At 41.3% G+C, this 135,669-nt stretch overlaps 2 protein-coding genes across 6 annotated transcripts; one reads left to right on the top strand and one right to left on the bottom strand.

Moving 5' to 3' along the window:
- Window positions 1-49,167: 49,167 nt before the first annotated feature.
- On the top strand, window positions 49,168-105,040 carry GALM (galactose mutarotase). Of its 2 annotated transcripts, none has more exons than XM_058551394.1 (7): window positions 49,168-49,522; window positions 56,467-56,621; window positions 61,782-61,988; window positions 67,470-67,551; window positions 101,202-101,343; window positions 103,034-103,208; window positions 104,555-105,040. In XM_058551394.1, the coding sequence occupies exons 1-7, from the start codon at window positions 49,333-49,335 to the stop codon at window positions 104,678-104,680; spliced, it is 1,077 nt and encodes a 358-aa protein (XP_058407377.1). In that variant the 5' UTR covers window positions 49,168-49,332; the 3' UTR covers window positions 104,681-105,040. The 2 variants fall into 2 exon arrangements, with proteins under 2 accessions (XP_058407377.1, XP_058407378.1); XM_058551395.1 differs by having other exon boundaries at window positions 103,836-104,647.
- A 12,993-nt stretch (window positions 105,041-118,033) lies between these two features.
- On the bottom strand, window positions 118,034-123,820 carry SRSF7 (serine and arginine rich splicing factor 7). Of its 4 annotated transcripts, none has more exons than XM_058551397.1 (8): window positions 123,693-123,819; window positions 122,475-122,655; window positions 122,029-122,205; window positions 121,079-121,153; window positions 120,888-120,989; window positions 119,544-119,597; window positions 118,993-119,028; window positions 118,034-118,336 (listed from the first exon to the last, which is right to left on the bottom strand). In XM_058551397.1, the coding sequence occupies exons 1-8, from the start codon at window positions 123,718-123,720 to the stop codon at window positions 118,282-118,284; spliced, it is 708 nt and encodes a 235-aa protein (XP_058407380.1). In that variant the 5' UTR covers window positions 123,721-123,819; the 3' UTR covers window positions 118,034-118,281. The 4 variants fall into 4 exon arrangements, with proteins under 4 accessions (XP_058407380.1, XP_058407379.1, XP_058407382.1 ...); XM_058551396.1 differs by having other exon boundaries at window positions 120,879-120,989; window positions 123,693-123,817; XM_058551399.1 differs by lacking the exon at window positions 118,993-119,028 and having other exon boundaries at window positions 123,693-123,820.
- Window positions 123,821-135,669: the final 11,849 nt, after the last annotated feature.

Genomic DNA, 135,669 nt, shown 5'->3' with positions numbered 1-135,669 from the left:
CAATAAGACAAACTTTAGTCATTTTAAAGTAGGTAAGGCAACAGTTCTACCTAATCAAATTGAGTTTTTTTCACAAGTGGCAACATTTCAACCACTCCCTTAAACCTCTTCTCTGTCCCCCATTTCGCAGCCCTATCAACCAGCTGGAGGCAGAGCACTAAGGAGTTGTTGGATGAGAAAAGAAGAGAGAAAATTTTGTAGCCACAGCCTTACTTGGAGAGCAGTCCCGTGTGTCCTATGGTCTGGGGTTCTGAATGGTCAGGGCACCGTAGGTATTGTATGCCCAGGGAAGGAGGGTAAAGAAAGCTGAAATCACCAAAGATAAATTTCATCTACTTCACAACTTTAAAAGATTATCTCTGCCCAGTGTTGTAGTGGAGGAGGGAGATTGCCAATGACCTATGGATTATCAGGTCCCAGTCTTAGAGATTCAAATATAAGGAAAAAAAAAAGAATGGGTTAAAGAAGACAAATGATCTAGAAATGAAATGAATGGAAGCATCAGGCCTCTATTGACTGCTATTTACTTTCTTTCCTGGTATTTAGGGGGGGTCTAGTTGTGACATGCCAGACATCACAATTCAGTACTGGGACAGATTCAATGATTCATAAATAAGTTGACACCATTGCACATTGTGAAAGAGTTGATTCTTATTTTTAGACACCCACAGCCACAAAATCAGTTCTCTTCTTCTACATTTTCAGCTGGGCATATGGACATCTAGCTAAAGACTAAATATCCCAGCCTCCCTTGCAGCTAGCTTGGCCATGTAACAAAAGTTCTTGCCAATGGAATCTGAGCAGAAAGGACTGTGTAACTTCTGCATCATTTGCTTAAAAAGAAATTGTTTGCCCTCCATGTCCTCTCTTTCCCTTCCTACATGCTGGAGTCCTGATGTGGCACTGAGTTAGCTTCCACGATGCACAACAATATAATGGATGGCAGAGCAGCAAGATTGAAAGCACCAGTTTCCTGGATGATTTTTATGGAGCAGAGCCACCCCCCAAGCCTGGACCACATACTTCTAGACTGTTACATGAGAGAGACAAACTTCTATTTTGCTTCTGCACCTTATTTTGGGAACTCTTGGTTACCGCAGTTTCTAGCCTATACCTAACATATCTATGTTAGAGCCTCCAGGGAGGGAAATTGGATTACTGGATTACTGGAAAACACGTCTTGAAAAAATACTTTATATATTCTTTCATACTTCTCAATTTTTGTGCTATGTACACGTATTCCCTAGTTATTAAAAATTCATCCATCAATTCATGAATTTGTTAATGCCTTTGTATCCCCGTTAAATTAAACAAAAACTAGTGTTATCTTGCTAGAGAGTGTTTTTTCTCCTGGCTGAGAGGAAGAGCCATGTGTTTGTCCCTAGACCTTCAATATCTTGGCTTCTACCTCCAGCTTTAGCAGATATTTCTAGCAGAGTCTGATAGCAAGAGCAACAATCTTTAAATCATTAAGTACAGTGATAACTATAAGAACCAATCACAACATGAGTGCTAATGTCTTTGTGGGAACACAAAGCTTTCTATGCTGTCATCTGCCCCAGTAAAGTCAGTCACATTCAGTCAGTCGCTGCACATGTTACTACTCTTAACCTTCTGTCCTGTCAACAGATGGTTATGATATACGTTTCAACCTGACCCTGTAGCAGGCACTATGAATATGAAGATGAGTAAGATGTCATTGCAAGCCTCTCTGTGTCCATGACAAGTACTTATATCTTAAAGAAGTCTAAGGCATACAGTTACCTTTTTTTCCCCCATAGACTTATGTGAGATTTCAAAAATAATGGGGAACATAAGTGAGGGTAAAGAGATAACCTCTCTGCTCCTGAAATCACATTGCCTATTCAAAAAGCTAAAACTGTCAGGTATAATCCTCCCCCAAAACCATTACTTCCCACTTACAAAATTATAGCATTAGAAACTGTGATTAAAGGCAAACTTTAATTTTATTTGATAAAGTATTAATAATGAATTAATATTATTTGCCGAAGTTAACATTTATAAGGTCCCTATACAAGTTTAAGAGCCATTAAAATGATAATACCCTTTCTCAGAGTAATTTTACTCATGAGAATTTGTTTAATCCAAACTAATATAGAAGCCATATGTATGAAGAAGTTCATAATGTTATGTAGGGAGTGGGGAAATCATTTGATAAATTATGATTGTCAACTGGATGAAATAAGTGATAATTATAAGAATCTTTTGAAAATAAAAAAGGATTTATTATTTAACAGAAAGTTGTAAAAAGCATAATACAAACGTGTGTATGTGTGTACAACGGTTTCTCAACCTTGGCACTATTGACATTTTGGATTGGATAATTCTTTTTTTGAGGGAGGCTCTACATTATAGTACGTTTAGCAGCAAAATCTTTGGCCTCTACCCATGAGATACCAGTAGCACCCACCTGCCCCTAGAAGAGACCATCAGAAATGTCTCCAGACATTCCCAACTGTCCACTTACAGGCAAAACCGCTCTCAGTTGAGAATCCTTAGCAGATGAACTACATATACAGTATATATTCTATGATCACAGTTTTATAAAATATATGTACATATAGACAAAGCTGGAAGGAAATTTGCAAAAATTAAAAAGGCTTTTTGTGTGTGTGTGTGTGAGGAGGACTAGCCCTGAGCTAACATCCAATGCCAATCCTCCCCTTTTTTCTTGTGGAAGAGTGGCCCTGAGCTAACATCTGTGCCCATCTTCTTCTACTTTATACGGGACACCGCCACAGCATGGCTTACCAAGCGGTATGTCGGTGCGCGCCCAGGATCCGAACCTGCGAACCCCAGGCCGCCGCGGCGGAGTGCACACACTTAACTGCTTGCGCCACCAGGCCGGCCCCAAAAAGGCATTTTTAATAGAGTAATGAAGTTATTGAAACTTTTAAACATTCTCTTTAATATTTTTGCAATAAAAATATTGAGAGTTTGGGGCCGGCCCGGTGGCTTAGCGGTTAAGTGCACGCGCTCCGCTGCTGGCGGCCCGGGTTCGGATCCCGGGCGCGCACCGACGCACCGCCTCTCCGGCCATGCTGAGGCCGCGTCCCACATACAGCAACTAGAAGGATGTGCAGCTATGACATACAACCATCTACTGGGGCTTTGGGGGAATGAATAAATAAAATTAAAAAAAAATATATTGAGAGTTAAAATTGAGTACTGTTATGATTCACAAACTCCTCTAAGGAGTTTTCATCTTTAAAGATTATTATACATTTCATTATTAGAAATAATTTTAATCTTCTTCTTATAATCATATCATCAAAAGAAACTTTATGTAGATGATTGCAAAATCATTTTTTAAAATACTCAGCAAGCCAAATTGATATGTGATTCAGATGGGGAAGAAGGACAGAATGACTCATTAAAACTGGACGTGATTCTTATTCTGCAGAATGCTTTTTGGAGCTACCTCACATTCAGAATTGCCACTGATTTCAAAGGAAACTTTGTACAAGAAAAAAAAAGTGAATTCAGAATCATTTCATCACTGATCCCCATCACTGGATTTGAGTAAGAACTTAATGTATGTTTGGCTTCCATAGGAAAGTTACTGAAAATATTTTGACAATGCCCAATTTTATAAAAAATGTATTAGGGATTACAGCATCTATCATTTGCAGAATACTTTACAGCATGCATTCTGTCGTTAATGGATATGAGCACAAGAAATAGAACCTCAGTTATGAACATGTGCTGACTCAATATGGCAAGCATATAATATAGAACAAAGAGAGTGTAGGCTATTCTTAACACTGTAGGATTAGGAAAGAATAAAACCATTGTCAACATTTGTATAAATTTATATAAATATCAGACTACATCTGATTTACAAAAAATACCTCACCAGTTCCCAGTTTTATATTCTATAGGTATTCCTCAGTTTGTAAGACAAATATTTTGGAAAAGTTGACTATACATAAAGCAAATCATTATTTCTCATATGTAGCCATTTTTAGGTATAACATACAGACAGTACCCATTAAATTCTTTTCCAGTAGGGAAAAAAATTCCAATAAATTGGATTAAACACTTTTGATAATGAAGGGCAATGAGATGAAGACTAGGTCAGAGCAGGCTGGGCATTGACAAGCCAATGGGGTACATCCTCTACTCTAAAGTTGTTCCTCCACTGTTAGCCACTGCCATGGTCTCTATGTTCACAGCTACCAGATTTTTAAGGTGATGTTTATGAAGCCTAAAGAATGAGACTGTAATAACATCATTTCTGCAGGTACTATGATCATCACACCAAATTAAAATTTACTTAAAATTACGTAGAACAAATTGGTTCCACGTTCATCCTAGAAGTTTACAATGTTTTACATCAAATGATGTAATCTCTTAAGGGGGCCATGCTGGCCAGCACACAAGGCTAAGATTATAATCCATCAGTGGTAAATGAACCTGTAATGGACATCTCTCATTTTTAACAGTCTGGTTCCTCCCCCTTATAATGGAACTCTGCTTTCCTGTGAGGAACTCAATTCAGGTGTCTTAGGGTCTTCGGTGGGGTTGAACTCTTACTCAGGGCCACACAGCCATCATCACAAGAGTGCGCAAATGACCAGGCCAGGCCAACCAGAATTTCCCGTTTCCTTAGTGTCATTGCTTGTTTCAGAAATGTATATGTGACCTAGGAGAACATGCCAGAATCACCTCCAATTTTTTGTCAGAGCTTTTGGGAAAGACTGCTCTTTTTGCTGGATTTGCTAAACTGGGAGCATTGGTGTCTAGGACTGGAGAAGCCCAGAATGAAACTACAAGAGATAAACAGAGCTGGGAGATAGGGAGACAGCCCTGATGACACCATTTGAGCCCCTGGATCCAATTATGTTTGAAGCCGGCTCCATGTTAACTCCCCTTTCTTCTCCTACCATCCACTCTGGAGCAGTAGGCTCAATTGCTCCAATCCCAGAACAATTTACCTAGCTCACCAGCAGTAAAAAACTCCCCCCATTTCCCAGTCCCAAGTTCCTGGGGTTTCCTTCTAGATAGTGGTGCCAATGAAACAACTGATGAGACAATAAGAATATGTAAGCACGTGATTCATTATCTTCACTAACTTTAACCAAAGTCAGGGAGAAAGACAATAGGATGGAGGTACCTAGAAGCTCTCTAAAGCCCACAGGATCTAGATAATCCTTTTTACAAACAAATTATTTTCCTCATGATATTCCTTTTTTATCGGTGGTCAAATCAATTCCAAAACTTCTCTCTAAATCACTCCCAAACCCCTCTCCAGATAGTCTACCAAAGTTCAGTTAGTTAGACTACCTGTAGCTTTGCCTGTAATTGTTATTTACTTCATCTGCATGTGGTCTTTGTCATTATCATAAAGAGTGTTCCATTGCCAGGACAACTGTGGGGAAAGGGCACATCACAACTTGAGTGCAGCTTGAACCAATACCAGGTTCAATTCCCACTGTGTTCTTCGCTCCACTTGCTTTTGTGTTCACAAAAACATAGACGTTCTGCAGTTCCTGCCCATTTCTCTCCTTGTTTTGTTTCTCCTTCCACAACTTCTGGCTGACATGTTCACTTTGCCCTGAGCTTACTAACTTAACTTATTTTACTTCTACTAACTAATGTAGATAGCTTTTCTTCCTCCTACATAATAGATTATCTCTCTGAATTTTTCTTTTAAACCAAAATTATTCATTCAACTCCCTGAACCTCCCAACTTTCATGAGCCAATAAATTCTTCTTTCACATAAGCCTGTTTGGGCAGGGTTTCTTTCACTAGAAGGTGATTTAAGCTCCTGCCACAATCTGCTGAAGCAACAAACCCTTCTTAGGGGTTTTCATTCCCACAGCCAATTATTGAGATGCTCACTGCTATAATTCCTGGTATTCAAAATCAGGTTAACTAGAAGAAGGAAGGAAGATATGGAAGAGTGCCCACAAGCCTGTTCCTCCTCCCAAACACCAGTAAAATAAGAGTAAAGGAATATGTAGTAAAAAGGTATGAGCCCCCATTAACAAGTTGGAAAGGAAACAGAAACAAAGCATATTCAACAAACTTATGGAAGAAGGAATATGAATGGAGAAGTAATAACTACCTTAAAAGAACAGAGGAAATTGAAATCTAAGCATTTCAGAGGGGAATTCCAATGAATAATAAGCTAAAAACCGAGAGTCTCAGTGCTTGGAGGCAGCAAGGACCACAAAATGTAGACGAGGAGGTGTGACTCTAAAATTAGTGGAATTGGTGGACTATCGGTGTGGAAAACGGTTGGATCTCTAGTCCCAGGTCCCCTTCCCAACTCTAAGAAGCCAGACAAATATTCCCTTTTCCACTCACCACTCCACAGGAGAATGGAGGTTCATACTTTGGAAGAATTAACCCAAGAGGGTTTGACTTGGAGACTAAGCCACATGCAGGCCAAGGACAAGTCAGAGAGTTGAAGAGTGATGTATTATGCAAGAAGCTATATACTGAACTATGGAAGCCTCAAGCATGTCCCTTTCCTGCTCCCAGAGTGCCAACAACCAAGCATATACCTACCTCCCACCCTGCCCAATCAATTGGAGAATCTTCTCTGGAGAAACTGGACAGTCTCAGAGAAAAGACCTCCAGACACTGACATTAGAAGGCCTCTCGATAATAAGGCTGGTTCACTACCCAGTCATCCTACAGCAAAGCCCTTCTGGCAACAAACCTTGTCAATGTACCCAGAGCTTCCAAAGAACTTTTTTATGAGTCAGTCTTAAAAATTAATGGCCAGCCAAGGAATCCAGACATTTGAGGAAAACCTGCAACATGAAAGACGTATCCCAAAACAAACAGAGCAAAATGAAATTTAGATGTTGGAAACTAGAGAGTTCTTCACCCTGGAAAGAGTAAAGTCTAGTTACAGTCACTGCTTGTGAGGATGTTTGAGCAGCAGAATTAGCAGTACTATGCCCACAAAGTCTCATATCAGCTAGGATTACATTCAGTTGCGAGTAACATAAAACCAGACTAACGGCTTAAACAAATAGCCAAATAGTTTATTTCTCTCACGTAACAAAGAGTTGGAAGTAGCAGCTGCAGGCATTGGTTCAATATCTCAATTATGTCAAAGATGGTACCTCTGTGATTTTCTCACTCTTTCCCTCATGGCCCAAGATGGCTGTTGCACTTTCAGGCATCATATCCTGTTCAAGGCAGGAGAGGGAATGAAAGGGCCAAAGATGGTGCCAGCTATGTCTGTCTCCATTATATCATCTTATTGGCCAGAACCATATCACATGCACCACTACCACTACCACGGTTTTGCCTGGAAAGCTCATATCTACACTAGGATGAGCCGTTGACGCCTTAACAAAATCAGGATTATTTCAGCAAGAAAGAAAAGGCAAATGTTCGTTGAACAGGTAACTAACAGTGTCTACCACAGTCTTCAAATCAAAATGTACTTCTCTAGAATGTACACTTTCATGGAGCTTGTTATCTAACATGTCACAAGGTCATAAATAATTTTTAGGTGGCAATATATCAGAAGAAAGACCTAGAAAATGTTCTTCAACCTAAAGGTGAAGATTCTGGTGTCTTTCTCCTAGACTGCAAGAGTTTAGCCTTTCTATAGCTGACCTCACTTCATTGTCTTTCCTGTAATAAAACCCAGGAAGAATCTGTAGTGCAACTAAAATGTGTGGCTAAGACTATAAACTTATATGACATTTTTCAGCCTTATTTCTCCCCTCTAACTTAAGTTTCTGGGTTTCTACACACCTTCTTGTATATGGTGAATGTTGGCTCACAACAGCATCAAGAACAGCACCACCACGGTCGCTCTAGGAATTCTCGTAGGTGAATGTATGTAATTAATAGCTACAACAAGTTCCAATTGTGGTTACAAGAAGCCTAGTGAACTTGTCCTTGTGCATACTCATGTCCAACACACCCTGTGATGAAACCTTATTCAGCTCTGTCTTACTAGAACTCAAGATCCAAACAGGATCTTTGTAGGGATCTCTGTTCTATCAACAGTATCTGGAATATAGTAGCATCAATAAATATTTGTTAATTGAATGAATCAATCTCCTGACTTCTTCTTTTCTCCCTGCTTCCCTACTCTACCTCCTACCTCTTTTGCAGAAGAAAACCACAACATGTCAGGCATATAAGGGATTTTACTGCAAAAAGTAGAATTGTCCTTTAGTTCCTATTCTATGCTATAGTATTTTCACATTGTCCAGCCAGCGAAAGGGTATTATCAGTCGTATACAAGTGCTGAATGCCTAGAATTTTTAAAATTATACCCGTAAAAATGTGATGAAGAAAAAGAATTTGCATAGGCTTCACCTCTGTTCCTACTGCTTCTTAAAAGCATGTTGTCATGGTTGTTTACGAATGGATCCTTAGTGATTAGTGCCATTGGCAAACGCTCCCGTCTTCCTTAGGCTGAAATTTTAAGGAGCAGGGAGTAGGGTGGTGAAGATAGACTGTGGTTAGAAGACCAAATAGGACACAATTCGGAAGCAGGACATTTTTAAACAGTCATTTTGATGTAGCCAGATCAAAATGGCCCTGTATAAATGTAAAATCACTATTTTTAAACAGCACCAAGTAATGGATACAACAGACCTTCTTGACCTTAGCCCACCCCCTATCAGCACTATTACTAAGACACTGTTTACAAATTTAATGATAATTTTTTTGGTACGGAGAATAACGTATCCTTTGGTATGTGTGTATTTAGTTCTTCCCCAGTCAGAGTCTAATTTATACCAGATCAAGAATAACATAATCATGAGGTCTACAGAAAGTAGAAGTATCTATCCTCTAGTCTAAAACAGTTTCTCACCATTTTTTAAACAAACTTTTCTCCTCTTTCAGTAAATAGAAGAATCTCAGCTCCTGTAAAAATTCATTTTTCTACTGCCCAAGGAGATTTTGTCAAGCTTCACTTTCTTTAGTTAAACATGAAAATTGCTGAACTAGCCAGTCAAAAATCTCTCAGTCTCGGGTTTTAAACAGTCTCTTGAAGGACTCAGTCATGGGGATAGATGCTCAGTGACATCCTGAGGATGGTGGCTCAGTGATAAGGGATTGCAGGATTCCGGGGGCCGTAGGGGAGAGGGGCCTCCGATCCAGGTGTGTCTAGGATCCTTGCTTGTCTCGGCTGTGAAAGGACTAGTTTGGTCTTATCCCTGGATAATGAACTCTGAGTGCAAATGTTCCTTCCTTTCTGGCCATTTGGGGTATTGTGCTGCCACCACTGATGGAGTTGGTGGTTTTGTCCTTTTGCTTCTAGTCATGAAGTCTCTATGTACACAGCTCTTTGTCCCAGCACAGGCCTCTATTCAGCGTGTGCTTCTAAATGTTTAACAGCTGGCTATCTCCAACTTACCTCATGCCCTTGGGCCCCTTGCTGCAGAGTGCTCCCTAGGGCGCCTCTTTTGGGCCTGCCTGTTATGCCCCCTGGCTCTGCCCCCACGAACCCTCTTGAATCTCTGGCTGCCACAGAAGAGGAGGGTTTCTCAAAGATCTCACAATGTTTTTTCTCTGGTCCCTAGATAAGGAGAGATGAGAGCCTGGGGTGGCCAGAAGTGGACAAGGACTCCAGGCTATTACACTGAGCAGATTCATGGTGGTGTCCCACACCCACCCCCTCAGCCCTCTTCTCACGCAAGACTGTACTGTCCAAGTCAGAGAGAAGCTGGGAGGACAGGAAACTTTGCTTTCCCCTCCCGGTTTCAGTCTCCAGTAGCCACACACCCATCTTGATTAGCCACATTCGCTTTTTTTTTTTTTTTTTTGTGAGGAAGATCAGCCCTGAGCTAACATCCACACCAATCCTCCTCTTTTTGCTGAGGAAGACTGGCCCTGAGCTAACATCCGTGCCGATCTTCCTCCACTTTATGTGGGACACCACCACAGCATGGCCTGACAAGCGGTGTGTCAGTGTGCGCCCGGGATCCGAACCCGGGCCGCCAGCAGCGGAGGGTGCACACTTAACCGCTAAGCCACGGGGCCGGCCCCTGAAATACAGTTTTAAAAGGATGTGTTAAACCTTTGAAAAATGATATGCTCAGGATACAAAATCATACAAAAATCAATTGCATTTATATACACCAACAACCAAACATCTGAAAAAGAAATAAAGAAAAAATACCTTTCCAAGAGCATCAAAAACAATAAAATACTTAGAATAAATTTAACCAAGGAGGTGAAAGATCCATACGCTGAAAACCATAGACTTTGATGAAAGAAATTGAGAAGACACAAATAAATGGAAGGATAGCCCATGTTAATGGATTGGAAGAATTAATATTGTTAAAATGTCCATACTACCAAAAACCGTCTATAGATTCAGTGCAATCCCCATCAAAATTCCAATGACATTTTTCACAGAAATAGAACAAACAATCCTAAAATTTATATGGAACCACAAAAGACCCCAAATAGCCCACAATCCTGAGAAAGAAGAACAAAGCTGGAGGCATCACACTTCCTGGTTTCAAACTATGTTACAAACCTATAGTAATCAAAAGAGTATGGTACCAGCATAAAAATAGACACATAAACCAATGGAACAGAATCGAGAGCCCAGAAAAAAAAACTATGCATATATGGTCAACTAATATTTGACAAGGGAGCCAAGAATGCTTAATAGGGAAAGATAGTCTCTTCAATAAATGGTGTTGGGAAAACTGGATAATCAAACGCAAAAGAATGAAATTGAGTCCCTATCTTACACCACCCATGAAAATTAACTCAAAATGGATTACAGACTTCAAGGTAAGACCTGAAACCATAGAACTTCTAGATGAAAACATAAGGATAAAACTCCTTGATATTGGTCTTGGCAACAATTTTTTGAATATGACACCAAAAGCACAAGGAACAAAAGCAAAAATAAACAAGTGGGACTACATCAAACTAAAAAGCTTCTGCACAGCAAAAGAAACCATCAACAAAGTGAAAAGACAACCTATGGAATGGGAAAAAATATTTGCAAACCATCTATCTGATTAATATCCAAAATATATAAAGAACTCATGCAACTCAATAGCAAAAAAACCAAATAATTCAATTAAAAAATGGGCAGAGGGTCTGAATAGACATTTTTCAAAAAAAGACAAACAAATGACCAACAGGTACATGAAAAGATACTCAACATCACTAATCATCAGGGAAATGCAAATCAAAACCACAGTGAGATATCACACCTGTTATAATGGTTATTATCAAAGAGACAAGAGATAACAAGTGCCGGGTGAGGATATGGAGAAAAGAGAACCCTTGCGCACTGTTGGTAGGAATGTAAATAGGTACAGCCACTATAGAAAACAGTATAGAAGCTCCTCAAAAAATTAAAAATAGAACTACTACATATATGATCCAGCAATTCCACTTCTGGGTATATATTTAAAGGAAATCAAATCTTTATCTGAAAGAAATATCTGGACTTCCACATTCATTGCAGCATTATTCGCAATAGCTAAGACATGGAAAAACCTGTGTCTGTCAACAGATGAATGGGTAAAGAAGATGTGGTATATACATGCAATGAAATGCTCAGACATAAAAAAGAAAGAAATCCTGCTATGTGCGACAACATGGATAGACCTTGAAGGCATTATGCTAAGTGAAATAAATCAGACAGAGGAAGACAAATAGCAGATGATCTCACTTATATGTGGAATCTAAAAAATCTAATTCATAGAAACAGAGAGTGGATTGGTGGGTACCAGGGGCTGGGGGGTGGGGGAGATGGGGAGATGTTGGTCAAAAGGTACAAACTTCCAGTTTTAAAATGAATAAGTTCTGGGAATCTAATGTAAAGCACAGTGACTATAGGTAACAATACTGTATTGTGTACTTGCAAGTTGCTAACAGAGTAGGTCTTAAATGTTCTCACCACACACACACAAGAAAACTATCTATGTGAAGTGATGGAGGTGTTAACTAACGTTATTGTGGTAATCATTTAGCAGTATATACATGTGTCAAATCATCTTGCTGCACACCTTAAACTTACACAATGTTATATGTCAATTATATCTCAATAAAGCTGGAAGAAAAAAAGTGACATGGTTGTAGAACTCTCTTCTCTAGACCCATTTTACATCCTTTGATGTTAGTGATAACAGTCTTGCATGAGCACACTAACTGCCAGTACACTAGATAGAAAGCTTCCTTAGGGAAACAGGTGTCAACAGCAGCACAGTCTGCTAATTCACCAATGATCACTACCTGATTACTTGTGTTTAACAGTCACCAGTCTAAGCCAAGAGTCCTCAAATGGGAATTGGGCTCTACTAATACCAGGAAACATGCCTCTGAGCCTTTGGCAGCCATCAAGCCACTCCTGTTAACAGCTTCCAACCTTCACAGATTCCCAGCCCCTAAAGGACAAGGGGCCAGCCCTGTCTCAGCTGCAGTCTGAGGTCCCCCTGGAGAAACATTTGACCACTTCCTCCCATTGAAATCCCCCTCCACTGTTCCAGGCACCCACTTCAGCCTCCCAGGAAAGTGCTTAGAGGGGTATAGATCCCTGTTTTAGAGGATGGTAAGACCAGGAGTGGATCTGGATCTAGGTGGCAAGTCGTGATATAGAAGTGTTTTATAATTTTTGGTGGTGTCACAGAGTGTCCTGTACTCAGCATAGTGGCAGCCTGACTGGAAAAAATTCAATAATAAAAATAACGTCTAATGTATTGAGAACATACCACATGCCAAGCACTTTGTTAAACACTTTTCATATATTAACTTAACGTGATCCTTACCACAACCCTGGCAAGTAGATATTCTTTTTTTTTGATTTTTGATTTTCTCCCCAAAGTCCCAGTACATAGTTGTATATCATAGTTGTAGAGTTGTAGCTCTTCTATATGGGACTCTGCCTTAGCATGGCTTGATGAGCGGTGAGTAGGTCCACTGCCAGGATCCAAACTGGCGAACCCCGGGCCAACGCAGCAGAGCACACGAACTTACCCTCCAGGCCACCTGCCCGGCTCCACAAGTAGATATTCTTACTATCCCATTTTACCAATGAAGAAAGTGAGGCTAGGAGGTTAAATAACTTGCCTAAAGGTAGTACACAGCTAGTAAACGATTGTTAAAATCAGGTATTGCAAGCAATAGAAACCCACTTGAGCTAAATTAAGCTCCCCCTCCTACACAAAAAGAAAATTTAAGAACAAAGGAGTGTTATCAGGAACCCAAGGGTCAGGAAGTAACATCAGGCATCAAGATAGACTTGAGTCAGGCAACAGAAACCTGTTAGGGGCAGTGTGAATGCCCAGAATTCATGTGAGGGTACTTTCGTGGTTAGGAGTTCATCTCTCTTCCTTTCTATCTTCCTTCCTCAAGGTCTCTTGCCTCGTTCTCTGCATGTCTTCTTCCTTCTGTTTCATTCTTTTCTCTGCGCCAGGCATATGCTCTGCGTCTCCATATGCATGTGGCCAAATGTAGATGCCCCCCCAGCTTGCAAATTTACTTATTCTACATCCAAGTGGTCACAATTCTAAACGTTACAAGAGAGAATTCGATTAACCTTGTTTCCTCCTCTGATCCAATTACATATGTCCAGTCAGGCAGTCACATAATATAAACATGACTGTAGGGCATACTCCTGGGGGCAGTTCTCAGAGAAGGAGGCTAGTAGTCTGGGCAGACTTCTGGAAAGGTACGTTCTCCAGTGCTTGAGATCAGATCAGAACCCAGGGCTTTCTGACTCCAGAGCCAGAGTTCTTAACTACCGTGGTATTCTGAGAGAAGGAAACTGCATGCTTACTGGATTTCCATATTGTTAAAGTCATAGCAAACAATGTATTTGTGATATTTATTTATTAAGCTGGATGGAAATTCATTATAATATTCTATACACCTTTGTATATCTAAAATATTTCATAATTTAAAAAGCCCAACATCATAAAACATTGAGATTTTAGGAAAAAAATCAAAAAGTGATCAAGGACTTTAATTTTTAGCATGTGGTAGCGTGAAAGTCCAGAGTAACTCTCCCAGTAAAGAACACCTAAAAATGCTGGATAAAGTATTTTTTTAAAAAAACACACAACAGTTTTTTAAATGCCTGGTGGAGCTGGCTGCCATATAAAGGAAATCCAAGGAAATGGCAAACCACCAGAGGAGTAAGTGGTGAGTGTTTGCCCTGGGGCATCTGTGGATCCCTAGTGACCTAATACTTGAGCTTTAATAAACCTCCTTATGAGGGCAGCAGGAGAAAAGCCTGAGTCTTTCACAAGATAAGAGATCAGAACAGAGACCCTCAAATAAAACTAGAATGCTCTAAAGATGACCCACTAAATGGATGATCTAAGGAAAAAAACTCCCCCAGCAAAATGTCAAGGGGAGATCCTTATCTGTCTTAGCGCTGAGATATCCTAACCACAAACCATGGGCTCTCACATAAATCGTGGGCATTTACACTGCCTGTATGGCCTGAAACCCCCCAATCTGAAAACTTACCTTAAGTGGTCCCAGATTGTCAATGCTCCCAAGCACTTAGCAGGTACAAAAAAATTTCTCTTTGTTGGGACTCACTTTAAACTCAGGCTTCAGAGAATTCCCACTAAATTCCAGAGAACTTGACCTCACAACCAAAAATCATAAAACACCTGAGGAAACAAACCACCATAAGTGAGAGCCATCAGAAACAAACAGCAAAATCTGTCTACCACAAATATCCATGGGAAGACATATCTTTTTCATAAACAGGACATCCTAAAGGTGTCAGTTCTCTGGAGGTGATTTATAGATTCAGTGCAATTCTGAATTGTGACCCCATCGGGTTTTTTTCATTGAACTTGACAAGTTTCTTCTAGCATTTAGATGGAAGGGCAAAGTGCCGAGATACTCCTGAAGAACAGACGTAGAGATTTGTCCTACTGAATATTAAGACGTATTATAAAGCTGTAATATTAAAGACTTTGTGGTATTAACCCAGAGACAAATAGACCAACAGAACAGACTAGATAACCCAGACATAAACTTACCTGTGGAGACCTTATATATAGAGAACTGGCCTTACCACAAGTTACAGAAGCTTGATTATGATTGCACTGATACACAAGCTGAAAATAGGCAAAATCAAGCAATATTATATTTAGGGATTCATATGTACCTGGTAAAACTATAAAGAAAAGCAAGACATGAAATTCAAACTTTGGTAACGCCAAGACTCGGGAAGGATGGGATTGGAGAGCTGCACACAGATGCCGTCAAAAATATCCTACTTTTTAATCTGAGTAGGGGATACACAGGTGTTCAATTTATTACCAATCTTTAAACTGTACAAATATGCTATATATATTCTTTTGTTTTAATATCTTCATATTTTTAATTTAAAGGGTAATCTGAGTTCATTTTAAAAATCAATAAATTAAAAACAAGTTGAAAATGCAAAAATAATAAAGTATCAATATTATATACAGCTCATATAAATTGATCAGATAAATACTAAGACCATGTTAGAAAACGGAACAGAAGTCAAAAGTAGACAAATTCAAACAAGAGGAACTATAAATAGCAGTTAAACATATGGGGTAAAAAAAATAAATTAAAAAAAACTTTCCATCAACCTATTAGTAAAAAAAACCCCTAAAATTTAATGTTTAAATAGTATCATCTCTCAAATTAAAAAAAAAGTTAAAAATATATTAATTTTTGGTACTGTACTGCTGATAGGCAGGTAAATTGATACAAATTTGTGAAAAGCAATTTATCAATATCTATCAAGAGTCCTAAAGTGTTTGTACCCTTTGGTTAAATAATACCATTTCCAGGAATCTGTTCTGTAGAAATAATTCTTATACATCGACACATATTTTTGTTACAAAAAGAATAGTATTTACTGAATGCTTATGCCATGTGCCAAGTATGGCGCTAAACCAGGTGAAATAAGTGATGTTATAATCCTTGTCTCACAAATAAGGTGAGTTGGGCTAAATTTTTGCTTAGATTACTCAGCCTGGAGGTACTAAGGCCAGCATCCAAACCCAGGCCATGTGACTCTAGGGACCATATTTTTAAGTGCCAGCACTATACTGCAGCATTGCAGCATTGTTTCTTTTTCTTTTTTTTTTTTTTTTGTGAGGAAGATCAGTCCTGAGCTAACATCCAGGCTAATCCTCCTCTTTTTGCTGAGGAAGACTGGCTCTGAGCTAACATCTATTGCCAATCCTCCTCCTTTTTTCCCCAAAGCCCCAGTGGATAGTTGTATGTCATAGTTGCACATCCTTCTAGTTGCTGTATGTGGGACGCGGCCTCAGCATGGCCAGAGAAGTGGTGCGTCGGTGCACGCCTGGGATCCGAACCCGGGCCGCCAGTAGCGGAGCACGTGCACTTAACCGCTAAGCCACGGGGCCGGCCCTGCAGCCTTGTTTCTAATTGTCAAAACAAAATGAAACACTTTTTAATGATTCAATAAACAGTGTGAGACAATTATTCATGGGAAAAAAATGAAAGAAAAAGCTGGCAACAACCTAACTGTCCAATAAGAGCCAAATAGCAAAATGAAGTATGGTATATTTATATGCAATAGGAGGGGGGAGATTACTCATTTCAGAAATTTTAATATATGGGAAAAAATGCATCTTAGAATTGAAGAAATGTGGTATCATGGTTCAATGCAAATGTGTCACTGTTAAATTAAACTGAAAATGAAAGTCCTACTCATGGTGAATCAAGAGTATCATCTTAGTAAGCAAAAGGCAGCACATTTTTATTTCTATTTTCATTTAATGTTAATAGATAATAACATTTACATTGTCCAAACATCAAAAAAGTATAAAAATAAAAAGAAATTCTCACTCCCACTCTGTCTCAGATGCACTTGGTTCCCATTCCTAACACCACCACAGGTCATCAGTATTAGTCGTTTGTTGTTTAGCCTTCTAGAGGATTGTTCCTGGTGAAAGACAATGTATATTCTTTGTCTTACATTTTTTATACAAATAATAAAATACTATATACATTTTTCCAGCAACTAGATTTTTTCATTTAGTATATCTTGAAGGTCTTTCTAAATCAATACGAAAAGAACTTATCCTTTTTAATAGCTGTATAGTATTCCAAAGTGTAGCTATACCATAAATTATTTAACAAGGCCTGTATTCACTGACATTGTGTTGCTTCCAATTTTTTGCTATTACAAAAAAATGCTGCAATGAATAATATTTCTTAGATAGTATCTCTAGAAATCATTATTCAAAGTAGAATGCTGGGGGGCCAGCCCCGTGGCGCAGCGGTTAAGTGTACGTGCTCCACTTCGGCAGCCCAGGGTTCACAAGTTCAGATCCTGGGCATGCACTGATGCACTGCTTGTCAAGCCATGCTGTGGCAGCATCTCATATAAAGTAGAGGAAGATGGGTACGGATGTTAGCTCAGGGCCAATCTTCCTCAGCAAAAAAAAAAAAGGCGGGGGGGATTGGCATCGGATGTTAGCTCAGCGCTGATCTTCCTCACACACACACACACAAAAAGTAGAATGCTGGATCCAAATATATACCCATTTGTAATTTTTTTTTTTTTAAGATTTTATTTATTTATTTTTTTCCCCCCAAAGCCCCAGTAGATAGTTGTGTGTCATAGCTGCACATCCTTCTAGTTGCTGTATGTGGGATGCGGCCTCAGCATGGCCAGAGAAGCAGCGCGTCGGTGCGAGCCCGGGATCCGAACCCAGGTCGCCAGCAGTGGAGCGCACTCACTTAACCACTAAGCCACGGGGCCGGCCCCCCATTTGTAATTTTGATGGATATTGCTGATCCCTAATCAGCAATTAGGGCTAACATCTTTATGCCCTTAGGTCTTCCTAGCCAAGAACATGGTCTGCTTTTCCATTTGTCCCAGCCTTCTTTTGTGACAGACAACACACTTTGGACCCACTACTTTTCAAAAAGCACCATATATACACATAACTGTATATATCAATGATTTCAGTTATGCAAAAAAAAAAAAGGAATAAAAGTAAATAGTTTAGTATGTTAACATTAACTAATCTATCAAGGCAGGTGGGATTATAGGTTATGTCGGTTACCTCTGTATTCTTCATTATCCTTTTCTGCAATTTTCAATTTCTTGCTTTACTCTGTTTTGTTACAATAAGCATGATTATTTTTTCAGTAAGGGCTTTTAATAAAGGTCATCTGGCCCAGCCTTTTGCCTTCAGTCTGCCAAGATGAGACAACTAAAGCAAAGAGTTTAAATGACAGGCCTGGGGTCACATTAGACTATTCATCTTGGCTAGAGGACAGCGCAAGTCTCCTGCCTCCCAGTGTGGGCTTTTTTTCCACTTCTTACACCTTGCTGCTTTACTTGGCAACAATGGAGGTTTTACTTGCTAGAGTTTGGGAAAGTGGGCTCCATAAATTTCATTCTGTTATTATGGAGTGTTTTTAAGCTTGATTGAGTGCTGAGTTTTGATACAACTTTAGGCTGTGTTTTTAAAATGAGGTCACCATATTCCTAGGATAAATGTCTCCCGAGACGTCCCATATATTGCCACCACTTTCCTGAAGACTCAGGTGAAGGTGGTTTAATCTGGCCAACTCCCACTCTTTCATCCTACATCTTCACTGCCCGGACGTCTACGTGGATCTTTGAAAGTGATGTCTAACTTGTACTATAAAAAAATTGTTTTTAAGGCTTTTGCTTGGCAAAATCTGGCCCATTTTTGTGACCGATAACGCTGAGGCAATAAATACATCAGAAATTCTACTCTTCCAGGAAAGACACTGTTTGATAGAAAAGGTGAGGCATGGTAGAGGACAGGAAGCAGGTGGAACCAGAAATACATAGGTTTTCTAAAAGCCTGGGAAGGAAGCACAGGTCTGCAGTTATGCAAAGAAAATTTTTTTTAATTTTTTTAATGTTTTTAATTTAATTTTTTAAATTAAATCTCAGAGTAGTCAAAAATTTTTCAAAGTAATAAGATTTACCATCTTTCAGCTGGAAAAAAAGCAATAAATTCATAAAAGATTGGCCCAGAGAATTAGGTACTTTGAGATGAAATTGTAAAGTGTCTAAATAAAGCAAATTCCCCTTTTGTCCTTGCTGTATCTTATATCAAGTAACAAGTTCATAAAAGACCAATGAAGAAAAAGGTATACACTTGCTCTGAGTTTGACCTTTGTCAAAGTAGAATGTGGTTTTGCTAAAATAAGAAAAGAATCTATCGATATGACACCTAAAGCACAAGCAACAAAGTCAAACATAAACAGGTGGGACTACATCAAACGCAAAAGATTTTGCACAGCAAAAGAAACCATCAACAAAGTGAAAAGACAACCTGTGGAATGAGAAAAAATATTTGCAAACCATGTATCTGATAAGAGGTTAATATGCAAAATATATGAACTCATACAACTCAATAGAAAAAAAAACCCAAATAACCCAATTAACAAATGGGCAAAGGACCTGCATAGACGCATAGACATTTCTCCAAAGAAGATATACAAAAGGCCAACAGGTACATGAAAAGATGCTCAACACCACTAGTCATTAGGGAAATGCAAATTAAAACCGCAATGAGATATCACCTCATGCTGGTTAGAATGGCCACCATCAAAACAGACAAGAGATAACAAATGCTGGCATGGATATGATAAAAGAGAACCATTGTGCACTGTTGATGGGATTCTAAATTGGTACAGCCACTATGGAAAACAGTATAAAGGATCCTCAAACAATTAAAAATAGAACTACCATATGATCCAGCAATTCCACTGCTGGGAATATATCCAAAGGAAATGAAAACACTAACTCAAAAATATATCTGCACCCCTGTGTTCATAGCAGTATTATTTACAATAGCCGAGACATGGAAACAACCTAAGTGCCCATCAACGGATGAATGGATAAAGAAGTTGCAGTATATATATGCAATGGAATATTACTCAGCCGTAAAAAAATGAGGAAATCTTACCATTTATGACAACATGGATAGAACTTGAAGGCATTATGCTAAATGAAATAAGTCAGAGAAAGACAAATATATATTTTTTTTTATGAGGAACATCAGCCCTGAGTTAACATCTGATGCCAATCCTCCTCTTTTTTTTAATTTTTTTTTTGCTGAGGAAGATTGGCCCTGAGCTAACATCCGTGCCCATCTTCCTCTACTTTATATGGGACGCCACCACAGCATAGCTTGACAAGCGGTGCATCAGTGCGCACCCGGGATCCGAACCTGCGAACCCCAGGCCGCCACAGCAGAGCGCGCACACTTAACTGCTTGCGCCACCGGGCAGGCCAGAGAAAGACAAATATTATATGATGTCACTTATATGTAGAATCTAAAAAAAAATAAACTCATAGAAAAAGAGATCAGATTTGTGGTTACCAGTGATGGAGGGTTGGGGGAGGAGAAATTGGAGGAAGGTGCTCAAAAGGTACAACTTCCAGTTGTAAGATAAACAAGTACTAGAGATGTAATATACAACATGATGACTATAGCTAGCTAACATCACTGCATGATAAAAAGGAAAGTTGTCTAAGAGAGTAAATACTATGAGTTCTCATCACAAGGAGAAAATTTTTTTCCTTTTTTCTTTTTTTTTCTTTCTTTTCTTTTTATTGTATCTATATGATAAGATGGATATTAGTTGAACCTACTGTGGTAATCTTTTCACAATATATGTAAATCAAACCATTGTGCTGCACACCTTAAACTTATGTGGTGGGATATGTTAATTATTTCTCAATAAAACTGGGGAAAAAAAGAACATATTTGTTGCAAGGAAAAAAAAAACAAAAGAATCTATCAAGGTCATGCTGTACTTGGTTGTTGTCTTACAAAATTTGGCAGAAATTTTCCCCTGAACCTATCAGCAATGCTGACAATTCTATAGAAGAATTTGTGTAAGCTGGTGCCGCTGCTACTGATGCTTAGTCTCATTTTAGGAAACTTCATGGTTTTGGGAAACCACAGTTTGAGATGTATAACTTGATTTTCCATGGGACAATTTAAATAAAGAATTTCTGAAAGGAAAAATTCTAGTATAGAGACTCATTGAAGGAAAAATTCACTGAAAATTTCCTGTAGAGGAAATTTCCTGTGTGGTATAAGTGAGTTTCCCCTCTTTGGTCAATTCTTATAATAATTCTTTTTTATAGAATGAAATCTTCTGAACTTCATATTTTGAGAAGAAAGAAAGAAAGAAAGAAAGAAAGAAGGAAGAAAAAGAAGAAAGACAGTTCTTAAAATTCTGGAGGAAATAAAAAAGGACTACTCTTAACTATGCTAGGGGCTCATCCCAGACAAAATTACAAGCAAGTTTCCTCTCCTGCTATCAAACCTTCCAGTATCCTTTCCAACTTACCTGTCTCTTATTGTGTCAAACTCTTGTTCCCAGCCATATGTCAAACATGGAAAGTTATCTTATAAACAAATTCTCATTAAGATGGTTTACCTTTCCAAAGGATATTCACGTTTTAAAAAGATTTCTAAAGATAAAAAAAAAATCTAAAGACCAAAAGGAACACAACTCTGACATTGGTGCTTTAGAGAATATTAAAGGGTGGTGGGGAAATATAGGAGAGGCAGGTGTATGCTGTGCATACAACTTGCATACAAGTTGGTCGCCTATGCCACCTACTTAAGGTTGGCCCCAGATCCCCAAAGTGCCTGAGGAAAAGAATCTTGATTATTTCTACCTTCAAATAAAGTAAGAAAGAAAAGATTTAAACTGACAGCATATAGATTTTATTTTTGTTTTTTGAAGAAAAGATACCCTCAAGCCATCACTCCAAATCATATTTCATTAGAGTTTCATTTAATGCATTCAAAATATATTTAACTATTAGACAAAGGAGATTCACAAAGTATTCATCGAAAAATAACAAATGAAGATATCTACCACACCTAATGTGTACCTCGGTAAAAGAAATAATTAATGCTCATAATTATAAATTTTCTTTTTCTGTTACTTGTCAGCTCACTGAGTTTTCCTGGATTAGAAACAATGAAAACTCCCACCCACTAGAGCAGATTGTTTGTTAGATTTTTATTCTCCTGACTTAAAAAAATGTGGAACATCTTAGAGACATTCATAAACTATACAGGATAAAAATGTATAAATGAAGAACATTGTGAGACTAATGGTAAATGAAGGTTAGAAAATAAAGGCATGACGTGGTTAATACACAAATGCCATGCCATGAGGATCTTTCCTGTTAATGGAGGTGGACTGTATATTTGGTTTTCAGCTTCTAGCAGCCAAACAAGAGGAAAACTAGATCAGTTAGAAAATCAGAAGCCAAGTTGGAATTCTATCCACAGAGCCCAAGAAAACAGGGCCCAGATGTCATTAGGTGCAGCATCATGCATTTATTTGCGCTTTTCTATGAATCTGTTACCAAGGACCAAGATGCAGAATTGTGGTGGGGAGAAGACAAGCATACTTAGGAAAGGGCAAACTCCTCACCAAATCTGGTGACTAGAGGGGATTCAGAGGCCAGCTGCAGCAAGGGCTGGCCTTCTGGAGGACACAGCTGCCACCTGGCTCATCCCCATGTAGCAGGGAAAACTGAATGTCCTAGAGCAACCACCAAGAGCTCCATACGAAAAGATTAAGAAAAGCATTCATGATACAGAATGAAGAAATAGCAGATAGCAGAAAGTGAAAAATGACCTCAAAGGATTCACAGTAAGTTCATGGTTGATAATTGCAGGGGATGAGGCAGAGATGGGAACGTGATGACAGTGGGGATCAAAGGGACTTCAAATGTATTGGGAAGTACATTTCTACATACATAGAAATACACATAAAGACAAAAAGCAAATACGCCAACATACTAACAACTCTCAATTCTGGGAGCTGAGAGAACTTTGTACTTTATACTTATCTGTATTTTTAATTTATTTAAAATTTGAAAAATAAAAATAGAAGAGATTGCAGTGGGAGGGGGGTACATTGCAGTAGGATTCCTGGAGAAGATGAGTTTTGAGGCAAATTGTAAAAAATGGACTTTGGATGGCCTCAGGGGAGAGTTGCCAGGGTCCAAGACAGAGGAGCTTTTTTTTTTTTTTTTCATGTTTTTGAACAACATTTTATTTTCCCTGGAATCAATAAGTAATTTGATTCTTCCCCATCCCCACCCCCTTTTGCTTTGTGCTCTATACCTGTCTCTAATTCTTTCTGGAAGTTCTAAAAAAATTGTAAAAGTCCTATCAAATGGTTAAATACACTGGGTCATCCTCCCCCCTTTTTTTTTCTTGATAACTCCCTCTTGGAGTCTTCTGCCCTCTGCTTCGGCATGGACTGGGGGCTCACTAGACTGTGGCACGATTTTGGTCATGAACTTGACTTTATTATTGACCTAGAAATTATCTTCACCTCTCTCTTGTGTTGGATCATCTGTTTCCTGAGTCCCATGTCTTCCTTCTTAGTTTTCCCTCTCATTTTGCTGAAGCACATCATCTAATTTATTTCAGATGCAGAGACCCACATTAGGTAAAATTTTGGGGAAATTGTGAGGCTGAAAATGCATTTTACCTTAACATTTGATTTAAGGTTTGTCTTGATTTAGAATTTTAGGGTGGAATGTTGTAGCTATTTCTCCTCTTTTCTAGTTTCCAATAATGCTTTTGAGAATTCTGATGCCATCCTGATTGCTAATCTTTTTTGTAGGACTCTTTTGTCTCTCTCTCTTGAAGATTTTAGAATCATCTCTTTATCCTGATGTTCTAAAATATTACAATGTTATACCTTGTTGTAGATCTTTTTCATTCATTTTGCGTGACATTCACTGTGTCTTTTATCTGGAAGTTCCAGTCCACTACTGAGAAAATTGCTATTATATCTTTGATAATTCTTCACAGTCCAATCCCCTGGCATTTTCACTGTTATTATCTTCTGGAACTTCCAGTAGTAAGATGTTGGTCTTGGGTTGATATTCTTTTTCTTTTTTTTTTTAAACTGTATCAATAATTTTTGTTCCTCTTGTGTTCTTATCTAGTTCTTACATAACTTTTACAAAGTATTCATTATGGCAGAGATAAAAAGTTTTGTTTTACTTTTAAATGTAACACTAGGTGACATTTATCTACATTGGTGTATACTTATCTAGGTTGGTACATTTTCTTCCTCCTTAACCATTTTTTTTAGTGTTGTTTTGATTTTTATTTTAAAAATGTAATTTGTATACAATAAAACGCAGAGGCTCTAGTATGCAGTTCAACAAGTTTTGACAGATGTATACACTCAATGTATACAGAAATGTAAATCACCACCTCAGTCAAGATATAGAACACTTTCATCATTGCAAAAAGTTTTATCACGCCCCTTTACAATCAATACACCCCCATTTCCAGCCCCAGATAGCTACTGATCTAATCTCTATCATCATAGCTTAGTTTTGCCTATTCTAGAACTTCATGTAAATTCAGTTTTACACTATGAACTCTTTGGTGTTTGTCCTCTTGTGCTCAATCTAATATTTCTTAGGTTGATTCCCGTTGTAGCTTGTATCAGTAGTTTATTTTATATTGCTGTATCATATTGTTTATCCATTCATTTGGGATATTTGGGACATTCATTTGACACGTTCATTTGGGACATTAATTTGGGTTGTTTCTTGTTTTGGGCTATTATGATAAAGCTACTAGGAATATCTTGTACACGTCCAGAGGAGCTTTTTGTTTGGAAATAATCCCTGTTTCTCAGAAGCTAGTTAGGGATATAAAAAATTACCCATGTGAAACACCCAGACACAAATACATGGTCACACAGAATTGAAAGTTATATCATTTATTACCAACAAAAGAGAAAGCAAAAAGAAATTACTTTAGAATGAGTAATTCAGAGATTTTCATATGACTTGACCTCAAATACACCTTCTCCTTTCTTTAATCTTCCCACTAATCATCACCCATACCTATACCATCACCATGTCACTAATTTCTTTGGAATAGTCTAGAAACAAGAAAGAAAGGGAAGGAAGGAAAGGGAGGGAGAGAGAGAGAGAAAGAGAGACTGAAGAAAAGAGAAAGGAGAGAGAAGAGAGAGCAATACATGTGCAAGTAACTCACTAATAGGCAGGATTATCACGCATGCTAGGAAAGAAAGCAAAACCAAACAAGTCCACAATAGATGTTCCACAATATCGTCTTAGAAAATAAGAAGTTTTAGATTTTGAGGGACAAAAGCCAAGGTTGCCCTAGACGAATACATGGCAAGTCTCTCACCCTGTGATTAAAATATACCTGAACATTTTTGGCTCTGTCGGGTTGACTATTTTTATGAGCACACGGTTACAACAAAAATCCTCTCCCTCATGTTCCTCAATCCTCAAGTTCTTGATGTCATTTTTGTGTTAGAGTCCTTTTCTGTTTAGGGATACTTCATTATCTTGGTATCTTCTGTTACTGTTTATCGATTAAAAACGTAAGCCACAGGACACCTGGCAACAGATGCTGTTACCACAGCTGCAGAACTCATCTATGCTATAAAACTGCATTTAAATTTGGTCTTTTAGAGTTTGAATACGGTATGAGTCCATCACTATGCTACTGAACACACTTATAATGTGAACATTCACAAACACTCCCTCCATGATAAAATGGCTCTATTGCCCTTTTTTCCTGAACTATTGAAGACTGAGATCTGTTGCCTGGTTTAAAACAACCTATAACGTGAGGTCAGAGTCAAATACTTTAAGTCCTGTGGATCAAAAAGCATAAAACCATGTTGACCATTTTCTTTGGGAAAAACTGCATATATTTTCACTATGATTACTGTATCTTAGTCCTTAATGAGGTATGTCTCTTCCAAAGTAAATTAAAAAAGAAATTCTGATGCAGATAAATGTTTAAATGAAGGAAGAAAGTGAGAACATTCAAATCACACTGAAACTAAATAATGGTAAATTATAAAAGCTTCCAACAATTACTTAGTTCTTATGAAAAGTATTTACCATGGCAACCACTGCATCATTGTTCTTAAATAGGTCCTGAGCCATACACAAAAAAAAGGAAGCAAGAGAACATATGTTTCCTAGACCCGTATTTGTTCAGTTTAGAGGGAAGGACGTAGCCTACATGATGATGATAACATGATAATACATAGTTCGTGTGCACCATACTTTTCTCTTTATACAGCAAGTCATATATGCCATTTCATAGATATGTTCATGATGGTAGGATCAGCTTAATTATCTTTATCTCCTTCCTGACATTTCAGAAAGGACTCCCAGACTATTTAACTGTGAAATAAGAGGCACTTAGCAAATGGTGTGGAGGAGTCCCTCCTCTCATAGGATTACTGAAATAGGGTTAAATTCTTGAAGTCCTTTCCATACCACAAGGCTCCTTCCATACTTTGATTTCATATAATAAATGAAAATATACAGAGGTCTTAAGGAAATGATCTGATATGTGGGCAAAGATAAAGAATAAAGATATACAATGCAGCATAACAATAGCCAAGAAATTAGAGCCTGCTCCTACTCTTTTATTCTTATTAAGGCAACATAAGAATAATAAAAATAAAGGAGTAAGAACATGGACTCTGGAGCCAGGCTGCCTGGTCTTAAGTCCAGACTATGCCACTTCCTAGATGTGTGACCTCTTTTTCTCTCAGTTTCTCACCTGTAAAATTGGGATAATCATAATACCTATGTATAGGATTGTTGTAAGCTTTATTGAAGTCATAGGGCACATGAACAATGCAGCACATAGCAAGTGCAACATGAGTGTTTGCTGTTATAGTCATCATCATTATTAGTAAGCACATACCATGTGCCTGGCCACGAGATCTTTTATATACATTGGCTCATTTCATCCTAGCAGAAACCTTATACAGTAAATATTATTAGTCTCATTTTACAAATGGAAACTCAGACTCAGAAAAATTACATAATCTGCCAAAATCACACAACTAGTAAGTGGTAAAACTCACCATCGCATAGCTAATTAAATAAATAAATTTAAGATTCTGGACCAGTTTTTGCTAAGTATAGGTGGAATATTTGCAAAGAAAGATCTGACTTAAAATATAGGCTACATGGTTTAACAAAAAATCACTTTGGGAGAGGAATAGAAAGTAGTCACTGTCCAGACGGTCTGATACTGAAGTAGAATGTGAGACCATTGGGAGTGCTCTGTGGGAGAGACACACAATATATACAAAGTTATTACAGGCAGAGAAAACAAAGAGTGGTCTGAAATACAATACCCAAATCAAAAATCAAGGAGCAGGCTCACCAAATTAGACTGTTAATGTGCAGAACTGCAACCTACCTGCTTCTCATATACACAACTCTATGCAGAATGGTCCAGGAAGCAAGTAAACATTTTTTAGTGACAATTACTGATTTTCTAGAAGAGGGTCAGCAAACTATGACCCATGAGCCAAATCTGGCCCACTGCTTGTTTTTGCAAATAAAGTGTTATTAGAACACAGCCAGTGGCGTAGTGGTTAACTTTGCACACTCTGCTTCGGCAGCCCAGAGTTTACAGGTTCTGATCCCGGCTGCAGACCTACACACCGCTCATCAAGCCATGCTGTGGTGGCATCCCACATACAAAATAGAGGAAGATCCTCACAGATGTTAGCTCAGGGCCAATCTTCCTCAAGCAAAAAGAGGAAGATTGGTAACAGATGTTAGCTCAGGGCCAATCTTCCTCACCAAAAAAAAAGAAGAAGAAGAATACAGCCATACCTGTTTGTTTATGTATTGTCTATGGCTGCTTTCAAACTACAATGGCAGAGATGAGTAGTTGTGAAGAATACCACACGGCCCAGTAATGCCTGAAATATTTATTATCTGGCTCTCTACAGAAAAAGTTTGCTGACCCTTGCTCTAGAGCAATGCCAGAAAAGCCAGCCTATCTATTTATTTCATATTGATGAGGTTTTAAAATCTACATATTTGTGTATATGTGTGTATATGCGTATATAGATTTTTAAAAGAGAAAAACAGATCTGAATTAGAAATAGATTTTTAAATAGATGATGCTGGGGCCAGCCCAGTGGCGCAAGTGGTTAAGTGCACGAGCTCCACTGCAGTGGCCCGGGGTTCTCCGGTTCGGATCCCGGGCGCGCACCGATGTGCTGCTTGTCGAGCCATGTTTTGGCAGCGTCCCATGTAAAGTAGAGGAAGATGGGCACGATGTTAGCTCAGGGCCAGTCTTCCACGGAAAAAGGAGGAGAATTGGCATCAGATGTTAGCTCAGGGCTGATCTTCCTCACAAAAAAAAAAAAAAAAAAGACACATGCGTGTAAAATAGATGATGCTCATTTTTTGTAAAGAATAGTTTTGTATGCCCAAGGTTTTTATAACTGTGACACTCACATGTGTTTTGTAAGCAGAAAGTTTGGGAGGAAACAATGAGCTCTATCTTGAGTAGGATAAGGGTACGATGGTGGTGGCACATCCAAGTTTCTACTTAGAATATTTAGTAGGCAGGTGGAGACAGAAGTCTGATGCGTGGGAGACAGGACAAGATTGGAGTTGTAGATTTAGGAGTCATCACTCAAAAGGTGATCTTTTGAGTTCATAAAAATGGATAAAGCACTTGTAGGGAAAACTTATGAACAAAAAAAAAAGCACCCTTTGACCCAGTGTGTCACTACCACTTCCAGGCACAAATATTAGAGAAGCAGTCACAAGATGGTATGTACACAAATGCACATAGAAAGATTGTTTGTAGTTGTGAAAATCTGAACACAAACTAAATTTCCATCAACAGGAAAAGGGATAAATAAATCATACATACAATTCTCGCTAAACTATGAAGCCCTAGTGAAATTGAATAACTTGAACTACATGTAACAACATGAGCTAATCTCACAGATATAAAGTTGAGCAAAAAATCAGGTTGAAGAAGACTATTTAAAATATCCAGCACTGGGCTGGCCCCATGGCTTAGCGGTTAAGGACGCGCTCTCCGCTACTGGCGGCCCTGGCCCGGCCATGCTGAGGCCTCGTCCCACATACAGCAACTAGAAGGATGTGCAACTATGACATACAACTATCTACTGGGGCTTTGGGGAAAAGAAAGAAAAGGAGGAGGATTGGCAATAGATGTTAGCTCAGAGTTGGTTTTCCTCAGCAAAAAAGAGGAGGATTAGCATGGATGTTAGCTCAGGGCTGATCTTCCTCACAAAGTAAATAAAATAAAATAAAATAAAATAAAACAAAATAATTAAAAAAATAAAATAAAATATCCAGCACTAATAGAGATGTACCAAAGATACATTTTGGCATAAAGCCAATAAGTTAAAATCAATATTTAGTTGAGGACAAAGATAAATATCAACATCAATGAATGGCTTCTGGGATGCAAGAATAAATCTGAAATTATATTTAAAATATTGATCACTATTTTATTATTAATTTTAGTAGCAATTACATCATAGTACATAAACAATTCCTTTAGCACTAGCAGAGACTAATTTGCTCCTACAGTCACTGATCTACTTAGGGCGCACCTAAGTAGAAAAGCAGTAGAAGAGCAAGATATTTTGGTATTACCTAATTTTTCTCTAATACGTTTTTCTTTTCTTCATATACTTTGTGTTTTTTATTATGTCTGAATCAAAAATGATTTATTATAGATGTCATACATGATTTTGGAGTTTTCTCTCGGTGAAATTTTGAGATGGCAAAATTGACAGTCTATTTTAAATTTATACTCATAAAAATAAAAAGATTCCCAAAGGACACTTTTTCTTGAACAATTCATTATCTAAATGGAATTTTAAAACTAAAAATTAGAGTTCTTAAAGATTATTTTACTTATGTCTTGGATACTAGTACAAAATTGTACAATGATTATATCGTCATTTTAATCTAATCTCTGTTATTCTGACTTGTATTATTATTTTTATAAGGATTTCTATTTATTGACTCAATAAAATTCTATTGTTCTTCCTAAAATTGTCTAGCAAATGCGCTCTTAATATTTGCATCAACTATCCATCTATTTCCCTATTTTTTAAACTATTGAAAAGTTCCTAATTTTTTGAACATAAGACTAAGAGCTTTCACAATCATTAATTATTGCAGGATATTCCTCTTTCAATAATATGTATTTGTACTTGAACGACTGATAGAATTTCAACATACAAAAGCATACAACGAGATTTCTTACTCCAAGTTATATCGAGAATGCTAAACTATATTTGAAAAGGAATTTCTAGATATTTACAATAAATCCAAATAACATGCCTTGCTAGAGTAACTGAAATGGATGCACTGATTAGCTATAATGTTGCCTGTGAGATCACATGATCATTGATCTCGCCTTGAACTCTGAACCGGCTGCCAGAAATGATCCTGAAGTAGGCATTCAGATTTTTGGCCCTCCAAAAGCCAAAGCTGATGCTGGAATTGTAGTGCTTCCTACATTCTGAAAAGTTTAAAATATGCAGACAAGCCTGATTTTGCTTAGGGATGTTAAAAAACAAAATTCAATTGAGTAAATTTTTTAAATCTTATTGGCTTTATTCAACAATTCATGAATTGGACAGTATCCAACCTAGTAGATAGAAAGAAGCCCCAAGGATCTGTACAAGATGAAAGACTTTTATAGGCAGAAGGATGCAGAAACAAGGAAGTTGTGCTAGGCAAGAAAGCAGATTGGTTATTTCAAGGTTACTTTCCTTTAGGGGCTGGCCAGGGGCCTATCAGGCAGGTTACCTAACTAGTGCTGATCAGGGGATTCCTAATTGGCTGGTTTAAGATTCCATTTCTGAGAGAGCCAAAACTGTAATTAAGTCTCAGTTTGGTGACATGGGGCTTAGCATAAGTGACTCCATTTTGGGCCTATTTCTTGTTTTTAACAGGGATTACATGGCTATGTATCAGAATTATAAAGGCACACCTGAGAGTAAAAGCCAAATTCAGGCATGAATTTGGTTCTTTTGTGGGGAAAGTTGGGAAATACACTAGGGGAATGATACACCGAAGGATGAATTGTGTTTGCAATGTTTTATTTCTTAAGCAAGAGTTGAAACTTGCATATTCATTATTCTCTATCCTTTTTTCACATGCCTCAAAAACTTAATAACAAAAGAATAAGGAAAATAGCAGAGAATAAAAAACTGTGCTTATTAAGAAGTCCATACAGTTCTAGAAACCAGAAATATTATTTTCTCATTTACAAACTTTTTAAATTGGAAAAAAGATTTTCAAATAGGGACTTATCTTTTCTTCAGAGATGAAATTGTTGGTTATTAAAGCATCCACGTAGCAGTTGATTTATTTAAATCTCTAAAAATAAGATAAAAATAAGCATAAAGCTAAGTTAACCGTACACCATTTTTAATGGCAAACCAGTACAAAACGTCTTTCTGCTACAATGATGGTAATTAAAAGCAATAGAAAAAAAATAGCTAAGAGGAAAAGAAACTTGGTAGTTTGTGACTGAAACCAAATGAACAACATTCAAATCTGCAGTCTTCAGAGGTGATGTCTCTACTTTAAGTGGTATATACCCCAGTATCAAAGGCTGGCTCGCTGAAATGTTCCCTCACTTCTGCTTGGGCACAATTTTTCTTTTTTCAGTATTATTTGGCACAAATTTTTTGTTTCTTTCCATAGTTCCTCAAACCTCTGATCAGAAAGCCCTGGCCCTGGCACTCCGTAGTGATAGTTGTTTGCCTGTGCTAAAACTCTGCCCTGTTTCCTGTTTTCTCTCTCATCTAGATACAACAGGTCTGAAGTAGAGCAGGATATGACAGTTAGAGGGAATGTTGCAAGCAATAATGAAAGCAATTACTCCGAGTCTTAGGCCCATTTACTCATTTTCATTTCAGTAGATAAATGATATTATCTCTTGCAAATAACACTGAAAGTGGGACGGGGCTGCACCCGTACCAGTGCAGAAGAAAAGGCACCTGGTGCCAGTCATCACTGTCAATCAGCAGCTGGTTTGGCCTCCTCAGGCCCTGGGTAAATTTTTTTTTTTTTTTTAATTAAAACCTTCCCACTAATGAGACTTTGAGCTTGAATTTTGAGTTTTGTAACCTTATGTCTTTATAAATCTCACTTACCTTTAAGAAAGGCTGAAATATAAGACAGAAAAGAATTAGAAAACAGCATCATTCTTTAGGACAAAATGAAGAAAGAGTTGAGGTGCTTAAAAATTCTGCTTTCCCCGAGTGCGATTCTGAACCAGTTCCTATGCAAAAAACTACCACAGCAGAGGCATCGCCTTTCGTGATATATTTAAAGCTAATTACCTACCCTGAAGCTCATTTTTATAGTGCTTTCTACTGACTTTCCAGCAGAAAATTACCCTTGCAAACATTTGTTCTCAAACAGAAAGTAAATTAATGGTTGCCTAGGCCTGGGGGGCTGAGGTGGGGAGCAGAGTGACTGCTATTGGGTAGGGGGTTACTTTTTGGGATAATGAAAATGTTCTGAACTTAGATTTGGGTGGTGGCTGCACCACTCTGTGAATATTCCCAAACCGTGGAATTGTATACTTTAAATGGATGAATTTTATGGTTTGCAAATTATCTCAATAAAGAATTTTTTTTTTTTTTAATTCTCGAGGAGGAACCTGAAAGAGAGAAGAGTGGCATAAAGAGAAGTTAGAGGTTTCTGGGATTTGAGTAATCTCTTTGCTATAGTGTTAAAACCAGGAAACAATACCTGCATGCTTTGATCCAATCCATATATCCTAGCATTCCACCATTCTCTCTCCCCACCTCCCATCAAAGTCCTTCTTTATAACATATCTCGTGAATAATCTAACCCAATAGAACCCTGTGATACTCACTGGGGATTGGCAACCCAAAAGCCATTCACAATGTCCTGTTCTCTCACCCTTTTCCACTATAGAGGCTGGAAAGCAAAATACTCAATTTTCCTTTTTTTGCTGTTGGGGCGGCCATATAATTCAGTTCTGGCCAATATAATGTAAGCAGAGCTCTCTCAGATACAGTCTCCAGGGAAGTTTTACTTTCCTGATGAAAGAGTTGAAACAACTGGCAGAGTCCTGTTGCCCCTTTTGTCCCTGTTGTCTCTGCCTCCTTCCTGCCTAGAAAGCAGACATGAGGGCTGGAGATGCAACAGCCAGTTGGTGATATGAGGTGGCAAGCATAGGATAAAAGCCTATAAGCTGAGAAAGGTGGAGCAGAAAGCCTGAAAGAGGCTTGGTCCTTGTCAGCATTTCTTAGCAGCTGTACCAGTGCTGGACTGCTCAGTTCTGGACTTCTCATTATGTAAGAAAAAGAAAATTCTCTTTTGTTAACCTACCTTTACTTGCTGTTGCAAACAGGTATCCTGTTACTTGCAACCAAAAGCACTCCTAACAAGCCAATTATGAGACTTTCATATTTAAAAATTATTTAAATATGTCAGTGTCAAAGTGGGTTTATTTTAATGTTCAGAAGCTGCTTGTTGTGCACAGAAAACACCATTTATAGTTAACTGGAGTTTAAATTATCATATGTTCTATTGAAGACATAAATTTTCCTTAAGCCTTTAAGTTTAATTTAAAATATTTTATCTTCCTTATAGATTTAATAAGATAAGTGCCATACTAGAGATCTGTGCAAAGATGAAGAAAAAGAAAAAATTGTTTCACAGAGAAGCATTTGAGCTAGGCCTTAAAGAATGTAGAGAGAAGAATCCAGGCAGAATGAATACATAAACTCAGAGGCATGAAAGGACATGATGTGTTAGATGGGCACGTGAGGCCGGAGAAGGGGAGATGATGCTGGAAAGCAACTTGAGGCCAAATTGTTTAGAGTCTTGTGTACCAGACTAAGTAGTTTAAACTTTATCCTATAGAAAACAGGAAGCTCTTAGAGGTTCTGAAGGAAGGGAATGACATATCATATGAGTGTTTTAGAAAGAAAAAGAGATTGGAGGAGGCCACAGGTAGACAGACTATTTGGAGACTATTGCAACAGAACCAATGAGAGAGGATAAGGGTTTGAACAAAGAGATGACCCCACTGCAAGAGCTGCAGTGGACCCCCAGGGCAGGGGCCAATGGAGGACAAAACAGAGGCTCATAGTCCACAGTCAGAGGGAGCTGAGGGGAGGCCAACTCTACAAGGGAGAGGGAGTCAGTGTTCCCAGGAAGTACTGCCAAGGCTGTTAAGGGCCACGTGTTAATTGCTGCAGGCTGCAGCTTCAGAAGCCAGCAGAGCACGCAGCAAACAGGTGGACAAGGGAGCAGAGGAGGCAGAGGACCTCCAGCCCGAGAACCCTGGCTCTTCCTGCTGTGACAAAGACTTGTAAACCACACCCCTCCCTCTTCTCCATATCCTGCTCACCATGTTAGGAAAAGAAGCAGGGAGCGGGGGAGGTTATCTGCGAGTTATAGTATTTTTATCCAAGTGAAACTGAACACACCTGTTAAATTAATTAAACAAGGAGGCCCTTAGACTGAGGTGGCTCTAATGCCGTGGCGGCCTATGTAAGCAAACCAAAATCTAAGCCTGTAAATGCCTCAAGGTAATGAAAGTGAAACCTAAGGACAACCAATCACAAACAGCCAATTAGGCTTTAAGATAGAGCTAATCAATAATTTCCTCACTTTGCTTCTGCCTTTTCTTTATAAAAGTCTCTCCCTTGCTTCCAGTTTGGTGCTGCCCATTCAAATCACTTTTTGCTCAAATAAACTCTTAAAATGTTTAATATGCCTCAATTTATCTTTTACTGTACCTAAAGGGATCATTTCACTTAGCATTACCGTGCTTTAAACCAGATCAGATGTTTAGCTAATCACCACCACCAACAGCAACAACCAAGCAAGTAGGTGGGAACTCAAGAGAAGACCAGACCAGTTATGGGCAAAACAAAAGGAAAATCCTTTTTCTCTGCACAAGAAAGTTGTAGCACAAGTTAAATTATGCGACTCTGATACAGAAGCGTAGAAAAAGCAAAGTCAAAAATGCAAACGTTGTCTGATTTTATCCGGCACCGTCCATGGGAGGTGCTGAATCCAGGGGACATCAGCAATCTGGTCATCAGAGATAACTCCCACTTGTGAAGCAGGTACATTTCTTTGAGCCTGGCCCTGGCCCAAGACTCTCCAGCTCTTTGCTCCAATCCACACTCATCAAATGGCCCTTGATTATTAATTCATCATCGCCAGTTTTTCAGTACTAGTGACTGGCACTGGAAAAGGATAACCCCTCTTTAAAGAAATAAAATGAGGGGCCGGCCCCCTGGCATAGTGGTTAAGTGCACGCCCTCTGCTGCTGGCGGCCTAGGGTTCAGATCACAGGCGCGCACAGACGCACTGCTTGTCAGGCCATGCTGTGGCGGCGTCCCATATAAAGTGGAGGAAGATGGGCACGGATGTTAGCCCAGGGCCAGTCTTCCTCAGCAAAAAGAGGAGGATTGGCATGGATGTTAGCTCAGGGCTGATCCTCCTCACAAAAAAAAAAAAGATGGACAAGAACCTACATGGAAGTAAAATACAGCCTGGCCAGGTGCACATATTTCTCTAAGCTACTGTGCCTGCCCCACGACATACTCCAAGTGTGTTGGCCAAGCTGTCCATTCAATGACTCATCCCCAATCCACTTTCCATCACCTAGTCCACTTCCCTCTGACCTACTCTTAAAGTTCTGGCTGCTGATTTTTATATTCCCTCTCCTGTTTATTTCTTCACTGTTCCCATTGAATTTGAACTTGGCTGACTTCGAAAAGCCTTGGGTGACACCTTTCCTATTTCAGCCTGTCTCCGTCCACCCTAACCCTGAAGGGAAAGGCTGCTGTCCCATCAGGCCTGCCCTGGGCTTACAGACAGGACTTAGACCCATAGAACCATCCAGGGCACACTCATCATGCCAGAAGAGGCACAAGCTAGCTAGATTCAGCATGAGATGTATAGATCCCAGCAATTTCCAGAACTGTCAGCTGGGCTCTGCTTCAGGAATTTGAGTTCAGCAAAAAGACAGGAAAACATTCAGCAGGACTAGTGATTTCCCAGGGAGGCTCTGAGGAAGTAGCTGCTTCAGTAAGGAGCATCTGTGGGCTGACGCTTTTCACGCTCGGCAGCGCAGAGCTGCCCTGTCAGCACTGCCATTTCCATAGCAATGATTATGGAGCATTGACACTCTGTACTGTGGCTGCAGTGACTCCAGCTCACAACCAAGTCACACCGGCTCGACATGTTCCCTTTTAATTACTTACCATTTTGAGGTAGATATTGGAGCCGGGCAAGCCCGAGTTTAAATACCAGCCATGCCACCTCAGCCTCAGTCTTCTCTAAGTCTCAGTTTTCTCAACCATGAAATAGCAACAGTTATACCTCCCTCACAGATAAACCACATGAAAAGGCCTAAAATGCACATCTCCTGACACACAGCAGACACTAATCAATGTTAATTCTCATTCCTTTTTCTGAGTTTCTGATTCCAACTCGAGGCAGAATTTCTGGGATCCTAAAGATCTGCTTCACCTAGGAATCCTCTGTACTCGATTGTAATTCTTCCTTGTCCTTAAGGCAGAGGAAGATCCTAACCAGCAGTCAGACTTAGGGCTCTTCCCTCAGGGCATGATTGGACATGCTTCTGGAAAGGAATGGTGTTGGGGGTGGCAGAGACTCAAGGAAACGCTTACTCCATGGTTCTCAAACTTCAGTGAGCACGGAAATCATTTAGGGAGTTTGTTAAAAATATAGATACCCAGGTCCCTTCCTCAGTGATTGAGAGTCACTGAGTTACTGAGAATCAGACCCAGGAATTTATATTTTTATTAAGCTCCCCAGAATATTCTAATGTATGCCAAAGTTTGAGAATCACTGCCCTATCCGGAAGTTCTTTCCTCCTCCTCCTCCTTGACCTGGTTATTGTCTGAAGACAGAGTGGGCAGTGGGGCCTAGGTGGTGGCTGTGGTATAATAAAAAAAATTTGGTCTTTGTCTCTAGTTCCTGGCACAGATCTCCCCAAACCCTTGGAATCTCTTGAGTGATGAGTGTCTTGAGTGATAAGAGTGTCTTGTGCTGATACGATAACCCTTGGGAGGGCTTCAGGACAGAATCTGGTCATCAGAAAAATCAACCAAAGAATTAGAGGATTAGAACTTTTAGCACCGGGCTGCCCGGTGGCGCAGCAGTTAAGTGCGAGCGCTTTGCTTGGGCGGCCCGGGGTTTGCAGGTTCGGATCCCAGGCAAAAAACAAACCAAAAAAAAGAACTTTCAGCACCATCCCCTGACCTCTGGGAGGAGAGAGGGATAGAGATTGAGTTCAACCACCAATGCCCAGTGATTTAATTAATCATCGCTACCTAACGAAACCTTGATAAAAACTCCTAAAAGATGGGTTCAGTGAGCTTCCAGGTTGATGGGCACAATCTTATTATTTTTTTTTTTGTGTGAGGAAGATCAGCCCTGAGCTAACATCTGTTGCCAATCCTCCTCTTTTTGCTGAGGAAGACTGGCCCTGGGCTAACATCCATGCCCATCTTCCTCCACTTTATATGGGACGCCGCCACAGCATGGCTTGACAAGTGGTGCATTGGTTCACACCCAGGATCTGAACCCCGGGCCACCTCAGCGGAGCACGCGCTCTTAACCGCTACACCACCAGGCCAGCGGTGGGCACATTCTTGTGCTGGGAAGATGGCACAACAGGAAAGAACATGGAAGTTCTGTGCCAATCGCCACCCCCCACCTCCATCCCCATAACTTGCCCTGTGCATCTCTTCCATTTGGTTGTTCCTGAGTTATATTCTTTACAATGAACCGGTAAATGTAAGTAAAGTGTTTTCCTGAGTTCTGTGAATCACTCAAGCAAATTAGCAAATCTGAAGGGAGCTCATGGGAACTCCCAAATTTGTAGTCAGCTGGGCAGAAGTGTGGGTAGCCCAAGCCTCCCGTTTGTGGCTGGTGTCTGAAGCAGGGGCAGTCTTGTGGGACTGAGCCCTTCAACTCATTAGATCTGACCCTAACGCTAGGTGGATAGTGTCAGAGTTCAATTGAATTGTTGGGCACCCAATTGGTATCATAGAATTGGTTGGTGTGTGTAAAAACAACACATACTTAGTGTCAGAAATGGTGTCAGAAAAAACTGCACAGGGGCCCTGTCACATTTTGTCTCTTCCTGACTTCACCTGGCCCTTGTACAACCACACTTCTTTAAAGAATGTGGTTAAACCCAGAAGAAACGGGCAGTTCTGCTGCAATTCTCTGACCTAAATTCAGCGTTAACCTTTTGATGAGGAGTAGAAGTGGGGCTTAAATTTTCCCCATTCAAGCCTACCCAAGGGAGGGCAGAATTTGCCTACAGGCCTCTGATCTGCTGACTGTAATCCACACCACAGCCAGGGGACAGTCTCCAACAAGCCAGGGAGCAAAGGGCCTGCTCTATAATAGGGTGTAAGCCCATTTGTTGGAATCATCTTATGGACTCACTAACCACTTTGATTCTGAGTGGATCCCACCTGAGCTGCCTCTCAACCTTTTGAGCCTGGTCATATGGTATCTGCCAGACCCCTTCCATCCAGCTAGATTCTTTGCCCTAGTTCCTCTTGGCTATTTGTCAGTACTGTCAAGCCTTTCTTCATGCCCCAATGTTGCTGCAATAAACTCACTCAGCCATTTTCACTAGAATATGCCCCAGGAGTCCAGGTGAAGACTTTGTTGATAAGCCTTTGTATCCTGGCCTCATGCCTCAGGTCCCAGCTGTGCTGCCATCCCAGCATTTGTTGTTAAAATTCAACCCCTCCCTTCCTTGCCTTCTTTTCCCTCTCCTCCTAGAGAAGCCATCAAGTTTTATCAATCAATACCACCCATCTTGGTATACCTGCTGGCATACCTGAAACCATTCAAAGAAGCCTCATTCTTAGTCTTTTTTTAAATATGTGGTGATTTTTGACAAGGACTTCCTCTGCTAGGACCCTGTTCAGGACAAAATTAACCTTGTCAGTGATTGTCTCCCCCACCTGCAGGGAGGGAGACATGGTCAATTTGGTAAGAGATGGCACAAAATCAAGGGACATGGCTGAGGCCCAATGTGCTGTAAAAGTCCAAGTGGAATGAACTGGCCAAGTGCTTCCACTTTGAGCAGAGGCTCAAGTCATCCATAAGGGGATGTTTCCCTGGGACTAGAGGGCTATACTGCACAGCCACCATTAACTAGTGGAAAGCACTTACTAGCTGCAAGGTGAACCTCAGGGATCCCAGCTGGGCACTACTTGGGATAGTACCCCAGGCAGCTCCCAGTCACTTGGTCCCAGAAAATTCCTTACTGTAATTATACTGGTCAACACTGGCCCCTAAAAACCCCTCCCTCCAACTCTGGCTCATTCTCCTCTTCCAAGGCTCAAATAGCCCATGTCTTGGGCTGACTGACTTGGGGTTCTCCATGTCCTTCATCCGAGCCAGTTCTGTGAGGGTTGGGGGGAAATCCTGTGTGGCTTGGGCTCTTCCTCCATCGACAAACCCATCACTATCAGACAAACCCATCACTATCAGACAAACCCATCACTATCAAAAGAGTTCCCACTCTGCACCACCCATCCTCTGGGCGTAATGAACCTCTCCAACTACAGCTCTTTCACCTTGCCACTATAGGGAAGGAAGACTATCCTCTACCCACTCTGGGTCCTTTCTGGCTAGGCTACAAATTAAACTGATATGAGACTGAATAGCAGGCGAAAATCAAACAAAGCTTTATAACATATATACTTGGGCGAGACCCGCAAAAACTAGGTAACTCGACAAATGGCGGAGGTTCTCATCTTTAAATAGCATATTCAGGTAAAGACAAAGGAGGATGTTGGGGGTGGGGGCAGTTAGCACAGTAAACAAGAGCATGCAGATTTAAGTCCTCACCTGCCTTCTGCATTGATAAGAGTTTCTAGGGATAAGGTCATCTCCCCTTCTTCCTGGTACAGAGAGGGAGATACCTTTACAAATAGAGATTTCCTTTATGAATGTAAATGTTTGGTAAACAGGAGTTTGATAAGAATGGGCTTAGCAAGGACCCTCCTGGTCTAGGTCTATCATACCCAGAGTTATCCATGGTGTTGGCCTGTTCAGGGGACAGGCCTTCTAGGGGGGAGGTCAAAGTTTCTTTCAGAGTCTTCTGAGCCTTTATTGTCTTTGGCTCAAAATAATCTGATCCCAGAGTGGCGCATCTTGGGGAGGCCTGCCCTGAACTTCATCACCACTTTGATCCTTGGAATCTCTTGCTCCACAATCACAAATGCACCATCATCTTGAGTAAAATACCTGTTTTCTTCCAGATCCCTGGAAATCATCTGACTCCTTTGTGTTCTCACCTTGGGCAGTGCATGAAGTGTATCTGAACCTGTAGTCCCATCCCAGGTGTGTGCTCATAGGTATCTGGCTGCAACCAGTACACACCCAAGCCACAGACTCAGATTCTCATTATGTACAAAGGATGGGAGGAAAAAGGTGGCTATTAGCAACCCTCCAAGGTCCCTGGAAAGTATTTATTGAAATACTACCAACTTTTAGTAAAGAATGTAACAGAGTGCTACTTATGCTCCAATGTCTTCTTCTTGATATTACATTAATGGAACCCCTAGAATAAAGATTATGCATTTCCCAACCTACCCTGGAGTTTGATATGATTATGTGAATAAGTTCTGGCCAATGGGATATGAGAAGAAGTAATGTGTGAAACTCTCAGCATGTGTCCTCAAAAGGAGGGGGCCTACCCCTTCTCCAACATTCCCTCTTCCTGCCTCCTCTCCTCCACCTTGCTGCTCTAAATGTGGACATGTGGCATACCTCCTTGGCCAAGTGGACTTTAGGCCATACCCTACAGATGGTGAAGCAACAAGTTAGAGGGAGCCTAGGTCCCAGATGACCAAATTGAGCAGAACTGCCATACTAACCTTGGACCACTTGTTGAGAGAACCAATCCACCAGGGCTCTGAGCATCCCTGAAAATCCTTTTTGGGTGTGCCAAGAATGCAAGTCCCTGACTGCTCTTTAGCCGGCCATTTCTCAAGGTTGAGTTTTCAGTGAGCAGGCTTAAGGGATGAGGTAACATCTTCTCCCAGACAGAGAGCAGGCATCATTATCACTCATTATAAAAGTGGTAGATTCCAGTTGTAATACAAACCCAATGTGCGTAGAGAGTCTATCTTGGTCCCTCCATGTTGCCTCCATGGGTCTTGGGGCATGGGGAACCAGCACCAATATGATGTGCATGCTACTTGCTATGCAGTGAGTAATAAGTCCTTTGTCTCAGATCCAGGAATCTTGTATCTTCAGCCAGCATCTGTGAAACAGTAATTTATTAGCTTGCAAGTAGGGTAAAATCCCAGAACCTGACATACCTACCTCTGAACTGTTTTTAGGAAAGAAATCAACTTGTATCTCTCTTAAGCCACTGTTATTTTAGATCTCTGTTACAGGCAGCCAAACCCAATCCTAACTAATCAAAAAGTAACTTTTCAAAGTCCTGATTTGGCAAAAAAACATGCATATTACATCTTGTCAAAAATTTTACATTCAAGCTGAGCCAAATATAATCCACTCAAAAGCAAGAAATTATAAAAGTGAGAAGTGTGTGCTACTTGGGACTTGAACAAGTCTCATGTAAGTATTAAAAAGATCACACTATGGTTCCCATGGTTAGCAGATATCGAAGGGACTGAGTCAAAGATTACTGAATCAGGCTCGCAAAATCATGAGAGCAAATTCTCCCCAATTATTTGAGTAAGACAATTTAAAAATGTTGCCTAAAATGTTGCTTTCTGCCAAGAATTATATTGACCCATGCTTTTTGCGTAAGATTCCATATTATGAGGAATGAAGTCCAGATACACTTGGAGAGCAGTTCCCTTATCTGCCTTGTCCTCAGGCAAAGCAAGGATGAATCTGCTTCAGGCTGGGCTGGATCTGAGCTAACATTCTTTCTAGAATGTTGGCAGCTCTTGTCCTTTGAAAAACAGCAGGGTAATTGAAAATGTTGAGAAAGGTTCAAGCAAGTTTGCATCACTACCACATTAATCAGGAGACCAAAGCAGACAAACAAGAATAGAAGTGAGGATGTGGCAACACCTGCTACTGAACCACTGACAAAATGTTGAAAGCTCTTTGTGACACATAGGTATTTTGATGTGTCAAAATATTCTAAATGCTTGATCTTTCTACAAGAATTCCCTGTTTAGTTATTTCTTATTTCCAACTTCCAACACTGTGATAAAATTAGCTCCTCTGCTCTTTTCGTTGGGTACATTATTTTTGCCTGATCAGCATCCATTCTCTCTTTGGGAACAGCATCCAGATATTCCCTTGGGGAATTACCCCTCCCCACTCTTCCAATCCTTATTATTGGGTGAGGCTGACTCTTCCCTACCAAGCACCAGGTAATTGGTTCAGAAGGGCACATGAGCGGCTGGCCCCATGGCTTAGCGGTTAAGTGTGCACGCTCCGCTGCTGGCAGCCCAGGTTCGGATCCTGGGCGCACACCGACGCGCCGCTTCTCCGGCCATGCTGAAGCCACGGCCCACATACAGCAGCTAGAAGGATGTGCAGCTATGACATACAACTATCTACTGGGGCTTTGGGGGGAAAAAATAAATAAATAAAATCTTGAAAAAAAAAAAAAAGAAGGGCACATGACCAAGTGAGATTCAATACTGGGACTTTTGTTGATACCACTGGGAATATGAAGCTTGCTTTATACTGAGATTGCTATTATAGGATAACATAAGCCTGCGGATGCTAGAAATCATACGTAGAAAGAGCAGTCCTGAAAATAGGGCCAACGCAGTGGAAAACAGAACCAAGGGGAAGAGAAACACCAAGTCCTGCTAACATAGTTTTAACCCAGATCCAGCCATGCCTGAAGGTAGATCCATCCCTGACTTTTCACTATGTGCACCAATAAATTCCCTTTTTTGCCTAAGCCAAGTTTGAGTTGGTTTACACCTTCCAGAAATAAAAGAGTTCTGACTCTTGAAAGTATTACTGTCACAAAGGACGCCTAGAAGTACTATCTAGTCTATATAAAAGCAAAGAATGTGCTCAGGACAGTTGTGGCTCCAGAATTTCTATAAATAGGTGCCACAATCAAGTCAGAGAGAATGGAAGAGGGACTTTTTTGAAGCTGCTTTACATGAAATTTATTAAAGATCTATTATTCACATCAAAGAATGAGGGAAAGAAAAGACACTCCCCCGCCTCACCTCAAGCCACTCCCTTGGCACCACTGCTGACTCAGACTAAGGAAAGATCAATCTACAGGGTTTCCAGAGCACTATGGGGGTCTAATACATGGCTGACTATCAATGCTTACCAGAGGCAGAATGATAATAGTGGAAAGTGCCCTGGGTTCAAATCCTAGCTCTAAAACTTCCCAAGCAAAATGACCCTGGACTAATGGCTTAAATTTAGGGAGATCTAGCTTGTTTTGCAATTTTTTGTATTTGATATAAATGATATATATGCCTCCTTTTGCCACTGCTTTTTTCTCCCTTAACATCATAATTATGAAATTCACACCTGAGGACCTGTGGAGCCCTAGTGCATTCATTTTCCTGTTACATCATATTCCACTACATAGATATACCACAATTTTTTTATCCATTTTTCAATTGATGGACCTTAGGTTGTTTCCAAATTTTTAGTCATACACATAATACTGCTATAAATATTCTTATGCCCATATGCAAAAGAACATCTAGGGTATATTCCAAGGAATGGAATTGCTGGGTCCTGGGCCATTACTGAGTTATGTGCAATTTGACTTTATAAGTTATTGACAAGTTGTCTTCCAAAGTGGTTTTATCAATTGCGACTTTCACCAGCTTTGTAGGAGAGGTGTTTCACATCCTTTCTAGCATGCAAACATTTATTCAACAAATATTTTTTGGTGACCTACTAATATGTTCTAGGTACCGGGAAATAGCAGTGAAAGTTCCCGCTCTCTTGGAGCTTCCATTTTCTTGGCAGGAGACATAAGAACAAATAAAGAAAGAAACATATAACAGGCCCAGATGTGATGAGTGCCTCGTTTCCAAGGTCTGTGAGTGTCAAGGACTGGGTCTTCTTGCACTCTTCTTTACCTACTGTAAGTGAATGCAATGCCTTCTTCTTTTTTTTTTTTTTGCTGAGAAAGATTCACCCTGAGCTAACATTTGTACCAATATTCCTCTACTTTGTATGTGGGACACCGCCACAACACAGCTGGTGAGTGGAATAAGTCTGCGCCCAGGATCTGAACCCGCAAACCTGGGCCACCAAAGTGGAGCATGGAACTCTGGGCCTTGCAATGCCTTTTTTCTTCTTTTTTTTTTTTTTTTGTGAGGAAGATCAGCCCTGAGCTAACATCCACGCCAATGCTCCTCTTTTTGTTGAGGAAGACTGGCCCTGAGCTAACATCCATGCCCATCTTCCTCCACTTTATGTGGGACACCACCACAGCATGGCCTGACAAGTGGTGCATCGGTGTGCGCCCGGGATCTGAACCTGGGCCGCCAGCAGCCGAGCGCACGCACTTAACCAGTATGCCACCGGGTCGGCGCCTGCAATGCCTTCTTGAGCCCAGTGTGACCTAATTCCAGAAACAGGGCTGATCATCCTCACAAAAGAAAAACAAAAAATCTTGCTTTCTCGATTTACTAACCGTGTGACCTTGAACAAGTCACTTAACCTCTCTAAGTCTCAATTTCTATATCAGATAATAGTGTCTAACTCATAAGGGTGCTTATCATGGTACCCAGTAAACTTTTAACAATCAAGATAATAGTGCCTAACTCATAAGGGTGTTTATCATGGTACCCAGTAAACTTTATTTATTTATTTTTTTTGTGAGGAAGATTGGCCCTGAGCTAACATTTGCCAATCCTCCTCTTTTTGCTGAGGAAGACTGGCCCTGGGCTAACATCCATGCCCATCTTCCTCTACTTTATATGAGACACCGCCACAGCGTGGCTTGACAAGTGGTCCGTCGGTGCGCACCCGGGATCCGAATCTGCGAACCCCGGGCCGCCACAGCAGAGCGCGTGCACTTAACGGCCTGCGCCACCGGGCCGGCCCAAGTACCCAGTAAACTTTTAACAATCAGTTAATAAACAATTGGATGGGCGAATCATGTGATATTATTCCCATTTTATAATGGGAAACTGAGGTGTGATTGAACAAATTGCCCAGCCAGTAAATTCTGGTAGTTCTTGAACCCAGTTCATCTGACACCAGAGCCAATTCTCCACCACAACATTGTGCATATGAATGTGTCATGTATTCATTCAATAATTATTTATTGAGCATCTAAAATTGCCAGTTACTGTGCTTGGTGCTAGGGAATTCTAAAATAATCCCGATATGGCTGATCATCTTTGGGCAGCCCTGAAATTACAACTACCTGGAGGCCAGTCACAGCACTTTGTTTCATTCAGCATTGACTGGTAATGAATTTTGAAGATTTTACTGAAGTTTTTATGGAGAATAGAGACGAACATTGTATCACATTAGACTGTAAACTCTTCGAAGGCAGGGATCATGTTTTGCCTATCAATGTACAACCAGCACTTAGTACAGTGCCTGGCACATACTCATTGAATATTTGATGAATGAACAATATGTCATACAGTAAAATTTCACCCTTCTTCCTCAACAACTTCTCACCCGCCCCCCTAATGCCTTCCTCAGCAGCTGCTCAAAATTGTCGATGAAACAGTGTTGAATTGAACTGTGAAGAATTCTGCCTCTCATGAACTTGATAGTATTCTCCCAGGTGTTTCTGGCTTTCAGATACAAGTAGTTTTCATTTGAAACCACATCTGGGGCCGGCCCCGTGGCTTAGCGGTTAAGTGCGCACACTCCACTGCTGGCGGCCCTGGGTTCTGATCCCAGGCACGCACTGATGCACTGCTTCTCTGGCCATGCTGAGGCAGCGCCCCACATACAGCAACTAGAAGGATGTGCAACTATGACATACAACTATCTACTGGGGCTTGGGGTGGGGGGAGGTCTAATATTCTTTGGGTTACAAAAAGTATGTAAGTCAAAATATTGAGTCAGGGAGCCAATAGTTGAGTAAACAATAACAACAACAAAATGTATTCATGGAAAGATAAAGAATGATCTAAGACAATACATACTGAGTGCCCAATGAAGAGAACTGACAACAAACACGTTTGGAGTTCAGAGCAATGAGAAAGAAAACAGGAGGGTGGTAATGTATCAACTTGACTGAAGAGAATCTATTCTAGGTCTCTTTATTGACAAACTATGAGGTATTATGAGTTGGTTTTATTATTATATCTCAGAGACTTCTCTCTCTGAGATATAATAGCTTAAGTCAACAGCTTAATGGTATGGAGCTGTCTTCATGGGCTCAGGGTCTGACGTGTCCCAGGACCAGCACACCTGCAGTTTCTGTGTGGAATGAGGCGGTGGGGTGCAGGTCCAAGGGCTCAGATTTCCTCATTCCTAACTCCTCAGGCACTCAGCTTTGGGGACTAACTCCAGCTGAGAAGGGGACAGACCTTCACCTGTCCACCCTAATACCTCACTCTCAGGCTGAAAGAAAAGGTATCCACTTTACGTAACTCCTTTTTGACCAAAATGTCACAATTCCTACTTCCTTTACCTTATAACCTCACCCTCAGCCCCTATCTCCAAAATAAAAATAAATACTTCCTAGAATTTCACAATGTTTCATTTTCAAGATAACTACCTCTTTTCTGATCTAAGCCAACCTTGGGGATGGAGAATATTCCCTTAGATTTAGGCTTCTTTTTTTTTTTTAAGTGCACAAGTATTCCTTTAGAGTATCACTGTAGGACTAGGAAAATGGGATATTTTTGTAAGAAAAATCAACTTTGTGGCTGACAGCTTGACTTAACACAATGTAGTCCTATTTGAGACAATATGTTAAACGCTTCAAGAGAAAGGAAAATGAAATCAAGAAGTGTACATCTTAGAGAAACATCACGGCGTGTTTCATTTTCTACCAAGCCGAGCTACAAGACCTCCCCTAGCGACACTTGGCTTTGGCGGTTCAAATGCATTTATTTCTTTCTGTGACAACATGAGCTTGGCAGAACATTGAGAACTGGCAGCTGAGAAAAGAAAATGCAGTCTTCCTGCTCACAGAAGAGATTCTAAGATATCCTTGCTAACACAGCACTGCCAAAAGGGCTTGTGTATGAATCAGCCATAAATGTTAAGTGGGCTGATGAGAGTTGCAGAGCTTATGAGAATTTCTGATGAAGCAGCACACAAGAGTGCCTATCCATTACTGTAGGAGTGTGGCGCAGTCTGTAATTTGACTTGTTGGGGTCTTTTTGTTATTATAGGCTGTGCTTCACTGAAGCCTGTTGCAAGCTCCCTTTTTCCTTTGCTATCAGAATTCGTGAATGAGAATTGAGGCTTTGTGACAAGAATGCTAAATATTCCTTCAAACTACACAGACAGAAAGGGCTGAGAGACAGCTATTATGTTTCATTAGCATCTGATTCCAGGAACATGATCCCAATTCTACTAATTTCCTAATCATAAATGCATTTCAGCACTCACCACAGTCTAGTTGGATCCCCTCTGAAGTACGTAGAAACCAAACCAAAATCAGCAGCAAGCAAAGACAAGATGAGTATGCAGATGGTCGAGTAAAACATGTCTTCAGGCTTCCAGCATCCTCCCCCTTCCTAGGCCCAGCACTGTCTAGAGTTGCCAGATTTAGCAAAGAAATACACAGGCTCCCGTATTTTATCTGACAATTCTATTAAGTCCCTTAGTAGTTCTAGCTTAGTCTCTGCCATCAGAGCCTATTTCAAGGGAAAATATCTGAGATTAGTTATCAAAACTTAGAGCAATATTTCTCAAAGTCTGCTCCTAGATAATCTGCATTAGAATAACACAGGGAACCTGTGAAAAATGCAGATTCCTAAGTCTCACCCTAGACTCACATAATCAGAAATTCCAGGCATGGGCCTGGGAATATGCATTTAAAATCTCTTCAGATAATTCTGAGGCACACTAAAGTCTCAACGACCTCAGTGTCTTTCTTCTCCCAACAGTACATACTTAAAGCCTTTTTCTGTTTGTGAAAGGAGATAATAAAAGCACAGTACCTGGCACTTATGAGGACCGTAATAAATATTTGTTCCTTTAATCCCTTCTTTTTTTTCGTGAGATCATCCCTGTACTAACATCCGCCAATCCTCCTTTTTCTGCTGAGGAAGACTGGCCCTGGGCTGACATCCGTGCCCATCTTCCTCCACTTCATATGGCACGCCGCCACAGCATGCAAAGCAGTGTGTCGGTGTGCGCCTGGGATCCGAACCGGCGAACCCGGGCCGCCGCAGCGGAGCGCGCGCTTAGCCACTTGCGCCACCGGCCAGCCCCCTTTTAATTCCTTCTTAAAGGAAATTTGAACTGCAGGAACAAGAAGGGGTAGATACCCAAGGCCATTTCCCAGTCTCCTGAAGAAATGAAAAGTCAGAGGCTGTCTCTGATCACCTCCATATAACTAGGCCCTAATCCGTCTACACCTGACCTCGTCTAGGCTGCTACTCCAGCCTGCAGTCGAGACCCTCTGGGCAGTGGTTCCAGCAGAAACATGTGCAGAGCTTCACTGTATGGGACGAACAGGATGGATCTTCAGTCAGTGTGCAGAGAAGCCTACAATTATTTACCCCTTCTCGAAACTACCTCTGTACTTCTTTCTCCTCTGGATCAAAAAGTTAACTTAAAACCAGAATCTCTCCCCAAGATCTGTTTCACCATCTCTAATTCTGCTCTCTGCATTTTCTGACATTTTATTCGAAAGTCAGCCACCTTGGGGCTGGCCCGTGGCGCCAGCGGTTAAGTGCGCACGCTCTGCTGCAGAGGCCAGGGGTTCGCAGATTCGGATCCCCCTGAACACACCGACCCACCGCTTGTTAAGCCAGGCTGTGGCCGCTCCCCATATAAAGTAGGGGAAGATGGGCATGGATGTTAGCCCAGGGCCAGTCTTTCTCAGCAAAAAAAGGGGAGGATTGGCAGATGTTAGCTCAGGGCCGATCTTCCTCACACACACACAAAAAAAGTCAGCCACCAATATTAATGAACAGCTCACCAATATTAATGAACAGCTCATTGCATGTTGAGAACCACGTGCCAGAGAAGGCAGTAGAACCCTTCAGATTCAGGATTTAGGTTTAGAAAGACTACAGGCCCCAAAATGCAATTTCACTTTCCAAAGACTACCGTACCCAACATGCAATGCAGCCAAGGTTAACAAAGGAAAAGAACTGCAAGCCTGGCTGGAAATTTTGCCTTCACGTCACCCTCATGCCAAGGAATGATTTAGAAAGGCCACAAGGGATATTTTTTGCAGGAGTGGTCACCCTCTGAATCCAGGCAAGGAAGGGGAGGAGTCTGAGCCGTGTCCCGCCCCTTCTCCAGTAAACTTCTGTCGTTCCAGCTTTGGCGGCAGTAGCGGCTGCACACCCGAGCTTTCCCCATGGTTTCGGTGACCAGATCCGTGTTTGGAGACCTGCCCTTGGGGGCAGGGACAGTGGAGAAGTTCCAGCTGGAGTCAGACCTACTGAGAGTGGATATCATCTCCTGGGGCTGCACCATCACGGCCCTGGAGGTCAAAGACAGGCAGGGCAGAGCCTCAGATGTGGTGCTCGGCTTTGCCGAGTTGGAAGGTGGGTTGAACTCGGCCCCGGGCTGTGGGCGAGCCCCGGGTCCGCCCCGCACACGCCCCCCATCCGGCGGCTCCCGGTGCTGGGACCGAGGGGGAGTACGAGGTAGTGACCAGCAGTGCTTGGATCCGGCTAATTCTGTGTTGCGATCCAGTGCTTGGAGAAAGACAAAATGCATGGAAACAGCTATAGGACTTGGCCTCTGGTTACCCATTCAGGCTTTGCCTCAATTAATTTAAAAAGTCACTTGAGGGTAAGATAAAACTCCAGCAACCCTGGAGCGATCTTTGAACTGCCTGAACTTTGCCAGGCTGGAGAGATAAAAACAGGCTAGAGGGTGTGTGGCTCCCAGCTCTTCCCTCGTGCCCTTTCTGAAGAAGGAAAATCAAAGACGTGCATCTTCTTCCTTTTTCCTTGATCAGCTTCTTTTTCAGGTCTAGTCGTCTCAGAAATGCTCCATAACATAAGCTCAGCGGGTGTAGACTGCTTATCCCCTTTGGTCTGTGGGGTAGAGTGCCCTGCACCCCTTGGCTGCTCAGTAACCATGTGCTGCATAGAAAGCAGAAGACCAACCTATTGTCACAAGTGAGGACTCCTTCTACCTAGGGTGGGCTTCTATTCTGTTGGAGTCTATGGGCAATTACGATCATAAATTCATGCATTCAAAACCTGTTAATTCAATTATCTCCCTCAGTGAGATAGACAAGGTCCCCACCCTCATGGAGCTTGCAGTTTAGCAGGGGAGATAGATGTTAGCCAAATAATTGCATAAATAAGTAATTACAATTGCACTTTGATTGCAGCAAATGAAAATGTACATAGCTATCTCTTGGCACTACGGTGTAGCTAAACAGAAAATGATGTCTGAAATAAAGTTGGCAAAGGGAACCTGCTTGAGAATCTATACCCTCTGCTCAGTGGTAGGGGCATAGACAAAATCTGCTAGAGGGGAGGTTTGAGGTTTTCCTTTAGGTGTATCTTTCTGTTTGGTTCTTTAGATATGTATCATGGCTCATGGTTGGAAGTCAACAGAAAACTCTGAGAGTATCAGTTTTCCCTTTGGAGACTGAACTTTGCTCCCCATTTCCTTATCAAAATGTATTAGTATAAGAATATCCCTGAGGAGCCTATTCCTTGCCCTCTGGTTGTCTTTATCTGCCTTGGAGCCTCCACAGCTTGGCTTGGAGAAGTGGGTAATCTTCAGCAGAATTTCTTTGGTAACTTAAGTGAGTCTATTATAGAAGATTCACTGGTAGGAAGGTTCAGGGATGTGGGGAAAATCAGCTCCATTTCCCCTTCCTCTCCATGTCCCTCCAAACTTCTGGGGATGGGGTTCATATCTTCTGTCTTCAAAGTCAGAAGGCAAGGCAGTTGACAAGTGACAGAAGAGAATTCTTTAGAATCATTTTGCTGAGTCACCTCTCTCTGTTAGTAGCATAACCATTTTCTAGGCTGAAACAGAATCACAAAGAAATTACTTCACTGGTGCAAAATTGCCCAATGGAATCAAAGGAGAATTGGATATATGGCCTAGAATTCCAGAGCCAGTAAGAAACATTGGAGATGATACGCTGTGAGCACCTGCTTTAATCACCTTATTTCCATCTCTGCCTTATCACCATTCAGGAGATAACTGCCATCCCCCTACACACACACACACACACACACACACACACACACACTCATTCACTTCTTATTATTTTTGGTTCTGATATAAGAGTCACATGGATCTAAAGCACAAGTCGTCTTTGTGTAATTCATATGAAATGTGTGACGTGGCACCTGGGAAGCACCAGTTTCTTAATAGGCATAGAAGTGCCAATTTTGTGAGGGCATTAATACAGTCGTCTTTATGAGTCTATGACTTGTGGAAATCTGAGTGAAAGAAAGTATTATCCCCAAATGTTCTTAAAAGGGAGAAAATAAAATAGATCCCCTCAGATTACAATGATCTAGCTTGTATTGTATTGCCTCTGTGTTGTTAACATCTCTTGAGAAGGTTAAATAGCATTTTTTTTACCAGGGTGCATCACAGGTTTCACAAAATGCCAGGTCGAATCAAAGCATCTAAAATATTCCAGGTGCTGGATCAAGATAGACATTTTCATTACTATGCTAATTTAGATAATGTAATTATTTATTTTAAAAGAAAAGCAAGCTATTTTCAAAAGAGAAGTTGGAAAAAGCCCTCAGAATATCAAGTAATGCTTTCTAATGTGTTCAGCAATCTTTGAGGTTATTGCAAGTAGCCCCTCGTTCCCTTTTTAAGACCCTGTCTTTCAGTTTTTTGTAGATTTCTTTATTGCCAAAAATACAGAAGATGTCATATATGTCATAACAGGAAGCATAATTGTCTCAATCAGGATAGTGTGAAATGGCGCTCTGCTGCTATTTTGTTTCATTCTAGTGTATTAAAACCCATGTTAGGGCCAGCCCTGTGGCTTAGCGGTTAAGTGCGTGCGCTCCGCTACTGGCGGCCGGAGTTTGGATCCCGGCCCACACACCGACACACGGCTTCTCCGGCCATGTTGAGGCCACGTCCCACATACAGCAACTAGAAGGATGTGCAACTATGACATACAACTATCTACTGGGGCTTTGGGGAAAAAAAAAAGGAGGAGGATTGGCAATAGATGTTAGCTCAGAGGCGGTCTTCCTCAGCAAAAAAAAAAAAAGAGGAGGATTAGCATGGATGTTAGTTCAGGGCTGATCTTCCTCACACACACAAAAAAAACCCATGTTAAGTAATTGACAACTGGGGTTGTCTTCAAGAAAGGACTTTAAGCAGCTGGGGTACAGGGATACAAAGGAGACAATTTTCACAGTATAGTCTTTTGGAATGTCTGAGTATGTGAGTATTATATAAACAAACAGGCAAATAATTTAAAGCAATAAGATGTGACAGAGTAAGGGGTTAACTTGATATTACCATGTCCCAAAAATGTTTTGAGCCACAGGGAAGAGCTAAGCGTGGATAATTCCATGAGACGTGGTCCTTGTTGTAACTGCCAGGTTAAATGTGAACTATCTCCAGTTTCCCAGAGAGATTATATAAACTGCTTGGATCATGGCCATGGCCAGAGGTCAGAATGGTTCAATTTCTCCCTGGGAAAATGAGATCTTTCTTCTGTAGAATTCTAAGAGGTAAATCACACCATCTTTTAGTTATAGGCTAGAAAAATCAGTAATGCCTCCTGTGAGTTTTTCTGCCATTTTTTGTATTTAAAGTATTTTTAAATGTTTTTCGTCTGCATGTCCCATCTGTAGTTATTGTGACTTCTTTCAAAACTGTGATAAGAATATTTGCTTATAAGCCACAGGTATAAACAGTCTACCCATACAATCAATGTGACTCCTTCCCCTTCATCTTCCCCCCAGTTACCACCAACACCCAGCTATTACTGCCATGAGAGCCATTATGGAAAAAATAGAAAAAATAAACTTAGTGCTTTTAGAAAAGCTGAGTCCATAAGAAGAGTGGAGGCTCTACAGTTCAGAACTGTAGTTTAATATTACAGATACCCGAGTGCCCTTGTAGGAGCATTGAGGATTCCAGGTTTAAATCGCTGCTTCGTCCCTTAAAGCTGTGTATCCTTGGGCAAGTTATTTAACCTCTGCAGACCTATTTCCTCACTTGAAACAAAGGATAATGATGATTAAATGTGCTATCAGCTGTGATAGCATCTGACTGTAGTGAACAATTAATAATTTTTATCTCCTTTTCTTCCTTTGCCTCCAAATATCTTCGCTCACACTGCTTGAAACTTTTTATTTCACTTTGTTAACACTGCAAAAAATGGCATGGAGAGTCATCTGGGACAACCAGCAGCCATTTAAAAATATATAAAATATTTGGGATGCTTAAAGTGCTTATCAATTAAAGTAATGTTTGTATTCCTCAGAAAGGCAAAGGAAAGCCATTCAGGGTATGGAGGTTTTGACTGAGAATAGTGAGCAATTTTATTTGAGACTTTATGGCACTCTGGCTAAGGTTTGGGCTGTGCAAGGTGGATGTCACAGCTGGGATCCTTGGGATGTTAGAGGAGTGGAAAGGACCATACCCCATGGTTAAACATTTATTAATATGTTCTGGCTAGTGCCTTCCCCAGAAGAAGGGACAAACTTTTCCTCTACACTTGATCTCAAATCAGCAATTGATTAGATCGATTAAATCAGCCTTCATGGCTTGACCCGGAAACGTTGCCCTTTTTCCTGGAAAACAATATTTTCTGCATTTCAAAGCAAGCTTTTCGGTCATGTCCTATTCAGAATTTGGGGACTGTCACTTTTTGTGATTCTGATTTGGTATGAAAGCGTATTAGTAACATATGAGGACAGTATAAGATCCATTTGTTCTGAAGAGTTTTTCAGAGATGGTTAGGGGCAGTGGTTTCTGCTGTCTTTATGGTTTAATCTTAAAAACTCTTCTTCTAAACTAAGGACCGACAAGTGCTTCTTATCTCTGTGGGCTTATTAGCCATTGCCAGAAAGTGGTCCCTTCTGAGGGAATTCTTGCAAGCCCGTGAGGCAGCAGCCTTGCTGTTGGATTTGTCGTTGTCTCTAACGCCAAGCATATGGCTGGAAGAGAGTAGGGACTTGGTGTACACTTGAATGAATCAAGGTAGGAGTCAAAAATAGATACAGCCAAACAATTTTTGAACAAAAATTCTACTTTTCTTCACATTTTTGAGATCCTGAAAAGCAGATGAATACTCCACATTATATCATCAGGGAAATGCAAATTAAAACAACAAGACCTATTAGAATCTTCAAAATCCAGAACACTGACAACACCAAATGCTGGTGAGGATGTGGAGCAACAGGAACTCTCGTTCACTGCTGGTGGGAATGCAAAATGGTACTGCCACGTTGGGAGACAGTTTGGTAGTTTCTTACAAAACTAAACACTCTAACCATATGATCCAGTAGTCACACTCCTAGCTACTTACTCAAAGGAGTTAAAAATTTATGTCCACATAAAAAGCTGCACATGGATGTTTATAGCAGCTTTATTCATAATTGCCACAACTTGGAAGCAACCAAGGTGTCCTTCAGTAGGGGAATGGATAATAAACTGTGATATATCCAGACAATGGAATATTATGCAGTGCTAAAAAGAAACGAGCTATCAAGCTACAAAAAGATAAGGAGGAAACAAAGAGATATTACTCAGGGAAAGAAGCTCATCTGAAAAGGCTACATACTGTATGATTTCAACTATATGACATTCTGAAAAAAAGGCAAATCTATGGAGACAGTAAAAAGATCAGTGATTACCAGGGGCTAGGAGGATGGGAGGGATGAATAGGCAGAGCACAGAAGATTTTTAGGGCAGTGAAAATACTCTGCGTGATATTATAATGGTGAATACGTGTCATTATACATTTGTCCAAACCCATAGAATGTACAACACCAAGAGTGAACCCTAATGTAAACTATGAACTGTGGGTGATCATGATGTATCAATGTAGGCTCATCAATTATAATAAAAGTTCCTCTCTGGTGGGGAGTGTTGATAATGGGAGAGGCTGTGCATGTGTGGGAGCAAGGGGTATATGGGAAATCTCTGTACCTTCTGCTCAATTTTGCTATGAACCTAAACTGCTCTAAAAAATAAAGTCAAAACAAAAACAAAAGCAGGGCCAGCCCCAGTAGCCTAGTGGTTAAGTTCAGCACGCTCCATTTTTCCTTCAAAAGCAATACAGTAGATGGGTATGTAGTCACGTGGAAAGATTTTAAGACATTTGATAAATGGAAAGTTGCAAACAAATGTGTATAGTACAATTCTCTTTATATAGAATACGTATGTGTTTGTGTATTTGTATACGTGCTTGTATGAAGTTAGTTTTCTAAAAAGACAACTGAAAGGGTAGATGCCAAGCTGTTAGCAGTGGTTATCCCTGGGAAGGAGAGGAGTTGAGAGGTGAAGGAGGGCTTTTATGTTTTACTTTTTATTAAGGGTGTCAGATTTAGCAAAATCAAAATACAGGACACCCAGTTAAATTTGAATTTCAGATAAACAAATGCTTTTTAAGTATAAGTTATATCCGATACTGATATAGTAAAAAATTATTCATTGCTTATCTGAAATTCAGATTTAACTGGGCATCCTGTATTCCATCGGGCAAGCCTACTCTATATACTTGTGTATTATTTAATGCTCTCTAAAGGCTATTTTCATGTACTAATTGTGTGATTCAAAAAAATATTAAAAAGAGAAGAATAAGATAGTTTCCTCTCAAGACTATACAAAATATAATTTTTAGATAAGAAAATTGATTGGCCTTAAAAAAGCAGATTACAAAGCAGCATGTATACTAAGATCCCAGTCCTCTAAAAAGAGGAAGAGGGCCGGCCCGGCAAGCGGTTAAGTGCACGCGCTCCGCTGCAGTGGCCCGGGGTTCGCCGGTTTGGATCCCGGACGTGCACTGATGCACTGCTTGGCAAGGACTGCTGTGGCGGCGTCCCATATAAAGTGGAGGAAGATGGGCATGGATGTTAGCCTAGGGTCAGTCTTCCTCACCAAAAAAAAAAAAAAAAAAAAGAGGAGGATTGGCAGATGTTAGCACAAGGCTGATCTCCTCACAAAAAAAATAAATAAATAAAAAGAAGAAGAAAAGCACACATGCATATACTGAAAGACAGAAGGATATACAAAAGAATATTAACAGTGGTTCTTTCTAGTGATGAGATTAGGATGAGTTAAATTTCTTAGTTGTGCTTTATAAAGTTCTTTAAAAATGTTTATAAAGAACATGAATTACTTTTGGAAAAGGAAAAGGTCATGTGTAAATAACACCATTTGTCTGTGCTTCCATGAGGACTTGGATATGTGCACATTGTTACCACTTACAGCTTCCCTAAGAAGAAAGTGGTGGGCAGCAGTGTGAGCCTTGACACCTTTGGTTTGAAGTTTTAAAAAATGCTGTCATCCCATGTCCTTATAGGGTACTTCCAAAAGCAGCCCTACTTTGGAGCAGTGGTTGGCAGGGTGGCCAACCGAATTGCCAAAGGAACATTCACGTTGGACGGGAAGGAGTATAAGCTGCCCATTAACAACGGGCCCAACAGTCTACATGGAGGAATCAGAGGCTTTGATAAGGTGAGTCGGGGGCACTGGACAGAGTCCTCACCTGGCACACTTCACAAAATACCTTCAAGTATACTTTTCTGTTTGCCATGCACAATCCTGGGCCTGAGAGCAAATGCATGGTAAGGTGATACAAGAAACAGGCTGTCCCATGGTTCGGGGGAGCAGATGCGCTGGACCTGTTCCAGGACCCCATCCTTCCTTAGCTCATCTGACTGTAATAGGCAGGGGAGCCCCGAGTGAAAGGATGACAGCTCTTGACTTAGGAAAGACACATAACTTTCTCACAATGTTGGGATCAGGGATTAGGGTTGACCTTAGGCACAACAGAAAAGTGAGTTAAAAATAATACCTACCACTTACCACACAAGGTGTTTGCATATATCGTCTCTCACCCTTACTAGAACCTGTATTGTCACCAAATGAGAAATCTGAGGCTCTGAAAGGTCACACAACTCCCAAGTCGGGCTGCCTGACCCAAAGCCCTCATTCCTACACTACAGCTGCTGGTGTCCTCCACGGCCTCTGTGGGTGCCCTCAATCCAACACACCTTCCTGTATCTGTTAAGGCCCCTCCCCATGCAGTGTGGTCCCACGTCCAAACCTCCCCTTCCACTGAAGTGTCTCATGCCTCAAAATTACCTCAGATTCTCTTTCCACATTAAAACTCCCATTCCCCAAGTGAATCTCTAGAAAAACATGGTTAGGAAAGAAAATTGGTCAAACAGCTTCTCTGTGAGGTAGGAATGACTGACCTCCTGCTTCCTAGCTGTGTGGGAGTCTGTAGGTTAACCCCTGGTGACTCTCTTACTAGTCTAATTTCAGGGAGATAATTTTGGTTGTTAAACTTCTTTTAAATTATACCCCTCAGGTTATTTCCTAGAGAAGAGCCAGAGAAAACAGGAACATGTATGGCAGTTAAGCATCACAATTTCTTCTTTTCTGTCTCTTACTACCACCTGTGCTGTTGAAGGAAGTTGGTCACTCTCAGTTTCTTCTTGTCCCACCAGCTTCCTGTCTATGGCCTAGAATCAGACTGCCCCATCAGTTCCCCTTTCCTCCATGATGGACCTCTCACGCCAGGGAGGCGTGAAGGCAGAGGGTAGCCTCTGTCTTGGCAATATTAGGGCAGAGGGTCTTGAATATCCCAGGTCATGACAAATCATGCCCAGCTCTGTTTGAACAGAGATCTTCAGAGGAGCCTCAGAACAGCACTTTGTTCTAGCTTGCTCCTCTATTCCACTATGGTATTTTCTGTGGTGTTGCTTAACATGTATGCCCTGTATGAACATAGCAAGATAGTATACATATCCTTCAATGCAATGTGCCTACTGAGCCCTTTCTGTGAACCAGGGAGCATAATAAGGTGGAGATTCCTGAGACTCCAGTATAGTAAGGGAGCTGGGCCCTTACATAAATAACAGTTATAGGCAACAAGTCCCATAATATAGATGCCAGTGGTGTGCTATAGGAGCTGGGGAGGTGGGATTTGAACTGCCCTTGAAGATAGGATAGGATTTCATTCAATAAATGGATATTGTGGGCCGGTCCTGTGGCTTAGCGGTTAAGTGGGCGCGGTCTGCTACTGGCGGCTGGGGGTTCGGATCCTGGGCGCGCACCGACACACCACTTCTCCGGCCATGCTGAGGCCGCATCCCACATACAGCAACTAGAAGGATGTGCAACTATGACATACAACTATCTACTGGGGCGTTGGGGAAAAGAAAAAAGGAGGAGGATTGGTAATAGATGTTAGCTCAGAGCCGGTCTTCCTCAGCAAAAAGAGGAGGATTAGCATGGATGTTAGCTCAGGGCTGATCTTCCTCACAAAAAAAAAAAAAAAAAAAGACAGGAGAAGGCCCAGTAGCTACAGAGCCTGAAAGGGGTGTTGATTGAACGACAACATTCTCAACATTCTCACATAACAAGAGGAGAAATGGCCCAGGAAAATATAAAGAGAGCTGACAGGAGCAGGGACCTGAACTCCGAGGAACTCAGTACCAATGGGATCAGCCATTTCCTGGAATGCAAGGATCAGGACAGAGAAAAAAATAAATAAATAAATAAATAAATGGATATTGAAGAGAATGGCTGTGCAACTACCCAGAAAGGGGTGGGGAAAGACTTGGAATGTTCTCATAGAGGCATTGAAAATTTTTGAAGAGTAGGTGTTTATATAGTAACGTGAGCAGTATCAGATGAACTTTAAGTTATTATTTTTTTATTTATTTTTTTGTGAGATCAGCCCTGTGCTAACATCTGCCAATCCTCCTCTTTTTGCTGAGGAAGACTGGCCATGGGCTAACATCCATGCCCATCTTCCTCCTCTTTATATGGGACGCCGCCACAGCATTCCTTGCCAAGCAGTGCGTCGGTGCACGCCTGGGATCCGAACCGGGGAACCCTCGGGCCACCGCAGCGGAACGCGCACACTTAACCGCTTGTGCCACCGGGCCAGCCCCTGTTTTAAGTTATTTTTGATCTCAACAATTATTGAATAATCGTTGGTTTGGACGTATATGTTTTTCTATTATATCAACATATTTTCTTAAAAGATGAAATTTGAATAACTTGACAGGATTAGAAATGGTATAAGTAGGACTAGAGATGCAAATTTGGACATTTTCAGGAAATTTGAAAAGTACAGGGTCAAGGAAATCCTCCCATGAATAGGAATTATACTTTCCACAGAATTACACTTATCTGATAATATTGGTTTACACAAAAATCTTTCCATTGTGTTCTTTCTCTAAAGGGGAAAAACTGGGTAGCAAGTGAAGAACATCTTATTTCAAATATTTTGTTCCTAAAATTTTTCATTTGGGGGATTCTTTTTTCTTTTTTCAATCACACATATCATACATAGGCTTTATATTTTAAGTGTCTTGAAAGTTCAACATTTCTCGTAGATAATTAGGGTGTAAAATTAATTGTTTACTAATGTCAGTGAATTTGTTTTAAATGCCAACTGCTTTCACCGTAGGTGAAGGCAGAGACCTCCTTTCTTGCTGGGCTCCCCTTCCTGGTAAACGCAACGTCAGTGAGAGAGATCCAGGCCGTGTGAGGAGTGGGTGGGCAGAGCCTGGGCTCATAGGCCATTCCTGTGGCCCACAGAAGTTATTATCTTTCAAGTCCATTTGAGAATGACAGTGTTTGGCCTCAACTCTTCTGATGAAAATGGAGATTCAAACAAAACATTCACTGAAACTAAAATGTGGAAAAGTGTAGACTGCCGGGCCTGAGTTTGAATCCTAGCTCTGTCACTAATTACATGTATGACTTTAAACAAGATTTTTTTCCCCTTTAAGTAATGGACATGAAGTATGAAAGGATTCTACTCCACTCCCCTGGAATGTGGGAGGTGGAAGTGGGCAAGTTAACTCCGCTGAACTCAATTTGCTCATTAAAATGGGGATTATAATATTAGTTGGAGCCATATGAAATTGCCAGTGTTCAACTGTTTTGACCTACAAAGATGATAATTTTATTTGGTTCAACCAAATCCTTACCATACAGAATGATTTATGTAAAGCACCAGGTCAATGGCTGGTGAGCACTGAACAAATGGAGGTTTCATGTCTCAAAAGGCCCCTTCACTAGTGACCCCAGGGCTCCCTAAGGGGACTGGAGATCTCTGGCCACCTCGTCCTCTGATAGTGTAGAATAAGGGAACAGGCTCAGGATCAGACCGCTTGATTCACATCTACTGTCTTACTAGCTGTATGGCCTGGGACAAGTGGTTTATTGTTTCTGAGCCTCAGCTCTCTCAGCTCTCTCATCTTTATTCATTTTTGTTTTTTTAAGTTTTTTTTGTGTGTGAGGAAGATCAGCCCTGAGCTAACATCTGCCAATCCTCCTCTTTTTGCTGAGGAAGACTGGCCCTGGGCTAACATCCGTGCCCGTCTTCCTCCACTTTATATGGGACGCCGCCACAACATGACTTGACAAGTGGTGCGCTCCCGGGATTGGAACTGGCAAACCCCTGGCCGCGGCAGCGGAGCGCGCGCACTTAACCCCTTGCGCCACCAGGCCGGCCCCTCTCTCATCTTTAAACAAGGATAATGGTACCTACTTTAAGTCAGCTCTGAGACAGATAAGATAGTGTGTGTGAAGTTTCTAGCAAAGTGTTTTGGCTCATAATGAGCACTCAATAAATGTTGGTTTTCCCTTCCCCAAAAGTGGGGGCCTCTAGGGCAAAGTTGAGAGGAACCACTGTGTTAATCCAAGATTCTTATTTCTGTTTCCAAAAGCAAAAAAACTCTTGTAGGAAACTTTTCTTCATATTTTTCTTGCCACTCTTAGAATCATATTTTCTAGAACAAGAAGAAACCTTTGAGATCATTTTTCAACTCCTTTATCTTATGGAAGGGATCGATGCCCAAAGTCACACAGTGAGCTAAGAACAAACCTGGCCCCCAAATCAGGACCCCGACTGTGTGCTAGGACTCTTCCTAGTGGGACAAGTGCCTTCTTGTTTGTTTGGAACTCTGCCCAGGGAACATAGAGAATTTCGGAGTGTTTTTTATAAATATTTGTAAATAGTACCCCCCAGGAGGGAGGGGCTGATTTATTAAGGTTGTTTTTTAATACTATTAGCAGATATGCTATGTGACCTTTATCAGAATGGGACACTGACATTAAAAAAAAACATCAAAGCAGGGGAAGAAGAAAATATTGTAGACACATACGTATAAATTTAGGGAGAAAGAGTATGGGGAATGTGAGGAGGTAAAGAGTAAAAATTTTTTTTCTCTCAAAGCCACTTTTCTGTATAAAACAACATTTTAGAATAATTAAAATCCAAGCTATTATTCGAACACTTTAATGATTGTATAATCATCTCTCTTTCTGGAATAAGTTGTCTTTATTTATTTATTTTTTTTTTTAAAGATTTTATTTATTCATTTTTTTCCCCCCAAAGCCCCAGTAGATAGTTGTATGTCATAGGTTCACATCCTTCTAGTTGCTGTACGTGGGACTCGGCCTCGCGTTGGACGGAGAAGTGGTGCCTTAGGGCGTGCCCGGGATCCGAACCCAGGCCGCCAGCATCAGAGCGCGCACACTTAACCGCTAAGCCACGGAGCCGGCCCCTAAGTTGTCTTTAAATATTGAAATGTGGCATTTAGCTTGGGATTGGAGTGACTAAACAGCTTTGAAAATGCTTTCTTCTAGGTCCTCTGGACCCCCCAGGTGCTGTCAAATGGCGTCCAGTTCTCTCGGGTCAGTGCAGATGGTGAGGAAGGTTACCCTGGAGAGTTAAAAGTCTGGGTGACATACACGCTGGATGGCGGGGAGCTTGTGGTCAACTATCGAGCCCAGGCCAGTCAGACCACACCAGTCAATCTGACCAACCATTCTTATTTCAATCTGGCAGGCCAGGTAAGCGAATTTGCCTCTGCTCTCTTGCAGTGTGCTTTGTGGAATGACCTAGGGGCATACTGGAGAGACCAACCCAGTAGGGAATAACCCTGGCAGTGGGGTCACTCCCGTGATGAGGAAAAGTGCCCAGCAAAGCATCCAGCTCATAGTAGGTACTCGATAAATGGAAGTTATAGAGAAAGATAGAATGACTACTTTGTACTGCCAAGAGAATTATCTGTTTCCCATATGTTCAGACAAGAAACTAGCTATTTCAAGAACTCCCTCTCATCTAACTGTTACATGTGCTTACATTTGCTTCCCCTATTCCACTCTTACCCCCCAAAAATTACTTCCAGTTAAGGCAGTTTCCACCCTTGGATCTTTGGAAATGTGCTTGGCGAGCCCCTTTAGATATGCTCCCACTGTGCAGCCCACCCTAAGAGTGGTGTAGAGACACTGACAACCCCCTTTAGGAAATCCCCCCCTAAACTACCTCATTCCCTCCTAATGGTAATGTTTTGGCTTGTTGAGGAGGCTGTTATATGAGACAGAATAAAAAGCTTAGCTAAATTCTGCAGATTATATCTATTACTTCCTCCTCTTTTGAAGAACTCATCATCGATGTTGAATCACTTTGGCATGATTTCCTACCACAAGATGATGTTCACAGCCAGCTAGTAATATCTTGCATTCTTACACTCTTTTAGGAGTTTGCTGATGATCTGCTGATTTTTTTCTAGGATCTTTTTAAATAGCATGAGTTAATTGGTTCTTATATAATTTCCAAAGTTCTCCCTTTAAAAATAAGAAAGATGGCTCTTCACTTGCTTGTTCCTTATCTTCAGGGACTTCCACCATCCTTCTTGAGATCTTCAAGACAAACCAAAAACCAAAAACAAAACAAACATGCCCAGCTATAAGAGGCTTTGCAATAATGTACATAAAGACCTTACTTTTTTTTTTTTGGGGGGGGGCAAGGAAGACCAGCCCTGAGCTAACATCTGTGACCAATCCTCCTCTTTTTGCTGAGGAAGATTGGCCCTGGGCTAACATCCGTGCCCATCTTCCTCTATTTTTATGTGGGATGCTGCCACAGCATGGTTCAATGAGCGGTACGCAGGTCCATGCCTGGGATCTGAACCTGCGACCTCCAGGCCGCCAAAGCGGAGCGTGAGAACTTAACCACTACGCCACCAAAGAGCTTACTTTTTAAAATAAGTTCAGAAAGAAACTTGACAGAAATCGGACAAAATATTAATGGTTTTATGTAAGTAGTAGATCATGGTGATTTTTTCACTATTTTCCACATTTTTGTATACCTAGGACATCCTATTTTATAACCAGGGCGATGGTCTAAAGGAATAGACTCAAAAATAGAGAAATTATACGTGAAGTATTCTATCTGCCATTGTGTTCCAATACAACAGACAAAATGGGAATGTAAGCTTCACTAAGACTCTTTCCATTGACCTGGTAGGGGACCCTCCCAACCAGAATTTTCTACCCTTCCAATTCTTCAAGGACTTGGAGTGACAGATATTTCTGAATCTCTTTTCAGAGGCTGAATAGTTTCCTACATCACAGACCCCACCCAGAAGGGTGGCCAGTGTCAACTCCCTTCTGTATGGTGTTTTAGTAAGTGCAGCTTGAATCCACAGCCACTAGCTTCAGGGTTGAGGGTGGACGGGGGCCACCAGCCTTTTGGGGCACTCAAGTAAGAGTGGATGGTCAGTCACCAGGCCTGGGTCAAGGGGCCTCTGCGTTTTCAGAACATCTCTTTCCCTACCTAGAAAAGCATTGCCATGTATCTTAAACCCTCCTGAGGGAAATAGCTCAAGACTTGATATTTAAAATAGTCAGCTTGTCTTATATCTTTTATTTTTTTGTTTGTTTGTTTTTTAAATTTAATAAGCAGTGTTTCTGTTCTACTTGGGGCCAGACTTTGACTCATCCCTTCTAAGTTTGAGTGTTGGAGGCCTGGGGGGAGGAGAGAACTGTGTTTTTCAAAGAGTGGAAAAGGTATGTAGGTTGCAGGTTGGTTGGGGGTTTTTATGGCTGTTCCTTCCTTATCTAACACAAAACTGGAAGAGTATGTTTTTTCATTGAAACTTTACCTAAAAAGCAAAGAAAGCAGGCCAGGGGGAATTTAAGATGTGGTTTTGGTATGTCTGGTACGTGGGTAGGTATGTCGTCAATGACCCAGGTTCTTCCTTCTTTCCATTCTGCTTCTTCAATGTTTTGTTTTCAGGCTTGTCCCCTCATGGTCGCAAGATGGTTGCCACAGCTCCAGGAATCACCTCTTCATATAGTTACAGCCAGAAACAAAACAGGACCTATCCCTTTTTTCACATCTCTAACGTTCCACTTTTAAGAACAAGCAAAACTTTTCCCAGAAGCTCCCCCAGCAGACTCTCCCTCACATTTCATTGGCCGAAAGTGTCTTATGCCCTGCTTAACTCAATCACCAGCAAGGGAATTAGACCAGCATGATTAGCTTGGACCAATCAAAATTTGCCCTCTGGGGCGAGGGAGGGGGTCCTTTCCCTGAATATACAGCCTTGGGATAAATCAACAAGTCAGTGTTCTGCCAGGGGAAAGAGAGGGCACTGATAAAGGAGTTGATATGGCTTTTGAGTAGTAACCAATAGTATCTGTTATATCCTGCTAGAGGTGATAAGAGCTGAATTAAGGCAGTGCTAGTGGCAATGCACAAAAAGGTCTTTAAGGCCCCATGCAAGCCACAACAACAGCAGCCAAACAAAGTTAACCAAAACAAACACTGAACTCAGAGATGGGCCTCCAATCCTGTTTCAGAATCAGCATTTCTTGCCAAGTTTTCATCAGCCTAGAAAGGAAATGAATCCAACAGTAATAGTCCACCAGAGTAGATCATTGCATTATTCCAGGTCAGAAGAGTCCTAAAATGGAGCCTGCTTCCCTTTAATGAAGGAATATTCGTGCTGCTTAGTGACCCTCCGGCCATTGAGAGAGTGGGTGCCTAAGAAATGTTCCTCTCCTTCTCCTCCCAGGCTTCTTCCTAACATCTCAGACTTAGCTTATTTGGAGTGTGATTTTCACATAGAATCATTTTCTTCCCGCCCTAGTGCTAAAAAAACAAACAGAAAAAGGAAATTCCTAAGCAGCTTTATTCATAATAGTAAAAAACTGGGAACACCCCAAAAGCCCATCAACGGAGAATGGATAAACAGTCTATGATATAGTCATATGATGGAATACTACTTAACCTTAGACTGAGCATTGAACAGATAGAGCCAAGGAAACAGTCACAAAGTCTCTTCCCTCCTCTCTGCTCCCCTTAGTCCCAGAGGCCTCTACCGTGAGGTGTGAGAGGATAGCAGTAGGGAGAGCCCACAGGAGAGAGATCCCTCTAGTCTAAACTGCTCTAGGCAGGGCTGCAGGCCCCTCCGACTTTGGACCTGCCTTCCCAGGTCAGAACAGGGAGCAAATAAGTGGCTAAGATAGAGAGTGTGGAGATGCCTCTGCCCCAACCTTGTCTCTCACCGATTCCTACCCCTGCCCAGCAGGTACCTGCTGGGAGAATACAAGAGAATCATAGTTCAGAAACAGAGCCTCCTAGGAGTGTATTAAACTAATTTCTGTCATGTTTAGACATAGATTTCATGGTGTCTAAAATCTTGGCCTTTCTCCTCAGGACAACTCCATTTGATTGTGTGGGCCTGAGTCTTTCTGACTGTAGAATCTGTTTCCACTTACACCATAGTGCTCGCCTCTCTCTGCTTACTTCTCAGGAACCCTGCAGAGCCTTCAATTTAGCTTAGCTCAGGGTTTCTCAACCTCTGCACTATTGACATGTGGGGGCAGACAAGTCATTGTTGCAGGGGTGGGGAGACCGTCCTGTGCATTGGAGGGTGTTTAACAGAATCCCTGGCCTCCTCCCATTGCTGCTTCCCCCGTAGCATTACTACCCCTGTTCATGACAATCAAAAATGTCTCCAGACGTTGTCAAATTTTGCCCCGTGAAGCAAAATCATCCTTAGTTGAGAACCCCTGGTTTAGCTAATTGTTGAGCATTCACTAAACAAAAGCCCTCACCTGGTTCTCCTTCCACATCTTCTGCTGTGAAGCTTTAAAATATACTCCTATTAAAATATAATCCTTTCTACTGGAAACATTCAAGTGTATTTTCCAATTTGCAAGCAGCATAACACATCTTCACTAAACTGTTCTTCACAAGAACCCTGCAAAAGGGTTCTTGCAGGCATCATCAGCCCAATTTTATACCAAAGGAATGAGATTCTAGGAGGTTAAGTGACTTTCCCCAGGCCCTCACTGAGAGCCAGAACTAGACCCCAGGCCTCCTGGCCACTGACCAGTGCTTTGTGTACCAGCCTTTGACTTCCCCAGGAGGGCAGGCTGCATCTTTATGGAGGAGGTGGGAAAACTCTCAAGAGCAGGGACCCCAGTTCTGACTCCCAGGCTTCTGCCACATGGCAAGGAGTGGGTCCTCTGTGGGAGAGCTGGGCCGGAGAACGGGTGACATGCCCCACTCTAATAAGCCTGGAGGCGATGCCTCGGCCATTCAGCACCTGGGTGATACAGGTCACTGACTGTTGTTCTGTTTGCCTGGCAAATGAGGAGAGTGGAAGAAACACCTCGACCAATGTACTGAAGTCCAAAAGGCTTTCAGGGCCGGCCCAGTGGCGCAAGCGGTTAAGTGCACGCGCTCCACTGCGGCGGCCCGGGGTTCGCTGGTTCAGATCCCGGGCATGCACCAACGCACTGCGTGGCAAGCCATGCTGTGGCAGCGTCCCATATAAAGTGGAGGAAGATGGGCACGGATGTTTGCCCAGGGCCAGTCTTCCTCAGCAAAAAAAGAGGAGGATTGGCAGATGTTAGCACAGGGCTGATCTCCTCACACAAAAATAAATAAATAAATAAATTCTATTAAAAAAAAAAAAAGATTCCAAAAGACTTTCAGAGCCAGCCCTGATGGCCTAGTGGTTAAAGTTTGGCGTGCTCTGCTTTGGTGGCCTGGGTTCGGTTCCCGGGTGTGGAACCACACCACTTGTCTGTCAGTAGCCGTGCTGTGGCGGCGGCTCATATAGAAGAACTAGAAGGACTTTCAACTAGAATATAAAACTATGTACTGGGGTTTTGGGGAGAAAAAAAAAAAGAGGAAGATTGGCAACAGATGTTAGCTCAGGGCAAATCTTTCCCAGCAAAAGGCTTTCAAACCACTGTTGTCTCTCTGACTTTTCACCTTCATAATTCTGTTTAGAAAAGAAAATGCATGCTGGGGTCATACCTGAAAGCTTCTTCCAAATGTATCAGCTGCTCTTTTGAGGCCCTGTCTACCTACACTTACATGAACATAGTAATCATCACTATAGATCAAATGAGATTTCTAAAGTTTTGTCAATGCCTGAAAACATTTCTGCAAGAGAAGTTATAAAGCAAATATATAAAATAAGACTGGGCATTAAATCCTCTTTTCTTTCTCTACCTTTTCCTTCCCAGGGTTCCCCGAATATATATGACCATGAAGTCACGATAGAAGCTGATGCTTTTTTGCCTGTGGATGAAACTCTGATTCCTACAGGTTGGTGAATTTAAACTTTTTATGAGAATGCAGAGCTGGGGTGTGATTTCAGGAACACTGAAACTTCATTTACCTAAATTTATTTTGCTTATTGACTTGCCAAAATGCCTAGAATTACCAGGATTAGTCATTTATTTTGGTTAAGGTTTGTGACCATATAATTAAACACCCAATCCAGCACACTTTTGAGAGGGAAAAGGGATGCTATTAATAATTAAGCCAGGACAACAGGCATAAACTGGGACGGTCCCAAACAAACTAGGTCATATGGTCATCCTAGCTGAGCCTTAGACTCCAAAAGTTCTCCACGAAAATGTAAATCTGTTACTTCTTAGCACCTTAGCGGAGATAAATTTACCTAAACATTACCTCACAAATGCAGGACACTGATAGAACACAACATGCCTTTTTTTTTTTTCTATTTATCTCAGTTGTGTTATTGGTTAAAGAACTAAGATTTTAATGACTGTACTTTAGGCACACCTTTTGATTCTTTTTTTTTAAAATTATTTTATTGAGGTCACTTTGGTTTATAACATTGTGTAATTTCAGGTGTACATTGTTATATTTCAGATTCTATGTAGTCTGCATCATGTTCACCACCAATAGTCTAGTTTTTAGCCATCACCATACATATGTGCCCCTTTACTCCTTTCACCCTGCCTGCCAACTTCTTCCCCTCTGGTAACCACCAATTTGTTCTCCTTATCTATGTGTTTGTTTGTTTGTTTATCTTCCACATGAGTGAAATCATACAGTATTTGTCTTTGTCTGACTTATTTCACTTAGTATAATACCCTCAAGGTCCATCCATGTTGTCACAAATGGCCTGATTTTGTCTTTTTTTATGGCTGAGTAATATTCCATTGTGTGTATATATACATATATGTATACCACATCTTCTTTATCCATTCATCCATTAATGGGCACTTGGGTTGCTTCCATGTCTTGGCTATTGTGAATAATGTTGCAATGAACATAGGGGTTCATATATCTTTTTGAATTAGTGTTTTCATGTTCTTTGGATAAATATCCAGAAGTTGATCCAGCTATTCCAGTTCTGGGTATTTATCCAAAGGACGTGGTTTTTGATAGAAGAGGAAAGGGTAGGATGAGTTGTACTCTGCGGAGGACAAATGCAGATACATCACCTCTGAGACACAGTTAGAGGGTGGGGTGGAATGGGGAGTCCAGAGTATCAAAAGGGAAGGTAAGGTGTTGCCAAAGTCAAACTTCGTGTGTGTGTGTGTGTGTGTGTGTGCGCGCGCGCCCTAGATTAACTGGATTGAGATCATCTTGATTATTATTATTTCAGATCCAAAGTACCTTGGTACAAATAGGTAAATCCATAGAGATAGACAGTAGATTAGTGGGTTGTCGGGGGCTGAGAGCAAAAGAGAATGGGGAGTGACAATGGGTATGAGATTTCTTTTGGGGTAATGAAAAGATTCTGGAATTAGATAGTGGTGATGGTTGCACAACCTTGTAAATATACTAAACACCATGAATTGTGCACTTTAAAAGAGTGAATTTTATGGTGTGTGAATTATATCTCAATTTAAAAAAAGGAAGAATGAATAACCCTTGGTTCATGTGTTATCTCCAGGATTGAGTGGTGTAGTTTTGTACTAGATTGTAGGTGCACCCCATCCACCTCCAGGGGACAGATGGATGACAGCAAGATGACTGGCAGGGGTGCTGCTATTTGTGAGAGTTTATGGAAATTAACTTGAAGTAATTACCCCAAAGCAGTAGATGAAGATTCTTATTGGGATTTCATTAAAGTCAGAGATCAGGCGAGTGTAGAAGGCAGTCAAAGAAAACTAGAAGAAACAAAAATAGAGGATGATGGGGAGGAAGAGCAGAAATCTAGAAAGACACAAACACTTTTGCATCAGCTCCTCTTACCCTGGGAGGAAAGGCCTCCCTTGTGCTGCCACTTGACCAGTCAAGGTTTCCTGCCTGTGTCTGACAGCGACTTCTTGGAGGTGTTACCTCATAGCTCCTTGTCAGACTGCATATGTCCTGTGTTCCATTCTCTCAGGCCTCTGTTCAGGGCTCCAGCCCTCAATAAGCCCATCTGCTATGGCAGTGACATGTGGAAGGTGAGGAAGGCCCTTCCCTTCCTTTCCCACCCCCTGTAAGGGTGCTACTACTTTAGTTGTCACCTCTGTGCCACTAAAGAGCTTAGAATGATGGAATATGAGCAGTTAGAAGCCAAAGGCACCATCTTAACCAAGTAATCAAGATTTACCTCACCAGTAATAAGACGTATTGACATTACGTCCCCCCCATATGATGCACTGAGAAAGCCCATCACATGTGTGGTATTCTGTCAAAAATGCATAACCTCAATCCATTCAGGAGAAAACATCACGTGAACCCAATTGAGGGATAGTCTACGAATAATTGACCAGTACTCTTCAATAATGTCAAGATCATGTAAGGCAAAGAAAGACTGAAGAACAGTCACAGAGGAGACTAAGGAGATACGACAAAGAAATACAAAGTGGGATCCTAGATTGGATCATGAACCAGGAAAAGGGCATTAGTGGGAACACTGGTGAAATTCTAATGAAGTGTGTAGTTTAGTTAACAGTATTCTTCCAACGTTAATTTCTTAGTTGTGATCATTGTACCATGATCATGTAAGATGTTAACATTAAAGAAAGGTGGGTGAAGAGTACACAGAGATACACTATTTTTGCAACCTTTCTCTAAGTCTAAAATTATTTCAAAATTTCTAAATTAAAAAAAAAAAAAGCCCAGGGCTCCAAGTAAGATATTACTTTAAGTTTACTGGGCAGCTGCCTTACTTTAGGTAAGGGCTTTTGTTTTATTTTGGACTCTTTAAAAGAGTGGGGTTGTGTTTATGGCTGCTAGTTCAAAATTTTTACAAGGAAAAGAGTAAGAATGTCAGCCTGCATCCTAAACAGGAGCTTCGGTTAACAGCAGAAATTAGAAACTCCCGTAAATATAGTGACTACAAAACTAATTAGAATAATAATGAGAAATCAAGATAAATGGATTAAAATTTTTGGCATCACAGTGTTGAATGTTTTCCTGGCTCCCTGGTGGGTTTAAAAGCTTTTATGTTTGTCGTCTTGGTAACATGTGTCATCTTCTGATACTGGCATGGCTCAGTGGATGGGCATGAGTAAGCTGGCCTATCTTGTCCTAGATGCAGAATTATTGCATTAGAACTATATGCTGTGAACTGCAAGGAAAAAATAGTGGCGGCAGCTGTTTTGTGATTGATAAGGAAGAAAATGAACTAAGTAGCTTATAAATGGAGGTGATAAAATAAGTGCTTATGTATTTGTGTATATTTATAAAATCTTATGCTATCCTATTGAGATTTGATCAGATAAAAATCACAAAGATACATAATTCATGCCATGTGGAGATTATTTGTCACGATTGTAAGAGATAGTTGTGGCAAAGCACAGTAGAGCTTAACATGCAATCTAATGGACCACATAAAACTCAGGTTCATCTCAGTTCTGCACCCACCATAGTGGTTTTATGATCCAATTCTGTCCTCTGTACTGATATTGAACACCTGTGAAGTTGAGTAGGCTGTTAAGAGCTCTGGACTCTGAAAGACAAGAGCCCTGGTTCTAGTCTCGGCTTTGCTGTTGACTAGCTAGGGGACCTTCAGTCTACCTATAATACTTTAACATTTAACGTCGATAGATTCTCATTTCCTTTTCTGCAAACAGGAGGGATGCTGAACTCAATCAGATTTGGACCAGTAAATTTTCTTTTTTTTTTTTTTTAATTTTTTGTTTATTGCAGTAACATTGGTTTATAACATTGTAAAAATTTCAGCTATACATCATTGTACTTCTATTTCTGCACAGATTACATCATGTTCACCACCAAAATACTAATTACAACCCATCACCACACACATGTACCGAATTATCCCTTTCACCCTCCTCCCTCCCCCCTTCCCCTCTGGTAACCACCAATCCAATCTCTGTCCCTATGTGTTTGTTTATTGTTGTTATTATCTACTACTTAATGAAGGAAATCATACGGTATTTGACCTTCTCCCTCTGACTTATTTCACTTTGCATTATACCCTCAATGTCCATCCATGTTGTCACAAATGGCTGGATTTCATCGTTTCTTATGGCTGAGTAGTATTCCATTGTGTATATATACCACATCTTCTTTATCCATTCGTCCCTTGATGGGCACTTAGGTTGCTTCCAAGTCTTGGCTATTGTGAATAACGCTGCAATGAACACAGGGATGCATGTACCTTTGCAAATTGGTGTTTTCAAGTTCTTTGGATAAATACCCAACAGTGGAATAGCTGGATCATATGGTAGTTCTATCCTTGATTTTTTGAGGAATCTCCATACCGTTTTCCATAGTGGCTGCACCAGTTTGTACTCCCACCAGCAGTGTATGAGAGTTCCCTTCTCTCCACATCCTCTCCAACACATGTTGTTTCCTGTCTTGTTAATTATAGCCATTCTGACGGGCGTGAGGTGATAGCTCATTGTAGTTTTGATTTGCATTTCCCTGATAGTTAGTGATTTTGAACATCTTTTCATGTGTCTGTTGGCCATCTGTGTATCTTCTTTGGAGAAATGTCTGTTCAGGTCTTTTGCCCATTTTTTAATTGGGTTGTTAGTTTTTTTGTTGTTGAGATGCATGAGTTCTTTATATATTTTGGAGATTAAGCCCTTATCAGATGTATGGTTTGCAAATATCTTCTCCCAAGTGTTAGGTTGTCTTTTTGTTTTGTTGATGGTTTCCTTTGCTGTGCAGAAGCTTTTTAGTTTGATGTAGTCCCATTTGTTTATTTTTTCTATTGTTTCTCTTGCCCGGTCAGACATGGTGTTTGAAAAGATGTTGCTAAGACCGATGTCAAACAGCATACTGCCTATGTTTTCTTCTAGAAGTTTCATAGTTTCAGGTCTTACATTCAAGTCTTTAATCCATTTGGAGTTAATTTTTGTGTATGGTGTAAGGTAAGGGTCCACCTTCATTTGTTTGCATGTGGCTATCCAGTTTTCCCAACACCATTTGTTGAAGAGACTTTCTTTTCCCCATTGTATGTTCTTGGCTCCTTTGTCAAAGATTAGCTGTCCATAGATGTGTGGGTTTATTTCTGGGCTTTCGATTCTATTCCATTGATCTGTGTGTCTGTTTTTGCGCCAGTACCATGCTGTTTTGGTTACTATAGCTTTGTAGTATATTGGACCAGTAAATTTTCTTTAAAAAACAATTGGAGGGCCAGCCCCATGGCTTAGCGGTTAAGTGCATGCGCTCCGCTACTGGTGGCCCGGGTTCAGATCCTGGGCGCGCACCGACGCCCGGCTTCTCTGGCCATGCTGAGGCCGCGTCCCACATACGGCAACTAGAAGGATGTGCAACTATGACATACAACTATCCACTGGGGCTTTGGGGGAAAAAAAAAAAGGAGGAGGATTGGCAATAGATGTTAGCTCAGAGCCGGTCTTCCTCAGCAAAAAAAAAAGAGGAGGATTAGCGTGGATGTTAGCTCAGGGCTGATCTTCCTCACAAAAAAAAGAGAAAGAAAAAAATAAATGAAAGATAATATTAAAAAAAAAAAAAACAATTGGAGACTTAAATGGGGTTTCCCAACTTTTCATTTTGCCAAGTTAGAAAGCTAACATGAATACAGGACTATTAAAACTAATTGGAAATGTATGTATATTATATTTCAATAAAAAATTTTTAAAAAACCTAATTGGGATTATAATGAGGAACAGAGATAAATAGACAATATTTATTTTTTAAAACCCAAACTGCCATTTATAATCACCATCTTTTCATAAAAGAAAGAACATTTGATACCACAAAAGTGGGGAAAATTTAATCTCAGAATAAAAAACAAGCCTTTAAATGGAATTCATCTTGCTTTTTAAAGAAATGTGATAGTAGATTATCCAAATATATCTCAGTTTTATGGGGATTAATGATCGAGAACCAATAATTGGTCTGTAAGGTAGGTCACTTGCAGCTCTTACATTCTGTGATTCTTCGAGGCTCCTAGTATAACATTTTACTGCTATTCATACCACTCTTCAAATCCATTAGAACTCTATCATGAAAGTAAATAAGTTGCAACAACTTTAGTGCTCATGAAAAATTTGTAGTTCTGGGGCTGGCCCAGTGGCGCAAGCGGTTGGGTGCGCGCGCTCCGCTGCGGCAGCCTGGGGTTCGCTGGTTCGGATCCCGGGCGCGCACCCACGCACTGCTTTGGCAAGCCATGCTGTGTGTGGCGGCGTCCCATATAAAGTGGAGGAGGATGGGCACGGATGTTAGCCCAGGGCCGTCTTCCTCGGCAAAAAAAGAGGAGGATTGGCGGATGTTAGCACAGGGCTGATCTCCTCACAAAAAAAAAAAAAAAAAAAGAAAAATTTGTAGTTCTGTTTTACCTATCCATGCATTAGCCAGTCCTACATAGGTTATATCTGTTTGCCCAATGACATTTAAACTAAAATTATAGGGTCTTTTTTTTATTTCCTCCTTTCTCAAAAATGCTTAAGAAACAAGCTAATTGTATGATTCCTTTGGAACTTCCCCCAGAAATGAGTAGTAACTGCTACTCTGCACTTCAATGATATAAAATTCATGTGTCTGGCCCACTTTCAGCCAAGAACAAATATCTAGGAGCCCAGATTTCATCTCTTAACATTGAGCAAAAGCCCATGAGCAAGTGGCTTAATTCTGAGGACAGTCCAAAGGGCCTGCACATCATTTGATCATTTGGAAATGCCTCCCCTGTGCTTCCGGGCTCTCCAGGAGTTGACAGTCCAGTGGTGGAGTCAGCCAGAATATTATTCATTAACCTGGAAAATTTCAGGATAGATACAACTAGAAGACTTGGCACAGAGAGAAAGCACTTTCTGGGGGCTCCCAGATAGAGGAGATGAGAGTTAAGTAAAACCTGTAAGGGCATGTAGAATTTTGCCAGGCAGCGAGGAGGAGAAAGGTATTCCGGATAGAGATGAACAAGAGTGCAGGAAACAGCAGGACTCTCCCCAGGGAAGTCCTAAGCTTCTGCAGCTTGCCTTTGGTGACAGAAAATGGATGGGCCTGGGGAGCTTGGCTGGGGCCATGTCAGATGTGCACCAGGCTCTGGTATGGCTGCAATCTCTGAGGTGGCCCTGGATGACCCCAGGCTGGCCTGGAGTTCAAGGCCGATCCACATGGGGCAGACTCACAAGTGTACCTGAGTCCAATCTCAAACTTCTGGATGTTCAGCCAGAACTGGACTGAACCACAAGGCCACTTCCCTGAGACGTGCTGCAAAAACCTGTTAGACCAGCCACACTTCGTTAAGAGTTCTGGGAATTGATAGGCAGTATCCAGAGATTGTGGTTGTGTTGATTTGCTTATCTGTGAGATGAGGTGAAGCTTTATGATAATAATAGCTAGTATTTCAGAGAGGACTTTATAAATAAATAATCCACACCACAACCCTATTAACAGCAGCTTCTGTTAATGTTTCTTATTTAATGGATGTGGAAACTGTAGCACAAGGAGTTTAAGTAACTAACTGAGGATCACCCAGTTAACAAGTGGTGGAAAGCTGGCATTCAAACCTAGGTAGTCTGGTATTTAAAACTCAGGCTCTTAACTAGACCCGTACTCTACAGAACTTACAGTGTGGTTAAATGACAAGAAAGGTTCTGGGTGGAGTGGGAGAGGAAGAAAGAAGAGAGGGAAGAAAGAAAAGTAAATTAATTTCTTGACTACATAGTAAGCCAGAATCACCATATAGTCAAGAAACGAGAAGTAAGCCAGGGTTAAAAAAAAAAAGCTTTTGACAGTTGTCAGTTCTCATTTCTTTTGCCACCTTTTGTCCAAGTAGCCTCACAGCTTCTCTCACTGTTTTCCTCCCTGTTTCTCCTTCTCTTCAATTTATTTCTACTTTTCTGCGAAGAAAACAGAAAACCAAATTTTTTCAAATTATGTTAAAAAAGAGAAAAAAAATGAGAGATCTAAGAGGCTTTCCTAAAATTAAAGAACATGAATTTAAGTGTCTGGCCTTGTTAGACTGACAAGGAAGGGAATGTAGAAAAGGAACAACTCCAAAACAGTCCAGTTAAAGCTCAAGACTATTCTCTGTGCCCCTCAGTAACAGGAAGGGAGGGTCATTGGTCAGTTGCAACATAGTACAGTGTTTGGTGACACATCCCTTGTCTTGTCTGGCTGGTTCTTGGTTTTCTCATCTGCAAAATCTTGTTATGATCAAGTTATTGTTGAAGGCTCGCTTTCTTTAAGTATGTACATTGGTCATCCCTGTTGAGGATGATAGGAAATGCACCTTCCATAGGAAATTCACAACCTTAGTAAAAGAAAAGCTTTACCATTTACCAGGGTAGCTTTCAGTTGTCTGGAATATCACTTACAGTGAGATGCCTCATTTAACCAGCAGGATGCTGAGTATTGGATTCATTCTAGACCCTTTTGCACTCCCTGGCTTTCCCCGGGGCTGCTGTTTGGTTGTGGAGAAGCCCTGCCGAGGTTGGCAGTAAACTTTGGTCTCCTTGCATATGAATGGCTTTTATTCCATAAATCAGTTTTGCTTTCCACCTCAAATCCTTGTTTTGTGTTTGTTTGTTTTTAAAATCTCTCTTCTTAGGGTCATAAAAATCCTCATTACTTTTACTTTGAGCTCCTGGAGAGAAAAGTCTCTCTTATCATCATTGTACCAAAAAAGAAACCAGGAACTCCTTAACTGCACCCAGTGTCACAAAAACAGAAAGCAACTAAACCATGTCTGAAACAGCAGTTCATGCAGGAGAATTTGTGGTGGATTTGGAAGAAGCTCTTGCCTTTTATCAAATCATCTACATTCCTTGAATTTTGTATGGGTTTGTCCCAGACACTTAATCTGACAAATTGCAATTTCTATAGCATCATTTGGTCAGTCTCCTACTGACTTTCAGCCAAGTCCCCTAGGCTGTCTTCTAAGCTGTATCTTTCTGTGATACAAAGATGTTTAATAATCCCATCCCCCCACATTTTGTGGCTATTAATTTATACTTGTATTTGTTTTTCAACTCCTTCTTTTTGTTTGCCCTTCAGAAAAGCTGTAACCTGAGCTATTTTTGAGGGAAATGCTGATGCAGATCTAAACTTTGGGGGTATTTTTCACCTTGGTTACAGACACTCAATAAATAATTTTTCAGGTGATGGGAAAACCCATTGTCATGAGAAAGTAGCACTTATTTTACAGTAGCTATAAGACTGTGGCCATGGTGCTCGGTAAAAAGGGACCTTCCTCCTGTGTGTGTTTAGCAGAGGGGTGAAGTCCTGTCCTCCATTTTGTTTATGGCAGGCTTACTGATTGGGCGTTATCACAGGGAAAGGAAAGAGATGCCTTGGCATAGAGTTTCAGGAGCCAACGGAAGCACAATATAATGAAATCCCCTTGTCATTTTTTTTTTCCTTTGGTGGGGGAGATTGGCCCTGAGCTAACATCTGTGCCAATCTTCCTCTATTTTGTATGTGGGATGCTGCCACATCTTGGCTTGATGAGCGATGTGTAGGTGTGCACCTGGGATCCGAACCTGTGAACCCTCACTGAAGTGGAGCATGCGAACCTAACCACTACGCCCCGGAGCGGCCTCTCTCATCTTAAACTTATAGCCCTATTTAGACCTCTCCTCCAGGCAGGGCCCACAGACCTCCGGCAGCCTTGGGTACCTGTTTCGCTCCTGCCCTTTCTTCCCGTTTGCAATTTTTGGGGGCATATAAAATGTCTTTAGCCCTTTCAGCCAGTAAAGCATGGAAGACAACAGCCTGTATTATGTGGCTTCTTCATTCTTCCCCTTTCTCTGCTCTGCTAACTATTAAAAGGTTGTCCCTTTCCCAAGACCCAGTGGAAATGCCTCAGCAAGTGTGAGGGTATCAGAAGCCTTCAAAGAGGCCCATTCAAGAAATTTATAGTCACCCTCATTTTCCCCATTGGAAATTTCTGCCATCTTGTCAGCCCTGGAAGCTTCCTAATGTAGGCAAGTAATATCCCTTGTGTCTTGTTAGGCTGGAAGACTCCAGCATCTTTGCTTTTCTTCTGGGGAAAAAAAAAAAGAAAATATTTTGAGTAAAAGAATAGAATCCATCACCTAGCTTCTGAAGCTACTGCTCTGGATGAATTTCCGGGCACTTCAGAGTCAGCAAGTAGTGTTTTGAGCACGTGGTCCTTGCTCACAGGTGCTTCTCTCCTGTGCCATGGCTGCACCAACAGAGGGACTCTGCAAGGCTGAGAGCTTGTTTCACCCATAGACCAGGAGCACAGTTTGCAGCCAAGCTGTCAAGGCTGGGTTTGCATGTCAGCAGTTAGTATAGCTTTTCTTCTTCGGAGCAATTGTTTCTCCCTACTTAAAAAAAAAAAATTGCAGCCCATAGAGATTTGCTACTACTTAGGATGGGTGCACACTCTGTTAGAGGGGCATCTTCAGGTCCCCTCTTGAGTGTGTTTTTGTGTTTGTTGTTGTCAGGGCTGTCCCTGTTATTTTCCCAGAAGTAGAACTCCTGGAAGCCATTTACCAGGAAGGAACAGGTATATAACGGATGACCACTGAGAGAACACTCCAGTGCCGGATGTTTGTGCTAACACATCAAGCAGTTAGCTTCGGGACCTGAGTCTAGCGCTCTGGCCTATGGCAACAAGAGGAAACGAGTCCCTGGTGCACTGCTTAGGTACTAAGCCAGCTAACTGTGAGCAGGTGAGAAAATTCAATCCTGTTTCTCCAGGGATTAATTCATTCCCAGGGTTGTAAATATCACGTTTCACCCTTTCACCTTGCAGAACCGTGAGACTTGGAGGCGATCTGGGCAACCCACCCAGCAAGATATTATGATGTATACAACACGGTGTGGAACTATGCCTGTGTCTTTTTTTTTTTTTTTATGAGGAAGATCAGCCCTGAGCTAACATCCATGCTAATCCTCCTCTTTTTGCTGAGGAAGACCGGCCCTGAGCTAACATCTATTGCCAGTCCTCCTCCTTTTTCTCCCCAAAGCCCCAGTAGATAGTTGTATGTCATAGCTGCACATCCTTCTAGTTGCTGTATGTGGGATGCTGCCTCAGCATGGCTGGACAAGTGGTGCATCGGTGCTCGCCAGGGATCCGAACCCCGGGCCGCTAGTAGCGGAGTGCGCGCACTTAACCGCTAAGCCACCGGGCAGGCCCCACCTGTGTCTTAACGGCATTTACAGCACATAGCTTTTTTTTTTCTTTTAATTTTGCTGCTCTTTATTTGCAGTAGTAGATCAGGAATTAAGAAAGCAAAAATGAATGCCTTGACTAGGTCTTTTGCCTCTTAAAGTAACAGTAAAATCCCATCTTCTTTTCCTTGAGAAAAGATAACTTTTATTTTTATATAAATTTGCCCAATCCATTGTCTCCCCAGCCCATCTGTGTTCATTTGCTGTTCTTGCTGCTCTCCTTTTTTAAAGCTCCTTCTAAAATTACATGAAAGCAACCCCATTTTGACAAAATTAGAATTCTGTTGGGAAAGGCTTACTACAAAGGCTGTGGAGAGAGGCCCAGCAAGACCTTTCTATTTTATTTCAACCTCTCTGGGTTCAACCTACAATTCAGTGAATTTTATAATTACTTCCCTAGGGCAGGTCTAACACTCTGCCCTGGAGAACTAACAAATTCCAAAGTAGTCTCCTGGTTCAAAGACGGTGCAAATGAAGACTGTTTTGATTCTACATGTTTTAATCTTTCTGGATCTTACAGAAAATTCCTTTAGACTTTATATAATTCTAAAACATTGGACATAATATTAGTTTTAACCCTCCATCAATATGCTTCCTCTTTCCTTTTCATCCCACCTCCCCTCCACCCAATATCTTTAGTCATCAGGTCCTGCTTTTTTTTAATAAGACTTTTTTTAGAGAAGTTTTAGATTCACAGCAAAATTGAGCTGAAAGTACAGAGACTTCCCATATACCCACCTGCCCCCACACATACCCAGCCTCCCCCTTATCAATCTCCCCCACCAGAGTGGTGCATCTGTTACAACTGATGAACCTACACTAACACATCGTTTTCATCCAACGTTCACAGTTTACCTTAGGGTTCGCTCTTGGTGTTGTACATTCTGTGGGTTTGGACAAATGTATAATGACATGTGTCCGTCATTATGGTATCACACAGAGTATTTTCACTGCCCTAAAAAGCCTCTGAACATAATATTAGTTTCAACCATCCATCACTATGCTTCCTCTTTCCTTTTCAGTCTTCCTCCTCCCCCAATATTGTTAGTCATCAGGTCCTGCTGATTTTTTTTTTTTGTGAGGAGATCAGCCCTGTGCTAACATCTGCCAATCCTCCTCTTTTTTTGCTGAGGAAGACTGGCCCTGGGCTAACATCCATGCCCATCTTCCTTCACTTTATATGGGACGCCGCCACAGCACGGCTTGCCAAGCAGTGCGTCGGTGCGTGCCCAGGATCCGAACCAGCGAACCCCGGGCTGCCACAGCGGAGCGTGCGCACTTAACCGCTTGCGCCACCGGGCCGGCCCCATCCTGCTGATTTTTAAGTCCTAAGAATTTCTCAAATCTGTCTTCTGAATATATATTACTGATTATATGGCTCCATCTCCATCAGCACTGTCCTGGTTTAGGCTCTCTTTTCCTGTCTACATCAGGGCCTGGCTTCTATTATGAGCTTCATAAATTGAGATCAGTGAATGAACAAATGAATCTGGACAATAGCTCTCTAACTGAGAAAAACAATCTGTTTAGAATATATCCTCCATGCAACTACAACATACAACTATCTACTGGGGCTTTGGGGAGAAAAAGGGAAAAAAAAGGAGGAGGATTGGCAATAGATGTTAGCTCAGGGCCGGTCTTTCTCAGCAAAAAGAGGAAGATTGGCATGGATGTTAGCTCAGGGCTGATCTTCCTCACACACACACACACACACAAAAATTGAATATATCCTCCATCTGGTTACTAAAGTTATCTATCTAAAAGGCAAATCTTACTTTGATACTCTCTAGCCTAAAAGACCTTTTAGATGGCTCCCAGGCCAGACACCAGCTGTCTCCCAGACCCTTCTCCACCGTGCCTCACTCACCCCACCCTGTTTCAGTATCTTCCTCCTACCTTCTTTGCTGCCTAAACCCCTACTCTTGCTTTAAGGCTCATACTTTCTCCTTAGAAATCTTTCCCCCACTTCCTGGAAACAATAGATTCTGTGTTGCTCCAGAGTTTTTCTAATGACATAAGCTGTTCAGAGCTCATCATGTGCCCAGACTTCCTTATCTTCCCCTCCATAAGTCTACCTCAGATGATCTATCAGGATTTAGTTACAGATCTCAGTAGGGATCTAGAAGGGAGCTTCAGGCTTGGTCTCTTTGGCTTGAAGCTAGAAAACTAATCTATGCTCAACACAAAAATGAAACCAAATAACAGCCAATCTGTACATGCTAGGAACAGCTATGCCTTCCTTTCCCCCACAGTCAGTCTCTCTCCACTCTTCTCTCTTTACATTTGTTTTAAACATAGTTTATTAAAGCAATACTGTGTGATAACTGGGATTCAGAAAACCTGGATGCACGTCTCATTTCTGCTGCCCACCAGCTATCCCTCAAGTCATCCATGAAAACTCTCTGGGCCTCATAACCTGATCTGTAAAATCTTACTAGATGGCGGTTACATTAGTTGAACTCTGAGGTCCTGTCAATTTCTAACAGTAATTCAAAGACCACACGGAACCTCCAGCTCAGAAATTCTTAACCAGGCTCCGTACTTGTACATCCGGGAAGACGATGAAAGAACTTCAAGGGATTCTTGAGCCCCTGAAATTCTGTGTAAAACCCTGTGTAAGTTGGTCACATCATCTTGGTCCACAGAGGGGTTTTCTGGTCTTCTTTCCTCTCAAGGTAATGGTAGTTTATGGTTGCCCTATTATGTATTATTACACATAGCGATAGTCATCGTTTTTGAGAAAAGCACTAGTGTGTTTTCCTTTTTGTAATCTTCAGGGTGGTTTTTAATTTTTTTTTTTTTTTGCTATTTCACCACTATTAAATTCCCTGAAGGGGGCTAGAAGGCTAGCTAGAGGAGGAAGATGGCACACCAAGAAGACAAGTAACTTCTTCAAGGTTCTACCCGGGGGAGCAACAGCAGGCAGGACGCTGGGTCAGATGGCCAGCTTTTCTGTTTCTGCTTGATCAGATGAATGAAATTGCCTTCCAACATCCACCAGCCCTTGTGCAATCAGGATTCCAGGCCTGGCCATCAATCTGTAGCGTGTGGGAGCAGGTAGGCATGCTGCGGCCTCACTGTAGATAGAAAGCCAGAGCACGGTGTTCTGGTTGTCACCCTCAGCTCTACAGTTCTGGAGACGAGCCCCTCCAGGTCCAGCTCTGCCCCTCAAGTTTCCTCTTTTCCCCATTCTCCATCACCAGCTGATATCAAGTAGCTACTATGTGTCAGGTACTATGCCAGCCCTGGGGAAGCAATGTCAAGCAAAATAGATACTCTCTGCCTGCATGAAGAACATACAGCCAGGTACATAGCACAGGTCCTGTCCTTGAAGAAATAAGGCTACAGGTAAGAAAGTACTTGAATAAGACTAAAACAGGCGAAACTCGTGATACTGGATCTTACGGAATGTTATTTACCCTTAGAGCTGTTTCTTCTATGACAGGCCCTCCTAGACAGTGGTTCAAGGAAGTTCAATACAGAAACTCCAAGGACCTCTCCTGGTAGCAATGATACTCTCCAAGGGGGTGCATTATTGAATCTCTATCCATAAAGTGGCCCCAAGAACAGTTTTATGAGGCTCCAGATAACTCCCAAAGCTACTCATGTTCCCTGCTAGAAAACATCACTGCTATGAGATTGGCAAACATGAGCCAGCATGGTGGAAATTTGGCATGAAGAAAGCTCAGAAATTAGCACTTGGCCAGGCATTGTGTAATTCCTATGAAAATTTCAGACTAACATGAAGTAAATTTGTCAGAAGGGGAGTTATTTGCTAGAGCTCTGACTACCACCCTTGGAGAGCTGATGGTTTAACACCCATCCCTCCTCCACCCTGGGTCTGGACAGAGTCTGGCTCTAGTTCATACCTGGTGCACAACAATCCTTAGAGGTCACCCCATTCTGAAGGGGCTGAGACGTAACTGTGGGCTTTGCACCATGGACCTGAGGCTGACTCAAGTGAGTTCCCAAGCAGACTTGCATTCAGTTCAGCTAACATTTACGGAGTGCCTAGTGATTGCTACATGCTGCCTGAGGCACTGGCCATAGAAAGATGATCGAACACTATCTCTACCCTTGAGAAGCTCACAGGGAGTGGAGAGTCTAATGCGGTCAGGGCAGTGGCAGAGATAACGCCCATGGGGCTGAGGGAGCATAGAGAAGAGGGTAGGAGGAGGTTTTCTCAAGATCATCCTGAGTTGCGAGAGGCTTCTTAGTGTCTGTGAGGATCTAGCAACAAGGAGAGTGAGAATATTAAAGCATAGAATGTGGGAGCGGGGGTGAGGTGTTAAGCCAAAAAGCTAAAGAGGCAGTTGGGCAGGGTGGGGGCTAGGGTGAGGCAAGAGAGGTGTGGCACCCAGGGTGCAAAATGTAAGGCAGCACTCACTCTCGGGGTCATGCACTTGCAGGGTCAGCACCTGAGAGTGTCTCAAATTTTGCACCGTAGGTCCTTGCTTGCCTCACCCTGCTCCCAGCCTTGCAGTCGAGTATAGTCATGATGGGCCTTCTGTGCCATCTTAAGGAGCTAGGACTTTATCTTCAAATCATGGAGGGCTTTGAAGTGTTTTATGCCCGGGTACTGACCTACCAAGATTGGCATTTTAGAACTCTCACCCCAGCAACTGTCAGGGCTGAGGCTTGACTGGAGACAGAAACCAGTTAAGAGGCTATTTTAATAGTCCAAGCAAGAGATGAGGAGAACATAAACTAGAGGGCAGATGGAAGAAATGTGGTCTTATTATATTTAAGAGTTAAAAATCAGGAGGCCTGAACTGAATGCCGTAGGCGAGGAAGCAGGAAGACTGTGTGATGACTCCTAGGTTTCTAGGGCAGCTCCTGAGCAGTAGAAATGGAGATATTAAGTGAGCAGTGAATAGAGGAGGAGGAGGAGCTGGCGTGGGGGCAGGATGGGGGACGGGACAGGACGAGGGGGGCAAGCTGGGGAAGCTACGGGTTTGATCTCGGAAATTTGAAGCTAAGGTGCCTGTGGGGCATCCAGGTGCTGTCCAGCAAGCAGTTGGACAGACGGGTACAATGTTAGAAGAGAAATGAGAGCGAGAGATATAAATCAGCATGTAGTTGGTAGATTAAGCCATGCGATTTCCCAGGGAGGAACCTTAGATTCAGAAGAGCAGTGGTCTGGGCTGGCCCCATGGCTTAGCGGTTGGGTGTGCGCGATCCGCTGCTGGCGGCCCGGGTTCGGATCCTGGGCGCGCACCGACGCACCGCTTCTCCGGCCATGCTGAGGCTGCGTCCCACATAGAGCAACTAGAAGGATGTGCAACTATGACATACAACTATCTACTGGGGCTTTGGGGGAGAAAAAAAAAAAAAGGAGGAGGATTGGCAATAGATGTTAGCTCAGAGCCGGTCTTCCTCAGTGAACAGAGGAGGATTAGCATGGATGTTAGCTCAGGGCTGATCTTCCTCACAGAAACAAACAAACAAACCGAAAAAAACAAAAAAAAGAAGAGCAGTGGCCTGAGGACTGAACCCAGAGGAACCCGAGGATACAACCACCAATATTTAAGGTGCAAGAAAGGCTTGCACTCAGCCTGGCCCCGTGGCATAGCGGTTAAGTGCGCACGCTCCGCTGCTGGCGGCCCAGGTTCGCATCCGGGGTGCGCAGCAATGCACCGCTTGTCAGGCCATGCTGTGGTGGCGTCCCACATAAAGTGAAGGAAGATGGGCACAGATGTTAGCCCAGGGCCAGTCTTCTTCAGCAAAAAGAGGAGGATTGGCATGGATGTTAGCTCAGGGCTGATCTTCCTCACCAAAAAAAAAAGGCTTTCTTGCACTAAAGGTACCAAGGAGATGGTCAGAGGTAGGAGGCAAAGAAAGGAGAAAGCTAACCGGAAGTCTTAGAGTGACCAATAGCGTCAGTACTCCAGAAAAGTGAAGGTGGGGAGACCTGGGAAGAGTGCATGGCTGTAGTGGCTGTTACTACTGACCTCATCTCACAAGAGTAGTGTGCTAGAAGCCCGACTGTGACAGTTGGAGGAGTAATTGGAAGTGTGGAGAGAGGAGTAGAGGCCAATGAGTGGTTCCCAACTAAGGCAACTTTCTTGAATACAGAATCCTGGGCCCACTCCAGAGATTCTGATTCATTTACTTTAGCATAGGACTAGGGAGTCTGTATATCTAAAAGCCACTTAAGTGAGCTAATGGAAGCCACTGGTGTTGAATCTGCTTTCAAAAAGCCATGAAAGGGCCGCCCCGTGGCTTAGCGGTTAAGTGTGTGCGCTCCGCTACTGGCGGCCCAGGTTCGGATCCCGGGCGCACACCGACGCACCGCTTCTCTGGCCATGCTGAGGCTGCGTCCCAGATACAGCAACTAGAAGGATGTGCAACTATGACATACAACTATCTACTGGGGCTTTGGGGGAAAAAAAAAAAAAGGAGGAGGATTGGCAATAGATGTTAGCTCAGAGCCGGTCTTCCTCAGCAAAAAGAGGAAGATTAGCACGGATGTTAGCTCAGGGCTGATCTTCCTCACCAAAAAAAAAAAAAAAGCCATGAAAGGAAGAAGAGAGGGCGCCTGCATGAGGTGGAGATACAGGGTCAAGGAAAAGGTTTTTTAGCAGGAGAGGACAAGTAAATGTTTGTCAAAGGATGCCGAGAATCCAGGTGAGGATCAAGACCATGAATTTTTGGTGGCCTCAGTTGGTGCGTCTGGGAGTTTTCTGTGGTTTCTCTCAGCAGCATGGTGTCAGGGGCAAAGAAGGGCAGATTATGGGATGGCCCAAAGTTGAGATTTTGTCAGGTAGGAGAGGCAGGAGGACAGAGTATAAGGCAAGTCAATAAGGGTGTTACTAACCAAGTGGCTCAGATCATAGACAATGGATCCAGGCAAGTAGTGAAGGATGTGAGGGACTTGACGAACGCATGGGAGGGGGCCCTGAAGACCAGGGGAATGTGGCGGTGCTCAGGTGGAGAGCAGGTTTATGGAGAAGGCTGGGAGGCTGCAGACAGTGATTAACTGAAGGGTGAACTTTCTACTGGCGGCAAATCCTCAGACGCCATCTTGATGAGAGTCTAGGATGGAAAAATTCTCTGCATGGAAATGCCTCACCTGGGCCCCACTGTGAATTGCCTTCTCACCTGAAAACAACACGTAGCTGGGGTTAGCATTTTGTGCTTTAGATGTCATGGGATATCCAGAAGCAATACCCTCCCCCATTGCAAGTCAAAGTAAAATCAGAAGATACTCAGTGGAAAGAAAAAAAACAGCAGTAGAATAAAGCCACAAACCCAAAGCATCGGCAGAGGAAAGGGAAAAACCTGCAGCAGAGACAAGCTTTGAGGTTGTGTGATGTATGAAAATTTATAGACATGTTACCTTAAAAAAAAATCCCAAGGTGCTTTACTCGCCAACCACTGGAATGAAGTCAAAATTCCCACCCAAGGTGTTACTTCTAATTATCATTCTCTTTATGTTGTTTCCTAAAATAATAAGAGGCATTCTAGAGATGATTTACCAAGATGGTTTAATTAGGTGTCAGATGAGTACCTGTGCCCACGATCCCCATTACCGCTGGCTTCCTTATGCAAATTCGACTGACTGTTTTGAACCTGACTAGATAAAGAAACAGGCATAATTGGAGCAGCTGGGCTGGAAGCGCAGCCGGGCCGTCCCCATGGAGACCAGACTCCAGTGCCAGGGTGCCCTTGCTACTGCCCCAGGTTCCTCCTCAGACTTTTTTCTGAGATGAATGCACAGCACATCTGAGCCTGGGTCTCCCTTAGATGATCTCCACTTCAGTGCCTTTCACCTTTAATGTGCACGCAGATCTCCTGGGGAACTTGTTAATATGGAGGTTCTGACTCAGTTGGTCTGGGGTGGAGCCTCTGGGTCCACGTGTCTAACAAGCCCCCGGTGATGCTGGTGCTGATGGTCCTGGCTCCATGCTTTGAGTAGCTATTGAAAAGCCTCTAGAAAGCTCCATCTAGCCTCAAGTGACCTTTGTTGCTTTTTCCCTATTTTGACATCTGTTTCTCCCCATTTGCTCCGCTCCCCAACAGCCTTGTGTCCCCCTCCTGCCCCCTTAGCTACCTTTATTCCCCTTCCCACTCCAACACTTCACACTCCTGACTCTGGGCCTCTCTTATCAACAGCCATTCTCTACAGGTCATTCTGCAAAGAGCTGCTCTCAGCCAATGGCTCCCTAGATAAGACAAACTAAAAATTTGATTTAAAAAAAAGAGAGGAGAGAAATAACCAGAAATCACAGTGTGTCCCTAAAGGGAACAACCTGCTTCCTTAAGTTTGTCACAGGGACCAATGGACCCAGAGCCCTGGAATGTCACAGTTGGAAAGGACCTTATCTTCTCCAACCACCACCCCGTCCAGTATTTGAACCCTGGAACTGTGGGCTCTGCTGGCATTCAGGTGCCTCAAGGACGGGATGTTCACTGTCCATCCTAGGCTAGCACATCAGGAAGGCTTCCTGATGCTGAGCTGAAATCCAGCTACCTAGAGCTGACCCCCACTTGGCCTAGTTCTTGGGTCCCTATGGAGCAGGCTCAAGGTTTAGAAGACAGCTGTCATGTCACCCCTGAGTCATTCCTTCTTCAGGCAGAATATCCCCAGGTCATCAGCTGTTCTTCTTACACTGTGAGTTGGCCATTCTGGTCATTCTCCTCTGATCCTGCTTCTCTTGTCTTCAGGCCCCTCCGTCTGTGATGCCCGCACTGCAAAATGTAACAGAAAACTGTCACCACCTCATTACACTCTTTACAGGACTCCTGTTGAACTTACTACCAACCACATCCTTAAAGTCATTTTCACACATGCTGTGGCTCAGCTACATCTCCCTATTGGTAATAGTTGTAGTAATCAGACTTAACATTTATGAGAATTAGTATAACATAATGCTTAAGAACACAGGCTCTGGAACCAGACTGCCTGGGTATGACACACTCTACGAAGAGCCATCTAATTGTTAGCTACCACCATCATGATCATCATCATCATCATCACTGTGCTAAGCACTTGCCTGTATTAACTGTTTTAATCCTCATGACAGCTTCATGGGGTAGGGTTATAGTATCCCAATTTTACACGTGAGGAAATGGAACCTCAAAAGATTATGTTTTGTGCCTAGGATTAGAGTTACAGTCTAAACCTAGGCAGCATCCTTTGGTTTTTTGGTTTTTGGTTTTTTTGGACACAAGTGCAGGACCATGTCTGTTGCTGTTATTCATAAATTTCATCTTGTAATCAGTGCTTTACCCGACTTGGCACTGTCTTTTGGATTCCTGGTTCTGTCTTCCCAAGTGAATCTGCATCCGAGCGTCAGGCTGCCTGTCCTAGTTTGAGAAGAATACCTTCTATATCTTCATCTAGATATCCACAGATCTGAGGCCACTTGACAACTCCCTACAGATCTGCTCACTGAAGCCCAGATGCTCTGTCTCCCGAAGCTCCCTGAGCCATCAGCCTTGTAACCCAGTCAGAGAAGCCAAGGGGGTGGCCTGGGAATGATCTGTATTTGAATATATCTGTATTTGGCTCCTGGTGAGCATCCTTCCTCCTCCCTTTCAGGGCTCCATTCCAGAATTCTTCCCAGGACAGACAGCAGCTCCTAAATTTGTAGTTTGTGAAACTGACCCTTTGGGGTCTGCATAACACACATCCCAGAGAGGATAAGGACCACATCCTGCAGATAGTGAGATCTAGGAGGCTGGCCCTGCATTTCAAGGCTCCCTGCCTCCGACTCCACTAGTACAAACACAAGATTTCCATGTGCTGACTAAACACAGGAGGCTGAGCAACCGTGGTAGGGCCAATATTTCTGTGTAGGAGGAGCCTGGGGCAGCAGTCTCATTAGAAGGGAGACTGGGGCGTGCTTTGAAACTTAGATCGTATGTTTATTTGGGGCTATTTGCAGCAAGGGGGAGCACTCATGGAGATCAGAGGAGCTAAATCCCCCACATAAAGCCATTTCTTGGCACTGCCACTGTGCTAACTGACCGGCAAGGCTGGGCTGATCTCTCCCCTCTCTCTTTTACTGGTTCTCTTCTCTGTCCCTGGGCCATTAACATAATCTAACTATGTTCAGTTACCATCCTTTTCATGGTGTCGGGATGTCAACCACCTGTCTACCATGAGCCTGGGCTCTCTAATCATGCCATTGTCACTGGAGCCTGCCTGAGCTGCTGTGAGGCAGCAAAACAAGCATGCAGGAAAATTCTTCTGCCTCAACATGTTCCCCTTTTGAAATCATCAAGCAAACCCTGAACACTATCTCTCTGTGTGGTCAGGCAGAAGACACTCTCCCTCTCACGCTAGAGCAGTTAGCCGCCATTGGCAGACTGAGCCCAGTGGGTCCAGGAAGATTTGGGGAAGGCAGTCTTGGTTCTCACGGATCAACATCTAGCCCTAGCAATGCACCTGCTATTGAGCAGTGGGCGCCTCAGGGTGCCATGAAAACTGATGGGGGCAGGTGAGGGAGCTCCAGCCAGAAATGGAAAATGCCTCTGACCTTTGTGAAGTGAGTCTGTGGTATGACCTTGAATGGCTGTTTAAAAGGGCTGATTTTGACACCTTATCATCAGGAAAACACAGTACATAAGGGCATGGACTCAAACCCTGACTGCTTAGATTTAAATCGTTAGCAACCCTGTGCTCTTGGACAATTTATGTAACCTCTGAAGACCTCATCTGTAGAGTGGAGATAATGATTGGACCTACCTCATTGGTTCTAAAGATTAAATGAGATAATACATGTAAAGTGCTCAGAACAGTTCCTGGCATTTAGTAAGAGCTTTGTAAGTATTGACTATGATTATTACCATTATCATCATCATCATTGCCACCATTTACTGAGTGTTTAATATGTATCAGACACTAAGTGAGGCACATACATGCATTAGTTCATTGAACTACCCTTTGAAATAGGTGTTATGCTTCAGTTGAAGAAATGGACATTTGGAGAGGTCAAGTAACTTGCACAAAGTTAAACAGGTAAGTAACTGGTGGAATCAAGATTTGGAGCCAAGTTTCCCTAACAAGTCTATGCTGTTATTGCCCTCAGCTACTGTCCGTAGTAACGGCTATATCACTGAGTACTTCCTACGGACTGGGTAGGGTGCAGAGCACCTTACATGCCTTATCTTGTTTACTTTTCATAATCTCATGAGGTCGATACTCTTGTTATCTCCATTTTACAAATGAGGAAAGCAAGGTTCACAGAAGCTAAGCAACCTTCACAAGTTTTTACAGCAAAGAAAGCCAGGATTTAAATCCAGGCCTGCCTGACTCTGAAATTCATTCTAATATCTATTGAGTTTGACTGCCAAACAGGTGAGCAGGACGCCCCTGGGAGGCTGATAACAGTAATCGGTGATCACAACGCCTGATATCCACTGCAACCCAGGGGACACCGTTTGCCAGCCAGCCCCATTTTCTGAGCTATCATTAGCGGGAATTCCCACTTTCTCTAATGCTTCATTTTCCTGCAATTTCTGAAAGCTGTTGGTTTGCTCAGATTAAGACAAGCTTCTGTGCCTTTCACATGTTAGTTTGTTGTACGAGCTGCAAGAATATGGAGGAATCATAGACAGTCCAGAAGGAGGCCCTGATGGATTATGCAGAGCCTTTGCTGCATTGCTATAGGAGGAATCTGCCAGTAGATTCCCACATCGCATTTCTTGACCAAACACCCGAGGTTATGTGACCGTAACATTCCAAATGTGCATGTCAGTACCAGGTCACGAGAGGGCCACTTGTTTGGTGATGAGTAGCAGTATAGGCAGAACATATTCACCAGCCTGTAGATCAGAGATTCCTAACCAGGCATGCATGGCTGGGCTTCAGAGGTTCTAGGAACATTCTGTATGTGTGTATGCATTTTCCGGGAGAGAGAGCCCATAACTTTTATAATATTCTCAAAGGAGTCCCTGACTCAAAAACCAGTTTAAAAACCATTGTTCTAGATTTAAAAATCACTAAGAGAGGAAGCTTCAAAAAACAAAACAAAACAAAAACGCTGAATCCTTTTTTAATGAAAATGGCAATGTCCCCTGAAGGCATGAATGCACCTTCCTTTTGCATTAATGATTTACACTATAGTGAGTAATTGTTCTCTGAATTTCTGGAGTGTGCGTGTGTGTGTGTGTGTGTGTGTGTGTGTGTGTGTAAGTGTGTGTAACAGGGAGAGAGCGAGAGCACTAACTATGTGCCAGGTACTGGCCTAGAGATAGGACCTCCTTTGTAGCATTCTCTCAATTACCTCACAATATCTGTATCAGGTAGATACCAATTTTAGCTCCATGTTAAATGGGGAAATTGAATCTTACGAAGGCATGGAAACTTGCCCAAGATCAGTTAGTCTAACTCCTAAGATGTCTTACACAGATTTGTAAATCAAAATATAGGACAAATCATAGAAAATAATTTTCAAGTAACATACTTAATATTTTTTAAGTATTTCTGTTTCAAGAGAGAAAAAATTATCAGAGAAAATTTCTTCCCACCCTCCCCAAATTTTTCTAGAAAGTCTATGTCAGATTTTCTTTTCCTTTTTTTTTCTTTTCTCTTTTCTCAAAATAATTTTTGTTATAAACAGGACTTACCTGTGCTGAGGACTGTCTGGTGGGACTATGATTTTATTCATGCACTCCTGTTATTGGGTTATGTGGTGACGAGATAGAAGGGGACCTGCCAGGAAGGAAGCAGCTAAAAATGAACGCAGATGGAGATCCAGCGACTCTTGCAGTGACCATCTGTTCATCTTCTCAGAGTCAGGCACTAGGGCCACCAGGCAGAGGAAACAGCTATTTAAGTTGATGGGAAATTAAAAGCATTGAATTAAAATTCACCCCAGGTGAATTTTCTCAGTCAGACACTGAGAGCATGTTCATGCCCAGATGTTACAATAAACCATCTCACTGTAGTCAAGCGTTTGATCAGAAGTTCACAAGGACTCATTCACCTTCTACTCCATTTCTTAAATCTTTTGCCCAAAAAATTAAGTCACAGCTAGAAGCCATAGATATGTGTAATATAAATGCGTCTTGCCTATACCCCAAATACAACTTTACAGGTGGTGGGAGTCCATTCCTGTGCTTGTTCTGTCCTGTGCCTTGTCCAGTTAGCCAATCCCGACTCATCCTTCAAGATGAGGCTCATGTCACCACCTCTGGAAAACCTTTCCTGACCCCCATGGCTGCATTAGGTGCTGCTTCTCCCTGCTCCACCAGAGCCTTTTGAATGCCACCTCACTGAATTTGTCACACTCTCCTGTAAGTTTTTATTTTTTTGTCAGTCTCTTTCACCAGATTCTAGGCTCCTGAGGTCAGTTTAATGCCCGATTCATAAAAGATGCTGAAAAAACATGCTGAAAAATGAGTGAACTAACAAATTTGAATTTGTTTTTCCCCATCCAAAAGTAATTGCAAGGCTTAGTATTCATAAGGTAGAATCATGCAAAGGCACTTCTATGTAAAAAAACGGGAGAAGGGCACATTAACCTTCTGTCAAGACTTGTGCCAAGTCAAGTGCCAAGAGGTGAAAACATCCTAAGGCAGTATACTAGTTATCTATTGCTATGCAATAAATTACTCCAACACTTCATTTATTATCTCTCATTGTTTCTGTGGTTAGGAATTTAGACAGGGCATATCTGGTCTGTGCATATGATGTCTAGGGCCTCTGCTGGAGGATTAGAGCAGGGGCTGAAATCATTGGAAGTCTCATTCACTTGCATGACTGGCATTTGATGCTGGCTATTGGTTGGGGGCCTAGCTGGGGCTGTCAGCCAGAACACGCCACACATGGCCTTTGGATGTGACTTGAGGTTCCTTACAATATGGTGGCTGGGTTCCAAGGGCAAATGTCCTGAGAGAGGGCCAGGCCAAAGCCACTTTGTATTTATAACCTGGCCTCAGAAATCACACAGCATCACTTGTGCCACATTCTGTTGGTTGAGGCAGTTACAAAGATCCATCCAGGTTTAAGGAAGGGAACAAAGACTGCCTCTCAGTGAAAGTGTGTCAACAGCACATTGTATGTAGAGCCTGTGGGATGGGATACATACTGGTGTGGCCATCTTTGAAAAATGCAATCTACCACAAGCTGTCATGGGGAAAAGGCCAAATTCGGCATAATCGAATATGTATAAGAATCCTTTATGTGAGATAAGAGAGATGAATCAAGGCAGATGGATTTCACGAAGACAGTGAGTTTTTCGTCTACTGCCAGAGGGCAGGTAATTATAACTCTGTCAGGAATGCAAATAGAAAGAGGAAGATTTAACGCCTTGTGACAGAATCTGGAATGTCAGAGAGTCCTGTTGCCAATTATCAGGTCTACATCATCTTCTTGCAAGAATGAGGCAGCTGTAGTTGCCAGAGTGACACTCACATGATCCTCTTTGTTGAGGTCATCTACAGACTTCACCTCATTCCTAGCCCACTGTCACTCCTGTCATAATTTTTATTTCATTGTCCGTGTTGATGATACCTTGACCTCTCAGGTTCTTGACATCCTCTCTTCCAATGATCTTGTCCTCCACACTTCTTAGCTACTCACTCCTATGGTCATTGGGTGATACCCTTGACTTTGTCATTACCTCTTACTGCAGCCTTCTATGATCACTTTTTAAGATGCCTATTTCAGCTCCAATAACTCTTCAATGCCACAAGAACCTATAGTCCCTGATCCTACCACCCTTTCACTGTCCCTCACCTCCTCATGACCTCACTCCTCCCCCAACTTAGATCAGAGTCCATCAATAGAATCACCCCTTTTGCATATGCTTTCAGTTCACTTGCCCCTCTCCTTCTTTGTATTATCCTAACAAAACCCAACCCTGATTAATCCCAACCCCTACACCCTCCACAGCTGCCACTGAGCTACTGGTCTTACTCTAAATTCATGACAGTAAACTCAAGCGGGTCCTTACTGGTGCCTGCAGTCAGACTGTCCCTGAAATGGAGAAGCGGAAATGCTGCCTGAAGCCTCTTCGCTGCCCCAGAGCTGTAACCCCACATCTTTGGGTCAGAGCCCACCATCTGCCAGGCATTGCTGCTCAGATCTTAATGCACACCCAGCCAACATTCAGGAGAATAAGAAACCCTCTTCAGAAAACAGCTTCTCTCTGCTGATACCCCAGCTTTCTGGTGGCTTCAAAACCAAAGTCTGGTGCTGTGACATCCTCTCTGAGGGCACCCTTTCCATTTCCGCTTCATTTTCTGTACACTCAGCGCTGCTGAGAGAGCTCATCTGACATTTCCTTCTATTAGCACCAAAGCACGAACTCACATATGCAGATAAACCAAAATTACAACTGCACATTCATTTTCCAAATTCTTAGAAAAATCAAGAACACCTGGGGGGTTAGGGGTAGAAGGGGCTGTAACCAAGTCACTCCAGGGTGAGGTGGAAAGTGCCTGAGTAGAGGCCTGGAGACTTTGACACTATGGAGATGTGTCACCTCAGGCAAGTCCCTTTAGCTGTCTGGGTCCCAACCTCAACATCTGCAAAGTAAGGGGATTGGATGAGGTAATTCCTAAAGTCCTTTCTAGATCTTTCATGCTGACTCTGTCACAGGATGCTATAACATTCACAGTTGCCCCTGTTTTCTCTGCCTCTACTTCATTCATTCACCAGTTTTTAATTGAGTAAAGGCTCTGCTTCATGCCCAGAGGGGACAAACAGAAATAGGACACAATCGCTGGCCTCCCGGAGCTCATACTCCTTACAAAGAGCTTGATATAATCCTATAATTATGCCATAATGTGATGAACGTTTGGGGGAAGGTAGGTTCAAAGTGCGACCGGAACAAAGTAGAAGAGGGGATTAGTTCTAGCTGTGGAGATTACAGTCCTTCACAGAGAAAATGGCGTTAGAGAGTAAGTTTTCTTAAATGATCCACTGGACTTTGCCAGAGTGTGATGACGGTAGGGGGCACAGAAAAGACATTCCAGTTATGACAAAGGGCCCAAAGTCATGGTGAACGTAGGGGACAAATTCCAAGTTTTCCACATGCCTGACCATTAGGCACATGCGGGAGTACATCAGGGCGTGAGGCTGGACAAGATAGACTGCACGCTTCTCTCTTTCTGTCTTCTCATTTAGCAAAAATCTCATTTTAGAATTATCCCAAGTTTCTAATTTTTAAGTCAGAGCCTCTCTGCCATTCTTGAGGTCTTACCCTCTCTGGGCTCTGCTTTGTGTTGTACATGTTATCTTGAAATTTGGCCCTTTTATTTATGCTATCCTCCTGAAAATGTTCAAGCATATTGTTTATCAAATATTTCCATGTAATGTGTAAGGCAGCAAATAATAGCAGCTTCGTTTTACAGAGAGAAAAGCTAAAGTAAACACTGATTTGTAGATTGCTCAACAGACCTGAAACATGCTCTGGATCCTTCCTTCATGAAAATTCCATGACTTTTCTTTTTTCCTTAAAGTCAAGAGAAATAAGTAATCTTGACTGACCTGGGCAATCACATTGGGACTGTCGTAAGGGTTAGATTTTGAGTCAAGTATGGCTTTAAGGAAGAACTAAATATTGTGAACACCATATAAGGTTAGGGAAGAAAGCATAACATAGGTTACCACTCAGAGCATAGGTTGGTAAGATTAAAATCTTCTTGTGCCCATGAGAACAGCTGCTTCTTTTTCCCAGTCTAATGGTTTCATAAAGAAACATTGTTGCCTTTTTTAAAGTTGATGTGAGCCAGAGGTGGTTGGTCACCCAGACTTCACAGGACAGTAGCACCCAGGTGGGTCACTACCATCCAAGATTTGCCCTTTGGCTTTAGAGATCCAAAAAGTTCAACTATTAATTCTCCCAGAAGTGATCGGGGTTTAGAGGACTGACTCAGAATGCAGATGAGGTGGATGTTTATAAAGCAAGCTCTTTATATTGTGTCTCTAGCACCATCTACTGGGAAACAAAGGGCCTTTATTAGAAGACTTAAGTTGAAAGTGTCAGAAACTCAGGAAGGAGAAAAGGGGAGGAAGGAAGAGCTCAGCAGTTTCTGCCTAAGAAACAGAGAATTAAGTATACTGCACTGAAGTTACTTAGATAGAGATGTAACCGCCAAAACAAAAACACAAACTTTCTAACTTATCAGAAATACACACACAAACACAGACCATATAGTAAAGGTTTTTTTTAAAAAAAGCAACAACTAGAATTCATAAACACAGAAAGCATACCATAAAATATAATGACAGAACTAAGAACATTTGGAACATATATGTCATACTAATGCCATAAAAGACCCCATAAAAGACCCCTATTAAACAAAATCTCTCAGATTGAATCACAGAGCAAAACCCAACAGAATGCTTCGTACAAACCAAGTGACTCAGAAAGTTTGAAAATATGAGAATTCAAAAGCAACAAGCAAATGAAAGCCAATTAGCAGGAGGTCTCCTTTTTTTTTTTTTTTTTGCTGAGGAAGATTCACACTGAGCTAATATCTGTTGCCAATCTTCCTCTTTTTTTTTGGCTTGAGGAAGATTAGCTCTGAGCTAACATCTGTGCCAGTCTTCCTCTATGTTGTATGTGGGTTGCTGCCACAGCAGGGCTGACAAGTGGTGTAGGTCCGTGCCAGGGATCCGAACCCGCAAACTCGGGTTACTGAAGTGGAGCACACCAAACTTAACCACTAGGCCATGGGGCCGGCCCCAGGAGGTCTCAATTTTAACATCAGTAAAGGCTGATTTCGGGACAGAACGTATTGAATTACAGAAAGGAAGACACTTTATAATGATAAAGGATGCAATTCATAATGGAGGTTCACAAAAAAAAATGACCATATCTAAGACCATAAAGAAAACCTCAGGCAGTTTCACAAAATATAAGTAATACAGCCAATATTGACTAGAAATGTTTTAACTCTCAGTAATTCTTGGATCCAAAAGGATTCCTCAAAACTAGGAATATCTAGAAAATAACTAAATAATATAATTATATTCTATATAATGGGAATATATACATAATATATATTGGAATATATAATAAATGGAAATATTGTAATTACATATAATGGAAACTCCTACGTATCATATAAATTATTGTTCAGAAGAAAATTTTAGCACTAAATACTTATATTAATCAAAAAAAGTGAAAATAAATGAATTAGGCATCTAATGCAAGATATCTGAAAAAGAATAACAAAATAAACCCAAGACAACAGAAGAAAAATTAATAAAAATAAAAGCAGAAATTATGATTTTGAAAAGAGGAGCCAAGGTAGTATTAATAAATAAATCCAAGAGCTGCTTCATTGGAGGAAAAAAAAAAACCCAGTAAAATAGATAAAGCATTAGCTAACCTGTTAAATACACAAAATTAGAAATGAGCATAGGCAAATAACCACAGACAGATGAAATTGAAGGGATCATAAATTATTTCTTTCCTTGACTCTCTACAAATAAATATGAGAGTAATATAGATGAAATGGATAATTTTCTAGGAAAATAAAAATGTTTGCAATTGTGACCTCCAAAAAGAAATTTTAAATAGGTTATCATAGAAAAAATAGAGAAAAATATGAGCACATATAGAGTTGTCTAATGAAATACCTAGGAATAAATTTAGCAACAACCTTCAAGATAAATTGAATGAAAAGGTCAAGGTGGAAACAGGCCACATATTTGTGTGTGTGTGGGGGGGTGTGCATTCAGATCCTTGGCTATCCTTGTAATATTTCTGGAAGGGTGCATGAGAAACCAGTAGCAGTGGTTTCTGCTGTTAAAGGAAACTGATCTGTGGGGAACAAGGCTGAGAGAAATTCTTTTCACTATATAGTATTTCATACCTTTTATCTTTGTTACTTTTTAAATTCATTACATGTGCAAATATTACCTATTCAAAAATTCTTTTGTGTAAAAGTAGAACCAAGGCAAAGGAAATAGATGCTTTTAAAGGCTGTTGTCAAAAAGAATGTTACTTAATTTTTCCTGAAGCTGACTCTAGTAAATGAGAAGGATTCTTTTGTGTGCTTCCCAAATTTTCGTGGTTTAACAGTAGACACAGGACTCTAGGATGAGATTGGCCAGGCCTCAGTGTCTCCTTCAAGTGCTCTGGACCCCAGGCACTCTCGAAGCTCTGTCTGAACTCAGAGACCCCAGTCCTCACGTGCCAGAAAGACTGACTGCAATTCTGAACAAGCAGCTCTTGACTTGAAGAAAAGGATGACCTCTTTCACCCAAAGATAGGACATTCTTGTTTCCTCTTAGGTTTTAGGAACCCACAAAAGCAGAATCAGGGCCGGCCCCGTGGCTTAGCGGTTAAGTGGGCGTGCTTCTGCTACTGGCAGCCCGGGTTCGGATCCTGGGCGCACACCGACACACCGCTTCTCCGGCTACACTGTGGCCGCGTCCCACATACAGCAACTAGAAGGATGTGCAACTATGACATACGACTATCTACTGGGGCTTTGGGGAAAAAAGGAGGAGGATTGGCAATAGATGTTAGCTCAGAGCCGGTCTTCCTCAGCAAAAAGAGGAGGATTAGCATGGATGTTAGCTCAGGGCTGATCTTCCTCGCCAAAAAAAAAAAAAAAAAAAAACTAAGTAAATTAAAAAAAAAAAAGTAGAACCAAATGCTTTACATGGCTAAAAGTCAGTTCTCCTTTCACTTATTAAATTCTTTTAATGGTAAAGTACAAGTTCCTGATTTTTCTTAGCCTCCTAAAATTTCAGCCCCACTTTGCATGCTGTTATTTCTCCCCTAAAAAGAGTAGAAACCAAGTTCCTAAAACATTTCCATCTGACCTCATGAAAAGAAAAAGCAATTCTCACCATAAAAGTGTATGTTAACTACCTAACGTTTGTATTTACCTTTAAAATATATGATATGGTTCTGGAACAGTAAGAAAACTTTTAAAGGGACTAAACTGTATCATCGTGTAAGGTTCTGAAAGAGTCCCTTTCCTTTTTTCCCCTCAAGAAAGAATAGCCAGAGTGTTCCCGCCTGCTACAGGGGAACCTGGGAGTCTTTGTAGTTGGTGCAAGATCTCGGAACAGGGGGCTCTTCACTCCTAGGTGGCCCATACGTTTAGGTGGGTCGAGGTGCTCCCCTGCTCTCATCTGTTCCTGGGGTTTTCCAACTAAACTGCTCAGAGCCTGCACTGGCTTCATTGTGGCTTTTATATATGTGTATTTTATATTGTATGTATATATTATTTTGTGGATGTGTGTGGATGTGTGTGTGTGTGGATGTGTGTGTGTGTGTGTGTATTGAGCTTCCTCCAAAGATTCCCTCTGAAATAAAGAATTCTGCAGGAAGGGGATGGAGGTTGAAAGTCAGTGATTTAGTCCAACTTCTTCATTGTACTGATGAAAAACCCAGGCTCAGAGAAGTGATCTAACCTTACTTAATCTCTTTCTTTCCTCATATGAGGCATTCTGCCCTACTACACGCACACATACACACACACACACATTCACCCTATCACCTTGTGCTCAAGCTGTGTTTCCTCCACATTGAATATTCCTCAACCTTCCTCACCCATTCAACCTAATAGGATCTCACCTCAAGCCTCAGCTTAATCACTATAATTTCATCCATGAAATCTCCCCAGTATGCCACATCTAAGCCAACCCAGTCACACTCCTGTCTTCTTTCTTACAGCTATGCCTCTACTGGAGCATTCTTCACACTCTATGATTATGAGCTATTTATATGTCTGCTCCCTTCTCCAGACTTCCAGCAGCTTAAGAAGGCAGGTTCCATGTCTCATTCATCTATGTAGCGTCCCTGCCCATCAGAATACCTGGCATATAGTAGATGTTTAATTAAAGTGTTGATGGAGAAAAAGAGTGACTGAGAGAATGGCTCCTAGTCCATTGCTCTGGCTCTGACACAGTGCTATAAAGTAACAAGTTTGCTCTGTGGGCTTCCTTATGTTATCTGGCCTTTCTTAACTGAGCTAAATTCAAAATTTTTGTGTACCCGGTTTGAAATGGCTCGGCCTAGCATCTAGGGAAGAACAGACCTGAAAGTTAGGAAGAGAACGAAAGGTGACAAAGCAAAATGACACTATTTTCAGAAGAATGTAAAACCCATATTACAGCCTGTTGGCAAACATATGTAGAGGACTGTCTGTTGAGAAATTCTCTCTCTCTTGGATCTTCAGTTGAAATGACTCACAAAATAATCCTGATTCCTCTTTTTTCACCCTCAAAGCTCGGATTACTTGTTCAGTGGTTTTAGTAGAGCAGAGGATGTGGCAAACTATTACAGATTTTATCAACTCTAAGATGCCATCAATTGTAAACTCTACCCTTATTTTACATACCTTGAAGGAAAAAAACCTCTGCCAGTTAGACCATGACACGCTTTCAGAGATTTTAAAATACAAAAATGAGTGTCTTAAATTGATGAAATATGATATATATCAATATCATAGGTTATTGTTTGATGATATCAAGTTATGTGGGTCTCAGTTTCCTCATCTGTTACATGAGTAGTTTGGACCAGATGAGCTCTGAGAACCTTTCTGGCCCCAACACCCTTGAGTTCTGCAACACCACGAAGGAATGTTCTTAACTGAGCATTGGTTGTGTGATGACCAACAAGACAGGGCTCCTGTCCAGTTTCCTCTGTGCTTTGCCCATTAAGAGTTGAGCGTCCCCACAGTGCAGTATCCTCCCTCATGACTGACCACCCACCCACATCATTGTGAAGAGGCTTCAGGATGATAAGAACAAATGTGCAGCTCTTAGAACTTGAGGAATCTGGCTTACACACAGGAGGGAGGCAGTGCTTGCCGACTACAACTTCTCCAGGAATCAATCACTCCTGGAGACACAAAGCTTTCATTCAAAGGATTGAATCTAAAATCGGCAAATAGTAGAGTGCCCATACATCCCAGTTTGCCCTGGACTGTCCCAGTTAACTCATTTGTCCCAGTATTGTTATTAATAGTGCCCGCTACAGTTTAGAGTGTGTCTACAGGCTGATCAGGGAAGTGATTGGGGAAAGGTGGTTGCCAGTGTCTCTTTGGCTAATAATGACCCCAAATGGTTTGAGAATCACTAATCTCAGGGACATTTTTAGTGTCTGGTTAGCCACTGCCAGGTGCTAATGCTTGGTTATGAACCCTGGGATGTTTCAGCACTAAAGCAAGAAATGTCAACAAGGTGATTGACTCAATGGTTAGGACAACCATCACCCTTTGTCCAACTTAGCCCTTAATGGAAATTATGGGTTTCCTTGATTTTTGTACTTTTTTCACACTTGAATGATTCTGAATGTTATAGCTACTGCATTTTGCAATCAGTAGCATCTTACAATTAAGGAAATCCAATAATTCATTCTCCTTCTTAGGATCTGGGCTCCTATCTCCCTTCCAAATTGAAATGAAGGCTGAGAGGGTAGAACCAGTGGGTCTTTAGGATACTTATATAAAGATTTGATTTGGGCATTTATCACCCTTTTTTCTGTCTCTTCCACCAGGAGAAGTTGCTCCAGTGCAAGGAACTGCGTTTGACCTGAGGAAGCCAGTGGAGCTTGGAAAACACCTGCAGAAGTTCCACATCAATGGCTTTGACCACAATTTCTGTCTGAAGGGATCTAAAGAAAAGCATTTTTGTGCCCGGTAGGTACTTTTCACTTACTGCCTCTACAGGGAAGAAGAGATATCAATTCCTATTTGAGGAGCTTCTCCTCTGGCCATGTGAATACCATTTACTATGCCACAGGGATCAATACCACGTCCTATGTCTTCAAAGCTCGTATCCCACAGGTGAACTCTGTAGAATTTCTCTCCCCTCTCGCACCATGCCATTATTCCTCTGTCCCTACGTGGCACTGCATCTCTCTTTGCTCCCTCTCTCCCCATCTCTGCCTGCTCTTTAAGACCTCCGTTGTTTTTAGAAACCCTAATTCCTCCTGACTGAAGTCACTCCTGCCTTCCTTGACCTTCCAGAGCCCTTTGTACTTCTCAGTTGGTGATTGATGCCCTGCCTACTTCCGTGGAAAGTCGGAGGCTGCGCTTCTCTCACAGCGCCCACCACCTCCAGCCTGTCTGACAGGCGTTCGTGTGCAGTCTCTCTCCTTCTCACTGAATTCCGAGTTCCTCATGCCATCTCATCCTTGTGTATCTCTACCTCTACCCTAACACCCAATATCATGCTTTGCACTAGCAAATAATCCATAAATGTTTGTAGAATGAACGGATTTTAAATAAAGCAGAGAAAATGATTCAAACTCTAATAGAAACAGAACTTGAAAAGCCTTCTCTCCCTCAGAGCCCCAGCACCACCGCCCCAGCTGTGATCCTCCAGCTGGAGCCCGCTTTTCTCCTCTGCCTATGATTCACATTTCTCTCCCTGGTGCCCCACCAGAGGGGACCCCCCTGCCTTCTCTCCACTATCAAATCCTAGCCCTCCTCTTCCCAAACATCTTTCCCTAAACCTCTTGGTTGACTATACACTGTGGGGATGTTTTATCTCTTGGTAAGACTATAAGACCCAGGTCTTTCTTTATCTATATTCCTTTGACACCAAGTACAGGACCAGGTAGGTACTCTCACCTCTGTAGAGGCCCAGTTTTTTTAAAAAAAAGAAAGAAATGGTGAATGTAGCAGAAGCCCACAGCAGATCTGTTCTAGGAGATCTGATTAAAGAGCAAAGCCTACTCTATCCCCAGAGATGGGGGCAGTTTTATTTAGAAAAGCATCTCTTCTCATTCAAAAGACATAATAGCTGGTTGTTTCACCAGGCCAAGCAGAGAGCTCCAACTTTTTTTTGTGTGTGTGTGAGGAAGATCAGCCCTGAGCTAGCATCCATGCAAATCCTCCTCTTTTTGCTGAGGAAGACTGGCCCTGGGCTAACATCTGTGCGTATCTTCCTCCACTTTATATGGGACACCGCCACAGCATGGCCTGACAAGCGGTGTGTCAGTGCGCGCCCGGGATCCAAACCCGGGCCGCCAGCGGCAGAGCGCACGCACTTAACTGCTACGCCATGGGGCCGGCCCCATGCTCCAACTCTTTATGAGAAAGAATCCTAGCCCGTCCACTCTGGGGTGAGTCTGGTTTGCTCTTCCCCAAGGAGGCCAAGATCAGAGTGAGAAGTTGCTATTGAGGATCCTCATAACCACCTGCTCATGCCTCACCTATGAGGCTGTGAGAATTTCCCATCATGCTCTTCCTTTGTCTCCTCCATATGTCTTGTCCATGCTCTGTGGCTGGGTCTGATTCTTGTCTCAAAGCTGCTTCCCAGCTTCCACCTGTCCCTGCCTGCTTTTCTGCCCTGGACTTACATGTGGTTTGGCTTTATCCCCAGGGTCCGTCATGCTGGAAGTGGGCGGGTACTGGAAGTATACACCACCCAGCCTGGGGTCCAGTTTTACACGGGCAACTTCCTGGATGGCACACTGAAGGGCAAGAGTGGAGCAGTCTATCCCAAGCACTCCGGTTTCTGCCTCGAGACCCAGAACTGGCCTGATGCAGTCAATCAGGTAAAGCCACAAGCCGGCCTGTCAGAGTGGTGTTGTGTCCAAGGTCACATTGTATTCAGAGGTCACAACACTCAAGTCAGGTCTGTGTGATTCAAAAGTCTGTATGTGTTCTCTTCTCTAAGTCATGATACACCCAGGAAACACCAAGTTACTAACATGGCATTTACATATAAAAATCTCATATTTTGTACCTTCAAAGCCTTTATTCAGTTTAATATTTCTCCTTATCAATACTTACTCATTTTCTGCAACCACACTTTTAAGATGATCCTCCATATCTTCTCTTCCTATTTGCTTCCTCATAACTTTCTTTTCTAGCTATTGCCTAGAGTAATCTCCTCAAAGCGCCAGGCCCTAAGACGCTTGCAGCTTGCACCGGAATGTAAATCAACACACTGCTTCCTTCACCAAGAAAGTTTTGCTATGACAAACTGTGCTTAGTGATGCAGTGGATTTTCATTCTGGCTCAAGTTCTTTATCTCATTGCAAACCCAAAATAAACAGTTTTTTTACATTGGCAACTAGTTCACAGAGCTGATCTAAAGACCAGTCCAGAGCCACTGTGAATTGTTAAGGGGGCACCCCTGGGCTGGCAAGGTGTAACCTGTGTTGTTTTCCCCTTCACAGCCCCACTTCCCTTCTGTGCTGCTGAGGCCTGGGGAGGAGTATGACCACACCACTTGGGTTAAGTTTTCTGTGGCTTAAGGAAGTGTAAAGAAACGACCTGCTCCAGGGCCAGGCTGGGAGGCTCTACAGCAGCCTGTCTCCTGTCCAGAAATGAGATGAAGATTTAGAGGCTTTAAAAGTGATCCTATGAATTAAAATCGTACAAATGGTAGCTGTCATGATAATCAATCTGAATAGTGACTTCCTTTTCCAGTGACTGGCTCCAGGCTGGATCTAATCACCAGCTCTGTTTTTATTCTCTGTGTAGTTAAGAGGACCCAGCCACCAATGTCATCATCTAAGCCCTGACCCTAGCCCAGTGGTATCTGGGCCCCTGGGGTTGTGTTGGCTCCACCTCTCCACCTGCCTCTTTCTTTTCTACTTTTCACACTCCTTTCTTTGATCCCACTCTCATTCCTTTTCTTTTTCCTCCTCCTCTACCTCAAACCACTTAGCCCTTGTGTAACACTTTGGAGTTTTTAAAGGTCACATTACCCCATTCAACATGCTGGCAATGGACCTCTCTGCCTTGACAAGGCAGTAGATGATTGAGAAGTGAGGGAGCTGAGGCTTAGAGAGGGTAAATGACACACCTAAAGGCACACTGCTAGGAAAAATTTTAGCCAGGACTTGAGGTTAGGTCATGCGAATTCAAGTCCCCTTCTTTGCTTCCACTTCAGTCTGCCAGAGCATTCCTCGAGTCGCTGATGGGCAAAGGAGGGTCTCACCTTTACTCTGCTAGAGCCAGCCTTTCTTCCCAGATTGATTTTTATAAGAAGCATCGGTCGAAGTTTAACTGTCTCTGAGCCTTAGAGGTGGAGTGACTTAAAGTGCAAGATCAAAATATCCAGAAAGAATCTATAATTTTGATTCTCTGCCTTTGGGATTGGGATTTGAGAAAGCCCAACCAGCCAAAGCGTGGGAAGAAAGGAAGCCATTGGAAGCAGGAGCTGTGTTAGTGTGAGGAGAGGGCCTTACCTGAGGATTGCACATCCCACGCAGAGCAATGTTGTGTTATATAACTGAGGCTGGGGCTCCCTCCTTTCTTGAACAATTTCTTGAATCATTGGTGGTGGGTTTGGGTTGGTGGTTTTTAAAGTAATGTTTCTTATACTATTATATACTAGCAATCAGTTGAAATAAAACCAAAATCTGCACCTTCAGAAGACTCCCAGTTTCTTCACTGATCTTTAAATTTGTCAGGCATGGACCTCTGGGAAATGGACTAAGTATATAGTATGTTCTGGAATCTACTATCCTCTCCAATACGAGCCCCAGCATCTTCCTAGAGGAAAGCTTTTGGCAGCCTATTGAGCTTCCCATACTTCCTCTTTCTTAACAACAACAATAAACCAATGATAGTGTTTATTTTTTAATTCACTTCAGCATGGGTTTTCTGAGTACCTATTGTGTACACAGTTCTCTGCTGGGTCTTTTAAGGAATTCAAGAGGTAATGTCTAAAGATGTACTATGTTCCCTCGGGGATATCACAGCCTCTCTGGGGGAGACCAGACTAACAGTAACAATTCCATGATGTAGTATGGCACCGTGACGGAGCTGGGAGCCCTAAGCACTAACTTTACTCCTGGCATTTCCTACGTGGACAAGCAATCTAATCCCACTTGGCCGCAGTTTTCTCACCTATAGGGCAAAGGGATTAGACTTTCATTATCTGGAAGGTGAGTAAATGTCTGCAGCACTAGAACTAAAGCTGGCCGCTAGTCAAGTTCTCTTTCCTCAGGCCCTCCCTGTGGCTGTGGGGAAGGGCCTGAAAGGGTGGACAACAAATGCTCAAGCCAGAGCACTGAGCAACAAACGCTGGAGCCTGGAGCTGCGGTCCTGTTCTCTTCCCTGCTAGGTTTGGAGCAGGTTGGGGAGGTCTCAACACATCACTGTTTAGAGGCCTGAATAATGTGTGCTTCCATCACACTTCCTTCTTCTAAGACCCACTGGACAACTGAATTTCTTATCCTATTATCATCTTGCCAGGATTCTCCTCCTTAATGGCTCATTCTCATTTTATTACAATGATTGCCAGAAGTGTGTTTGGATGGATGATTTCATCTGACCCTTACGACCTGTAATGAGGTGATGGAATCCTCATTAAAAACAAGAGGTCACTGGCTGGAGAAAGTAACAGTGCTAGAAAGTGGCAGATCTAGAACACAAGCCCTTCAATAAGAAGCCCAATGTACGTTCTCCTGGCAGCATACTGCAAAAAAAAGTCCCCGGTTTTTCCTTTCAGAGAGGGAAAAATCTAAGATTCATAACATACAGTGTTAGTAAAAGGATAATTTTTACTTAATCACCATTAGAAGCAATGTAGATTAATACAACTTTTTTGGAGAGAAATTTGGCAAAATCTATCAATATTGGCAAACTTGCAAAACTCATGACCTAGCAATTCCACTTCCAGAAATCTGTTTTATAGAAATACTAGCACAAATATGTAAACACAAACATTCAGACGAGCATGTTCATTGCAATCTAATTGGTAATAATGAAAAATTAAAAACTACCTAATGCCATCAATACAGGAATGGATAAATGATAATCCATACAATGGAATACTATGTGCTCATTAAAAAATATGAGGTCTAATCATACATACAGCATCCTGCTTTTGTAAAACAAAACAAAAATTTATGTATATTAATAAAGTCTAGAAGGGCAAATCAAATTATTAACAATGGTGTCCTCTGGGAAATAGAATTTGGAGGGGAAAGGAGGACTTCCACTTTTTACTTTATTGATATTGTTTGAATTGTCAAAGACAAGCATCTTCCTTTTGCAATTAAAAAAAATTTAAGTCAGCAAAATGGGGGTGACACTTTCATGTTTTTTAAAAAAATAATTTCAACCTTATAGAAAAGTTGCAAGAACAGTACAAAAAACTCCCATACACCCTTTACTCAGAGATTCCATTTAGATTTCACCACCTGTCTCAATTATGTCCTTCCTAGCAAAAGGATCCAATCCAGGAGCACATATTGTACTTTTCTTCAGTTTCCTTCAATCCGACACAATTCTTCAGTCCTCTCTTGACCTTTACGACCTTAATACTTTTGAGGATTGCACTGAGATTTGTCTGGTGTTTCCTCGTCATCAGATTCATGTCACACATTTTTAGCAGGAATATCACTGAAATGATGCTGTGCTTGTCACACTGCAGCCCCTCAGGTGGTGCATATTCTCAGTGCGGCCTCTCACTGATGAAGTTAACTGTTCGCCTGAGTAGGGCGCTGTCTGCCAGGTTTCTCCACTCGAAAGTTATCAATGTGTACATTAGCCAAGGTGCCTCAGAGGTGAAATATTTTAAGACTGCAACCCATCTACCAGTTTAATTGCTCGATACAGGGTTGTAATAGTCTAGGTGGCAGAAATCAGTTAGGAAACCCTAGCAAAGAAAGAAAAACATTTTCTTATTCACAAGGAAACCTAACAACTACAAATTAGTTCTCAATTTATGGCTTCTAGGTTTGAGAATACATTTATCACCCAAGTACTTTGTTTTCCTCTGTTCTAAAAAAAATTGTTTTTATAATAAGCCAAGTCTAAAGCAGCCCAAGTAAGGATATTCACCTTTAGGGAAGTTGAAAGAAGTTACTGGTATTTTAATTCATTGTGTTTATGAAAAACAATAAAAAGGCTAGGTTTGATTGTCAAGCCATAAATCTGATAAAAGTAAAATTTTAGAGAAATTGATCTTTTGTGGCAGCAACCAGTCTACCCCTTTTCATGAAACACCCACATAAAAGAGAACTTTGATTTGCCTGAGAAAAGAACTTCTGCATAGTTATGAAACATGTAGAGTGTGATGACATGTGAGCATAACTGATATTTTTTGATGAAATCACTGAAGGTGTCGGCAAGAAACAAAACTTTACAGTCTAATAACTGGATGCTTTCAGTTCATGTGAGATGGTAAAAGCAAACTTGGTATTCAATATGTCAGCAATAAGTCTCCAGGCTCTCAGGAGTCCATGCTTTCTTTACCATACACCCCTCTACATACAACCAGACTAACGCCATGTTATTCTGAGTTCTGATCCTTCAGAGGTGAGCATATCATTGACTTCAGTTCAATGATCCATGGATTCCTATGTTTGTTTCTAATTCAAAGGACATAAGTTCTTATTAGGTGTGGGATTTTCATTTTTCCAGTTCTCACTCACATTGCCTAACTAGACGTAACATTAAATAACTGCATAAACATTGCTGTAAAGACTAAACTAAGATGGCACGCTGTGGAGGTTGAACTGTTGTGACCGTTAGGTGACCAATGACAGTCCAGTCTCAGAAGACTAAAGGAAGTTAGTGTGAATGAATAAATGGACAGTTTGCAAAAAGTAGAACATAGGAAAATACAGAACTACCAGCAGAAGACAGGAGGGAAGCACAGCATATACCATTCCCCAGTTCCCACTGTCAGTCGTAACCATTTCAAACAATTGGATCACCAGCTTGCAATGGGCTACTTGGACAGTTTTGACAGCAGTGCAATCCTTTTTCCAACTGACGTATTTATCTTCTCCAAGTTCCAACTTCTCCTCTAAGTCAATTACTCAAATCATAACTAAACTCTCAGATGTTTTGGGGAGTACTTCCAGCTGTAGCCAAGTAAGGTCAGCAAATCCTCTCCTGAAAAAAGCAACTATAGGGGCCAGCCCCGTGGCGTAGCGGTTAAGTGCGCACTCCACTGCTGGCGGCCCAGGTTCGGAGCCTGGGTGCACACCGACGCACCGCTTGTCAGGCCACGCTGAGGTGGCGTCCCATATATAACTGGAGGAAGACTGGCATGGATGTTAGCTCAGGGCCAGTCTTCCTCAGCAAAAAGAGGAGGACTGGCATGGATATTAGCTCAGGGCTGATCTTCCTCACAAAAAAAAAAAAAAAAAGCAACTATAATGCTGAAAAAAATTGACAAAACAATTTTGGTGCTCTAAAAACATACAACAATCTGAGATGTGTTTATGTTTGAAAAACTGCTGAACTTTGGGTAGAAATAGTGGGAGACTGTGGCAATCTTGCCTGGAGCGGCTCCTATCTTCCTTACTCCCCCAGTTCAGTCACCGTGGGAGGTTCTGTCAGGGCAAAGCAGAACATGAGGACCAGCAAGTTGCTGTGGTTAAAGGGAGATTCACTCAGTTTGGAGAGGTGAGTGATACCCATGCCCACTAGCTTTATCAATATAAGTAATGATCTTGGTGCTATCCAAGCAGGGAGGGCTGATGGCTCTACTAGCCTGAGGTTGCAATCGTGGTTGGAGCAAGTCGATTTCTGGCTGATCAGAGGCTGCACACATGCAGAGCAGAGACCAGACAGTTTAAGCTATTCACACACTCCTGGCGAACTCGGAGGCAGCGTCCATCTGCAGAGGAAATTAAAAGGGGTACAGCAAAAAGCAAAAGCCAGGACAGACTTGAAAGCAGCCTAAACACTGAATTCATTCTCTACCTACACACAGATCCATAAGCAGAGGGCAGAAATCAGACTGGTTGAGGTGTCTGAGCACAACTTCTGTCCAGTTATTGGCTGACCACCAAGCTATGCAGACACAAGGCAACCTCCTAGAAAGCTGAGCTTAAAAATAAACACAAGATGGGTCGGCCCCGTGGCTTGGCGGTTAAGTGCGCGCGCTCCGCTGCTGGCGGCCCGGGCTCGGATCCCGGGCGCACACCAACGCACTGCTTCTCCAGCCATGCTGAGGCCGCGTCCCACATATAGCAACTAGAAGGTTATGCAGCTATGACATACAACTATCTGCTGGGGCTTTGGGGGGAAAAATAAATAAATAAAAATAAAATAAAAAAAAAAATAAACACAAGAATGTTTTTAAAAAACCAAAAAATTGATAGATAGAAATTATAAAAAAGAACCAAGCAAAAATTCTGAGGTTGAAGTGTACAATAACAAATGAAAAGTTCACTAGAGAGGCTCAGAAGCATATTCAAGATGGCAGAAGAAAGAAGTGAGCCTGAAGATAGATCAACAGAAGTTATTCAATCTGAAAAAGAGAAAAGAAACTGAAGAAAATGGAAGAGAACCTCAGAAACAACATTCAGGGGACAACATCAAGCACATCAACATATGCGTAATCGGAGTCCAGAGAAGAGAGGAAAGAAAGGCACAGAAAAATATTTCAAAAAGTAAGGGCAAGAAACTCCCCAAATTTGATGAAAATCATTAATCTATACATCCAAGAAGCTCAACAAATTCTTAGAAGGATAAATACAGAGAGATCCCCACCTAGACACATCATATTTAAACTGCTGAATGCCAAAAAGCAAAGAGAAAATTTGAAAGCAAGAGAAAAATGACTCATCACTACAATGGACCACCAGTACAATTAATATCTGACTTCTCATCTGAAACAATGGAGTCCAGGAGGCAGGAGAATAACATAGTCAAAGTGCTTAAAAACCAAGGATTCTATATTACCCAAAACTACCCTTAAAAAGCAAAGGTGAAATAAAAACATTCCCAGTTACACAAAAAATGAGAGAATTCATTGGTAGCAGACCTGCCTTATAAGAAATACTAGAGTAATATACTTCAATACTTTCCTGTTGAAAGGAAATTAAGACAGTAACTCAAATCCATGGAACGAAATGAAGAATATCAGAAATGGTAAATATGTAGGTTAATAAAAAAGAGTCTGTGTATTTTCTCATCTCGTTAAAAGACATAAGGTTGTAGAAAACAATAATTATAACTGTACCATTGAGTTCATAATACATATATGTATATAGCACAAGGGAGGGAAGTTCAGGAAAAGGAAATTTATTGAAGCAAAATTTCTGTATTTTACTGGAATATTAATCTGAAGTAGATTTTGATAAATTAAGATGCAACCACTAAGAAAATAACTCAAAAATATGGTAAAAAAAAAAAAATCAAGAGGAATTAAAATGATACACTAAAAAAATTTAATACAAAAGGCAGTAAAAGGAGAAAGAGAAAAAAGACATATAGAAAACGAGATGGTGACTGTAAATCCAACCTTACCAATAATTCCATTAAATGTAGATGGTTTAAACACCCCCAAAAGCAGAGTTTGTCAGACTGAATTAAAAAGCAAGATCTATGCACCAACAGGCTGTAAGTAAATGGATGACAAAGATATACCATACAAACAATTTAAAGGGAGCTGGAGTGGCTATATTAATATCAGACAGGCTCCAGCCCGGAAGCGTAATGGATAAGTTTGCACATGCCATTTTGGTGGCCTGGGGTCTGCCAGATCCAGGGCATGGACCTACTCACTGCTCATCAAGCCATGCTGAGGGGATGTCCCACATAGAAGAGCTACAACTCTACAACTATGAGACACAACTATGTGCTGGGGCTTTGAAGAGAAAAAAAAAAAAAAAGAGGAAGATTGGCGACAGATGTTAGCACAGGGCCAATCTTCCTCAAAACACAAAAAAATCAGACAAAATACTTTAAAACAAGAAATTAATAAAAAAAATATATATCTTTACTAGAGATGAACATATTTTATAATGATAAAAGCATCAGCACATCAGGAAGATATGACAATTATAAATGTATATACGCACCTAACAGAGCCTTAGACGCTTTGAAGCAATAATTGTGACCAGAAGCCATGCCTGGAGCTACCTTAGTGTTGGGCATAATAACCCAATAGTTCTGGTAAATACTACTTCAAGTTTCCTGCACAGAGCGTTACCTTTTTTTAGGTGGGTTTTTCTGAGCACAGTGACCTCTACTGGTACTAATATAAAATAAAATGCAGTTTCTGGCTTTTTCACAGAGAGGTTCCATTCTAGCATAGGGTCGTTTGGTTAGAGAAAGGATCAGAGAAACCTAGGGGATACATAGTAGAACCCTCCTTTGAATCACATCTGAGTGCTGCTCACTTTCTTATTATAATAGCAATAAGCTAGGCTAACCTGTCCAACCACTAGTCCCCGGCTAACACTAGCCCCTACAGCAGTAGTTTTCAGTTATGGTTGTATATTAGAATCACCAGGGGAGCTGTTTAGAATGTTAATGCCCAGGCTTCACCCTCAGCAATGCTGATTTCATTAGAATGTTTTTCAAGCTCCCTGGGTGATCCTAATATGCAACTAGGGATGAGAACCACGGCCCTAGAGTAAAAGCTTTCACCATTGTTGTCTCATAACATTCAGTAATATTATAAGTGCGTGAGTGTTAAGCTAGAATTTGCCCCCTAGCTTTCATGAAGCACTTCCTCAAGAATGAGTCACAGAGAAACAATCTTCCCAGACTGAGGCCCTGACAACCCTACCAACAATCCTGGCAACCAAAATCTTCAGAGAGAATTATTTTGAATTTCTTATTCTTATTCTTATTATTATTATTGAATTTCTTATTATTATTTCTTATTAATTATTTAAATTATTTTGAATTATTTTTTGAAGTTAAATTCTAAACCAGGGGTTGGCCAACATTTTCTGTAAAGGGCCAGAGCGTACATATTTTAACCTTTGTGGGACTTACACTCTGTTGCAATTACTCAACTCTGTCACTGTAACACAAAAAGTTATAGACAGTACGTAAACGAATGAGCACGGCTGTGCTCCAATAAAACTTCATGGATGCTGCAATTTGAATTTCACATAATTTTCATGTCATGAAATAGCATTATACTTTCGATTTTTTTCAACCATTATACTTTCGATTTTTTTCAACGACATAAAAATGTAAAAACCATCTTAGCTCATTAGCTACATGAAATTAGCAGTGGGCCAGATTTGGCCTGAAGGCCATAATTTCCTGAATCCTGGTATAAACAAAGAGCCTGGACTCTGAAAGAATATAAATATTAAAGCATAGCGTACCCATCCACAGGCAAAGGAAGCAGCACATTTTTATTACAGTAGCCCAGGAACTCTGGTGATGATCCTCCTGACAGTGATCAAGATAAACTGGTCCATTTACAAATCTTTACCTCTGCCATATGTATTTTCTTCACAGCCAAATTTTTTTATCCTTGGAAGTGAAAAGATTCATTTTCTAGAATCCAGATTTCTTAAGATATGTTACAACCCAAAATAAAAACTAATAGGGTCTTTGTATAGGATCACATCTAGCCACCTTCAAGCTTTTGTCACTGAGAAGAACCCAGGGAATCTACAAAGGTGGAGAGGCTATAACCTTAGGCAATTGAGTCATATGAAATGGATGCTGCTGGTCCAATGACTTGACCTTTCTTACATGGGTTAGGCTAACTCACCTGGGCTCACCAGTTCTTGGGGTGGTAGGTAAGTCTGCACCCTTTTCTGCAGAGAATTTTCTACACAGAAATTTTCCACACCCTTTCTAAGCAGAACTCTCAAGAGTTAACCCAGATGAGGAGAGAAAAACCTTGCATTAGAATTGCAGAGTACAGCTGGACATTGTGCACAGCAGCCTAAAGATCTAAATCCTCTGCAAGCAGATTCAGACAGGAATCAGTCTTACAGGTGGCTAAAAGGAACATGTGGGCTTTTAATTGAAATGGTGATTATAAAGGTCCCACAGAAGAAAGGAAGTTCCAATTTCATACACTTAATTTAATAGATTAGAATTCATTCATTTATCCATTAACTCAATTTTTCTTTGCTTTTTTTGGTAAGGAAGATTAGCCCCGAGCTAACATCTGTGCCAGTCTTCCTCTATTTTGTATGTGGGTCACCACCACAGTATGGCTTGATGAGTGGTGTAGGTCTGCACCCAGGATCCAAACCTGCGAACCTGGGCCGCTGAAGCAGAGCATGCGGAACTTAACCACTGTGCTACCAGGCCAGCCCCTAACTCTTCATTCATCAAATATTTAAGTGTTAGTAAGTGCTAGGCAATGAGGAAACGGGACAAGGCCTGGTACCTGCTGTCACAATTTGTCTTGTGGTGGCATACCTGCAAAAAAGTAAACAGGCAATTATACTGTAAATAGGAGTCCCACTACAGAAGGAATTCAGTGTGTGGAGAGCAAGGGAACCTAAACTAGACTTCTGAATACTTGGAATGAAAACATGTATTTTCCCACAATTAAAAGACAACAACAGGGGCCGGCCCCGTGGCTTAATGGTTAAGTACACGCACTCCGCTGCTGGCAGCCCGCGTTCGGATCCCGGCCGTGCACCCACGCACCGCTTCTCCGGCCATGCTGAGGCCGCGTCCCACATACAGCAACTAGAAGGATGTGCAGCTATGACATACAACTATCTACTGGGGCTTTTGGGCGTAGGAGACAACAACAAACTACGCTGAGACACCATTTTCAACACAAGATTGGTAAAAAAATCAACAAGCTTGATAGCCCCCCATGTGGTTACACCATGTGGGCAATGGTACAGGGAAAGAGGCTCCTACACATTGCCACCAAGGCAAACTAACAATACCTGGCAAAAATATACATGCACATACCCTTTGACCCAGCAACTCAACTTCTAGGGATTATCCTAGATATGCAGGGTCACACACGCCAAGTATTGTCCAAGGTTATTCACTGCAGCATTGTAATAATTATCCATCAATAGGGAACTGATTCAATTCCCATTACTCTTTGCTCAAAAACTCCAGAGAAAGAGTCCTTTCCAAGGCATACAAGGTCCTATATGACCTGTATCCTACATCCCTCTCCCTTCCTATGCGATCTTGTCCCTCTCCCCTGTTCACTTCACATGGCCTCCTCACCCTCCAACTCAAACTACTTCAGGGCCTTGACACTTACTGTGCCCTCTGCCTAGAACACTCTTTCCCCAGAAATCGACATGGCTTATTCCTTCACTTGCTCAAATGTCACTGTAAGAGGCCTCCTTAGACCACCCTTTACACAAAAGCAACCAACCCCCTATCCTTTCCACCCTGCTTCACTAGTCTCCATACCAGTTTTTACCCACCTGATATTTGTTCATTTGTCTCTCTAGAACTTAAGCTCCATGAGGATAAAGACTTTGTTCACATCTGTATTCCAAGGCTAGCAGTACCTGGCACATTAAAGGGGCACAAAAGTTTATTGCATAAATTATGCAACATCCAGGTAACTAAATAATATGCAACATAAAAAAAAAAAAAGGAAGTGCCATTTTAACTTTTATGGAAAATCCCCAAGATATGAAATGAGAAAAGGTGTATATATTTTGTGTAAAAAAAAAAAATATCTATGTATATTTGCTCAGGCTATATAACTGCTAACAATGGTTGCCTTTTGGGAGATAACTGGGCAGCTGAATCCGGTAGGGAGACTTCTCACTGTATACGTCTTTAAGTATATTACCAAGTCAAAAAATGAAATGAAATGGAAAATAGATTGGGCCAGTGGCCTGTGGGAAAAGGAAAAAGCACTAGGTTTGAGAAGTGGCCTTGAGGGCTTAACAATTGGCTACTGCATTCAACACGCTCCAGAATTTTCCTTCTATCCAGCATCTTTTCCCCATTAAGTCTGGAAAGAAATAGCCAAGTTGTTAACAGTATCACCTACAACGGGTAGGACCATCTGTTCTACATTTTGTTCTTTTTATTCTGACTTTTCCATAATATGGTTTTGTTTTAGAAGAGAAGGTGTTTTATTGATTAAAAAAGCAAGGGCTTTGAGACCATAGGTAGGATTCAAACTTTCCCTAGCTCCTAGCAGGTTAATAGTACAGTATTAAGTTGCCAATATCTCTGAGCCCATTTCCTCTTCTGTGAGATGGGGTCAACAGTACTATTTTGCTATGGGGATTAAGTGACAATGTCCTTTGTTATTTTTACTAGCATAGTATTTTTTTCACATCTTACAGGTTTACTATCAGGCTTTGAAACTGACTACTGGTGCTGTTTTTTCCCCTTAAGATAGTTCTGGATATAACAGCTTTAACACTATTGACCATAAACCTAGGCATCTTTGCCCCATTTCTTTGGCTTATCATCAGTTCTCACCACCCTCCAAACACTCCAAGACCAGCCAGGCCCCTAGTGTTCGTTACTTTGACCTTCTTTGCTTCTTCATGTCTTTCCAGCTATACAATTCTGTGTACGTCTTCCAAGTTATATAGCCCTCCCTTCCAAAAGTCTCCAAGCAACAGTTGCTCACTAAGAGCCAGACCTGATGGATTATTTGCTATTATCCTTCACTCTGATAACTCTTTGCCAATTTGTCAGTTTTAGAGCTTCCAATTCCTATTAGCTTAATGTATCTTGGAAATCACCGTGCTCCTTTAGACTTCAAGATAGGCTACACAAAGATGAGAATCACAATCCTATACCACTATTCATTTAACCAAAAAAGTCTCAAATTGATAGCATTTCAAGACCCCCCCGAGATTTTATTCTTTGTCCTCAGGAGAGAGAACAGGGCAAGATGGTAGGACCATACTTGCACTTGATACTTAGCCTAGTTCAAAGCCCAAGGGAGAACTACCACTGTGAAGTTTAGGGTATGCATTACTTACCTCTGTGTACCTAGGTGAGATGACCAAGATAAGGTTCTATGTCCAAAGCACTCAAATTAGCTACCAATCAGTGCCAGGTTTAAAATTTAGAAGGAAAGAGTCTGGACCAGCACTTTTCAAGTCAGTCACATAATCAATTGAGCAGTCCCAATCTCTAAATACAGAAAAAAAGGGCACAGCACCAAAGTGTATCATTTTAAAATGTATATTCAATACAGGGGCACTGAATTGCAGTCAAGGGTATGAAAGGTGTTGGCCTATCTACCCAGTATTCCCTTTCCCCTAAGAGGTGCACTTTCTGTACTTGTTTCTTAAAACCATTTTTGCCCCTACCCCTTCTCCATATCCTTTTTATCCGTTCATACTAATCTTTAGGATGCTGCTAGTAACCCATCCCAAAGCTACAGGATTAATGATTCCTACTCTTGGCTCAGAACTCCCACTTTCAAAAATTGAGTATCAGGATTTTTTGTTCTCTGCAGATTTATTGTTGAGTAAACTTATCTTTATATAATACAGAACAATTCAAGCTGGCGAAGTGCAACAAATAAGCCTGCCAATTATACAGTTTATACCAACCACATAATTCAGCCAATTGTCAAAATTCCAAAAACAAAGCACCCAAACTTCCAACATACTAGTGATCATTCAACCACCAAATAAATTTGAGGCAGACCAGTATTCTCAAATTGCAATGCTATCCAATAACTGCTGAAAAGTGTAAGAAAACGGAAAAGGGCAGATACCTGTGCCACCAGCACTGATTTTTTTTTTTTTTTTTGCACCAAGGCTAGAGAATATACCTGGTAAAAGCTTAACCAAAAAACTCCAAATTAACTGTTACTGCCCTACTATACTCAAGATATTTAAAAGTCTGAATCAAGAATCTACTGGCTATAACATTCTAAGGTCTACCAGATGCTACAAAAAACTACATGAGGTGTTGCTAAATATAGGTGCAATTTACAAAACTGCTTTAGTCTCATTAACATTTCTGATTGACATCTTTAATTACTTTGCACCAGCCTGGCAAAATAAGGTAAAGTATATCGGTGGTCAGGAATTGAAAAACCTAGCTTGGGAATTAACAACCTCTGCTCAGAATAAGGCAATCCATTTGAAGGGACAGAAAGTTATCTGGGCCAGAAAATTTTGCAAAGCTGGTTTACATGAAGATGTTTTGTCCCAAATTCAGACAATTTCTCAAACATGCAAAAATTTTGGTATAAAATTAAAGAAACAAGAGAACATTGAGATCTTCCTAAAATGGGAGTTCTAATTTGACACCATCCCATCTAAACAGCCTGAAAACCTCAATTAGTTACTGTACTTAAATAGCCTTCAGAAAATTCAGTTTCTTCAGCATCAAGTCCAACTACTACTTACACCACATTTAATAAACTCTTTGCTTAGTTCCTGTTGTGCTCATTTATAGGCAAATCAGTGATCCCTCTAGCTTGAAAGATTGAGATCATTAGCCTAATAGTATCCAATAACAACAACTCTAATAGATTTAGAGACTTGTCATTATGTATTCATGCTATTAAGTGGGACTGTAGTTCTTATCATCTTACCCAAAAAGCACTAAGGGTAAAAAGGAATTTCCCAAGTGTATGTATACTACAGTTAATGATGTTCAAAATTAACACTATTATACTTTGAATGTAAGTCTGTATGAATATGGTTAAAATCAAGGTTGACTCCTGAAGCTTACACCAAATGGAGGAGTGTTAATATTGAACACAAATCAAAAATCTAGTTAGAAACATTTTATTTAAATGTGCCAAATAAAAACCCACATTTTCAGACCATAGGATGTTAATTAATACATTCAACGAAAATTTATGTTATTTTACTGCTGTGAATTTACAGAGTAATAATCCAGATCCATTTTGATTAGATGGTTGAAATACCCTTCCTAGGTTACACTTAACAAACATCACAAATCCCTTATAATAATGTAAACAAAATAACTTTTCCCTAAAAGGTGAACTTGAGAACTTCAGTCCACTCTTTCAGGACTTGCACTTCTTCTCGGACTTCCTGATGGGGAACGACTACAAAGAAAAACATTAGGTTTGGAACCAATTAGTGTCTACTGAAACTTATTCTTCTCATGTATATGTCAGGACAAAACTCAGTCTGAATAAACGCAAAGGTGGCCAAAGGTACTGAATTCCTATAGCAGAGATCTAAAAATTATGTTGGAGATTGTATATACAAATCCTTTGTCCCTGCTTAAGATTAGGCTTAATAGGCTCCTCGCTAAAATTATAAAGTTAAAGAGAACAATTATTTGAATTTGGGGGCTTTTTGATCATTAAGTATCAACTAAGCAAATACTAGTTCAGCTGCAAGATTTCAAGCTAAAAAATTTTCTTCATGTGAGCACTTCGTTTTTACCTATTGTCCCCATTTGGGAAAAGAAAAAGTACAGGTTTCTTAACATGAAATACTACAATTAAGGGTTCACAGAACTAACCACATCTAAATAATCATCCTAACATTTTATGACTAAATATTGCCAACGACAGTATAATCTGATGTTGAAGCAGGAAAAACAATCATCTAAGAAACTTAGAATCTAGTATTTTAATATATATAGCACCAATTCTCCAAAGAGCTCAAAGCTTGCAAAGTAGGCAGTAAGCAAACAAATTCTGCAGAGGCCACATCTGACAGTTAAGATCTGGCAACAAATTATTTAGCTTACCTTCTTTTTGGAGATGGAGATCTGGACTTTGATCGGCTGTCAAAACATGAGAAATTCTATTAAGAAAAAATACTAACCAATCCCTTTCTTATAGTCACCATACCATGAAATGAACCCCCAAACTGTCCCTGAGCTTAGAAAGTCAGGCTGCAGTTAAACTGAAAAAGAGCCTACCAGTTTTTGCTAACAAAAACTGTTCTTCATTAAGGGAGCGAATTGCTTTATTTTATTACGATTACTCTCTTACACTCTAAACACAATTATCTCAGAATGCTTCTCCATGCACCTGTCAGTTCTAACAAGGGCCTCTTAATATAACCCAAAGTCACAAACTTCTTTCCCACTATAGCTTGACTTTTCCCTGGAAAGTTAGCCAGAAAAGGCCATGTATAAATGAAGTTCTAAAGTTTGGTTTTTTAATAAGATACTGTGTTCCCACTTAACACCTAGGCTTAGAGTTAACACCAAATTTCAGCAATTCAAAACACTTTGAACTCTTTGGATATTGGTGCCATATAACTAGAAGAGCATTAATCAGACCTTTACCCTACCTGCTTCTTGGTCGTGAAAGAGACCTGGATCTTGATCTTGACCTCGACCGGGATCTTAATAAAAACAAAAATACAATTATACCAAGTAGTCTGTAGGAGTAATTTTCTTAAACACCTACTGAGCACCTTATTAGGTAGGCTAGGAATAGAGGGGCTAAAACTGAGCAAGATGCAACTCTTGCCTTATATCAGTCTGAGATTGGACAAATGATCACACTTTCAACCAGCTCTGATATCAAATAAATAAGTAAACACCATCTCAATTATTTGTTTCTATCATACTCAATGAGCTGTCAAAGTTCCTGTACAGAGGCACAATATTCTTAAACACTGTGTAGTATCCAAGAGAAATAAAATAGAAGGTTTTCATTTGAGAAGACTGGTATGATTTAATCTTATCTTAAAAGAATCAAATCAACCTCACATAGACCCCTGAACTCAGACTTCAATGCTTCAGGTGATAAGCTCAATGAAAAAAGTCATGACTGGGTAAGGCTTTATTCTTGATCAACAAGCTATCGTGGTTCAGGACCATCAATTTGTCATACAAACTAAATCAGGCTCTGACATGCACATCTTGGGGTCCTGCAATCAAATTAAATGCAATTTTCTAGAGAGGGCCCAGATCTTTCTCAAATGAACCACAAGTGTTAGAATTCCTGCATGTAAGGACTTTGTGATATTACCCAACAGCGGTTAACTCCCTAGCATATGGCCTAACCAAACACTTAGTTTAGACACTGAAATTTAAGTTAGAAATCAAAATGGGAACTCCAGCTTTTTTTACTTCTTTTGTAGAAAGTCTTAATAGAAGACAGAAATGGATAAAATACTAGAAAACGAGCTGACAATACTAGGTAGTTGTGGCTGTTCAGTAATATCACAAAGTCCTTGAATGCAGGAATTCTAACATTTGTGATTTATTTGAGAAAGATCTGGACTCTCTCTCTAGAAAATACATCTAATTTGATTGCAGGACCCCAAGACATGTATGTTAGAGTATCATTTACCTATACAATAAATATAATCTGACTCCAAAAGTTTTCACCAACCTCTCTACCCAAAGTGTTCACTGGAATGATCTGAGATTTGTGCTTTAGACCCTCCCTCTACCATGGCCTCTTTAACAACCCTTAAAATCTTTACCTGGGCTTTTCTGCATCTGTATATCTAGGGTAATATCCATTTACAAGTCATGTATAAATTCAACTTTTAAATCTCAAATAAATATTTTCTGAGGCATTCCATTTCAATTATGTCCTTAAGAAACTCCACTGTTGTCATTAAGACATGGCAATCCAAATATACATATTAGGGAAAAAAACTGTTACATACTGGAAATACCTCGATCCTTTTACAGAACCAGACCTAGATCGTCTGAGTGAAGCTGATCTTGATCTCCGAAGAGACACAGATCTCGATCGTCGAGGAGACGCTGATCTTGACCTAAAAATTAAATCAAAGAAGTTTTAAGTCCGTCTCCCACTAAAGTCTTTTATTGCTTGTTAAAACTTGAATTAAACAAGATCTCTCACCTCCTTCCCCTGCTCCTGCTCCGTGAGCGAGAGTATCGCCTACCTCTGGATCTCGAATGTGATCTAGACCGTGACCTATTTTTCAAGTTAGAAAACAACAAAATGTCAGATGGCAACTCGTTTTTAGAGTTTGTGTGCCTCTGCTGAAATCAAATCTCAAAACTATTTAAATTTAGTGTCTCATTTGGAAATAAACTCTGGGCCTATTATTGCCACTTTTTTTTTTTTTTTTTTACTACCTAAAAAAAGATTTGTTAAAAGCTGAATTACATCTTAGAATTACATAACATAAAACACTGTAATGTGTATTTAAAATAAACCTTGCAAGTTTGCAGGTCGACCCTCTTTGGCCCATGGTCTAGTAGATCTAGACGATCTAGAAGTATCTATAGCCGATCGCTGCATCTAGATGTTTTCTTCAATCTAACGACGATCAAACTGACAGCCAAATGAGCCAGATGAGGCTTGATTGACGCAAGAAGATTTTTCTAGTTGGGAATGTGGTCAATCTGGTGTTCCTCTTTCTAAACCGGAGGGGGCCCCAATTGTAAGCCAAATTTACTGTTACGGCGATCACCGTCTCAAATTTTCTGCCCTTTAAAGAATAAGGTGAAGCTAGGTGTAGATGACTCGAGGGGATCTGGCCTCTTATGCTGATCACCTCAAGGTCTAGGAGGATCTTAATTGTCGGATTTGCAAGGCGCCTCAGCATGATATCATAAGGCTCGTGACATTCTGAATCAAGGCGACTGACTCAAACGAAGAAACCTGAAAGGTTTTGACCAGGTTGATTATTAATATATTAACATTTGTTTAATTAAACAAAAATTGTAAAATACACCTGTACAATTAACATTCAAGTTTATAGAAAAATACTAGTTTCTGCCTTGCTAATAAAAGAATTACTCGATTAACTAACATACCAACCATTCCCTTATTAGAATAAATACCTGCTTCTTCTTCGTCGGCTATAGCGATGACAATCATAAGCATAATGTCCCTTTTCGCCACACTCATAGCATCTATCATTGGGATCAAAGGGACGTCGGGCAGGTGGTCTATCAAAACGAGATCTCCGAGGCATGCCTGTTGATAGTTCAACCCTCACTCGGGATCCACAAATCACCCTACAAAAGAGCAACAAAATTCTAATGCTAAAAAAAAACACGTGACTTCCATTTAGAACTTTCCAATCACTCTTTGCCCTCAGAAGTTTCAGCTATCTTTATAAGCCCTTCCAACTCCATCTTTGCCCCACCCTTCATTTCTTAATAAAATTATGATTAGCTATTCAGTCTCCTCCAGACTACAGAATCTAAGCTTAGCACCTAGCTCACTACCCAGCCCACAGGAATATTCTAATAAACATAAGTTTCACAACCAACATCTTACTTACTTCCCATCCAGGCCTCTCACTGCATCTTCTGCATCTCTAGGATCTTCAAATTCCACAAAGGCAAATCCTGGAGGATTTCTGGCAATCCACACAGTTCTTAATGGACCATAATAACTGAAAGCCCTTTCTAACTCTCCTTTGCCAGCACCAGTTCCCAGGTTACCAACATACACCTTGGTTTCTGTTTAAAAATGCAAATAGAAGAATGCACGTTACGCAAAATTTGCCCTAAGTTTGAAGGAATTCTTCGTCTTAAAACAGGCCATCCTTACGACTGCAAACCATGTTTAATGCTCTATCAAGGGCTGAATTAATGAATTTAGTCTTAAAACCAGCAAAGTCCGTAATCTTCTGAAAAGCTGATTTATGACAAACTTCTTAACATTCTAATACAAGGGGGAAGAAAACCTTCAAAACACAAGCACAGACGCATGGTAGGATATTCCGAGGCGTGGGGCGGGCTCCGCCCCGGCCTCGCCCCCGAGCCCCGGCAGCCCCGGGCGCGCTGGGAGCGCGCGGGCCGGCGGCGGCAGCGGCGACGGTAGCGGGCAGGCCCGGCCAGGGCCGAAACCGGAGAGCAGGGCTGCGCCGGCTCTCGTCCTCCACGGCAACCGCCCCAGGCGCAGGCTCGCCCAAGGCTCAGGTCCCCGCCCCAGAGCCATAAACCGCGCTCGAAAGAGCTAAAAGAGAAAAAGAAACCAGCCGCAAGACGAAAAGATTATGTCTCCATTCCCACTCCGCAATTCGACCGATCGTTGGACGAGAATGCGCAGCTCGAAGCTGCCACAGTTTTGTTCAGTCTCAAATTCACCCTTGATTTTACGGCTGCGACCAGATCTGTCCGCTGAAGTGGCGGGAAAGCGCCAAGGAAATGCGCCACCATGGTCGTCAATGTGCGCAAAATGGCAGCCGAGGGCGGGGGGGGCAGGCGGGCGGCTCGAAGGGCAGCAGGAAAACAGTGATTGTGGGCCTGGCTTGGGCTGGGGCGGGAGACGAAAATGCCCAAGAATTAACCTGGAACTCGGCACAGACCTACACTCGCCAGCCCCTGTCTTCCTTCCATACCCCGCCCCCGCTGCCTCCAGCTTCGTACGGTGTGCGCCGAAGCCGCCATTACGCACGCGGAATAACCGTTTCCCAACAGCCGCGCCAACCCCACAGCCTCGCAGTACTCACTACACCCACAGCAACATCCCTCACTGGGCCCTAGCCTCTTACCTCCTCCGTACCGCCCGTAACGCGACATGATGACCGGCCCGCGAGCTCTGCTCTTTCAGCTCACAGTGCCCAGGTATCCAGTAAGACGAAAACTGTACCACCAACCCACTAGCCAACGGTCCTGGCGGCACTACGAGGAAAAGCCTGGGTTCGCGCTTATATATGCGGCGGCTGCGTTTCTTTGCGCATGCGTCATCTCGACGTTCTGCGCGGCACAAAGGAGCTGGGCGGAAACAGCCGAGATGCGGCGCGGAGGGAAGTGGAGAGACTGAGACGCCGGTCACGGGCGGAGGGATACGTTTCCATGGGAACGCCAAGATCTCGCCAGTAAACCCTTGGCCTTTCGTGCGGGGTGCTGCTCCCCCGTCCCCTTTTCCTGTACCCCCTCTTCATTTTCCTTCCCTTCTCCCTCCCCCCTTTCATTTTCCCCAATCTAGGTGCTGTCAGCTCTAGTAATCTTACTACAGGTGCATTAGACCGGCCTTATGAAAGGCTGTAAAATTTAACCGCTGATGTTGCAGCCGTCGCCGCCTTTCTGCTGGGGGACCCGGCCTAGACTGCGACTCAGTGATCTTTGGGGCTCATCAGAGGTAATCGGGAGTTTGGCCAGGGTGAGAACTCCATGAACCCCATAGGCCTCAAAAGGGGTGATCCCCCAGGGACCGCCCGCCCTGCACCGATCCTTCAGAACCAGCCGCCAATTTTCACCAACACGGTCCGAGTTCTTGGAGTCTGGGGGACAAAGGAATAGAGATTTTTTTTTTCCTGTTGTGTTTAAATTGTGACAAAACCCTAAATCCTTACAGCATTTTGGCTAGTGGCAATTCTGAAATTATTTGCATTGATGCACAAAGTAATGTATTTGTGCTTCCCTTGTGCTTTCTGCTTTGTATTGTAGTAACACGTCTCATCCACTAATACTCAGATCCTGAAGTCTGGGACTTTCTCAAGTCGTCTTGGCATAGCAGCTTTGCTGCTCAGCCACTCTATATATCAAATAAATGAAAATCTTTACTTTAGAGTCGCTTAAAATCCAGTTTTGATTTCATACAATGTAATTGCCAGACACCAGCTCTACGAATACAGATTTAACTTCTTTTTTACCATCCACACACAAAAAAAGACATTACACCGTAAATACTTGGAATACCCGAGTTGGAAATGTTCCACACACTAGAGGAAATCCTTACGTATTTGTATGTTTTTTTTTTCATCTGCTGTAACTTCACTTGGTGTGTATAGGTGTGGGGTAGAGTACAGGAGAAAGGAGGTTTAGTAGAATAAGCCTTTATTCAGGTGAATATGGATTTTCTCCGAATAATGCTACGATTTTATACATATATATTTTTATGTATAAATTATATATGGAGAAAATACGGATTTTCTCTGAGTAATGCTACGATTTTATACATACGTATTTTTTCAGATTTATTAAATTATGGAAAGAATTAGTCTGTCTCAAGAATATCTCCAGCAAAAAAATCAAAGTTCTATAGAGTATATTTGTTTTCCTCTAGTCTCATTGATTTTTGTTGTTATCTACTTAACAGGGTTCTTCTCAAAAGGATTAAACAATAAGTCTTTGTATATACTCCCTGAAAGATAGACTATCAATTTTGTAAAACCTCACTAATTTGACTTTCTTCTATTAAGAATTTATGAAAATTGCTGTTGTTCAAAGCATAGATAACTTATTGAAAGATAGCTCTTATCATACTGGGTAACTCCTATTAGGCCTCAATAAATATTTTTTGGCTCTGAATACAAAGTCTATGGTACAAAAGAGAATTTCTAAGCAAATAATAGTGGAAACAATATGAAAAGAAACAATTTTCCAACTTATAACAAACTGCTTTCAAGCACATTAAATGAAAAGGGGTAAACCCTGAGTGGCTTTCCTGCCTCTGTAAGAGACGAGTGTTTAGTTAAGCTAATTACATATTATTTAGCTCCAGTAAGAGAGGACCAATTCTAAGCTGGGCTTTGTTAACTAGTTACCATGAAAAAATAATAGTACTGTTTACTATTTCTGTACACTATATACTGAATACTCTTTCTCTAAGAACACATAATCAATTCTTTTCACTAAGCGTCAATCCAAATCAGGGAGATTTTATTGTACAGAGTACTTTTATTCCTGCTGATTCTTTGGAAATCAGTTTCATCTACATAAATTTATGTGTCTAGGATTCAGTGTTAAATTAAGATCACATTCCCAGATTCAATTTGAATGTGAAAGCTACTTAATTCAATTCAACAAATATTTCAATATTTCCTAATATGAAATATTGAGTAATTCTTAACATATTACTGTTGCTAAATATTGATAATATTATTAGTTTAGGAAGGGGGAATTAATTCTTAATCCTTTTACTACAGCTTTCAAAATTTATCTGCATTTCCTAGATTCGGTATTTCCAGAGAAGCATTTAAAAAAAAAGTTCACTTTTTATCTTATTTTCTTCTCCATTTTAGTTTCACTTTTAAGTAATTATCACCATTTTAGCTTAGATGTGAAAATCTTAAAGCAAAAACAAGTTTAGACATTTTATATACATATCGATTTTTAATATAAAGAAATAGTCTGTAGTTACCAACACTTGTCTTTTTAAATATATTTATGTAAGTGCTGTGTATTTATATACTGTAGGTCAATCCAAACAGCTATGTTCAATTACAACTTTCTTTTCTTTTTTCAACATTTCATGATCTTCTATTCCCTTCTAGATTGCTGCTAAGAACTTCTGGGAAGGAAAAAGTTTTAGAGGCATGTTTACAATTCTTTCACATTGTATAAAGAAATGAACTTCTCATTAGGCAAGTACTGGACTGCAATCAGTACTGAAGTCTGGGGGGGCGTGGGGAGGACCAGTTAAAGAATGCCAGTGCTTTGACCAACTTCAAAGAGTGAAACTAGCAAGAGGACAGTCCTGATGCAGGAGTGCCCCCTAAGACAAATATTACCCAAATGAGTGGTTTAGGAGGGTAAAACAATCTGGGAAGAGTGAGGCTTTCTGAGGAATACCTGATTGTATTCAAAGATGTGAAACTGTAGAACCACGAAGCCCTAAACTACTCAGTTGTGTTGTTCCTTCTCTAAAGAAAGAATATATATACATATATTTTTTGTGTGTGTGAGGAAGATCAGCCCTGAGCTAACATCCATGCCAATTCTCCTCTTTTTTTTTGCTGAGGAAGACTGGCCCTGGGCTAACATCCGTGCTGATCTTCCTCCACTTTATGTGGGATGCCGCCACAGCATGGCCTGACGAGCAGTGTGATGGTGCGCACCCGGGATCTGAACCCCAGGCTGACAGCAGCAGAGTGCATGTACTTAACCACTACGCCACGGGCCGGCGCCCTAAAGAAAGAATATTAATGAAAGGGACTTGGTCAGCTTGCTATCTTAACCAGAGTGAGCTAGACTAGCTTACACTTAGAGTTTAGCAGTTTGTTCAGCACTATCTTGGAAGGAGAGAGCCTATTTATTAACCAGCTCTCAGCTGTACTTAGAGAAATACCGCAGGACCATTGACTTCCCTCTGTTTGATGTTTTGTTCTTCTAATCCCTGGAAATGAATATCTTCTACTGTAAATTAATAAAAATGATTTTAGTTAATAAATCCTTTTCTTGGGAGAGGTAGAGTAGTGTAACAATTAAGAGCATAAACTCATGGACTGTGACAGAGATGGGGTTGAAGCTTGGCTCCACTATTTAATAGCTGCCTACCCTTGACCAAGTTTTTAATCTGGTACTTCAGCTTCCTCATCTGCAAAATGGGGTTTAATAATAGTACTTATCTCAGAGAGTTGTTGTTAGGAGTAAGTAAACCAAGTAAATGCACAGTAACTAGCACATTCTGAGTGTTCAATAAATGTTACCTGGTAATAGTAGTAGTAGTAGTAGTAGTAGTAGTAATAATAGTTTGACTAACCTTTGTCAGTTGCTAAAAATTTGATATGATCTGGGTGCATTGACAAAACTGTAGTTTTGTTTCTGCAAAGCTTGGGATTAGACTCTGGAACATGGTGACTAGCATTAAGTGGCCATTTTTAAGACGTCTTTGTCTCCTCACTCATTGACTTCAGTAAAGGAAACTGTCACTTTTCTTCTTTGACCCAATCTACAGAGAGAAAAACAATCTGACACATGTAAGAAGCAACAACTCAGAAAAAGAAATTTTCTCCATGAAAAGTAAATCCTCAGGAATCCCAAAATCAGATGCTGAAACCTTCTTAAGGGTTTTATCCAAAGGTGTTTTGCCTATGGGATGGGGAGTTCATGAGCAATGGGGAAAATCGTCACTTTTTATTACAATGTTTAGTCTTCTTTGAAGCTAATTTCTGTAAGATTACATACACTTTTTTAAAAAAAGCAGATAAAAAATCTATTCCAAAACCAATGACAAATGGATACATATACTACAACTCTCAAATAGATAATTAAGTTTAGACTACATACGAAAGAAATGGCTTGAAATTCAGGGATAGGAGGAATTTTATTAGATCATTAGTCTAACCACGTCAGTTTTCAAATGAGACTAAGACCTAGAATTGCAGCATGGTGAGCCCAATGGTTCCTAAATCCTGCTACAAGGACTGTCAGTCTGAACCTTGACGAAAATTTCTCCAATCCTAGAAAAATACGAACTATTGCCAACCACTCTTTCTTGGGAAGAACCATCCTTTATTCTGTGAATATATCTTTCTTATTTTTTCTGTTAAAATGCTCCTGGCCCCATTTTTTAAAATGAAAGGGTGCTAAGAGTAATTTTCTTTTAATTTTCATGTGCTGTCTTGATAGAAAAAAGTTTTGTCCCCCTTATCCCCCTATTTTTTCAGATCCATCTAGTTCCCCAAATCCAAGAGTCTGAAATTTCTAGTAAAGAACAAAGCATGAGTTTACCCAATAAAAAATAGGGGAAAAAACAGAAACAGACATTAAGAAAACAAAAAACAAAAAACAAGAAGAAGAAAACATGTCTATACTTACTAAAAATGCAAATTAAAACAACATGCTATTTTTGTCAGGAGTGCAGTGAAATTGGCACTTAGACTCACTAATAGAAATGTGAAATAATACAATATATTTGAGGGTCGATTTGGCAATATGTTTTAAAATTATTAAATTGTATGTAAACTTTTGCCCAGCAATTCTACTTCCTGGAATTTATTCTAGGAAATAATCATAGATATGTGTAAGTATTTATGTATAAAAATGTTTGTAGGATCTTATTTATAATGTCAAAAAAATGGAAATAGCTTGAAAATCAAACATAAAGGGATTGGTTAAATATGTTATGGCACATAAACTGGTTATATTTATTATGGCCATTAAAAACCACACTTTAGGGGCCAGCCTGGTGGCATAGTGGTTAAGGTGGCGTGCTCAGCTTCAGCAGCCCAGGGTTCACAGGTTCGGATCCCTGGCGCGGACCTACACAATGCTCATCAAGCCATGTTGTGGCGGCATCCCACATACAAAATAGAGGAAGATCCACACAGATGTTAGCTCAAGGACAATCTTCCTCAAGCAAAAAGAGGAGGATTGGTAACAGTTGTTAGTTCAGGGCCAATCATCCTCACCAAAAAATTTTTTAAAAAACCCACACTGTAGGAGAATTTTTAATGTCAATAAAATGTTAATGGTATATAGTGAAGTAAGAAAAGATTTCAAAACAATATGCATGCACAGAATGATGCTAGTTTTGTAAAAATAAATAGTATCAATAAAAGTAATTTAAGTTTTCTTGTTTTGCTTTTCTGTATTTTACAATTTCCTATAATCACTTTTTTTTTAAGTGGAGGCCTTGAAGACAGAGGAATTCCAAGTTTGAACTGAGAAATCACTGTTTAAACTAGAACATGTTACTATACTTGTCACTTCAGGCTCTAGGTTTCTCAGGAGAAAATGAAGGTTTTAATGATGCTATATGTGGGTTGGTGGTATTATGAGTGTAGTTTACATGCGTTTTGGTTATTTTTTTTTCTGTTATGACCTGTATTGCTCATAATAAAAAAAAATAAATGTAATCTTAAATATAAATAAATATAAATATTTTATTTTATTATTTAAAAAAAATTTTTTTTTGTAATTTATTTATTTATTTTTCCCCCAAAGCCCCAGTAGATAGTTGTGTGTCATAGTTGCACATCCTTCTAGTTGCTGTACGTGGGATGCGGCCTCAGCGTGGCCGAAGAAGCAGTGCGTTGGTGCGCACCCGGGATCCGAACCTGGGCCGCCAGCAGCGGAGCGCGCGCACTTAACCGCTAAGCCATGGGGCCGGCCCTAAATATAAATATTTTAAATAGAGGTAGTAATGGGGGAATTAAACAGGATAGTTAAAATAGGGAGAATCTGGCATTAATATATATACTTCCAAACTGTTAACTGCATTTGCCTCTGGGAAGTGGGATTGGGTTGAAGATTGTGAAGAGCTTTCATTTTTTAACTGTCTAGTTTTCTGTATTGTTTGAAGGTTTTGTGTTTTGTTTAAACAAATGTAGTACTTTGTAATAATGCTTAAACATTATAACATGCCCTTCTCCCACACTGTCTATACGTTTTACTCAACTTTATTTTCCTGCATAGTTCTTCTCACCTTCTGACCTCTGCATTTATTTCGTGAATCTCTCACCGTGTGAGATCCACAAGGGCAAGGACTTTGTTTTACTCACTGATGCATTCCTACTGCCTAGCATTGTGCTTGGCCTATACTAGGTTCTCAATAACATTTGTGGGGGCCGGCCCGCTGGCGCAAGTGGTTAAGTGCGTGCGCTCTGCTGCGGCAGCCCAGGGTTCACCAGTTCGGATCCCAGGCACGCACCGGCGCACTGCTTGGCAAGCCATGCTGTGGCAGCATCCCATATAAAGTAGAGGAAGATGGGCACAGATGTTATCCCAGGGCCAGTCTTCCTCAGCAAAAAAAAAAGAGGAGGATTGGCAGATGTTAGCACAGGGCTGATCTTCCTCACAAAAAATAGATAAATAATAATAATATTTGTAGAATTCATGAGTTCTACTAAGAAACTATTTCAATGACTTCACATGGTTGTTTCTCAATTAATATTTATGAGTGATTTTTCCCAAAGTTATACAGCTATTTATTGTCCAGATCTGAACCTGTGATCTCCCAGTCCAGAGAGGTTTCTTTTGCACCACACTATGTCCCTAAAAGTAACTTGTTTTGGCTTTTTTTTTTTGCTGAGGAAGACCGGCTCTGAGCTAACATCTATTGCCAATCCTCCTCCTTTTTCTTTTTCTTCCCCCAAAGCCCCAGTAGATAGTTGTATGTCATAGTTGCACATCCGTCTAGTTGCTGTATGTGGGACGCCGCCTCAGCATGGCCGGACAAGCAGTGCCTCGGTGTGTTCCCGGATCCGAACCCGGCCACCAGTAGCGGAGCACGCGCACTTAACCGCTGAGCCACTGGGGCCGGCCCTGTTTTGACTTTTTAACAACTCTTTGAGAGTTGTAGTGAGACATCTGTTTTATGTTAAAAAAATGTGCCTGTGAACCTCCAGTGGGACGCTGTCGGTATTTAAAACAACAACAAAAATCCCACTTTATCCTAGTATTGTCCTATCTGGTTACATACCATGGAAAGTTGTTTATTGTATTTTTATGCACAAATACCCCTAGTCCCTCTTCCTCCTTCCTCCTCCCATCCAGTGCAGCAGGTTCAAGGTTTCTCATACAGATAAGTGAATTACTACAAAGTTAAAATTTCTGCGACGGGGATCAGTTTGCCAAGTTGGTCTTCCTACGTGTAAAGAATAAAATTATTTTCCTGAATTTTGCTGGTTACACTTATTCTGGCACAGTATTGGAAGGCATCTTGATTTTTGGTCACCTCAGATTTCAGGGAGGCAGTGTTGCTACAGTTAAATGCCTTTGAATGAGGTGCTAATGAGGTCCAAGTTTTATTTCCCATAGGTGCCTTCCAGCTTCCCTGAAAGGAAAACTTTGAATATCTGAGTGTGTTTACTTGGGGGTCCTAGAAGGAGAGTATAAATCATTCAACGCTTTTTACACTGCCTGATCTAGAATCGTAGTAAGGATATGTGTATACCTTTTCATCTTTTCTTCCTCAAAAGCTTGTATTATGCACTTAATAAGTATAAGCTACACGGAGCCAGCCCTGTGGCTTAGCGGTTAAGTGGGCGTGCTCCACTACTGGCGGCCCGGGTTCGGATCCGGGCGCCCAGGGAGACACCAACGCACGGCTTCTCCGGCCATGCTGAGGCGGCGTCCCACATACAGCAACTAGCAGGATGTGCAACTATGACATACAACTATCTACTGGGGCTTTGGGGAAAAAAAGAAAAGGAGGAGGATTGGCAATAGATGTTATGTTAGTTCAGAGCCGGTCTTCCTCAGCAAAAAGAGGAGGATTAGCACAGATGTTAGCTCAGGGCTGATCTTCCTCACACAAAAATAAATAAATAAATAAATAAAACTGTAAAAAAAAAGTGTAAGCTACTGTACTTAAACATCAGGGTAAAAAGATAATAAATGTATGCACCTTCCCTCAAGCCCAGGAGGATACAAACACATAATATATGTATATTTTAAAATGAAATTGAATCGGGTTCCATTATTTCAGATTTAATAACACTCTCGCTTTTCTATTAATCTTTCTCTTCTTTCTCATTCTGAGTTTTGCTCAGAGTCCTAGTCAAATTTTTCACAAATCATTTCCCACTTTTCTGTTTCCTGCCCCCAGTGCTGTGAAATTCCAAAGCTGCTATTTCTGATAGTATATTTATCATTGCATAATTTCTCTAGTTCTCCTCCATCTAGTTCCTTTGTAACTAGTTGTTGGTTGGTATAGGTCCTGGTCAATCTATCTCTTAAGTTGTCTTGAAGCACATTTGCCTATATTTTCCATTTGATAGTAGGTTCCCCCACTCCTCAACAATGGGAAGACAATCTGGTTAAATCTTGTAGAAAGGTTTCCCAGGATCTTGTGGTCCTGATTTTATCCCAAAGCTCAACTGTTCCTGCAGTCTTTCAAAAGATAACTTTTTCAGTGAGAGCCTCCCTCTCTTCTTTTTTTTTGTTTTCCTGAGGAAGATCAGCCCTGAGCTAACATCCATGCTAATCCTCCTCTTTTTGCTGAGGAAGACCGGCTCTGAGCTAATATCTATTGCCAGTCTTCCTCTTTTTTTTTTTTTTTTTGCCCCCAAAGCCCCAGTAGATAGTTGTATGTCATAGTTGCACATCCATCTAGTTGCTGTATGTGGGACGCTGCCTTAGCACGGCTGGAGAAGCGGTGCATCGGTGTACACCCGGGATCCGAACCCGGGCCGCCAGTAGCGGAGCCCATGCACTTAACCGCTAAGCCACGGGGCCGGCCCAGCCTCCCTCTCTTCTGCTATGGGTCTTTAGACATCCTGAAAAAGTAGTATTTCATGTTTACCTCTTGTTTTTTCTTTCTTTAATGAAGCATATTTATAGCCTACACACACACACACACACAAAATTCAGAATCAATAAAATCGTATTCTTCCAAAATATCCCTTAACTTTCATTAATTCAGATAGAACATTTCCAATTAGTATATAGTTTTGAAATATTGCTGAATATGGTGGCCTGCATGATAGCTCTTTCTTTGGAAAAACAGTCCCAAGCCATTTGTGTCCTGAAGTGTTTGTAATGTAAAAAGATAAGCTAGTGTGGAGGAGTACTACTCATTATGAATGTTCCATGAACATTTTTTAAAAATCACATTCACTTTTACATCCTCCCAGTTACTAGCTATTTGTGACTGGGTCTGTTTTCTTTAAAAATCCTGTAAGTTATTGACAATTTATTTTTTGATAAATTTGCAAACTCCAACTATTTTACTTCATATCTACCATGATTTCCTTTTTTTCATTTTCATTTATAATACCCATGTAGAACCACACAAGAAATATGTAATATTTCATTCCTTGGGAATGGAAATCATCTTAATACAATTTACTTAAAATAGTTTAAATGTCAACTTTCTACCTTTTCTATAAGAAGAAGTTGTATGTAATTTCACAAAAGTACTAACTCAGGACATATTTTGAGGGCATATCATTGAAGTTTCTACTCTGTATTGCTTACACATTAGATATATTTGGTCTTTAAATGAAACTTGATGAAGGACAGTCAAGGAAAAGTTATTTTACACCTTGAAGCCTCTCGGGGTGTGGAAAGATGGGAGAGCTGTGGTAAGAGTATTCACAATTAGTTAGCTTCGCGTTCCTGCTGACAAAGCAGAGTACACACACACAAAGTAATTGTTGAAGTAAACCAGTGTCTGAAAGAAAGCTACAGTGGTTGGCTGGCTATTCCTGCAGCTTATTGGTGTGGAGTGTGATTCCCCGCAGTCCAGGATCACTGTCTCAGCCTGTGTTTACAGACATATTCCAACAAGAATACATTCACGGAGAATTGGAAAAAGCATTGAGTTGGCAAGTCAGGCAACATACATTCGCATCTTTATTATTAACTCATCATGTGATCTTAGATCTGTTACAAACTTTCTGGGCCTCATTTTTCTCACATATCAAAAGAGGGCTTTAGCCTCCAAGTATCTTACTAAATGTTAGTGTTCACTGAGTACTTAGCATGTGCCAGACACTGTAAGAAGTGTTTTACCTATATTAACTCATTTTTTAACTCGGCAAAGACAAGGAAATTGTTCGTTTTTGGACAAACCTCTGCCCCTTTCCTTATGCCATTCTTATCCCTATAATATTAATATTCCTTGATTGTTCCCACAAGTTGCTCTACCTATGAAAGTCCTACTCATACTTAAAAGCTTAGCTTAAATATATTACTTCATAGAATCAGAGAAGTTAAGTTATTTGCCCAAGGTCATCCAGCTACCTCTCTGATGAATAAAGTGTGAGGTAATGAAAAGAAAAATGACCTGGGACTCAGAAGACTTGAAATTGAATCCTGTCTCTGTAATTTACTACTTAGTTTTAGAAAAATCACTTAGATGTTTTAGACATTCATTGTCTCATTTATATTCATTCATGTATCATACATTCAAGCGTACTTTCAAAATGATTCAAAGCTAATAATCATAATCCAATTCAAAATTTTTAATGATTTTGGACAACAATGTTGCATGTTTTTCTTTGATTTGCTCAATTATTCCATTGAGTTATATGGATAAGATGATTAATTATCCATGTAATATTAAATTGAGAGTGTAAAAATTTGGGTTTTTTTGGTGAGGAAGATTGGCCCTGAGCTAAGGTCTGTTGCCAATCCTCCTCTTTTTGCTGAGGAAGATTGGCCCTGAGCTAACATCCATGCCCATCCTTCTCTATTTTGTATGTGGGATGCCACCACAGCATGGCTTCATAAGTGGTATGTAGGTCTATGCCCAGGATCCAAACCTGCAAACCCCAGGCCACTGAAGCAGAGCACGTGAACTTAACCACTATGCCACTGGGCCGGCCCCTAAATACTTTTTTAAATTATAAAAATAATTTATGTTTGTTGTAAAAAATGGAAACTATAGGGGCCCGCCTGGTGGCACAAGTGGTTAAGTGCGCGCACTCCGCTGCGGTGGCCCGGGGTTTGCCGGTTCGGATCCCAGGTGCACACCGACTCACCACTTGTTAAGCCATGCTGTGGCGGCGTCCCATATAAAGTGGAGGAGGATGGGCACGAGTGTTAGCCCAGGGCCAGTCTTCCTCAGGAAAAAGAGGAGGATTGGCAGATGTTAGCTCAGGGCCAATCTTCCTCACAAAAAAAAAAAAAAGAAGGAAACTATAGAAGAGCACGATGAAAAAAGCAATAATCATGCATGATTTTACTTTCCAGGTAAAACATTTGTCTTGTGCACTGCTATAGCCCAAGCATCTTAGAACAGTGCCAGGCACAAAGCAGATGCTCAATAAATAATTGTCAAGTGACCTTTTTTTAGAAAAAGAAGTTAGCTCATACTGTACAGTATGTTTCTTTGGAGAACCTTGACTAATACAG

The sequence above is a fragment of the Diceros bicornis genome, chromosome 12 (assembly GCF_020826845.1).
Source record: "Diceros bicornis minor isolate mBicDic1 chromosome 12, mDicBic1.mat.cur, whole genome shotgun sequence".
Taxonomy (NCBI): Eukaryota; Metazoa; Chordata; class Mammalia; order Perissodactyla; family Rhinocerotidae; genus Diceros; species Diceros bicornis.
Note: the sequence above shows the minus strand (reverse complement) of the source record. Positions and strands in the feature narration are given on the sequence as shown.

Coding starts and splice junctions, on each gene's coding strand:
- GALM (XM_058551394.1), top strand. CDS start 49,333: ATGGTTTCGGTGACCAGATCCGTGTTTGGAGACCTGCCCTTGGGGGCA. Junction 49,523..56,466: donor CGGCTTTGCCGAGTTGGAAG/GTGGGTTGAACT, acceptor ATGTCCTTATAG/GGTACTTCCAAAAGCAGCCC. Junction 101,344..103,033: donor GAAAAGCATTTTTGTGCCCG/GTAGGTACTTTT, acceptor CTTTATCCCCAG/GGTCCGTCATGCTGGAAGTG.
- SRSF7 (XM_058551396.1), bottom strand. CDS start 123,720: ATGTCGCGTTACGGGCGGTACGGAGGAG. Junction 122,206..122,474: donor GTGAGAGGCCTGGATGGGAA/GTAAGTAAGATG, acceptor GCTCTTTTGTAG/GGTGATTTGTGGATCCCGAG. Junction 119,598..120,878: donor AAAGGATCGAGGTATTTCCA/GTATGTAACAGT, acceptor GTTTTTATTAAG/ATCCCGGTCGAGGTCAAGAT.